At 37.2% G+C, this 118,610-nt stretch overlaps 6 protein-coding genes and 2 pseudogenes across 6 annotated transcripts; 5 read left to right on the top strand and 3 right to left on the bottom strand.

The window, feature by feature from the left end:
- Window positions 1–7,440: 7,440 nt before the first annotated feature.
- Window positions 7,441–13,754, top strand: LOC121889676 (butyrophilin subfamily 2 member A1-like). Its single transcript, XM_042401838.1, has 8 exons — window positions 7,441–7,689; window positions 8,250–8,543; window positions 8,649–8,783; window positions 9,017–9,111; window positions 11,487–11,537; window positions 11,843–11,935; window positions 12,374–12,479; window positions 13,666–13,754. The coding sequence occupies exons 1-8, from the start codon at window positions 7,452–7,454 to the stop codon at window positions 13,668–13,670; spliced, it is 1,017 nt and encodes a 338-aa protein (XP_042257772.1). The 5' UTR covers window positions 7,441–7,451; the 3' UTR covers window positions 13,671–13,754.
- Window positions 13,755–22,847: 9,093 nt separating this feature from the next.
- On the top strand, window positions 22,848–29,197 carry LOC121889049 (butyrophilin subfamily 3 member A2-like). Its single transcript, XM_042400740.1, has 12 exons — window positions 22,848–23,161; window positions 24,890–24,980; window positions 25,412–25,753; window positions 26,168–26,461; window positions 26,551–26,685; window positions 26,864–26,988; window positions 27,479–27,553; window positions 27,729–27,815; window positions 28,116–28,163; window positions 28,353–28,436; window positions 28,932–29,036; window positions 29,162–29,197. Exons 2-12 carry the CDS (start codon window positions 24,896–24,898, stop codon window positions 29,195–29,197), a joined length of 1,416 nt encoding a protein of 471 aa, XP_042256674.1. The 5' UTR covers window positions 22,848–23,161; window positions 24,890–24,895.
- Window positions 29,198–29,615: 418 nt separating this feature from the next.
- On the top strand, window positions 29,616–32,994 carry LOC121889782 (lamin-B2-like). The gene is made up of 4 exons (XM_042402022.1): window positions 29,616–29,862; window positions 30,869–30,973; window positions 31,340–31,459; window positions 31,983–32,994. Exons 1-4 carry the CDS (start codon window positions 29,644–29,646, stop codon window positions 32,037–32,039), a joined length of 501 nt encoding a protein of 166 aa, XP_042257956.1. The 5' UTR covers window positions 29,616–29,643; the 3' UTR covers window positions 32,040–32,994.
- An 8,880-nt stretch (window positions 32,995–41,874) lies between these two features.
- Window positions 41,875–54,478, top strand: LOC121889048 (lamin-A-like). The gene is made up of 16 exons (XM_042400739.1): window positions 41,875–41,974; window positions 42,091–42,432; window positions 42,674–42,967; window positions 43,056–43,181; window positions 43,480–43,640; window positions 44,509–44,703; window positions 44,949–45,053; window positions 45,216–45,254; window positions 47,261–47,371; window positions 47,948–48,052; window positions 49,787–49,846; window positions 50,101–50,175; window positions 50,882–51,049; window positions 51,916–52,023; window positions 52,402–52,515; window positions 53,106–54,478. Exons 1-16 carry the CDS (start codon window positions 41,878–41,880, stop codon window positions 53,157–53,159), a joined length of 2,154 nt encoding a protein of 717 aa, XP_042256673.1. The 5' UTR covers window positions 41,875–41,877; the 3' UTR covers window positions 53,160–54,478.
- Window positions 54,479–56,601: 2,123 nt separating this feature from the next.
- On the bottom strand, window positions 56,602–61,966 carry LOC121889047 (annotated as a pseudogene).
- Window positions 61,967–63,267: 1,301 nt separating this feature from the next.
- On the bottom strand, window positions 63,268–64,907 carry LOC121889046 (annotated as a pseudogene).
- A 4,803-nt stretch (window positions 64,908–69,710) lies between these two features.
- LOC121889044 (butyrophilin-like protein 1) lies at window positions 69,711–77,372 on the bottom strand. Its single transcript, XM_042400738.1, has 7 exons — window positions 77,304–77,372; window positions 77,085–77,153; window positions 76,904–76,946; window positions 75,583–75,906; window positions 73,230–73,517; window positions 73,031–73,150; window positions 69,711–70,318 (listed from the first exon to the last, which is right to left on the bottom strand). The coding sequence occupies exons 1-7, from the start codon at window positions 77,370–77,372 to the stop codon at window positions 69,711–69,713; spliced, it is 1,521 nt and encodes a 506-aa protein (XP_042256672.1).
- Window positions 77,373–95,636: 18,264 nt separating this feature from the next.
- Window positions 95,637–103,520, top strand: LOC121889685. The gene is made up of 11 exons (XM_042401848.1): window positions 95,637–95,719; window positions 96,891–96,997; window positions 97,087–97,149; window positions 98,324–98,584; window positions 99,028–99,279; window positions 99,372–99,536; window positions 99,669–99,680; window positions 100,461–100,502; window positions 100,719–100,784; window positions 101,354–101,421; window positions 102,301–103,520. The coding sequence occupies exons 2-11, from the start codon at window positions 96,967–96,969 to the stop codon at window positions 102,313–102,315; spliced, it is 975 nt and encodes a 324-aa protein (XP_042257782.1). The 5' UTR covers window positions 95,637–95,719; window positions 96,891–96,966; the 3' UTR covers window positions 102,316–103,520.
- The last annotated feature ends 15,090 nt before the right edge of the window (window positions 103,521–118,610 follow it).

Below are 118,610 nucleotides of genomic sequence, written 5' to 3'. Positions count from 1 at the left end.
GGAGCTAAAATGGAGTGTAAGAGAAACTGTGTATATTGTGGGAGTGCATAAAGGGCCAGTATACGATAAAAAAAATTCTGAAGTGTGTATTATGCAAAACTACTCTAGTAAGGTAAAATAAAATAGTAAAATCAAAATTTAGAGATAAAATGAGTGGCTGAGGATATTTAATATGAAATTATCTCTCTTAAAACATAGTCTTCCTCAATTAATATTTAGCCATGTCATCCTATAATGTTGCGTATGTGTGTGTGCATCAAATCTTGTACCATGGCCATATAAACAGGAAGAAGACAGTGTTATAAAACCGGACATTTCACATCCCTCATTTAATCCCTGCAATTGTCACTTTCATATATTTCATCAAACTAGACTTTTGTGCATTTCATTCAACCTCCACTGTTGAATAATTTAATTATTTATGCACGTCATGTTAAACTTTCACTCTTGTCGCCTTCATATGTTTCATACACTTCATTTCTTTATCCTTAGCTCAGTCCATATTTCCTTTGTACAGTCAATAGTTCATTTCAAGTTTTATATCCCATTTCAAAACTATTACTACTCCATTCTGTAAATACATTTTAAAATTTCAATTTAATTTTCGAATTATTTTGTTTATTTCATTATTATTAGTGAAATATATTAGTTTGGAAGTTGTGCTGAGTGTCAAGAAAAACTGGAAAATTTGTGTTGATGTACATGGATCTATGGATTAAATTTTGTGACTGTTTCACAAACTGCCGTAATATTGGGTTGGGACCTGCCTAGCTAACCAGCTAAAGTTCACTGAGTTTAAAGCCTTTTTGCTAATATTTTCCTGTTCAATAATGATATTAAATATTAGTCAAAGATACAGTAGATGATTTGACTTTGTGGTCATCAGATCTGCAGCCGTCCTTTATTTTGGTGCACATGTACCAAAATATAGTGTTGTCTTCAAATACCTTTTCCTACTAAAATCAGAAAAAAACACTCCATAAAAAGGCAAATAACTTATCATGCCAAGCTCAACCTCCTGCTGGGAACCAGCAGGCCAGGGGAAACCATTGCTTATTGGTGCTCAGACACAATATGCATTGGTAGGTGACTGCTTCCACCTACTGACTTTGTTTAAATCAGCAGCACATTTTTTCTACAGGTTTTGATTGACATGGCTGCTGATAATGAAACCAGGCAGTCCATGTCCTGAGTTGCTAACACAATAACAAAACATTTTTTACTGTTTATGATGGTGTTGATTGCAGCTGTATTATTTTACACTAGTGATCAGTTACCTGGGCAACAGGCTCAAAGTTCAGCTGCTCAACTAACAGTAATTACATTTCATATTAATTGATACTTAACCAGATTAGTTATAATTTGCTGTTAGTAAGTGCATCTGAGGGTGTAACTTTGGTTTGTGAAGTTGGGGGGACATAATAAAGTGGGGGTCCTGCCCCAGAAAAAAAACATTGTGATTTAAATCCCATTTCCTGCATTTCTACATACATTTAGGGACTATAGTAACCAATACAAAATCTGGGAAATAATTAAGTTGGTCATCATGCTAAATTCTGCCAGAATAGTACTAAAAATGCATAAAAAACTGTCTTACTTTCTGTGTTGTTTAACGTAGTGTTTCTCAACAGGGGCGGTACCAACTCCCAGGTAGAGGTCAGAGAACATCGGGGGGTGCTGGAAGCAATATTTTTGAAAGGGGAATATTGTGGTGTTCTTGAGGGACGTTTGTATGTGTCGGCTTTTAATGCCAGTTTAGTCCAACATTTGAATGGACATTTTCACAATTTAATCATTAGACTTCAGGGTTTTCTGTGTTTTCACAGCGCTGTCAAGTCTATTTTCCTGTGCATATCTACAGTTAAATTTGTCCATTGGGCTCTGAGTGCCCCAAAAACGCAGGTGACCTACACTCAACAATGTACCTGAACGCCTCATGTGTAGACACAGGGAGCTCTCTGATGTTGCTCTGCTAAACGTGCTCTGCTTTCTGAGCAGACACAAGGAAACTATGCTGCTCTACTGCGTTTTACTGTCATTTACAGTCACGCTAGCCTCTCTGTCCTCTCCTCTGCTCTATTTGTTGGTGTTTGTGTTTAGCTTAGTTTGTAATGTCTATTAAAATTTGGCAAATTCTTGTGAACTTAGCTACTGGCTGAAACAGCCCCTCCTCTCAACCAGCAGCAGAGGGAGGAGGAAGAGGACAGGATGAAGATACTGACTGATGTCTGTGTTCTTCATTCTTTCTAAACTTCACTTAGTATTTTAATGTCAGGAATATTATTTATTTACATTTTTTATTTCTTTTAACTGAAATATTATTGAATTTATATAGTCATTTTGCTGATGGAAACATTACTGTTGCGCTGTAAAAAACAATCTTTTATCAAAATTAAAATATACATCTATTCTAATCCTGTTCTGAGTTTATTCTTTTTTAAAAATAATAATTAACACCCCCCCCCCCCCCCCCCCCCCAATTCAAAGCAAAGCAACATAACTCATCTCTACCATCTCTACTGTTATCAGATCATTTTAACACCTGTAGACACAAACAGTCTCAGTTCTCTGTATTTCTCTTCAACCGGAAGTGTTCTTTGAGGAAATCTGATCACAGAAGAGCAGCTCTGAACTTTGGAATTAAATCCTGGAGCAAAAGTCAAATATTAATAGACGGTAAAAATCTTCATCAGTTGGATCATAAAGTCTGATGTGTGCCCTTCATTTCAACAAGGTAATAAAAAGTGGTGAGATGACATTATTGCAGTCTGTTGTATCTCTTTGATATGTGCAAAACAGGACAAATAAATTGTTTGAGATAAAATTCTAACCATAGCCGTCCCTACAGCTCGCTAGTGGCTACAGCCTGACAATGGGAGGATGAGAAAATCGCAGTTACTTTTTACATCAATCAGTGTGTTTTTTAAAATACAAATTGTAATGATAAAAGTCCAAAATTGTGTGAAAATGCATAACTTTTAGTCAAATAACATCAAATTTTCCCCTAAACCCTCCACACAAAACCCCTGTGCGTCTTTGACCTGGTTATTTTAGTTGACCGCTGCAGGTCAGATTATTTAATCAACTGGATAACATCATAAAACAACAACAATCATATCTTATCAACACACATGGCTTTTTTGCTCCCTGCATGGAAAACTTATGATAATTATATTCCAACAGTCCAGTTAAATCAAATCTGTTATTTGGCTTTTTTAATGATATGACACAGAATAAAAATCAACATTATTATCCAGGGGAGCAATCAGCCTACATTTTAATTGATGGAGGCGAAAAGGGACCTGGATAATGGATACGCTGGCCCAAAAAAGATTGAGAACCACTGGTTTAACTCATAACTTTACTGAACTTCATACGTTGAGTTATTCAACTATGGACATACTATATATTTATTTTTTATTTTTTTAAGAATAGGACAGACAGATCTATGATACATTATTGTGGCACAATCAATAGATAATGTGTCATTTGCAACTTCAATCATAACAAACATATACGCAATGTATCTAAAAATATGACATCTTTTTTAGAAGTAAGACACTGTCAATACTTATACTTGATGCCAAATTGTACTACAGAACTGCATAGGCAGGGTGTCTATGTCCACTACTCATCCATGGCAATTTTTTGGAGTATATCAGGGCCTTACAATCAGCAGCTTGATTCACATTCTCTGCTAGAATCTGACGGCTGGCCAAACAGTGGTGTAGTGACCTGAAGACTTTTGTATCAATGTGTTTTTAATGGTTGTGTTCTGTTTATGGGGAAATACTGAATGGCTATACTAGTTTGCTGGGAAAAAATCACAAGTTGTTACAACTTCATTTGCAGTACAAACTAAATCTACTGCATGAGCTCTCTGAAGATAATAAACCAGAGCAAGTGAAGGAGCCTATTAATGATTTACAGACTTTGGTGGTGCAGTCTAAGGAAATGACCGACACAAAAGGCAACAGGTACGTCGATTTATTTTTGCCTTTTCTGCTTTATTTAACTTCTTTTGTTTAAGTGGGTCCGCATTTAGAAGTGTCATCGCTTTCAACCAAGATTATAGATAATAACAAATTGTTAACAAAATAACAAAATCTACTGTCTTTTAAAGCCTTTGTATCCATGTAAAAGTTGTACTCGTACATTAACTGTGTTTCAGTTGGTGGGTTTTAATTTCATTTTAATTTAATCATTGCAAATTGAATCAGCCTTTAATTTTTTGGGTTATTAAAAAATACATAGTTTTAACACCCAATGGTGGGTTATTAAAAGCATTTACCATCTTTATACTAATTTTTATAAAGACATGGAATCATGTTTGTCTATGTATCATAGAAAAGGTTCTAGCATAGGCTGAAATATTAATTATAATATCACTTGGCAGCTTCAAAACAATTTTACATACACAAAGGAACAGTCTTCACCATGCTGGTAACAAAAGTGAAAGTAAAGGCTAAAACCATTTTAATTGCTGTGGAACTCTCTATAGGACTGTCTGTGTTGCCAAAGGTGAAAGTATATTATTATACATGGTCATTATTGGTAGAAAAATAGAGGATTGTGCCAGTGAAGGTGTTCTCAACAGTGGATCAAAAAGAAGAGTATATATTTTGTGTAAGGTATAACTATGTATTACTACTAAAACACAGAGGATCGCCCTAAAGGTAAAGGCAGCGATTCTAATCCGACACAGTTTTTGTCAAATTCAGCAAATATCTCCTCACAGTCCGCTAGGTGTCCCTTCTGTGTGTGTGCTGAAAGAAAATATGGTGTCCACAGCCATAGCTCACACAGAGGCTCAGAGCGAGACACACAGCACTATTCCAGCCAATCAGCAGGGGGCATTCATGTTCATGCACTGGACAGGGGGAAGTCATCAGAGCAGCTGTCTGTCTGTGTGAGGAGATGAAAGTCTCCTGTCTCCAGCAGCCTGGAGATTCAACTGGAGAGAGAGAGGCCATGGCCACTTCACATAGAACAGATACGCTTCCATTTTATTAAATGTATCAATCCACACTGAATCCCAGACAGTCTCACGGAGACCCTCTTTGTTTTTTTATACTACGAGTCTGTTTCTGACGCGTTTTGTGAAGCATAATCTGAGCAGGCAGCTGTTTAAATCACACAAATATCCTGCTGTATATGTGTTTTCAACTTATTAACCGTATCAACTAATAAATCACCACAAAAACTGTTGATTTCCTACCTTGGAGCCGATATGCAAACTATTTTGGTTCAGTAAATTTCTGCTGGCAGTCAGCCTGGTGAAGGCAGTTTGTCCTCTCAGCTCTGAGATGCAGCTGACAGACGGCTGCTTCTGTGGACTGAAATGCTGAAAGCAGTGCTGAGTGAGAAGTGGGGAGGCTGCAGAGAGGCAGAGAGTGTTGATGGACTGTTGTGATAATGTGTGAGAGGAACACAAGTGACTCTAAAGCTGACACATTGTTCTGGATTCCACCATATTTCTCTTTTGGTCGTTGCCTTGACAATGCACATCCATTAATTGGGGGGCGGAGCTTCTGAAGGAACACAAATTTATATATTATATATTAATTTAATATATTTATTTTGTATTTGTTCGGGCTTTTTCCCCCATTTGTTGTAGACAAAAATCAAAAGGAGGCAAGATAAAATAAATAAATATAATTCATAAATATGGATTTTCAGCTGTAAGAGCGAGTTAGTTGATGTGAGTGAATTATTATCTTGTAGTGAAGTATTCCTCTATGGTCTACAAATCAGCTCATTGGATAGATAGATAGATAGATAGATAGATAGATAGATAGATAGATAGATAGATAGATAGATAGATAGATGGATTTCATATTTTTAAGCTTTCTTTGTTTTTAACTGAAAGTGTTAATTTGCCCAAACAGCAATTCAAAAACATTTTCTTCATACACTGTATCACTGGTTCTTTTTCAGATCTCCAGGATACTTCACCTGATGGATGGACTGTATCTTCAATCTCCGCTCAGAACTATCAGTGTTTTGGTTTTCCATCTTCTCCTAACACACTTTTGTAGAGGTAACTTACACACAAAAATAGAGCACGACGCAAGTGTCTTTGTTAGTTTAATACTGACGCAGTTGTCATTTTCCCGTCCAGCACCCACGTTGTTTAAATAGAAAATGCGCTTGTGCCCATCAGAGCGCCCATGTACGTGTTGGTCTTAAAATGAGGTGTGGTCAGGAGCATTGTTGGTGCATTGCTATCTTGAGGTAGCAGAGAGCGATTGACCAACAAAAACCTGGTCTGAAGTCAATAGCGCAGTGTTTTTTAAGGTTTAATGTTATTTTAAGGGCACATTATCAAGATAGTAATATGCGCCTACATAGGCGGATGCACAATGTGTGTACACTCTGTTTGTTACACAAACACGCAAAAGATTACAAATAAAGGGATTACAACATGAACGATTATTATTGTGTAAATAAACATTTTTAAAAATGCATGTCATAATGGTTAGTTATAATATTTATCAGAATTAGCTAATCGCAGTAATGACTGTTGAAATTTAGCAATATTACATGAGTGGGTGTGCTTTACCGACATTGGTGGCACTCAGGAACGAGGCGCTTGCACTGTAAGCAGATTACAAAATCATATCAATAAATGTGCAAAACAGCATATCAGTTATTCAAACAGAAGACAAAGAGTTAAAACATTTCAACCAGTTCTCTCCTGATATTATCAGCATGAATTGACCAGATCACTTCTTACTCTGAGACCAGATGGTTGAAGCCTCAGACTTCAACTCATATACAAGTAAAAAGGCTCATTATGATTTAAAATCAACCATAGGGCCCTTTTAGAGGCCTCCACATATGTTCATTAAATTGCTGCAATGAACATCTGCACTTCATTTTGAAGATGAAGATAAAGAGTCTGTATCTTGATGCACAAAGAGCTGTGCAGATTTTAATCAGTTTAACAAGTTCTTATGTTGTGACCTGAACATGTTTTTGACTTTGTGAAATTTCTGGAAGCATAATATGCAGGGCAAAAGCAGAAGAATATATTTTTATTTCATTATCATTTCATTATTTATAACATTATTTAATTATTTTTGTCATTTCTGTTATTTTTGCTTATACTGTTGCTTATGCAGACAAAGTAATGTACTGTTGTTTTAAGCAACATTATGAGTGCTTGAGTTGAGTCTGTGTTGTATTATGTCGAATGATACACGAGTTCCAGCTACTGTCTGAAAAACCAAACAGAAAAAAATTACAACCAGGAGAATAAAGTAGCCAAACTGAAGACTGAGACCTGTCTGTTTGAGACTGAAACACTTACTGCAGGATTTAATAATAAACAGATCCATTTGTTTCCAGGTGAGTCCCAGTTAATTGGTCCACCTCAGCCAATAGTTGCAAGAGTTGGTGCTGACATCATTTTGCCGTGTCATCTGGAACCTGCCAGGGGTGTTGATACCATGACGTTGGAGTGGACGAGATCTGACCTGAACACATTTGTCTTTGTGTGGCGTTCAGGTCAGGACTTTGTAAAGCAAAAAAGTCCATCATACAAGGGACGAACATCACTGTTTATTGAAGAACTGAAGCACGGAAACATTTCACTGAAACTCTCCAAAGTGACACTGTCTGATAAGGGAATTTATTCATGCTACATTCAAGAGCTGGAGAAACGTTCTTTTGTTGAGCTTGTTGTTGGTAAGTAGATACATACTGAATGTGTTCATAGTATAATTTCAGCCATTGATGTTAGGAGCTAAAATGTACAACAACAGTCCTCTAACATCACCCTCTGTGTTATTGACATCTTCATGTCCAAAAGATTTATTAGTTATTTGTGAACTCAGAGCAACGTTTATGTTTACCAACATTTCTTCATTTCTAACTCTTATAAGAAAACTGATCTCTTTCAATAGTTAAAAGCCAGATAAAGTGGTTACATGTAAAATGCGGATGGTGGTAACTTGAAGCAACCAGCTGAGGCTTTAAGACCAGTTATCACATACATTAAATGGATTAAAGATAAAGTGTCATTATTGTGTTAATGTAGAGCTCCTAAAAGTCTGGTTCATATTTAGAAAATGTAGTTTTCTGCAAGATGCTTTACCATGTTTGAGTTTTAGCTTTGCACCTTTGGATACTCATTTTATTAGGTTATTTTCTTAATTTGAATGATTTGTTGATTGCTGATTATTGTCTATAGTATCAATATTTTCCTTCCACTGACAGATTTGTTCTTAACTTTTCCTTTTCCTCAGCATCAGATGCTGCCTCCTCACCTGTCATCAGTTTAGCAGGTGTTGACAGAGACAGAGGAGGAGTGGTGTTACAGTGTGAGTCTAAAGGCTGGTATCCACAGCCTGAGGTGTTTTGGTTGGACGGTGAGGGAAACCTCCTCTCTGCTGGACCTACAGAGACAGTCAGAGGTCCTGATGACCTCTATACTGTCAGCAGCAGAGTGACTGTAGAGAAGAGACACAACAACAACTTCACCTGTAGAGTCCAACAGAACGACATCAACCAGATCAGAGAGACACACATTATTGTTCCAGGTAAAAGCAGCCATTTTCAGTCTCAAATTTTGGTTTTAGTTTCACACAGCTGAAGTCCAGTGTTGTATAAATTACATGTTATTCATTGTGTTGTATCATTTGCAGATGATTTCTTTAAGGTCAAGTCCAGTTCTTCTCCTGTTACAGTTGGTTTGGCTGTTGGTTTGGCTGGTTGCATCGTGTTAATTGTTGCAGCTGCAGTTGTCTTTTTTGGGTGGAAATGGAGACAAAACAAGATCAGTAAGTCACAAATGAATTGCAGTGCCTCTCACAGGGTTTAATGAGATAGTGATATGAAATTTGTAATTGTGTATTTTTTATTTTATTTTAATAATTTGGGTTATGGAGTAGATTATTTACAAGCAGTCAAACTGTCAGACTTCTTGTATCTCATGTTACACTGACATCAAACTTCCTAAAATGCAAGTAAAAATGTCTCATAGTTTAATGTCACTGCTTTTATTTTTACACAGAGACCAAGAGAAGCCACAGGGATGAAACTGATGGAGGAGGACGTAATGCCACTGAAATGCAGCGTCTCAATGAAGAAGGAACAGACGGAGACACAGTAAGGACTGTTCATTATGTATCAGAGGGAGGGGGGGGGGGGGGGGGGGGGTGGCTGGGGTGTGACTTTGTTTTTGTTTTTTATCTTGACCCTCCCCGGAGCAACAAATATTTTTCCTTGAGCCTCCCTGAGTGACTGCAGGAAAATGCATGACATAAATAACCATATTTTATTATATTTACACCAAAAGTAGTTAATAATGGAAAAAAATAAAAAGCAAAGGTTGACCCTTTCCAACTATTACATGTAATAGTGAACCATGACTCGTCAACCTTGGTCCTCTGACCTTCCTTCCCTTGGAAAAAAAGCAAACTACCAGCCCAACTTACTGTGTCTCTCCTATAGTACTGTAAAAGTTACCGATGACAATTCCAGCTCTTAAAGTCAAATAAGACACTAACTTAGTCCAGCCAATGTATCGAGCAAACAGCACGGAGGGAGTGACAGTTAAGCAAAATGCATCACAAGTGATGTGCACTTCAGCAGAATAAAGGTGTATGACAGCCGCCCCTCCTACCACACAAAACCAACATTAGATAAGCCTACACACACACACACACACACACACACACACACATCACAGTGTGCTCACCACCAACATTAGCAACATATGCATATTATTAATATCTATTAATAATATATTAATAATATTAGCTGGAACGGTGGTGGTTATTATATTTTAAAAACTTACCCTTTGATGATGCATTAACTAAAGTTACCTGAAAACGAAATCCTGGAGTTGAAACAAGACTTGGTTTTCTGCACCAAATTAACTCTGGTGACAGTTTTTCCTTGTTGATTAACTTCAACTTTTCATCAGATATTAATCTTGAAATAGGCATGGATAATCCTCACTAGCCACTCCCAGCCTGTTTATCTGTTTTTTCCCGCTATTTTGTGATTGGGTTCGCTCCATTTCAGTGTGCTGGTGCATTGCTCAACAAGTAACAGCGAAGGCCGGGAAACTGTTGAAACTATGCGTTTAAATGCAGTGTAATCTGCCTGTAATCTGTGTAATCTGTCAACCAGCAGCAGCAACCACGTAACTGTCAGCTGACAAAACAAACAACAATGTCGGCCTACAGGGAAAAAGCCATGGTAGCTTTCCTAGCTGACAAATAACTGCCAGTATGGACAGTAATGTTCACAACATGATTTTATGTAAACCTGAATGACATTCATCAGTTCTCTGTTTTATCAATCTTCTTTGACTTGTTTGTGTTTGTATGGGTCATGTGGTCGTGGTGTCATAAACGCCGCTCTCGCAGCTGAAATTTGGCGTCGGATCTGCCGGCTGTGATGATTATCAAAGGGTCTGCAGACTCTGTCTACTCAGCAAACCACAGGTGTACCAGTGTGGTAAAGGTGCGAACTCATTCACAGCACACAGCGGGCTGAACTTGTCATAAAGCAGCGACAACAAAGCCTGACCATTTGGAGGGAAGATATGATTGGTCAGTTTTACTGTCATTTGAAATTACTCAGCTCTCTATAAAATTATATCAGGACCACCTATCACAGAGCTGAAAGCAGCATTTTCTTCCCAACAACTGTGGAGACACAAAATTCTGATAAAAGTGGCTTCTTTCATTTAACTCTTCACACTCTGACACAAACTGAATAGGCAGGTTTGAATGCTTTATTTCCTCAGAAACGTTTTGTGAGTCCTGTCACCATACAGCGATAAAATATTTTGAAAAGGAAAAAACTTAAAAAATAAATACAACACACAACGTTCCCCTGAGCCAAAATAAAACAAAAGTCCCTCCTCAGTGCTTCAAATATTATTTGACATGCCGCCCCTGTTTTGCATCAACCCCTCCCTCATAAATGACAAACAGTCCCGAACTCCAACAGTGTCAGAAGAGAACAAGAGGAAAAAATAAAAGAATACCAAACATATGAGTTAATACACAATAGAGTCATTTACAGTGGAGGAAAAGGAAACTAAGAGCAACTTACATAAGATGAAGAAATAAAAGTCTGATCTGAGCAAGAAGGACAGTAAATCTTTATATAAAGACACAAGATGTGAGGTTTGAAAAGAGGGGGGTCACAACAAGAGGCAGGGAGCAACACAAATACTAAATGTATAGTTTTTTTATCTTTATGATCGCTGGAAGTGTTTGATTAAATTAATAATGTAGAAAAGTCAAGAAGACAAAAGCAGGACTGAGGTTTAGTTTCTCCTGAGAGACGTTCATAGTGTTTTACTCGTTTGTTCAAACCCTGCAGACTGTCTGACCTCCACAACTCTGACCAGTCACTGTGAGGAGTGGGTGTAAAAACTGATGTAAAATTTCTCTGTTTCTAATTATTTAGATTTTCCTGCTTTAACTCTTTTTTATTTTAATTCTCTGTATCTCTCTCCTCAGGCTCAGTCAGAAGGAGATGAAGGTGCAGCAGCTCGGTCTTCCATCTCTCAAGTAAGTGGTTGAATGGTTGTAGAAATACAACAATATACACTGTGGTTTCTGATACAGAAAGTAAGACTCAGCAGAACTCAACAACACAAACAGAAACACAACTGTGCAGCACTGAACACTGACTTTATGTCACAATACTCCCTTTATTATCATGGCAGTGTGTGATCCTCTCGCTCATGAAGGGACTGAAAATGTGAAGAGTTTCTACTAAAGAAAAACTTTGTAAAATATTCAGTTACATGTCCTAATAATAAACAGGTCTCTCATTTAGTCTCCTATTTCTGTCTCTTGTCTTTTTGTCTCAGTGTAACTGGCAGATCATTAAGAAGCAGACGCTCCAGGATCAGCAGAACAAAGTTCAGACCCTGATGGAGGAGCTGGAGACGAAGATGCAGGAGGTTCATATTTGTGTTCTTCACAAAAGATTTTTTTCCAGCCACCTACTTGTTTTCAGTTCCCTGTCAGATCTGTCTATTAGATGCATCATGATTTCCAGACAAAAAGAGACAAGGGTGGGGGGGGGGGGGGGGGGGGGGCACTTTGTGTTGAAGACAAACACAGATGCAGCAGACACAGATTTCCTCATGTTTTCTGTTTTGTTTCACACATATGCAAATTATTATTACTGTTATTTTTTCCAACTCAGTTTTATTTATATAGCACCAAATCAGAACAAAAGTCATCTCAGGGAACTTTTCACATAAAGCAGGTCTTTTAAATTTAATGAACAAATTTACTGAATGAATCAGACACATTGTGTTGTATAATTAAACCATGTCTTATAAAAACATCATGTCTCTCATCTAGTCTTTCTCCATGTCTCTCTTCATTCCCAGTTGGACAAGAAACAAGATGAACTCCTGAAGGAGAAACAGAACAGAGAGAAAGCTGAGAGTGAAGTGACGAAGCTGGAGAATCAGCTGGAGTCCAGGGCGAAAGGAGGTTAATCTGATCATAATTAACTTTCTGAATTAAGATGATTTATGTTAATGAATTGCAGATATTAGTGATACACACACATCATCAGTCACACATACCTGTTATTTTAATCAGCTGTGTCTGATATATATAAAAATGTAGCTTAACTTACATTTGACATTTGAGAAAAAAGCAGTTGGAGCTGTCCTCCAATTCCCTTTTTCTTATTCTATCAACAAGCTTAATTGTTTTACTTTAATCATTAACTTTAATCCTATTGACTGGGGTACCAGCAGACCCCAGATTATTTATTGTCATATCTCAAAGGTGCTTTATTCTATCATTCCAATCTTTTCACGACTTTGTTAATCAATTTGTTCCTAATGACTTCATATCATTGTTTTCTGTTTTAATTATTGCTTTTTAAAAATACCAATGTATTGCTGTCCTGGGGATCCCAGTCAAAAGCATCTAGTTCTGCCTCTGCAGTTTTAATACATGGAACTATTTATTGAGTTCATGTTTGCCGGGGGTCCCAATTTAAAGTATCACACGCCATCATGGGGGGTTAGGGGCACTCTGTCATTCATTCTGAGGGAAACAAACACAGATTTCCTCTAGTGTTCTGTTGATGACCCTAAATTTTATTTTACACAATACGCAAATTATTATTATTATTATTATTATTATTATTATTATTATTAGTAGTAGTAGTAGTAGTAGTATCAATTCAATTTTATTTTTATAGCGCCCAATCAGAACAAAAGTCATCTCAGGGAACTTTTCACATAAAGCAGGTCTAGACTGTACTTTTAAATTTACTGAATGAATTTACTGAATGAATCAGACCTTTAAGTAGCCTTGACTTTGTATCTTAGGCGTGATTGTGTTGTATCATTAAACCATGTGTACAAATTAAAAAAAAAAATTAGAACATTTTACAGAAGGGGTGGTGCTTTTTGGATGAAATTATATGAAAAAACAGAAAAAAAGAGTAACTGTGGTTTATTTAGTGAGTGTTCACAACAATAAATTAGACTCTTAACAAATCTTTAGCTCACAGAAAATATTCAGTTTTCATTTTGTAGCATATTTGATTCTTTCTTAACATCTCTATGACTGTACTTTGACTTCAAAGACTTTTTGTCAGATGTCTTACTGTTTAACTCACTTATGAGAACTTGTTTCTCTTCATCATTTCTCCTCTCAGATTGAAGCAAAACAAGCTGAAAACCAGAAGCTCCAGGATGAAAATAAGAAGCTTCAGATGGACCGAGACACCAAGATAAATCAGGTTCATCCAGTTTATATTGATTTTGTTTTCCACCATCTACTGTTTTCTTTTTAGTTTCAAATCTGTCTCACAGATGCACCTTTTTCTCATGTTTTCTGATTCATTTTATGTTTTTATCATTTGAACTCATTTTTTATCTCACAAAGAACCAAAGTATTTAATTATTATATAATGGATATTTATGGCAGCTCACATCCCAAGATAACAACTGAATGCATTTGTCATACAGAATTCACGTTAAATCTGTCCTTTGTTACCCAGAGTGTAGAAAACACTGAAGGTAATTAGAACAACCAAAACAAAGTCATATAAGAATAAAAAAACAACGACTGTCCAGCTTACTTTATATGGAAGTCAATGGTGTAGAAGGCCAGTTGAAAAAGCATCCGAGGCTTTCTGGTAGTGAGTTAAAAATCCTTAATCAATACATGGATGTCCCAACATGTTTCAACTCAAGAAGTCTTTGTCAGGGTATTCTGACCTTTATTAATATCCATGTACTTGCCCTTTTCCTGAAGAGCACCTGATGTTTTTACTTCAACATCACCAGCACAAGTTCCCGACCCAGTGCAGTGCTCTCTGTTTTTATAAAACAAAACCATGTTCTCTCAGCATCTAATGTTTTATAGTGAGTGTGTTATTTTCATTGTGTATTAACACTTACAGAAACACTCTGACTGTTTATGTCTGCACATGAGATTTGTTGACAATAAAAAAAAATATTGAAAATCACCAATCTCTCCCAGGCAGCCGGACCAACAAAGAGGGGACTGGAATGTGGTTTGCTCTCTTTTTCTACTTCCCAGGATTGGCAGGAGCTGCTGTTTTTGTGTGGTACTGTCATGCTTTAGCTTTTACCTTTGTTAGTCTTTTATTTGTTTGGTGGGTCCGGTAGTCCTATTTTTCACAGCTTTATTTCTGTTAGGTTTAGTTTTTATGCTGGTTTAGGTTAGAGATCAGAGTCCAGATCCTGAGACCCTTTGTGGGTTAGTCGGGTGTCTTCCCTTCTTTTTGTTCCTTTTGGTCGGCCCATCAGCTTTCATTAGTTTTTGTTGGTTTTTGTTAATAAATTGGTTCGACTCTTCTGATCCTCCTGACTCTTTAATTATGTTGGGGCCTTCTTTGAAATGACTTGTTTTAGAGGGTCGTAACATTTATACTGATGGCATTTCTGAGGAGCCCACTTTATCCTGATAGAGTTTGTTTAACTGTTCATCAAGATCACACAATATAACCAACTGTCAGTGGATCACTGTGACTCTCCCTGAGGTTTCACTTCACTCTCAGCACTCTGCACATTGAATATGTTTGTCTAAACCAACCTTTCATTATTCAGTGTCTGTATCTTTAAAAAACTTCCTATTTTAATTTTACTTTTAGGTGACAACAGGGACTTTAATGTTTCTTTTTGCATATTGATCTCAGTCTGGTTCCCCACTCATGTTGTATCCATCTCCTTACTGTATTTCTGTCCATTTTCTGTCTTTGGTAAGTCTTTCAAAGATATTTCCAGATTCACTGGTTAGCTGGGGTAGTCCTCATGAGAGCCAGTTTCTCAAGGCTCACGTGTTAATTGAAAAGCATCCAGGTGGCAACCTCATGAAGCTTGTTCAGATATTGCCAAAGTGTGCAAAGCTGTCATCAAGGTCTCCATCCCTGACTTTCTGGTTGCTTTCCCTATATTTTGATTAACCTTTTACAGACAGTAAGGAGGCCCTTTGTTACTTTTTTGTCAAAGAAAACTCTTTCCAACAACCAGTTTGGCAACTGGAGAGTCTTTACTGAGGTAAGTTACTTATATAAGGTAACTTTTGAAAAGACATTCAAGGTTGGTCACTAAACTCTTTCACCATTATGTTATGATTTCACATTTATTAAATCACTAATGGAACTGCTTTGACAAATTGTGGCCACAAGATGTCCCTGTAGAATCTGAGCTTGTCAAATCAAATAGTAAATAAGGGAAACAAGAGAGTTGTATCATCATACGCTAACTGCTTATCAGAAAAATCTGCATTAAAGAGCAAACTTTCATGCTTAAAAAACACATAGGTGAGAGGAATGAGTGAATCAAGTGGAACAAAATGGCACTCCAGTCTGATTATTTGCATGCACTATTTATTTGTGGCTTCACATGCACATAGTGGAAAAGCTTTATGAAACCAAACCAAACAGAGAGTTTCACAAAAAATATTTTTCTTTCTTTCTTTTTGGTTAAACAACTTGTGACTTTATTGCTGAAACCAAACGAATAAACAACATATCTTCCTCTGCAAGAGAGCTGCATGGTGGCTTTAAACTCATTTTGGTTGCTTCTGGTCAAACTGATGTAAAATCATCAAGCTGTTATTCGATCACAGTGAGCGTATTTAAAAACTGCTGCAGCAGCTCTGTTTATGTGAGCAGCATTTGCAGATGTGTGAGCAGATATTGATGGCCAAAGCGCAAAACCTCCTATCTGCAGAATTTTTTGATTGGCGGATTTCACTTTGGATGATGAGAACAAGGAAGGCTGCTCATATTCAGTCTGTCTGCAAGATAATCAAGATAATCCCGCCCTTCATTGTGACAGAAAAGTCACACAACAAAACAAAAACACAATGCAGAGTCCCTGGATGTCCCTGAGTTCTGACCCTAGTATACTACAATGTAATAACTATTACATTTACTATATCTTTTTACCTGAAAACAAACTTAAATTTATTTTTAATTTAATTTTAATTACTAACTTAATTTAGAGCATCATTTTGTAGAACCTCTTCCAACTTGCACCAAGTGCAAAAGCTCCTATCTGCACTTTGCAAGGCATTAATATCTAGTTGGTATTGTTAACACATAATATAATAATATAGTCCAAAAACAGTGTATTATGTGTTGGGTATCCTTAACAAATAGCATTCTTCAAGAAAACAAGTTTTTTTTAGTTTTCTCAAAAAAGTGCATTTTTCATATAGGAGGTTTTGCTCTTTAGCCATCGATATAGCAGATAGAACAAGGTGGTTTAACTGTTCCACTATAATAAAAATACACACTGATGCTGTGAGTTAAGATAACTTAAACTGTACAGGGCTGAACAGATCATCTAACTTCAACTTTATGTGACAATAATACCAAAAAAAAAAAAACGGATTAATGAATGAACATAAACATTGCTGCATTTAACTATATTTCCTATTTAGTATAGAAAGTCTACTATCGTTTGTTTTAAAATCAATTTAAACATTTGCAAAGTGCATGTGTCGGTGGTGATTTCATTAAGTTTAAATGGACATTCATTGCTTTGTTACAGAGTAAAACACAAAATAGAAATGTGAAGGTTTGATTAATGTAGGATGATACTGGGCTGCATGTTTGTGTTGGTTTTCATTTGCAATGAAAGTAAAATACAGTGCAATACTCAAAATGAAAATGTACAAAAGTTCAACACAATTCAACAGTGACTAAAAAAATGTCACTTCTTCTCTTGCACGTTAGTACAGCACAGCTTCAGATATCTCTGCTCTTTGTTATCTGTAAGACAGAAGATACAATATAAAAGTGAAATATTCTCGTTTTGTACCATGTTCGTATCTTTGTAATGTGTTGTGTTTGTTTGTTGTGTTATATCTGTGTTGATATTGTCCTTGTGAAAAACAAAGCTCAGTAAGTGAACCTTGAGTTTTGAATATTCTGACACAGATGTGTTTTTAAGAGTGAATCTCAAAGCTCAGGTATGGAGACTGTAAAAATAACAACCTGCATGCTCACAACTAGTGTAAAATGTAAAGATACAATGACTATTTGAAATACAGTACACGACCAGAATTGACATGATGTTGAAATAAATAGACATAATCATAGATGGTGTTTTCAATCAAATGCTATCTATAAATAGATTAATTGATTGTGAAAACAAATTTTTATTTGCAGGCAAATCTAAGTACTTTGAATCAAGTTCTTCTAAAAAAAAACTGAAGAGAAATCTATCATATTCACTTTGAAGATTTCACAACCAAGTGGACATTAATACACTTTTAAGGGGAAAGATTGGGCCTGGAGCTTCGTACTGACTGTTTTTAAGATAAACACATGGGAAGTTTGAGATCCCTTGTAACGAGTAATCAGTGAAATTAAGAGGAAGTTGCTGCTGGAGGCCTTGATGGCAGTGACCTTGATGGCTGAATAAAGAATCCTCTGCTCTGCTAACCTTGGATCTGTGGGATTCAGGGTCACTGTGTGGCTGAATAATCCTGATCCTGCTTTTGAAACAAGTGGAATTCATGTGTTGTTTGTATTATTTAAAACAACATTTTTAGACAAGATATCTGATGTAAGGATGCACGATATTATCGGCACGTCATTGGTATCGGCTGATAAAAGCTCTAAAATGAAATATCAGCATTGGCCATTTCTGCCGATTATGAGAGGCCGATTTGTTGCCTTCTCCTGGGCCCCGACTGTGCTTCCCTCCACAGACTGTTTCACTCTCGTGGTCCCAGTGCTTCCTCAGCAGGCTCCACTACACTGAGCTGCCCATCAGACCAGCTGCTTCTTCCCACTTTAACCTGAATAACAAACGGGCTCGGTGCTCTGGTTGGATCCACATAGAGAGCCGGGGCTAATGTTAACTGGGAGGCTAGTTGAGGCCAGGTGGCTGTCTCAGCTCAAGCACAGCCAGCTAGCCTCAACTAGCCTTCCAGTTAGATTCCCAACCAGAGCACCGAGCCCCTGGATTTAAGATGCTGAAAGTACAACTTGTCTGTGGAAATGAGGAGCAAAGTACAAAATCAAGTAAACCTTCGCCTTGTCTCTGTTTTGTGACCACAACTGCATACGTTAGACTGCTTTGATCATCTGCAGTGTCATTTCCAGAGACTGAAACATAGAAGAAAATTAGTGTAAAAAAATCTCAATGCATACAAACAAGTGGAAGAAGATTGATAGTTAGACATATTAACATCAATTTTAAGATAACATTTATTCTTTGTTTATTTCTTAATTGATTGATCTTTATGGTAAGTCAAAAAAAACTTTACTTTGATACAACAAGTACTTTGATAAATTCTAAATATACATAGAGAAGTGTTAAAATTGATATAAGAATGAATCTTTCCTAAACTTTCAAAACTGTTTTAAAGCTTGCAAAGGAATTTACCAAAAAGTCAATATTTGACATTGGTCTAAAACAGTTAAAAAGTACTGAGGAATATGGCCTACAATACCTCAGGAGGGGTTTCATAAAAGCACCTACTCAGAGCCTAAAACTGGTTGGGACGGGATAAGGTATTTTATAGACTGAGAATTTAACTACTACTGTTGCTTATGTCTAAAGCATTTTTCTGTCAACAGTCATAGGTCTTCAAGATATTTACAGGCAGACAGAAAAGTCCTCAAGGCAGGATTTACGAATATCTAACACTGAAATTAAAATTGGAAATGCACTGGTTTTACAGTTAGTGACAAAGGGCTAAGGATTAAAGACAACGCTAAGCCGTCTACATACTGAATATGGCAAGATGGGTTTCTTAGGGAAATAATATTTTGTAGCACAGTCGATGGCTCTTTGCATTTACTTGGTAAATTCAGTTTTATTCCATATTTCAAACGCAAAAAGTAGGAAACCCAACAAGTCTTCATTTGTAACTATCACTAGCCATCCAAGTTTAGGAGGGCCCCCTCAGGAGTTACGTAAAGCTCTAAGTTTTTTCTAATGAAGTGTCGAATGATTAATATATCTCTCTGAAGTCAGAGGGAAGAGGTTTAGACAACAAAAGCACTTCGGTTAAGGTTAGTGAAAGACTGTGGATTAAACACTAATAAAACAAGACCATGATCTTTCCCTGATCTTACATGAGTGCTGCAAGTGTCTTTCTAGCCAAACGTATTTGCTGTTGCAATTTAGTCATATATAAAAGCATTTTCTGGGAGACATGGTTTGTGTACCACAGTGTCACTACACTGGCTGGCTATTTCTAACAAACATATAATAAACATACCACTGACAGTGATGTTAACAATGTTGCTTCTCTCTCCTCTCCCAGTCTCACACCAGTATTGTCCACTGTCTGTTTCATAGACCTCTTGAATGGTGCAAGTCCGCTTTGAATCACATGAGGGGGAGAATTGCTTATTATTCCTGATCCATCTAAACTCAGTCAAGCCATCAAGACCCTCACAGTGAAAAGAGACAGAATTATATTCAAAGAGCTGCACTCTGTTTGGAACGATATGAAAAGCTGCATCTGAAAAAGAACAGAGACAAAGGCAGTTTAAAATGAAACATCTATTGTATTACATAAAAACTTTATTTGTATAATAGGAACAAAACACATCAAGTTGTTGTTGTTGTTGTTACAGACACAAGGTGATGTTGGTGATTTTGCATGGACACATTCTAGTATTTCCTTTCAACTTTACACTAAACGCTTCAGAAAATTTGATTTCAGGTACATTTTCTATTCAGGTTCATTTATGAAGAACAGAAAATGAGTCCCATATTACACTCCAGAGACACAGACATATTGGTTCAAATGGTTTCAATATGGAATAAAATAAATATTAAGTGTATCTTCAGAATTCATTTTTTGATACTCACCATTGTTTTGAGGATAACTTGTGTGAACATGTGCACCCAGCAGAATCAATACATACATCACTGGGTAGACAAAGAAAGAGAATACTTCATATTAAATACTGATGTGTTGATACTCAGTTCAAAGGGAAAAAAAGGAGAATCGGGACTCACACGGTCTTGTGCAGAGAGCTGTAACCTCCATGTGTTCTTGCTGCTGACTGCTTGAGCATCACACTGAATTACAGCCAAAGTATGATTTTGTTTAGAACTTCCTCTTCCTCTTCCTCTTCCTCTTCTGTGTCGTTTCTGATAGGTGGAAAGTTGGGGCCGGACTCACAGTAGCTTCAACGTAGAGCACTATTAACCTGAAACCTTTTTTGAACAGGGATACAGCTATGCCATAACAGGACAATCCCATGCTTTAATTTTGACCAGTCACAATCATAATGCCCCATGTGTGCCCCTTCTGAGTGGCTCAAGTGTCACGATAATCTGGTTTGAAGATAAAACATACCATAAACTTTGTGATTGTACTTGTTATAGTTGCTGTTACAGATGTGGCTACACACATAACGACAAAAATTTAATTGAATGCAGTAGTCTCATTTTGCATTGTAGTCGAATGTTTGTAATACAGTGCATTCAATGTAATCAGCAGAACATTTGGAGAAATGCATACCTAATAATATACATTAATTAATTCTGGCTTTAGTCTTTTCTCCAGATGTTGGAACCTGGCTTCAGGGATTTGCTCCCATTCAACCACAAGAGCATTGGTGAAGTCCAACACAAGGTAGGTTTCCATCCACCATTTTTTATGCACTTTTTCAGTTTGCTCATAAAAAAAAAAAAACATGAGTGGAAACACTAGAAATTCAGAAAAAAACTGAAGTTTTTACACCTAGATGAAGTGGAAAAGTTGATGTATTAGTAAAAGAAAAATGCAACAAAATGCAATGGATCAGGTTTAGTGAATAAATGATGACGTACAGGAAGTATGTTGCTTAAATGTCCCTGAATTTTCCATCCCGCTAGAGAGACGAAAAATAGCAGCAGATGTTTTTCACCATCAGCTGTCTTCTTCATCTCTGAGCAGCAGGCAATACGTGTGTGTAACATAAAAACACTTCCAATAGCAAGAGGCTGTGATGTCAGCTTTTCTCTCCATTTCCACTGTCCATCATGATCTCCATCACCTGATATGTATCACATCTTCCATCACTTCAGCTTTGGCTGTCACTCTATTAATTACCTCTTTTTCTTTTTTGTGCTTTACTGCACTTGAATCAGTGCTGCCAACTATTCACTTCAATGCGCTCAACTGTTAATATTTGCAAAACAGAGCACTATGTTCTCAGTGCATTGTGGATTAGGATTCTATCAGTATATTGAGTTGGGAATTCACTTCCAGTTTTGTGAAACGTGGCCTACCAGTCCCTGTAGGGCACTTTCTCCCTACTGCTTCTAAAATGAACCTCCCATCAAAATGGCAAAGGGATCCCACTTAAATATTCTTCCATATCCCTTTCTATATCAATCAATTTACAGTGGTAGCACTTTAAAGTGTCCCACTTTTTCACCGCTGTGTGGTTGCAGCTCCCCCATGTGATTGCCACGGTAAGCATGCAGTATCCTCCAACCCTGCTCCAGGCTCAGTGGGAGTAGCAAAGGCCCTCCCTCATCATTACTCTGGATGCAGCAGGAGTCCCAAAGCAGCTTGTGAATATTCTTACTGTATTTCATATCATACAGGGGCTGCACTAAATCAGTTATGATAATCTGTTACATACATGGTTGCAGATGTTTAGTCAAAGATCTATTAGAACATGTTTAACACAGTGGCACAAGTCAAGGAAATATTAAATGTGATGTAGCCTACAGTTAAGGTTTAGGGATTGAAGTCCTAATGCATAACATAGAGACTCTTTTGTTTTTGTTGGTTTGTTTTATTTCCTTCACCTGTGGATACCAACGTATAGTACACATCTACTTCAACCAAAGATAATAGCACTCATTGATGTTAATTATTAACCCACCACACTAAATTAAAATTTCCGTTGGACAGTGGGAAACATTACTCATTGGTGCAGCGTCACAAGCAGCAGGGTTATACTGTACATACTGAGCAGTGTGCTGCTACAAATGCAATGCACACTGTTAGGTGACCATTTCCACCTACTGAATGTGGACAACTACAGTATTTACAGATATCACATATCCATCCTCCCGTCTTTCTCTCTGTTATCTCCCTTTTATCTAATTTCATTTCACTTTCAGTCTCTTTACCAGGCATGCACACAGTCACAGCCACGACCACTCAGAACTACTGCTGATCATCCGTTGCTACAACAAATAAATGTTAGTGTTCCGCGGCTACTGACAGATTTGATTGCAGTTATTTTATAACCAGTTGCCTAGCAACTGAGCCCAAAGTTCAGCTGTCAAATAATGACACTCAATGTGAAACTCTGCTCAGCTATGGGAAACAGATACAATTACAATAGTGTGTCTGATCTTTAATTGAAATAATAATACCAGCTTTACCTTCCATTAGTCAGTGATGTCTGGTTTGAAACTGACATGTTAATTTAAACTGCAATAATGTTTTTTTATGAACAAGTTCTGCTTAACTTGAGAGTTTCTGTATTACTGTGATATTAATGATCAGTTTGTTGCTCTTTCAGAGACATTTAAACACTGACAACAATACACAGGGAGACAGTGAATAACTACTTTTAGAGAGCTGTTACTACAGTCTTCTTGTTGCAGTTGATGAAACATTCCTGGTGAAGGTCGGGAGCTATCAGTGATTTGCAGACTTTGAGCTCTCAGTCGGATAAGGTGTGCCAGACTCAACAGGTATGTTGTCTTTGTCTTACATTTAATCTAGAATAAATGAGAAATTCTCAGAATAAAAGTGGGCCTGTATTCAAAACTGTGGTCTCTCTCAAACACAATTTTAGGTTAGAACATATTATAGTCTTTCTCTAGCTTTCTATAGCTTTGTTATCAGTGGCAACATCTAAACGCAAAATGTATTTCAAATTTAAGTCAATTATAAATGAATTCTTTCAAATTACCACAATCTTGAAATGTTATTTATATTTATTTTATACATTTTAATAGCAAAAAGTTTACTTTTACAATGAGTCTTTATTATCATGATAGTAATGTATCGGACATGTTGGACTTTGTAATATGGAAACTGTTCAGATTTAACTAAAATATCAAATGGAATGGCAGCATGTGATTTTCAACTGTGGGACAAAAGTGAAAGTATATTGCCATGACATGTTAATATTTGTAGAAGAGTTGTCACAACAAGAGAATGGAGAAAACTTAGGGGGGGGTTCTCACAGGTGTAGGGTTTGTAGCTTTTAGTCTATGACTCAGCCCATCCAATTTAGTTCTTTCTTTTAAAGGAAAGGTTCACAATTTTTCGAGTCTGTCTTAAAACAATAGTCAGGTGCCCAAATGAACATCAGGCCTCATTCACAGTGTGTATGCACAAATCTTTAAACCAAAGGTATGAATATTTTAAGCACAAATCTGGGATTCATCAATATGCTCTTACCTGAATTGTCCTACAGTCTTAAAAAATGATATAGTCAATATTTATTCAATGTAAACAATATATTACAACCACAATTATTTAAAAAATGATTGGGCCTAAATATACAACATTTAAAAGTGTGAAATTGCTAATACTACACAATTTATTTACTAATTATAAAATTAATAGCTAAAACATTGTAATCCATTAATCATCATCATGAATGTAATGTAATTATAAATTTATTAAAGTTGTTCTGTTCCCACTTTTAGATGACAATAGCTTATTTATTGGAATTTGCATATTGGAATGTGACAGCACTGCTCCAACAGAGACAGTAATTTTGTGTGCACACTTATTTTGTGTGCAAAGTAAGAACATTTCTACGCACATATTAGTGAATGAGGCCCAATGAAACTTTTTTTTTTTTGCTGTAATCATTCCTCCTGACCATTAGAAGATACCTTCAATGTAAGTGATGGGAGACAAAATCCACAGTCCTCCTTCTGTGCAAAAATGTATTTAAAGTTCATCTGATGATAATATAAAGCTTCAGCCATCTCAGTTAGTCAAAGTGGATATCTTCCTCAGTTACATTCTTTTTAGTAAAAATGTCCCTCTTTGTGTCTCAACAGACAACTGTTCAGCCGCAGTGGAAGTACAGTAACAAAAAGACAGATTTTGGCACTAAAAACAACAACTTTTGACTTGATTTGACTCATCTGGACAGATTAGCTTCAGATAAGCTTTTAAATACATTTTTGCAGAGACTGTGGATTTAAATTGCGATGGGATCTTCTACACTATTGGTCAGTGTGAACAGGAGGAATGATTACAGCAAGAGAAACGTGTCAGTGTTCATTTGGGCTTCTGATTGTTTTTTTAAATGCTGAATCTATCCTTTAAACCTGCTCAGGATTTAATTCACTTTTCACATTTCACGTTTTAGCTGAAGAACTGTTCACAAGCCTTTTTCCCCAAAAAGTAACAGTGACACTGTTATTATGGTATCATTGGTTTCTGTTCATTTTCAGAGTTCTATGATGTTTTGCCAGACAGACGGAAAGACCCTTAAAGCTCTCGTTGTTTTGGTTTTCCATCTTCTCTTAACAAACTTCTGTAGAGGTAACTTACACACAAATACAATCTCGGAAAGTCATTAATTTGTCATTAACATATCACTATTATGGGGTGATCACCAGAGCTATTGTATTTCCTGTCTGTCTCTACTGTCTACTATCAATAATGGCTAAAAGTCAAAACAACAAAGGTTCAAATCTAATTACAAAATAAATTAGCTGCTGTACAAGCACGAGTGCTCAAGCATAATACTGATCTTTATTTCACAGACTGTAGAAAAATGTGGGTGAAAAATATGAAGAAACTGTGACATCACACCTCTGTCTCAGCAAACCTCACATATTTTCAGGTTTTTAATAAATACTCTGTGTTATTAATGCAGTGTCTTATTGGAGAACGTGAAGCATCATATAGTTGAGCAAAATTACTAATTTAGGAACATTTAGGAACATTAAAATAGACGTTTGGGTTTCCAGGTCAGTCTCAGCTGATTGGTTCATCTCAGCCAATAGTAGCAACACTTGGTGATGACATCATTTTGCCGTGTCATCTGCAACCTGCGGTGGATGCTGCTGGCTTGACGTTGGAGTGGACGAAAACTGACCTGAACCCCAGATTTGTCCATGTGTGGCGTGACGGTGTGGAGCTTGTGGATAAAAAACATAAATCCTTTGAGGGAAGAACATCATTATTCATCAATGAGCTGAAAAACGGAAACATTTCACTGAAACTCTCAAAAGTAAAACTCTCTGATCATGGAACATACAGATGTTTCATTCCGACACTGGAAAAACAATCGTTTGTTCAACTAGTTGTTGGTAAGTGGAAGCATGATCTATGTGTTCATGGTTTACATTTTGCTTAGTCATTATGTCTCCAGAAAAAGATTTTGGTAGGATTAACATAAACATTGAACACTAAGACAACTACGTCTTTGACACAAGTGCACTTTCAAGATCAACATTCTCTCTGTGCTGATTATTGACAGTTTGGACAGTCTTACAGCAGCTGTCAATGTGCAACTTTTCCCTTTTCAGTCCAATGCAAAAGCATATTCATGCAAAATTTTACACTTTTGATTATTTGCAAAATACTTTACCTTATGTAAATATTTACTTTATAGTTACATGCCATTAGATGGCTGTCTTATCAGGATATTTTCTCAGTTTTAATATTTTGTGCACTATCTATGAACTTCACTTCCACTAAGAGCAACTTTTCCTTTTCCTCAGCATCAGGTGCTGTCTCCTCACCTGTCATCAGATTAGTAGGACTTGACAGAGACAGAGGAGGAGTGATGTTACAGTGTGAATCTAAAGGCTGGTATCCACAGCCTGAGGTGTTTTGGTTGGACGGTGAGGGAAACCTCCTCTCTGCTGGACCTACAGAGACAGTCAGAGGTCCTGATGACCTCTATACTGTCAGCAGCAGAGTGACTGTAGAGAAGAGACACAACAACAACTTCACCTGTAGAGTCCAACTGAAGAACATCAACCAGACCAGAGAGACACACATTATTGTTCCAGGTAAAAGTCTCAAATATTGGTTTTAGTTTCAAGTAGCTGAGGTCCAGTTTTATATAAATAAAATGTTATTCTATATTTTATCATTGCAGATGATTTCTTTAAGATCCAGTCCAGTTCTTCCCCTGCCATAATCGGTTTGGCTGTTAGTTTGGCTGTTTGCATCGTGGTTATTGTTGCAGTTGCAGTTTTCTTTTTTGTGTGGAAATGGAGACCAAACATGATCAGTAAGTCACAAATGAATTGCAGTGTTCTGTAAATGTCAAGTTATGGGTTATGTTTGGTTATTTTTACATCCCATCTTATACCTAATTTAGGACTGTGATGTATCATCTGCTGTCATAACTTTCTAAAATAAGTAAATGTCTTTTATACTTTAGTTCTGCTGCCTTTGTTTTTACACAGAGGTCAAGAGAAGAGAAACTGACACTAAAGTTCAGTATCATAAAGATGAAGAAACAGTGAGACAGAAGCTCATTACAGATGAAACTGCACCAAAGGACGGAGAAGTACGAAAGACAACCACACATGTAAGAATCAGACATTTGATAATAAATATAAAAACGGGGCCGGGAGTGGGAAGATTGATTTTGCAGTACTACATTACTACATTACTACAGATCTAATTAGTAATCTACCAGTAAACTGGTAGAACAGGTCGTTCACTAATCTGAAGGTCATTGGTTCGATCCCTGACTCCTAACAGTCACATGTCAAAGTGTCCTTGGGCAACATACTGAGCCCAGTGGTTGTGCCTTTACCTGCATGGTAGCTTGCTGCTACTGGTGTATGTGAGTGTGTGCATGAATGTGAATGAGTGAATGAGCAGCAGAAACATTTTAAAGCACTTTGGATAAAATATACAGTAAATGCAGTCATTTACCATTTCTGCCGCATGGATATCTGATATTTCTATATTGTATGAAAACTCAAAAGCTACAAAAATCTGACCTTGAATTTTTTGTCTTTTGTGTCATTGTGTAGAATGTTCACTCATATGTCCTCTCTAAAAACATTTAGCATCCTTCAAGTCTGAAGTCAGACTTTCTGCTGTCAGCAAGCAGAGGAGAAGAGATGCCGACCAACAGCTTGAAGGTTTATCTTTACTTTTATAATATTTTACACAGTTTATTATATTGAAATCAAACTCTTTATCTTAAGAATACTACTACTACAATACTACTACTTCTTCTTATCATTATTTTTTTATTTTTTTACCACAGCTAATAACTGCTGCACAAATCAGACTTGATTTTCTTTTCTGTCACAGGTGGTGCATGAAGAGAATCAGGGGAGCAAAGAAGCTGGTGGAGAAGTGGAGACTCGGACTGAGAAGAAGGAAACTGAGAACAATGAGGTTCATCTCTTTAACCTCTATCCTTCTGTATTTATTGAGATGTCTCGTTGCTGTTTGAGACAGACAGAATGGATTAAATGTGTATCATAGAGAGTCTGACTTGATTAACCCTTTAGGACTACAGATGGCTATATTAAGAAGCTCTTAACACATGTGGTCACTCATGAGTCATGTCTTGGGAAACATAAAAATTTAAGGACTTCCATGGAAATACTCAAAGAAATAAGGTGTAATTGTTTGCAATGATCACTCATATACTTTAATAAACAAACATGTTTATCTTTATCTCCTCACTCTCAGCTGAAGGGAAATGAAGCTGCCCCAGCCAAGTCTTGGTTTTCTTCTTGGGTAAGTGGTCAAAATATAAGTACAATAATACAGTCTGAGGTTACCTGATCAATCAAGAGACGGAAGAGATGTTCATTATTATATATCCATTATATTTGTGTATATTGTTGACTTTTTTATGTCTGACATGACATATGGTGGTATGTTCACTCAAGCACCCTCAAGCAAAACAGTTTTGCTTCTTCTCAGCTCCCCTGGAATAACAACAAGCAGCTCCAGGATGGCAGGCAGATGAAGGAGGAGGCTGAGAAGGAAATGGTGTCCTTGAAGAAGGTCAATCTTTGTTTATTTTCCATGTATATGACTTATTTAAAAGCATCTAGTTGTTCGTTTTCAGTTTTGCTTGAAATTTGTCTGTCCCAACATCTAAAATTACAACAAACACTTTGATTTCAGACCGCTACCATCTAGTTTGTATGAGTCCTGAGTCGTATGTTTCCTCTCTGTTATTCTTCGGCTGCATGAGTCCAAGAACTCTGCAATCAGCAGGTTCTGGAGGGTTTTTTTTGTTTGTTTTTGTTTATTGAGAATATGCTAAATGTATCTCAAAGCTAACAGTAAAGTTTACAAAATCCAAAATGTATTTTCACTGAGGCGATCACAGGAAAGAAAGACTTTATTCTTTAAGAATCTCTAAAATTATTAATCAAAACTCTGAGATGGGTTTCAGTTATGCTCAGTCCGGATTTGTTCAGGTTCTCTGTCAGACTGTCATTTGCTGCAGCAAAACACTGCTGAAAGATCAACATCCATCTGTCTGTCTGTTAGCCGGAGAACTCTGAGGAGACGGTGGCAAAGATCAACGAAGAGCAGCAGAAGACCCAAGATAACCTGAAGAACAAGTCTACAGGGCATTTAGACCTGCATGAAGACGTATGTACACACAGACAAAGTTAATTTTTAATACCAATATGTCTAACAAATTAAACAAAAAAATATGTTTTTTGGCATCGGGCACCCGAAAGACACATATTTTGATCTATCTTACCTATCGGCAGGCTGACATCGCTTTTCAGTGTCTTCTAGAGATTTAGTGACGTTTGGGCACCAAATCTACATGGTTCGGTTTAGGAAAAGATTATAGTTTAGGTTAAAATGACTAATTTGTTAAAGTTAGGGGACCTTTATAGTTGTTTTTGCTACAACAAACACTTGGATAGGTTTGGGGAATGATTGCAGTCATGGCCACTAGAGGGCCTTGTGGTCACCTGAAAGGACACATATGTTGTTTTTTTGGCATTTGCTGAAACAACTGATGCTGTTATTCCTTCTTGGGAGAACAGTTTCTCTAATACATGCATCATAACATGTGTCATAGTAGATCTCATGACAGCAGGTATGAAGCTTCTTATTCTCCAGATATGAGGTACAAAGTCAATTCTAACCATTAATAATACTAATTTGTGTTTCTATTATTTGTAATATACATGTAATACAGTTATTGAAATATATATTATATATATTCAGTGGGCCGCAAAATATGGAAGCTAGAAAACCTTTTAGTTCAGTATCCAGTTCCTATAATACATCCATGATGTCTTCTCCCTCTCAGCTAGAAGCAAGTCAACAGAAAGTAGCAGAACTTCAGAAACAGAACATCTCCTACACGACCATCCAGCGCTCAGTCAGAGGAGACATCTTTGTGGAGGTGGTTGATCTGAACGGTGAATACGTCAGTCTCATCAACAAGTCAGATAAGGTAATGCTGTTTATCTGTGGATCATTGTTAGTATATGAGCATGAATATTAAATGGACCAATAAAACTTAGTTAAAACAAATTGCTGTTTAAATCAGTTTTCTCTTGTTTTAATGTAAAGAGTTCAGATAATTAATTCATACAAACTCTAAAGTCTGTGGGCTTTATTCACAAAGTATTTAATGTTTCCACAGCAGAAGCACAGTTAGAGAATGTTAAGGTCAGGAAAAGGCTGTCATGGTTAAAGGAAACAACCACAGGTTAAAAAAATTTAAAAAATCTTCAATTTTGAAAATGAATTATGGCAAAACGGAGCAGCATATCACATTTTCACTTGATTTTTTTTCCTTTAGCTCAGTTCAGGCAAGTTATCTGCCATAAATTACATACAAAGAGAATGCACCCATTAGCCTATATAACTACCTACATGTATCGCAAGTCAAGTTACGTACTGTTACACTGACTGAAGATGTTTTGTGAATTCTGCTCCTGCTGATTTGTCTATGTACAACCCTTAAATCTCTTAAATTGTTTTCCTGTTACATTGTGTTGACGAATGTAATTTCTGCCTCAATTATCTTCACAGGCGATGTTTTTTTGAAAGAATGAAGCGTTACATTAATGTATGACAGGGAGGAGGTCAGGGTGGATGGGGTACATACAAGACACAGGACCAGGTTTCTCAGAGTCCACTGTGTGTGTTCAGGTTAGGTGTAGGTTAGTGAAAGATTGTGGTTTCTCTTAAATGTTAATAAACACATTATGTCTTGTACTTCAAGTCACTGCAGATTTTTTTCTGTATTAAACCCAAACTACAATCTAACTCTAATCTCTACCAAGTGATGCCAGTGTTTAAACATGAGCATAAAAAAGTTAAATAATGCTGCAGTCACTACCAGCAGATATTTCACTGCAGGGTCAAAAAGCTTAATTCTACCAGCATTATGTTTCCTGTAAAACTGTGTCTCTGTCTCATCCTCCATCTCCTGAACAATCTCTCTCGTGCAGGAACAAGAACTGAATGGCTGCAAGTTACAAATGCGAGTCAACGATGGGGAACCCATCATATTTAGATGTGACAGCTACAAACTCAAGGCTGGACAGACTATCACTGTGAGTTTTTCTTGATTCTTTTCTGACTCCTTTTTTTAAACAATTCCTTTAACTCAACATGAAGACAGTTGTGAGTGAAACTGATTGCAGATAAGTTTCAACCATCAATAAGAAAAGAAGTAAACATGACTGGCAGCAGCTTTGACTGCTGATTGCAGCTGGAAAAAAGAACAGTGTATTATTTTTCTTCTATGCTGTGTTTTGGCACTGAAACGAGCCAATCATTGTCAAATCTGAAACCAAATGACACATAGTTTGTGTTTCAAACTGTCTATCACTTCTTGTTGAAGTGATAGACAATTTGACGTGTGTTTGGTAGATGGATTCAGTCTGGTTCGGTAAATATATGAAGTTTGCTCTTTTCAGATCTGGGCTCCTGATTGTGGTGTTAAGTGCAACCCCGCTGCTAGTTTGAAGGGTTGGAACCAGAAATCCTGGGGCCCTGAAGACAAACTGCTGGTGACACTCCTCAGCTGCTCCGGAGAGGTCTGACATCACTTTGCATCACATATTGTGACAAATACATTAGATGGCCAAAAGTATGTGGACACACATATCTGTGTGCATATTTTAGTGTGTTTATGGTCTAGGACTGTTTTTCATCCTTTTCATTAGCCAGCTCCATAAATAAATGTTTTTTTCAGTTCAATGTGTGGAACTTGCACAGAGTCCTGACTTCAAACCCATCCAACACACAAACAACATCAGTGTTGGACTTCACTAATGCTGTTGTGGCTCAATAGGATCAAATCCCTGCAGCCACATTCCAATATCTGCTGGAAAGTCTGAAACCAAAAGATCGGAGGCTGTTATAGAAGCACATTAATGATTAATGGCCATGTTAAGTTCTAGTGTCCACATACTTTGTTTGGTTGCCCACATACATTTGGGCAGATTGTGTAATTATCATCTGAGCTGCCAAACACAATTTGTGTGTGTGTTTCTTTGTTTGTTTTTGGAAAAATTAACTACATTAACTTCATAATTTTGCTTTCTCTCTCACCAACAGGAAATGGCCACCAACCAAACACAAGCAGACATTATGTTTTGTGATCAGCATTACTGAGATCATCCTGCAGTCAGCACATAGTGCAGTGACTGCTCCTACAGTTTGTTAACACATGGTCACAAAACATTTTGATCTAGAATCCAAAAACTGAGCCACACTTCTTCTTTTTTGTTCTTGTGCTGTATTCAACAATTCAAAACATGTTCTGATTGAAATAGGATGAAATGTGCAGATCTGTATTCCGGTTTTGTATTTTATTTGTAAAGCACAATTGTTTTATTGCTACTGTATATATATTATATATATTAGTGAGAAACCGCATCATTGATAAGGCAAAACACTTAAATCTCAGTTATTGAACTGAAGAAGGTGCATTTCCATCCACATTTTCAATTAAATGAAGTGTAAAAAAAACCTGAGGGCAAATGCAGAAAGTTCAAAAATATCCTGAAATACTGCAAAAAGTTTTTACGCTTGGCTAGATGGAAAACTTTGGGTATCAATAAAAGCAAAATGTGTCAAAGTCCAATGGAAACAGATTTAGCAAATAGATCATGATGTCCATGAAGAATGTGACTTAAATGTTCACTCATGCTTTCATTGTGGAGACAAAAACAGCAACAAACATATCAGAACGATGAGGAGGCTGTAATGCCTCTCAAAGACAAATGTTATATTTCCATCATGTTTTTCACTGTTTGAGGTTTGACTGACTCTTTTTATTATGTCGAGTTACATGGAAAATTAGCGCCACTAGCTGTTTATCTTCATGAACCAACTAACATTTGCAAAACAGCGATGGATGGAAACGTGCATTAATTCCAGTTTTCTTTTAAAATGATCAGATTTTCACCAAATTAGGATGTAAACGTCGCATCTGAGCCTCAAGCCTGCTACAGCCAGGAGCTCAGGGCCATGACAACAAATGGTGGTGTCATCTTTTTTTAAATACCTACTTACATCATGTTAATTAATTGCTCTGTTTCATTAAAAAACAATGATATAACACAAATGTACAGTAGTCATGTCTTGTTTCTACAACTCCTTTTTATATTCAGCTGACTGTAAATCCTCAGGCTTGACAGTAAAGATATTTTTTGTTATTCCTTTTTTTGTGTTGTTTGCAGTTCATTATAAACTGTCAATTTAGAATTCCATCCTCAATTTTTCTAATAATAGAAAGACATAAAAAGCCAGATAAATATGTGTTCGATTTACACCTTGATTTACACCTCCAGGTATTCAAGAGTCCAGATACTGATGTATATTTTGACAATATTTGCTTTGAGTAATATGAAGTAGTAGTTGATGTTTTGCAAAAGTAGTTTTGCTGGCGAACTTTTGTTAACCAAACACATCGTGTATTAAAATAAACAAATAAGAACATTAAGTGTATTTTCCAAAATTTCTGAAATACTAAAAAATGTTATAAAGAATAGGAAGTAAAACAGTGGCTGCAGCTGTGACTTGTGAACATCAGAATGTATCTTTCATCAGCCTTGGCAAAGCCTGATATTTGCAACAGTTTTAATTTTAGAAGTTATTTCTAAAGATATGATCCATTATAGTTTAATCAACATAGATGATCCCTGAACAAAGACAAGTCATGTCTACAGCCATGCTGGTGGCTCTGTGAGGCTTTACTGAAGAATAGTGGTGATTTGAGCTAAATGCTAACATTAGTATGCTGACATGCTCCACCAAATTCTTTTCCTAGAATGACCCACCCTACTCTGCCTCTGATTGGCTGGTACTTGTTGCCTTTGTTGGTTTGGTTGGTTAGGTTTAGAGTGAGACTCGTTAGGGTTAGGGTAAGAATATCAGGGTAAGCCAAGCAGAGGCAGAGTAGGATGAGTCATGACTTTGACATTCTTAGAAAAAAAATTGCCATGCCGACAGTGATAATGCTAACGTGGTACAGTAGCAGGCACGCTGTATGTTCACCCTTCATAATTATATTATGTTAAGTATAAAGTCTGTTTTGAGTTTGTTCTGTTATTCTGGGACAGACAGTCTATATTTCTTAAAGACATCATACATTTCCATATTTATATTCTGGAGCTCTACTGGTATATCTTTGCATGGTTTACAGTTAAAAACTCCTCATTTATCTCATACTGGCCCTTTATGCAGCCCCTCAGTTCAGCCTTTCTCTGAAACAGTCCTTTTAGCTACTGTCTCTTTAAGATCCCCTCCTGATGGAGGCTATATGAAAAAACATTAGTAGTTGGATTTCACTTATTTTTCTTGTTATATACTCAAAATGTCAGTTTTGCAAATACATCCATGCATATCTGAGAAAAAAATCTGATCTGAAATATGACAGAAGACAACATGAACAACCCATGGAACAACTGCCAACATTCACCTCAAGTTTTAAAACTTTGACTATGTTTAACATCTGATATTATAACAGTTAGGGATGTGCAGAGAGTCCAGTATTTGTATTTGTAATTGAATAAAAGTGGAAAGAGGCTTAAAAATCCTGTTTTTGTTTTTATTACGATTTTAATTTCAGAAGGCAAGGCAAGTTTATTTGTATAGTACATTTCAACAAGGCTATTCAAAGTGCTTTACATAGAGCATAAAAGGCAGTAAAACAGAATATAAAAGCAACACAAGTAAAAAGACATAAAAACAATTAAAAAGTGTTAAATTTGGAAATACAAAGAAGTTAAAAAGGGAATAAGACAGATAAAACAAGAGAATACAAGTAACAGTGCAGTGTAAAATATTAACCCTCAATGTGGTTTAATAAAAGGCAAACAGAAAAGTCTTCAGCTGTGATTTAAAAGAACTGAGAGTTGCAGCAGATCTACAGTTTTCTGGGATTTTGTTCCACATATGAGGAGCATAAAAACTGGAAGCTGCTTCACCATGTTTAGTTTTGACTCTGGGGACAGAAAGCAGACCTGATCCAGATGACCTGAGAGGTCTGGGTGGTTCATAATGTAGCAGCAGATCAGAAATGTATTTTGGCCCTAAACCATTCAGTGCTTTATAAACTAACAGCAATATCTTAAAGTCAATTATTTGACAGACAGGAAGCCAGTGTAAAGATCTGAGAACTGGAGTAATGTGATCCACTTTCTTGGTCTTAGTGAGGACTCGAGCAGCAGCGTCTGAATCAGCTGCAGCTGTCTGATCGATTTTTTATGGAGACCTGTGAAGACAGTGTTACAGTAGTCAAGTCTGCTGAAGATAAATGCATGGACAAGTTTTTCCAAATCCTGCTGAGACATAAGTCCTTTAATTTTTTTATATTCTTCAGGTGATAGTAGGCTGACTTTGTAATTGTCTTAATGTGGCTGTTGAAATTCAGGTCTGAGTCCATGACTACACCAAGATTTCTGGCTTGGTTTGTGGTTTTTAACATTACTGATTGAAGCTGAGTGCTGACTTTTAAAAGGAAAAAGTCAAAACAACGACTTTTACTTTTTGTAACACTTTAATTTTCCTTTTAAAAGGAAAATTAAAATGTTACAATAAGTGTTCATGAATAAACTACCTTACAAAGGAGGTCCCCACACGGGGTCTCAAACTGGAGTCTCCCAGATCATAGACAACTGCGCTGACTACTGAGATAAAACTTTATTCATCGCCTCATTCCAGACAGACCTCTACCTATTTATATTCCCATAACACAGAGACAGTACAGCGTGTAATGTGTAGGGAAGAACTTCAATGGTTATTCTTGCTTTGCACTTTTCATTTATTGCCTATTTTTTACAACCTAACTTTGTGGAAAGGAGAAGAGGAACAACAGGTTATGGAGAGTCTCTTGAGAGCACTTTGCTTGTGTCAGTAGCTCAGCTTTATCTCTGGGGAACACCCCCAACCCTGGAAGTGATGTTCAAATTAGGAAAGCAGGTGGATGTGACTCCCCTCGTTGAGACCTGCTGATAGATGTAACAGCGGAGCAGAGGAGAGAGACTGAGATAGCGATGTAACCAACCTGCGTGCTGATATTTAAAATGTTTTTATTTTCTTCCTGAAAACAAATATTTTTTTAAATATTTGTATCTGCTGGATAGGCACTATGAATGGTGCGAGATACTGATGAAGTGCTCATAATATTACATGCTGAAATAAATTCCTCAGTATTCCTGATCCCTCTCAACTGACTCAAGTCATTGAGACCCTCACAGTAAAAAGACTCGTATTTAAAAGGTCTTTCATATTGAAAGACGTTTTAAAAGATACTGTTTAAATTTGTTCTTTTTGCAACCGCAAACTCCAAATTTGAAAATGAACTATTCACAAACTAAAAAGCCCAGTTCAATGTCAGGTTCATTTATGAAAAACAAAAAGTAGGTTTAAACAATTCAGATAAGATTGTTAAAATGTCTGCATCTTTAGAATTAACTCTTATTTACCACAGTTCTGAACATCCACACTTAGCAGAATGATTACAGCTGGACAGAAAGAGGAAGAAAACTGTATATCAGATAAAGACGAATTTATATACCAGATAATATAACTCTGAAAAATAAGAGAAAACAGAGAAACCTGAGACTCACACAGTCTGGTGCAGAAAGCATCAGACAGAAATACAGCTGAAGCAAAGCGTACATGAGAACTTCCTCTTCCTGTGCAGGTCTTCCTGCCAGACTCACACTGTCTTCCTACCATAATCCGGCTTGACTTATATACATTAATTCAGTATAGACAACTGTGTATGTCCTTTTTGCTTATTAAGTCCTTATTTTTTGACACTTTTTAACCACATCTGTGTCCTAACAGGTCTCTTCCATGCTTACATTTTGTCCTATAAGACACAGTGTGATCCAGAAGTGTCCTTCTGTTTGGCCCAGAGATTGTAAAGTCAATTTGACAACATGTGATCATTTGTACAAAAATTTGGAACGTATGGGCCCAATACAAGATGCTAATCCGGTGGTGAGTAAAAGCGTTGGTCTTGGTGTGCTGGACTCTGGCTGCAGAAACGACCTCTACAGACATCAAATGTATCACTTCTGTGGTGGGGAAGGAGCCAGAGCTAGTGAGGGAGGTGGAAGTTACGACTTGGCATAGTGTATAGCTATGGGACTTCATCATTGTTCTGGGGCACTTTAAAACTGTCATGGGCATTAATGGAAAATCCTGGAAGGGGGTAATTACAAAAAATTACCTCCTTGGTCTTACCCTAAGAGGAATTTTGTGGTAATCATGGATTGTCCATAACAAACACCATATTCAAGCATAAAATAAGTTCATTCATAAGCAGAGGTGTCAAGTTGAATGAGCGTGTGTCCCCTAAAATATTTGAAACTGGATGGCTTTACAAAGTGTTAAATTCTATTTTCACAATAAGTGTTTTTTAATTAGCCTTAATTACACAGTATATAAACAAAAGTCACTTTTCACTTGTTATTTCTATTTAAGTTTGCGTGTTACACACAGATCAGTGAGACATGTGCACAGGCACGGGGCAGAAAGCTAACCAGAATGACTGGGAGCTTATGAGCAAAACAATGTGTGGAGTTGTTTTTGGGCTATAAACTGCACAAATCAGAACTAATGGATGGAAAACTTCCATTATCCCAAGAAGGAAACCTGCCAGTTAGCTCACAGTGCAGAATTAGCTGTTAGCTTCAGAGTTCTGGTCAGAGTCTTGGGGCCTCATTTATAACCTTTGTGTATGCACAAAATGGGGCAAAGACATGTAAGTCACCTCCTACGAAAAAGTTGGGATTTATAAAAACAAACTTTATGGTACCTGTACAGAAACTCTGACCCATGCATATCAGCACTTTGGGGACAGGGGAATTTGGCGACGCAGATGGTGAAGTGGTGAATTGAAGCCGGATTGTAAAATGATTCCTCTCAAACATTTAATTTCACTCAATATGAAATGTTAATTATAGATCCACTTTAAATACAGGCCAACAGTATTACTTGTGCTTGTTTTAGTGAGCCATAACTATTCCAGACAGTATAAGCACCTTTCAATTTTAAAAGATAGAAGCCAACTAGCAACTAGACTGTGTGCTACCGTCTGAAGAGTGCAAATATTTGTCAGACTGTTATCAGTACTTTGGTTGTCAGTTTGATGTGTAGTTTAAGTGTGTTTCTGTGTAAACTGAAAATTAAAATGCATCGTGTTGTTACATTTATAATTTTTCAGATAAAAAGAATTCTTCAGGTGTGCAGAATCTCTTGTCATGATCCTGTGTGGCTCATCAATAATACTGATTAAATGTTGTATTGCCTGTTTACACCAGTATATAAAATACAGAAAAACCCACAATATTCATTATTTATTGCCCATTGATCTATTTATTTTGTGTTTTTATGCAGCATTTATATGTATTTAATGTTAATTGATCATGCTCATTCATTTATCATATTAGTAATGTATTTCCTGTGTCACTTCTACTACCCCTACAGGAAAGCTGATATAACACAGTTAAGATTAGCAGACCAGTCAATGATTTACAGATCATTCAGCCGGATCAAGTGACTGAGACAAACTTTCAACAGGTACGTTGTCTTTGTCTTATATTTAACCTTTAATAACATGAACTTTTAGAGTGAAAGTGGATCTGCGTTCAGAGCTTTGGGCTCTTTCAACTACAACTTAAGATTTGAAATGATTATAAAATCTATTTAGCCTTTATGTCAGTGGAAAAATTGTATCCAGACAGAGAATGTATTTCAAATGTAAGTAGATCATTATTGAATTGTTTCTTATTTCAATAGCCTTTAACTGTTATATATATCTTGACTGGGCATTAGTTTTAACACCACTGGTGTTTCTTTATTGTCATTTAAAAAACATTAGACTTTGTAACTTCTAGTGTGTAATACAATATTAAATGAATATGGCAGCTACAAAATACATTGTGAATTCACTGTGGATCAGCTTTAAAGTCTTCAGCTACAGAAGTTAAAGTTTAAATGTAATTTTAATTGCACAATGCATAGATGACACAATTCTTTCAATTATTCTTATCATTATTCTTATCCCTATTTTTTTTCTTTGTGTATTATTCTACTCTGTGTATCACTATTGCTGCTGTAACAAATCAATTAAGTACCTACCTACCTACAAGAGAACAGCAGGTCAGTGTTGACAGTATAGTACCATCACACATCAATATTTGTAGAGGAGGTGTAACCACAGAAGTAAGATACACAAGGCATAGCTTCAGTTTTAAATTTGGTTGGGGCATTTTTTTGTCAGAAAATAAACTAAAATAAAATAAACTAAAATAAAATAAACAGTCTTATACTGCATGTGCACTTGCTCTCTGTACTTCCTTGTTTAAATGCACACATGTTCACACACACATATACACATAAAGAGCCTGACTGCAAACTTTTTTACTTTAATATGTATTTGCTGATGTAACTTGACTGAAACAGGACTTGAATCATGATTTTTTTCTCTGGTTTTAAACAGATATTTCACATTTAATGATATTAATATAAATCTGAGACTAAAATTAAAGCTGCAAGCAGCATTGAACGGGCCTTCGCACCCTTGCGCATGTCGTGGCGCGGTGCAGTCCAAGGGCTTCTGTCACAGGCATGTAGATGTCTCCAGACCTGGGCTGACAGGTCTCACTTTACAAACATGTAAAGTTTGGTGTGACCGGAGCATGTACAATAAAGTTATAGCAATTTCCTCTGTCATGGCGAAACATCAAATCTCAACAGTGTGAGGATGACAGTTTTCTGAAGGGTGAGACATGTCTGTCTTGCTCACCCATGTGTCATGCAAGTTTTGGGCCCTTTCACTTTGATTTCAATAAATAATTTGAAAACTTTTGATGAGTTGGTGTGTAAAAGAAATTCACTTCCTAATTTTCATCAAGTCTATTTTTAGAAAAGGAAAGACTTTTAACCCACATGACCTGGTTAATGTTTGATTGAAATGTGTACTGTCAGGTGTGTAGAGACAATAAGTAACTGCAGCTGGACACAGAATGAAGAGTGTGAGTGAACTGCTAGGTGCTTGGGCCCTGATAAAGGAAAAACTGCAGTACAGAGCTACAAATTTTAGTTTTGATGGTATTTTTCTACAGCACTTTATCACTAAACTGTCACCCTCACTCCATTTTTTCCCTTCAGGTCATCCCCGCTATTGATTATACATATAAGACCTACAATTATTGTAAAATAAATGATAATAACCCCAAACTTCATACAAAGTTTGTATATAATGTACTGTAAGTATATAGACCTTTCTGCTATATCCTATAAAACTGAGCTACATTCAACTGTCACACCCATCCCCCACCTCTCTTCCCTCCTTCTCCCTGTCAGATTGAGAGCAGGATTTCAGAGCAGTCTTCTAGTGGAAATATCTTCATAAATCCCATGACTTTGGCCAAATCTTACATTAAAAATCACATTTTAGTAGGAATTTTCGTCGTGAATCCATTGATACTAGTTTGAAAGTGGTCTGACTTATAGTTTAGACATCAGACGTCTCAGTTTGGCACAAAGTCCATGCCCAGAGATTGCTTCTCCATTGGTTTACATTGTAAGGTGCAATGTGGCACTCCAACTTTCAAAGCTTATCAAATCTAAACCATTCATGTTATTAAAGTTTTTAATAACTTTTGTTCAGCACAGTGTGATAAGTCATGTATTAAAGTTTGAAGCCGATACCATTAATGCCCTAGGAGGAGATAGCATTTCTTGAGGGTCCAAAATTGGCGCAAAGTTGTACTTTGATGGGCATATTGTGGACTTCCTGTTGGATTTAGGTCAGGGGTGTCAGCATATGATTTGTAGGTCTTGATGAGACGAATAACGACATTCCTACGGGCCATGGCGGCCATTGTAGTGACATAGGTGGTGCTATAGAGCACATTTTGGCACTTTGGGAGATAATTTTTACATTTTATCAAATTTTTCACCAGACCTGATGTGCGTGCCAAATTTGGTGAGTTTTTGAACATGTTTAGGGGGTCAAATTAAGGGTTGAAGTGGCGGAATAATAAAGAAGAAAGAAAGAAAGAAACACACGAAATACAATAGGGTCTTCGCCCCTTTGGGGCCCTAACATTAACTAACTAACATGGCATGTATTGTAATCACATTAAACTTGGTGGAATATTTTGACAATAGTCTGTCTCAGTGTGAGTCCCAGAACCGGGGAGAGCAGCAGGAGAGCCAACTGTCAATCACAGCTGTAAATCAATGCCCACACGGCAGACATCAAGGCTACTGTGGTCTTCAAATCTTATTAACAGAGCAATAATTTCCCAAATAATCACCAGCACACTTATCAGAGGGCCTGAATTAAGAGTTTGAGGCCATATTGATTTGTTGAAAAAAATTAGAGAAATTGAGGCTTTTTGAATGGGAGTCAGTTGGAGCATCTCGTGGCCGTTCCAAATTGGCTTCAGTTGGCTTGTGCAATTTATAACTTTGTGGACTTTGTTGCTAGCCATATTAACTCCCTCAGTTTGGTCTGACCTCAGCTTCATACAGCTTAAAGTTGGGGGTTGCCAGATCATCAAGTTGCGTATCCCCTATATTATATCCATCTTTTTCATTTTTTATCATAATAACCCTCTTTTTTTGCAGGAAACACACAAACTTGACAACTCTACATATATCTTATCAATAATATTATGGAGAGTTAAAATGACAAGATGGTTTGACACCGGTAAAATTACTGGTAGTGACAATTCAGCAACACATCGGTAAAGACATGACCCTACTGTCTCTTACTGTTATAACCAAATCTACGCTCATGAGAAGAGCAAAGATTTTCTTTTTTTTTGGTTAGTTGAAACCTTCAGTAAAAATTCAAAGTCCAAACATGTAATGTTCACTACAGTTATCCAGGAATTACTTTATTTTGTATAAAACACAATTCAAAAGCATAGTTTTTCCACACGATTATCACTGGTTTCTGTTCCATTTTCAGAGCTCCATGATGCTTTGTCAGACAGACAGACTGCCGTTTAAATCTCATCTCAGAGCTCTCAGTGTTCTGGTCTTCCATATTCTCCTAATACACTTCTGTAGAGGTAACTTACACACAAATACAGACATGAGTGCTCCAGCATAATATTGCTCATTGTGTATTTCATAGACTGCTCAACAGCTCATCTAGGAACATTAAAACAGACATTTGGGTTTCCAGGTCAGTCTCAGCTGATTGGTTCATCTCAGCCAATAGTAGCAACACTTGGTGATGACATCATTTTTCCGTGTCATCTGCAACCTGCGGTGGATGCTGCTGGCTTGACATTGGAGTGGACGAGACCTGACCTGGACCCCAGATTTGTCCATGTGTGGCGTGATGGTGTGGAGCTTGTGAGTAAAAAACATAAATCCTTTGCGGGAAGAACATCACTGTTCACCGATGAGCTGAAGAACGGAAACATTTCACTGAAACTCTCAAAAGTACAACTCTCTGATCATGGAACATACAGATGTTTCATTCCGACACTGGAAAAACAATCATTTGTTCAACTAGTTGTTGGTAAGTGGAAGCATAATCTGTTTAATCATAATTTGTTTTTTTCAGTCCAATGCAAGAGCACATTTATCCATATTTTATCCATATTTGAAATGTTTGATTCTTTGCAAAATGCTTTACCTTATATATAACTATTTACCTTATAGTTGTGTGTCATTAAATAGAAATCTTATCAAGATAATTTCTCAATTTTAATAATTTGGTCTTCATCTTAACTGACAGCACTGTTTTTTCTTTTTTTCAGCATCGGATGCTGTATCCTCATCCGTTGTCATTTTAGCAGGTGCTGACAGAGACAGAGAAAAAGTGGTTTTACAGTGTGAGTCTAAAGGCTGGTATCCAGAGCCTGAGGTGTTTTGGCTGGATGGTGAGGGAAACCTCCTCTCTGCTGGACCTACAGAGACAGTCAGAGGTCCTGATGACCTCTATACTGTCAGCAGCAGAGTGACTGTGGAGAAGAGACACAACAACAACTTCACCTGTAGAGTCCAGCAGAGCAACACCAAACAGACCAGAGAGATAAACATCTATATTCCAGGTAGAAATGGTCATTTTTTTATGATAGTGATGATAGCTGAGGTCCTCTTTATATGAATGTCATGTCATTCTGTGTTTTATCATTTCAGATGATTTCTTCATGTTCCCATGCAATTCTGCAGTACCTATCAATATTGGTTTGGCTGTTAGTTTGGCTGTTTGTATCGTGTTCATTTTTGCAGTTGTCTCTTTTGTGTGGAGGCAAAACATAATCAGTAAGTCATAAATTAATTGCAGTGCTTTGTAAATGTCAAGTTATTCTTATAGCTTTTCATGGGAATAGTGCTGAGAAATGTGTAATTGTGTAAATTACAATTCATTTGATCACAATGTCAGTATTTCATGGGTTATGGAGTAGTGAAAAATGTTGCTACTTTTATACCCAATCAGCCACATTGTTAAGCGTCTTGTTTTTATAGCCCTTTGTATACCTCAGTTTAGACTGTGATGTCTCATATAATCTGATACCTTCCTAAAATGCAAGTAAATGTCACTGACTTTATTTTTACACAGAGAGAAAGAGGAGCAACATGGACAAAACTGAAAGAGGATTAAATGAGAATGACATTGAAGTGAAGGTTCTTACTGCAAAAGGAACAGAGGGAGAGCAGCTTATGCCAACTACCACATTGTCAGAAAATAAAAATAGAAAAACAGAAAAGAAAAACAAAAAGGTAAGGAAAATACACTGTAGAGTCATCTCCAGTCAAGCCAATGCAGCAGTGCCAAAAACTGCAGTTCCTCAAATGGCCACTTGAGGCTGGCTTCAAAAGTGAGTGAACCCCCATAGACTCCCTTGTTAAAATGCCCAATTTTACAGGAGAAATAAACATGTTCACAACCTGGTAAAAAAAATGGTTTTGGTCTTTATAGCTAATTTCCCCATTCATGACAACTGTATGGGGGGGATTTTTTTTTATATAACTCACCTGTTTAAATTTTATTAAGGCTTAAAGTTATGCATAATTAAGGGCATGGCTGCTTTGAGTGACAGGTGGGTGCCATCACAGGCAAGTCGCTATCATGGCGACAATGTTGGTTACTTAACATAACCATAGCATAACCCCAGATTCACAGAGTATAGGTGTAGCCATAGCCATTGCTATTTCAGTGTGTTTTCAGTTCATGAAAGTTAATTGTAACATTTCAGTCACCTAGTAAAGTATTGTTCAGTGTTTGGTTGTACTAAAAGACCCACTAAGGAGGGTGTTCAGTTTTTTTCCAGTAAGTACATTTTGTTTTAATGGTTTTAAACCTGTCTTTTGCTAGCAAAAATTAGCATTACCACTATTACAGTTAACCATAGACTGTATATGCTAACCAAGCTGACAGCTAACACTAGCGTTAGGGCCAGCTCCACCCTCTTGTCCAAATATGGTCACTTCTGGCTCCAAAAATCGACGGTCAAAATGCAAACTTGAGGCTTCAAAACGGGAGTCCACAAACCAATGGGTCACAGTGGCTATGTAAAAAATAATGGATCCATTATTTTTTCCAGTAGAGGAAAAAAGACACCAAGAGACAGAAGGAGAGAAAACATAGACAAAATGTGTTGTACAACTTCACTCACATGTCCTAACAAAATCATGTCCTGCATTTTTGATGCTGATTTTTTCTCTCTTTCAGTTTAGCAAGCGGAAATCTAAGCGGCAGCTCCAGGAGGAGCAGCAGAGGAGGGAGGAAGCTGAGAACAGAGTGGAGACCATGAAGCAGGAGCTGGAGACCATGAAGAAGAAGGTTTATCTTCACTTGAATAATATAATACACTGATTCCCATTTGTAGTCACATTCTTTATGCCCTCTATAGTATAGGCAAAAATACAGTAATTCAAAGACCGGGTCCAAATGGGGTAGAGACCAAGTCCAGACTGAGTCAAGACCAGAATGTATTATTTTCTGTCATAGATGTCAGTTTGTAGTATTAAGGTTTAAACGTTAATACATGAACATGTCACCCATCTTATTTCTCGCTGTCCCTCCAGGTTGAAAATAAACACATTGAGCTGCAGCAGCTCCATGAAGAGCATCAGAGGAAGGAAGGAGACCTGCAGACCCTGAAGGAGAAGCTGGAGACCAAGAACAAGGAGGTTATTTTATCTTCTCTTAATACTTTTGTATTTATTTAGATGTCTCATCATCTCTGCTGTTTGAGGCAGACTAAATCCATACACTATGACTTTCTTACTCTTATTTACACTTACTTCCTCTTAGTATTTAATATGCTACTCATGTGTCTCATCTCTTTCCAGTCGATGAGAATTCGAAACTCCCAAAGCCGTTTTTCATGGGTAAGTGATCATGGTGCAATAACTTATTCTGAGATTTCTTAATGTAGAAAATAACTGACTCAGCAGTGAAAACAACACAACACCAAGTGAGTCCATTATTGGCATATATTCATTATTTTTGTTGTTGAGATAGACAGACTGGATTATCTGATGGTCATTAATTGACAGATAAAATTGAGCAGCACTGAACAACTTTATCAGAGCTGAGGAGCAGCAGAGGGAATTTTAATTTTTACAGCATAAACTGAAGGGGAAACCATATGTTAGCACCCACACATCTACAACTACGCAGAAACTTTGTCACTGAACTGCAGACTTTCTACTACAATGACAGCTTAGTTTGTTATGCAGCAATCAGATGCATATGGGTCATTATATAGTACTGTTGGGCCTTGGCTTCAGGTTTGGCTATCAGAAATAATTAATTATTAGATAATTATTAATTATTAAAATCAAAAGAAATTATTAATAAGAATTAATAATAATATAGCACCACTGTGGAGTCAGCGAAAAAGACAATTTGGTCAGTAAAATTTACTAAGCTATCAATTTTGAACTCTGATTAATAATTAACTTAATAACTACAACCAAAATTACTGTAATAACAACTAGTTAAGGTTTAAGGATTTTGGAGTTCTTTGCAGAGCAGAGGTTTGCAAAACTCATTCTCATGCAACATTAAACAAACAGCATGTGTATCCAAAAGCATTTATTTAAAAGAAGGTAAAAGAGCAAAACACACAATATGTAATCTAACTAAATGTACCTATATACAGGTGTATATGTGTGTGTGTGTGTGTGTGTGTGTGTGTGTGTGTCACCTGGCTGAAGTCACCTGGTGACTGACTACACAGCATGCAGAACCACAGAGACAAAAGGCCCTGTGGTGTCTTGAAAACACATGTGTCGCAAGAAGCAAAGTGTGCAAACTGGATTTTAAACCTGTTAACTGTGTGGTTCTCTGTTCAAAGCCAATTGGTGTATGCTAAAGGTGCCAAGTTAGGAAGAGGTTAGTTGCATGCAAGTTACTGGGTGCAACAGGTGTTAAGCATGGTAACATTAACCTAGCGGTGTGACTATGCAATAACCTGACCATGAACAACAAGGACATCACAACAATAGGTCAGTGCATAACATTAGTCAAATCAATACATGTGCAATACATTGATTGAGTTAAACAGTCTTGCTTAGCCGTGCCACGAATATGCCACGCTATATGACTTGTGTGGTAGCTGCTGGCACTAGAAAACTTAGTTTCTGAATCTTAGGCATGCTCTTGCATCTTCAGGCCACACAAGAGAGCAGAGGGAGAAGAGGGGAATCTCTAGTTTTGTTAACCTGGGTCCATGGGTGGAGTTCACACTTGGGTTGAACAACCACAGACTCTGGGGATATTGACTTTCTTGACTTTGAAACATGTGGTCAGGCAGTGAGACTCAGCCCGATCTCTTCCATCTGTGTACAAACAACACAATTTAAACTTTCAAGTTGCATGCAGTCCATACGCCAAAGTCCAATTTTGCGTGTAGGGGATATGCCAATCCTTCTCAGGGAAGTGACATCATATAATGCAACTTCCTTTAATTTTTGGCTTATTAGGAGTAGGTGGGATGGGTAGATGGCTAGATAGTAAGGAGGCAAAGAGCTGCTGAGCAGCAGGAGAGCCATGTTCAAGAATAACAACTGGACATTGGACTGGAGATTTTTACTGTGATGTTCGGAATTTTTGACATTTTTACCACATTTTAGTGTTTTAACCCAAACCATGATCTTTCCCTCACCCTAACCAAGTGGGGTTTGTGCCTAAACCTCACCAGTGGCATTAAATAACACATGAAAAGGTTGAAAATGCAGCATTAAATTGACATAGCACCTGCACACAAAATTGGACTTTGGCGTATGCACTGCACGCAATTTGAAAGTGTAAAGTTGTTTTATTTGTACACAGATTGTGAGACCGGGTTAATAGTACTGTATGTTCTGTCACACGTCTTAATGTGGTCCAGGGTTCTAACAAGTTGGAACAGCAGAGAATGGAGGAAGCTCAAAAGGAAGTACAGAAGTTGAAGGAGGAGCAGGAGACCAAGGAGATGGAGTTAAAGGCCACAATCAAGAAGGTTCATATTTATATCTTTTCCTCAAAAGATTTATTTCCAGCCAACTATTGGTTTGTTTTCTGTTTCTCTTCAAGTCTTCATTTGTCTCTTTTATTTTTTGCACATTTAAAACAACAAATCAAATGCAATGATTTTATAAGCAATATAACATGACCCCACCACCCACTCTTTCTGATTGGGAAGTGTCCCTGAGATACTATTAATCCAAGAAGAATAGAGTCCTCATCCTGAAGCCTTTTTCTCATAAAACTCAAATACCTTAATTAAAGCAGAACGTAAATCCCACATTTGTGTAGCTTGTCTGTCACATTCTCACACTCTACTACAGAATGGTAATACAGTGAATGGCTATTATTGAAAAAATACTGCTATCATAAATGGTTTGATTTCATGAAAATCTTAAGGATTATGACTAAGCACCTTCAGAGATGTTGGTAGTAACTTAAATCAGACATACAATTTAAACCATTACTCACATAGCCTTTGTGGTTTCTCTGTTGTAGTATATTCACTCAAATATGCATTTATAATTAAACATGTCTCTCATATCATCTCTCATCTTCTCTTTCCTCCCAGATTGAAGAAAAAAAAGCTGAAGTTCAGGAGCTCTGTGATGACAATCAGAGGAGGGAAACCAACCTGCAGAGCCTGATGGGGGAGCTGGAGACCAACAGCACAGAGGTTCATCTCTAACATTAATTTTACTGTATCTGTTGAGATAATCATGATAGTCTAGTCTAGTAAGGAGAGAAAGATAAACTTCTGTCAATGTGCAAAAGTTTAATTTTATGGTAGTTTTTTTGAAATGAATTTTTAATCAATTGATAGACTTTGAATCAAATCAAGCTAACTCAGTTAGCCACATACAAAGAACAGGGCTAAAGTAGTTTAAGACCAGGAGTCTCTTAAAGATCATCATAACTTTATGTGTTGAATAACCAAGACTTTAAACTGATGTTAAATTTCTATCTTCAGAATGGTTTAGATTAGCCTGTTTTAATAAAAGAACATGGTTTTCTTTATCTCTCCAGTCTCAGTTGAAAGGAAACCAAAACCACTTCCTCCTTGGAAGTGTTCATGGTAGATGTACCACAATACATTATATGGCTTCCTGAAATAGGAAATAAAAATCCACATCACATTCTTAGACAGAATTGTGCACCACTGAACAACACTGAATTTAAGTCACAATGGGTCTCATGCAAGAACTAAGTGCAACGAGTGATTTAGTGGTCACATTCATCATTTTTCTGTACTTCTGAATGTTCTCTTAGCTGTGAATGGAATTAATTAAGTGGTCCAGACCTGTCTTACGAGTCTTGTACAGATAGTCAACCATGGTAAAAAACACTTGTCTAAATTGCCTCTTTTTTTGGTCTGCTACGACTTCTCGTCCTGTGCTCTCCTTTGAGAAAAACTCAGAAACCAAAAGGGAGAAATTTATATTTCAAATTTCCTTTCATGATGGTACCCTCTAGTTTGTGCTAATTCATTGGAATACCATTAGTTCTCCATCTACACAGCTGCAGTCCTTATTTCCATGCAGCAAATCTTGTATAAAGATAATGTGTCATTCTATCATTGGCAGACCAGACAGTTACACTGAGCCTGACAGTATCCTGCTACACAACGCAAGAGCCTCAGACTCTGAACAACAACCCACATTAGCTTTCCTACTAAAGTGTCCTTCTTATCTAACTTACAAAGCTCGACTGATATGGGATATTTGAGACCGATACTGATATTATATAGTTCCCAATTTATCAATCAATCAATCAATCAATCAATCAATCAATTTTTATTTATATGGTGCCAAATCACAACAAAAGTCATCTCAGGGCACTTTTCACATAGAGCAGGTCAAGACCGTACTCTTTAATTTACAGAGACCCAACAATTCCCCCATGAGCAAGCAATTTACATCAGAGTATAAAGAATATAATCATATAAAGCATTCAACCATTATCAAAATAAGATAATCTTCAAAACAGATCTTCACAAAAATAAATCTCATCTCACATATTTCTCCAAAGATGTTTTTTCTTCCTTTTAATAATAAAGAAACAATATTAGCAATACATTTATAATACACTGACATTGTTTTCAATTACAAAAAGGGATGACTAAATGCCTAATGCAGATCATTATCCAGGTACCAACCAAGACCCAAAGACTGTGCTTCATAAATTTGAAAATAATGGCCAGAAGTCTCCTAAAGGTCATTAGAGATTTGTATTACCTGCAGCTGGATGTAAAGCTAAATTAGATCTTGAAGGACCCTTGATTTTCTCTGTTATATAGTCATTGAGGTGTATAATCACTTTCATGCCTTAATAAAAGAAGGTGTTTCTCATTTGTACCTGTCTCTCTCTGTATTCTTCTCCCAATTGGATGAAACCCAAACTGGACATCAAGAGGCAGCTACAGGATGAGCAGCAGAGGAGGGAGAAGGAGCTGGAGACCAAGATGAATGAGGTTAACTCTCACATTAATCTGGCTAGTTATCTCTCCCTTTGTGTATCTTTTCAACAGGTTACACATTTTTGCTTCAGCCACATACTTTTTTTGTACCCAGTGCAGCAGTGTGACTCACTGACATATTATTAATAGTTTTTGAACAACAGAGGTCTATGGCACAGAGGAATAAGATATATCAGGCTTTGGAAACACATTTACTTGCTGCAATAAACCACTGCTGGAAGACTAACATCCATCTGTCTGTTTGTTAGCAATTTGAAGAGCTGCGGAAAACCCAAGAGCAACTGAAAAACACGTCAGCAGAGCTCAGGATCCTGGAGAAAGAAGTAAACACACACATACAACATGCACATACCCTCATACCCTGCACACACACACATACTCTCCCTCCCTTTCAGTGTTGGGTTAGATATGATGGAGATTTTAGTGACCGGTGCTGTGTAGCATGTGATTAGTGTGATAATCTGTGATGTGTCTAATTCTTTTTAATCCAAAATTTGAACCATTCTTCCTCCTCATAGTGGCAGTAAAACGATCCATTTCTAACCAGAGTCCACTGTAATAGATGTGAGATCCTGTTCTGTGTAAAAATGAATTCAGCTGAAGCTATTATCCTCCTTCATGTCCAGTGGGTGATGTAATCCGTTACCATGAACTGCTCAGTAAAAGTGATTAACATGGATTCCTCTTGTCCTCTAAGCGTCTGGACAAAGAACTTGTCATCCATTCAGCAGTTAATGCATAATTGATTTGTCTTTTTTTATATATTTTATTTATGCAGGTCACATTTACATATTATGTGTGACATTTTGTCCTCCATTTTTATTTTTTCCCCTGAAGAAAAAAGAAAATTAAAAACAAAGCAATCAAAACAAAACAAACCAAAAAAAAAAGAAACAATTATGATAATCATCAGGCTGACTTCATCAGAGGTAGTCAGGTCAAGTCAATTTTATTTGTTTGATCCAATATCACAAATGTGTGTGTGTGTGTGTGTGTGTGTGTGTGTGTGTATTGTCTTCTCCCTCTCAGCTAGAGAAAAGCAAACTTAAAGTGCTGGGACTTCAGAATTCTCAGAAACAGTCTCAGGAGGGTGTCTACACCAGCGCTGCCAGTCAGGGCTCAGTCAGGGGACGTGTTTATGTTGAGGAGGTCGACCTGGACGGCAAAAATGTCCATCTCACAAACATGTCCCATGAGGTAATGCTGTTTGTTTGTTGATGAACAGTATTTGAGTCCTATTTTATCATGCAAATTAAATTTTGTACCTATACATGAACTAAGCGTGTCCAAGGCTATTCCAGATAGGTTATTCAACTATAGCTAATGGACTGTTCAAATGAGCTCAGAATCAATTTCATCTTGTTTTCATGTAAAGAGGTAAAATGACATACTTGCATTCATAGACACACCCACACAGCAGACATCAAAGCTACTATAAGTCTTCAGATCTTATTAACAGAGCATTAATTTCCAAAATGACCACCAGCATACTTAGTAGAGGGTGTGAATTAAGAGATTGAGACCATAATGACTCGTTGAAATTAATGACTGACTCAGTATTTCTAGAGAAAAGTTGAGGCTTTTTGAATGGGAGTCAGTAGAAGCAGCTAGCGGCCGCTGGCGGCACTTTAAGATACTTCAACCTCCAGATGTGATAGGTGCTGGTTGGAAAATATACAGAAGCTAGGAGAGCTGTTGTGACTGACTTGGAGGCTAGTGTGTTATCGATTAGCTCACCAGCTACAGCAGTTCACCAACTAGCCCTGTGAGCTTCCGGGCCCCACCTCTTTCACATAGACTTGCTAATGTCACCTTGTGGTGTGACCACTGCTTATAGATGCAGGATGACATCACCAAAACAGTCCAGTCAATGTTGTAATTTGCCAGTGTAACAACAAAAAAACAGAATTGATACAGAATTGTATCATTTTTTTCTTTGGTCCGGATCAAATGAAAGAAACATTAGACTTTAGATATTGAGTGTATACTCCCTTATGTAGAGAAACATTCATTTATCAGTCTGTGTCTCATCCTCCCTCTCCCGAACAATTTCTCTCATGCAGGACCAACCACTGGGATGCTGGGAGTTACAAATACAAGTTGACAACAAACAACTCATCATATACACATTTCTGCCCTCCTTCACACTCAAGGCTGGAAAGACTGTCACTGTGAGTTTTCTTGATTTTCAATGTGTGTTTGTTGCATTTTTCCTTTTCTTTCTTTTGTCCTTTCAAATTTGTTCAACTGTTCCTCTAAAACTACCTGGTTCTATCATTGAGTTTCATTTGAAATAATAATAGTAGTAGTAGTAATAATAATAATAATAATAATAATAATAATAATAATAATAATAATACATGAATAAAAAACATATCTGGCAGCAGCTTTGTCTGCTGCAAAATAGAATGAACGTTGTCTTGTTGTGCAGAGTGACTAGCCAATCACAACCTGAAACCAAGTGTTTTTTTATTCAAGTGATAGACTGTTTCACTTATTAACACTAATGTTTACTTGTATGGTAAATCTGTGAAGTTTGCTCTTTTCAGATCTGGCCTTCAAGCAGTGATGTCGCACACAGTCCCCCCACTGACCTGGTGTTGTGGAAATCCTGGGGCCCTGCAAATGAACTGCTGGTCACCCTCGTCTGCTGCTCTGGAGAGGTGCAACATCACCTCGCATCACACCTTGAAAAATACACTATATGGCCAATAAATTCACTTAAGCAGAAAAAAAACACAATATAAATAAATACACATATACTTTTGTCCAAGCCTCTTAGTTGCAATGAAAAAGGAAATCTTAATGCTAGACAATAGCGTGCTTTTGAAGAAATTTGGAGAAGAGCCTTTCCTGTTTCAACATGACAGCATCTCCATGGGCAAAACTGGCTCCATAAAGAAAGGGTTTTCCAGTTTGCTGTGGAGGAATTTGACTGGCCTGCACAGAGCCCTGACCTCAAGTCCATCCAACTCCAGCCAGACCTTTTCACTCAACATCAGTGTTGGACCTCATTAACATTCTTGTGGCTGAAAGGGAGCAAATCTCTGCAGCTAGGTTCTAACATTTGCTGGGAAGTCTGAAACCAGAAGAGTGGAGGAGTTATAGCAGCAGAATAACAAACATGTAATGTTCAGGTGTCCATATACATTTGGCCATATCGTGTACTTATTAAACCAAATTTTCTTTTTACTCCTGCAGCTACAGTCAACCTAATAACTTCACCATTTTGCTTTTTCTCTGTCACCAACAGGTAATGGCCAAGACAAAAGTCAAAAACACCAAAGATGTAAACTGTGCACACTGAAATGGTAACTTGACAATAGAGACATTTTTTGATATTCAGTATTTTGTACTGTCTTATATATATATTTGTATATTTATTATACAAAGACTGTATATTTCACTCAGGCTTTTGTAACACTGAGATAAAAAGGCTGGATAACTAATATTTAAATTTGACCCTGACACAAATACTTTTAAGAGTCCAGATGTTGAATATTTTCTTTTATAAATATCAAGTTTCAAATATTTTATTTTGTTTTTTTTTATTATTTGTCCTGTGAAATTCAGCTTTACATCAATAAATGAATATATAATTTTGTATTTATAGGGTGATATTGTTACACCGTGCTGAAAAAATGTTGCCTGAAACCACTCTTCTAATTTAGATTCATAACATTATCATAAGATTTGTGTGTGTGTGTTTTATGAAATTGCTTGAATAATAAATTATTTTTTAAAATGGTAAATTGTAAATGGACGGCACTTATATAACGCCTTTCTAGTCACTATATAAGTGCGACTCCTGTGCAAGGAATGTACATCACTACACTCCCTGCATAGTGATCCTTTTGTTTAAGTGGAGCTGAGCCATTTTTCAGACATGCCATTGAAAAGATCCATTCTTAAAGACCACTTATTATGCTACAATTCAAAAAAGTTTTCTTTCTAGCTTCACTATTCACATCAAATATCTGGGTTATATTGTCATTTGCTAAATTCCACATGTAAATGACAATACAATGGCACAGTAACACGGCAAGTATTACTGAAAGCCTGTTGTGCATTAATATAATGTATCTGTGGTAATTACATTTGTGCACAAACATTGATGAATATTTCCCCCCTGAAACAATAAATGTGTTTACCTTTTCCTTTAAAAGTTTGTGGTCAGAAGGATCGTTAGCTCATGCCACTGAAGGATACACAAAGGGATTGTCAAACCTTTTGTTTAAAATTCATCAATTTTCCATTGGAAATAAATTAAACAACTTACAGAAATTCTTGTCCTAAACAGTTATGTATGTAGAAAAAATTAGACTACTTTCAAACATATAGGTAGACTTCAACGGCAATATAACACCCTCAAGGTCCAATTACTCAATAATGAACCTGTTAATCAATATCAAAGAAGTTACACTGTAGGTATTGTTTAACCAATTGGTGCCTATTGTAATATTGTTGGGACAACAAAGCTGGAGGTTTGGTGGATGATGAGATAATGAGTTCTATATATAAATCTTTTGTGATTTATTTCACAATGACCACATACTTGATATTTGACATTAATGGATGCATATGTAGATTTTGTTTTGTTGGGATTTGTACGTGGTGTTTTGTGCTTATGGGGCTGCGTTTGAATATTTATGTTTGTTTTTATGTTTGTCCTATCCTAAAATTAAAAGTGTAATAAAAACAAAAACTGTATTTTTACACCTATTTCCAACTTTTATTCAAATACAAATACAAATATGAATAATTCTGCTACCTCAACAAATATAGATACAATTAAAGCTGCAAGCAGCGTTGGACGGGCCCTCGCACCCTCGTGCACATCGAGGCGCGGCGCAGTTGAAGGGCTTTCATCACGGGCATGTAGATGTTTTCAGACCTGGGCTGACAGGTCTGACTTTACCAACCCCTCCCCACCTTTTTTCCTTCCTTCTCCCCATCAGTTGGAGAGGAGATTTTAGAGTACTCTTCTTGTGAACTATTATCAGAAATCCCATTACTTTGGCATTAAGGTATTATTCCAGGGGAAAGAAACTCCAACACTGAATTCATTATCCCTTATGCAGTTTTTCTTAAATCATTTTTTTGTTTTAAAATGTCCCCAGGGTATAAGCCTATCTTTATTCATGTAAACATGTTCTGTCAGGTAAAGAATATTTATACATATAACCTTTCATGTAGTTATTCAATATTGTGTCACATGGTGAGCCAGAAGTTATTTTGTTTTTTGTTTTTTTACACACACTCAATGATGAACACTTTAATTGTTGACAGTAAATGACAGACAGCATTTGCTGTGAACATGGCAATTTATGTTTCTGTTAAAAATATGGTTTAAACAAATAATAACAAAAAATAATAATAATCAAGACAAACATTTAGCAAATTGTTGTACTTTACAATTCATGTAGGAAAAATAACACATTTGCAGACCTGAATTCTGTCAGTGCTGACAAACTGCAATCTATATGGATGACATTTATTTTTTATTTGATACAGCTATTGATTATGACATAAAATACACAAGACTACAGTTAATATGAGCTATTTTGGTGGAACAGAAAAATACATATGGATTTCAAACCCTCTTGCTACAAGTCATCATCACTTGATCACTTGAGGGGTGGGAAGGTTGGGGACGCTCCATCACAGTAGCATCTTCAACCAGGAAATTCATTTCAGAGAAAAACTACGACTGGAGTTTCAATAGGAAAGGTAACCAAACTACTTTGTCAGCTTAAGTGATTCTACAGACAGATTTACTATGCAAACAAGGGGTCAGATCTAGTCCGATGCTGCAACCTTACTTGAAACTGTAGAGGTTTAAAGGGATAGAGAGAGAAAAAAGATAAGACAGTGGGGACACAAAGTGGAGGTGAAAGCATGGAGAAATAACAACAACAGTAACAAGAATGACAATAATGTGTTTGTTTTTTTTTTGTTTTTAACTGTCCTGTTTGGCAGCTCAGGCATGCAGAATGAAGAGTCTGTGCCAGAACAGATTTGCTAATAGTTCATGCACATAAACAGGAAGAATTCATATTTAAACTACCGAAGTTGAAGTTCATGTAGTATTTGCTAATGAAAAAAATACAAATGTCTCAAATGCATTAGAGCTCAGTTATTAAATAAAAATAATTTCCTTTCCTGGTCTGTTCATAGCAACATGTAGTTATTGGATTGTTGTATCTTTTCTAAGCTACTGATGAGGATGTGAAAGACTGAGGGGATACAGACAACATGCAGCATAAAGCCTGCCCATTTCCTTTTAAGATACATTTGCTCAATTGACATTGACCTTTTGATATTAAAATCACTGAAGAGTAAAGCTGTTGTGTATTAACACATCAGGAATAAAGGAAACATGAATTGAAACATGCAGAAATATATATTAAAGGTTGAGACCAACAGCTATCATGTGGCAAACAGAGACTAACATATCTTCAATTATGAACCTTTCACAAACACCAGTTACAAAGTGCTGCACAGTCAAAGAAATAAGTTAATAATAAATAAATCTAAAATCTCCATTTCATGATCATTTTCATTTAACACACACAATACATAACAATCCAAAATCTCTCCACAATAATACAAAATCTAGAATTTATATACATGATTGACCAGTTGGAGTGGGACAGACTCTACATTAAATAAGACAACATCCATGATGAAAGCCAGCCTATACACCATGAACAACACAAGTCACGTGTGTTCTTAAAACCCAACAAATTAGCACAACTACAACATGAACACGATAACACTTGCACTGGGACATTGCGATGTAGCTGTTTGACTCAGACAAATTAACTTAATCCTGATCTAAATTGAAATCCACATCAAAAATTGCCTCTACATCCTCAAAGTCATCAAACACAAACAAACTTTCTATGTCGTCTAATTGCCCCGATCATCTTTAACACAAAAACTACACAGAATACCTTCATGATCACTGGTACGCGGGCATCACTGCACATTCCACATCATACTGTGTTGTTTTAACATAAACATGATCAATCAATGTCCTCTTTTCTGTAGTCTCTTGTGTTACATGATGCTTAAATCCTTTTTGGTGCATGAATTTACAAATTGATGATCCTTTTAAAATATTTTCATTAAAATCTCCTATTAGTACAATTGTGTTACTGATTGGATTTAACCAGTCAAGTAACTTCCCCACATTATGTTTAAATAAAGAATTTGGATAACATGGTGGACGATAAACTACTGCCATCAATATGTTTAATTTGTTACACAGGCACACCAAACACTCCAGATTTAAATTGGGTACCTGCAGAATCTCACAGTCCAAATCGTCTAAACTGTACAAACCAACTCCACCATGTTCTAGATCCTGTAGTACTGACAATTTGGCGTTACTGCTGCTGTAACTCAAACCTCGAGGACGACTGTGGAAAGTGTAACCACTGATTTGCACACTGTTTAATGAGGTGCAGTGAGCCACGTTTCTGTGACAGCAATACCGTTAAGCTGCAAATTCTGTGTACAGGACACCAAATCTGACAGGTGGTGACTTAAACCCTGAACGTTCATTAAATACACAGAGAAACTTTGTGCATTTATTGAAGGCCTTGGCTGTTCAATTAAAAATGGAGGCATGCTATCCATGGCCTCCTTTATGGTGTCCTCGCAGTAAATGGCCTTCTCTTGAAAATCCCTGATGATCAGTCCAGACAAAGCCCTAACACGACTCAGGGCTACATACGCCTGCCCAGGTACAAACACCTTCTTCAAAGACACAACTTTGTGAACAGTACACACCCACGCTAACCTCAGAGGAAACTGTAGTGGCCTTCTCCTTCTCTGGATCAATAGCAGTAGAATCCCTGCATTCTATTGCTACATGTGCTTGTCTTCCTCCTCTGTAAGCCAATTTTATCATCATCAAATTTAACAATTTTTTAGAGGAAATGTTATATCTTTACCAAAATCCATGTCAGTGACTGTGCCATATGCTCCATTGACCAGACCGTCTTCAATATCCACGTTCTTACATAACTTCTTGGCCAAACACAAAGTCTGTTCTAAACATGTGTCCAGTGCATTATTATGAGTACCACATTCCAATTTCTCTGTTTTCTTGTTTGTTGTGAAATGTTTAGCTTCAATTTTGAGGTAATCAGGACACATGGCAAACATCTTACTGAAATTGTGTTCATTTACTTGCATATTTGTTGGGAAAATATGCAAGGCTGAGCTTTCTTCCCCTGTCTCACATGATTTCAACAACTCAACGTCGCTCTCTAACATGGGGGTTTTCTTGGAACGCACTCGTAACCGGCTCAACAACTCTGCAAATGAGCTATTCTTCTGCCTAATGACTGTTTTCAGCTCCGCTACACTAAAGTGGAACTACAGGTCCACACCAACCTGACTGTTATGCAGAGGCTTCCCTTTAACAGGAGGCAACTGATAAAAGTCACCAACAGCTATCACACTAACATTACCAAATGGGGAAAAGTCATCAGTGTGCTTAATCTGCCTCAACCTGCCGTGGACATAGGTCAACAGATTGTGATCAACCATATTGATTTCATCAATGATTAAAATTTGGAGGTGACTAACTTTTGCTCTTAGAGAGTTTGATTTATCTTCACCCAAAGGGGTATAAGGTAAACTAGAGTGTGTGCCAATACTCAGTGTGTGATGAATTGTTGCTGCATTTAAAGAGTATGCAGCTATGCCTGTTGAAGCAGTTAACAACACACAAATATCGTCTGGTTGATGACAAAGTGTTGACAACAGCCTCCTTATCTCGTACTGAATAGCTCTAATTAAATTACTTTTACCCATCCCTGCACCACTTGTCACAAAGACATGCATAGGCTCTGGGTTTTTATCCATCACCTTCTGCAAACATCACTGTCGCCATCTGTGTCTCATTTAGAGACCTTACCACAGCTAGCCCCTCACTTCTAGGCATAATTTTCCTGTTTCTCTCTAAATGTGCTACCTGTCTGTTATCAATAGCCAAATCTGGAACATTCTCCATCGCTTCCATAAACTGTTCATCTCCTCTCTCACCTTCCCGTTGCTGTCTTATTTCCTCTACACATTCAAGGCGTTCCACTTCATGTTCAGGACACAGCTCCCCCAAACATCTTCATCAACCCCGTTTTGCTCGACAATCTCCTGAGCTCTCTCCAAATCAGGACAATCTACTTCAAACTTTGCCCTGTTCTCGTCAACCATGCTCTTAACTGAATGCACAGAGCCATCACTAATTGTCACCTCACCATCTTTATAGAACTGACTAAACATCTCAAAGCCTTCAGGTTTGAGGTCTGAGTCAGCTCTATAAGGAAGGAACAACTGTGGCAGGCTCTGAAAATGGTCCTCCTCTCATTTCTCTAAATCAAAACGCATATAACAAACAACTGCGAACTGAGAACGTGTTCTCTCCTCAAGATGAAGTCAAAACCATTTTTCAGTTCAATCACGTTATTAGACTTTTTGTTCTTGGAGAGAACATGATCTGACGCAGATGTAGCCATGCACATGTCATCAAAGACATTATCAGGCCTGTTCCTATACCTGTCCACTATGCCAGTAATCCACGTCTTCTGTCTTAAACTCACTACAAACCACTCTCTGCTTCAAAACACTGAGGGGTAAATTCATCTTCACAATGTTGTTCCCTGTCGGCACAAACAGAACCTTTCTGGAACACTCCTCCAGATACACCGCCTCCTGGGCACAAACATTCCTGTTGTGTAAATATACACTGCCTAGCTTCTTTAATGCATCTTTAGCAGAGAGATTTCCTTGTTTTGTTGCTTCTTTTTGGGCGTTACTCAATAATAGGCCAATTTCTCTCTCTGCTTTCGTAATATAAGATATGATATAAACGACGACCGCGTAGGCGTTGTTGACAAAGCTAATGTCCAAATTGGCATTCCAGCACTTTAACAACTGCTTACTGTACTGATTTACCCAAACGTCATTTACCCCTCTCCTATAAACCACCTTGCTCTTTCTTTCCATTCTCCTATAAGCCTCTTCAAAGGTCTCCTGATTGATGCCCAGAGTCTGAAACAAATACTCTACACCATGGGTCTTAATCTCGTGCAAAATATCAGCCCGCGGGCTGCAATTGGCCCGCAGGCTGATATTTTGTGGCCCCCACCTTGATATGAAAGTTTAATGTTAGTGCGGCCCGCAAGTTTTATATGAATGGCACTTTACTGTGTTGTGTGTGGAAGGTCCCTCTATTGCACAAGCTGGAGCTGAACGAACCTGCCAATCACAGGGGTATATGGCTGTTTCACAACAACTATGCTATTTATACAGGAAGAATGTGCGCTGAGAATGTGCGCACCTCAAGCTAGATTGTGTCGTTATTTTTGCTACACAGCTTTCAGTAAAATTCAAAGGTGAATTATTAAACCTTATTAAAGCATCATTCTGTTTATTTCAGCATCATCTCTCTGTTAACGATCACTTCATTTTGTTTTGAAGCACTTTGTAAAGTTCTTCTGATGTTTAATAATGATGACTGACACTTCACAGTGGTGACGGTTTGCAGAAAAATGTGATGAATTAGGGGTAAAGTCATTTCAAATATCCACAGCAGCCGTGCGTAATGATCAGCTGTTGGAGAGCCTGTGCGTAATTCTCACTGAGGTCTGATGAGTGGAACGGACACAACTGTTGACGTACAAACAGAGGTTTAAAGACCTTTACATCCATTTTTGGCTCACTGTGACAGCAAATGAGGCTTGTGCATGTGATTCCACAGTGTGTGGCATTAAAAAACAGAATCAGGTGTATCTGCGTCTTTATAAGTCTGGCAGATAATAATGTATGTGCATATTTCTGTCACATAATGCCACGTTGCGAAGTGAATTAAAAGTTAATATATACGTTTTCATGAACACATTTATGTTTATCCGACAGAGATCATAAATACAGAGTGTAACAAAACACCGTATAGCTGATGCTGCTGTACCACACGTCATATTTGATTTGACAACGCCGCTAGCTTCGCAGCACCCGCTGCATGCATGGAGTTATTATAGAAAATAAAAGCCAATAAATAACGCCTCATGGCTGCATCCCATGGTTTGCAGCCATGGAGGTGCAAACCATGGGATAATGGTGTCCCACTGTCCCAGCTTCATGTTCTCCACGTTTGCTCTGCAAAGATGTGACATTCATGGAGAAATTATTCTAAAAAATCTTTTGGGTGAATGGAATGTACTGAATCATTTGTGGAAAGAGATTTATTCCTCAAAACATTTTACTCCATAGTAAATGCCTTGCACAATAAACATTATAAAGATATTTCTTTATGATGCCATTTGTTTCACTTGTTTCTATGACAACGTTTACAACAACAAAAGCACGGCAGGTAATGAACAACCCGGTAGTAGTCGCCTTTTTTGCACCTGCTATCCTAGCCTGTTCCTGCTAAGCTTTTTTTGTGGAATACCTGATGTTGGGCCTCAGACCGTGAGGTCACACAGAGAGGGCCTACATGTAACCTGTGAGGCCTGACCACGAGGTGCTTGTTCCTTTGTTTCCCCCAAGACAAAGGAATAACGCCAAAAATGCTGCTTAGACAATGGGAGTCCATTGCAAACTCCATTTCCAAGGATGCTTTGCGATTTTCACACCTCAGCAGGGAGCAGTCAACATACAGCCTCATTGGCGGAGACGCTCCTGCACAGCAGAGCGTCCTGATGACGCAGCCATGACATCACCGCCCCTTTAAAAACTGAACGTGCCCTGAAGCACACGCCTTTCCCATGTCACTGAGTTAGGGGTAACTCCTGTTCCTCTGTGAGTCAGCTGACTAAAGGGGGTACCCCACGCATGTGTTTTCCCCTCATCGAAGACTCCCCTCGCCGGACAAGACGAGACTTCGCCCGTGTTCACCCGAACACATTCCCGGATCCGGGAGAGACTGCTGCTGCAACCAGCGTCCTCAGATTCCTTCGAGACGGAAGAAACGCTTCTTCACCGAGTCGACTCTGCTGTTCTCTCTGCGACACCGCCGCGAGCCAGCTGCCATGTTTTTTCGCCGACCGTGCGAGAACGGCCACCGTCTGCATTCGAGCCCAGGACAAAGCTGGACATAACGACGGATTACACACACACCCTGCTCGCTTTCTGAAGCGACCCAAGTAAGAGGCATAAGTCTGGGCAGAGGCAGTGTTAATTGTGTGTTCTTATCAGCATCAGTTGCTGTTGTTTAGCATTTAGCTTTTAGCTTTATTGCTATTGTTTGTTGTGCTGTTGACGGACCGCCGCGTCCATTTTTCTCTGTTACTCTTAGGAGTATTTTAAGTTTGCTGCCTGTTTAGTTGTGTTCACCACGCTAGACTGTTTTGTGTTTGTCCCGCTTGGGACTACTGCTGTGTTTGTGCCATCGTGAGCGAGAAAGTAAGTTGCTTTGTCGGTCAGAAACCAGACAACGTGCATCACAGTCTGCTGTCCGTACACACGCTGTCTGTGGACAAAGGAACCGTTTCTCTTCCTCTCACGATCGCTTTCTTTCCTTCTTCCCTCTCTCTTCTGACTAACACATACACGCGCGCGCACACACACACATACACGCACCGACATCTTTTGCACATCTGATGGTCGGATAACGTCAGACAAAGCTTCGCTTTGTCTTTCCTTATCCGCCATCAGACACATGTGTTTTTCACAGAAGTGGGTGAGTGCGAGACGCCATCCACCAGGCAGCGCCGTCGTGCTTCTGTCTAACCAAGACACCGCCACATTTCTGCCATCCGGTTCTCGCGCACACACACACACACACACACACACACACACACACACACGCACGCACGCACATGCATTCCCCTGCATGTGTCCAACCCTGTACATAGCTGTTGTGTTTGTTTGGTAGGATTAGATTTTAGGATAGTTGTTTATTGAATGAAGCATTTGTTAACTTTGTTAATTTTGTTAAGTTTAATAAACACTGTCATATCTTTAAAGAGAAGTTCTTCTATCATTATTGTGTGTAACATTGTGAAAAGTGGCTGATTGAAGGAGTCAGAGCTCGAATTCACCCTTCTTTGTTCACCCTTGAATGTTGATATCTCTCAGATATTAACATTCTAGGTGAACTCCCATTTATGAGACTACCTTGTTTGGTTATTGGTCCCGGTTTCTGGGTGGTGCCCAGTATTTGTTAATTCATATTAATAATTCTATTAATTGTCATAATTACTTAATTATCCTTGATAATTGATAATTATCGCAAATAATCAACTGTGTTCCTCACAGATCTAACAGTTGGTGCCCGAATTATTGATTAAGGTTAACAATATCTTATTTTCATAATTCATAATTATCTATGATAATTATGAATTATTGCTAATAACCAAACGCACTACTGCCCGTCCCAACACTGATGTGGCCCAGCCTCACCCAGACTCTGCCTCCAGCGGCCCCCAGGTAATTTGAGTTTGAGACCCCTGCTCTACACTCACATAAGTCAATTCTTCTGTCTTAACATTTTGCAGAATATACTGTGCCCTCTCTTTTGGCATCAAATCATCATCATCATCAAAACACTTACAGACTGGCTTGTTTTTTGATCCAGGATCATTCATGGTCTCCTTTGCCTTCTGATCACATTTGCATTCTTTCGTCTCTATTTTACAAACAAACATCCTTGCAGAAACAAGTTTTGGGAAATTAAAACATGTTGTTTTCTTTTTCCTGCATGATTTAGAATGTCATTTGGAGTGTGTTTGAACTGATGACACAATGTCCAATAATGTATCATCATCTGAGGGTAACTAGCATGTATTTATCAATGAACTTGACCACCTCCTCATCTGTGTGCTTATCAATTTGGGGAGCACCCTCAATCCAAAACAGACAGTGAACATGAGGAGAACCGCGCTGCTGAAATTCTACCCTATAAAAGTGATCAATGATTTTGCCAATTGGTTGAGAAGGAGACATGAGAACCTCTTTCAAGAAACAATGCCATTTATAATCAAACATCCTCGCAGCTGTGACCGGGTTACGACGCAACAACTCACACCTGTATGCCCACTCTAAATCCTCCTCTACTGTTTGTGTTCTGCCTTCCTGTTTCAGAATAGTGGTCAGGAGATCCTGCCAGTGCAGATCTGCAGATGAAAACGAACAAAACCATGTCGGGATCCCCAACTGACGTACGCAGGCTAAGATGTCCTTCTGAACCGACTGCCAAAAAGCTGGAGTTCCTCTAATTGGCTTAAGAAACCTAAAACCCTCATCGAACTTTAACAACTGCTTCAAAGACTCCTCATCCATCAACATTTTTGGACTAATCCTGTGAGACTTCTGTCCTCCTTTACCCTTACACAACGCCACAGAAACACTCGATGACACCCAATCTATCTCTGACATGTACTGAGAAAAGAAAATGTATTCTACATTACACGCAAAACGACCATCCGCATGCATAATCCTGTTATTAAAGTAATGTGACAATGTTAAGCGATATGAACGGCTGTCATGGAAAGTCTGACTACCAAGAGGAAAAAACACAGGGAAACATTTAGCCTCGTGTGGTCAGAAAGCACCCTAACTGTACTATTCCCCTCTGCAGGCGCAATGTTTACAATATCATCAAAATACTGGTCTAATGCTTCCTGATCAATATCAACAGGCATAAGACAAGTGTCCTGAAACATGCAGTGCTGCTGTCTGTCATGTAACAGTTCATCTTGTATTATCTCTGATGTTTCCTCCACACCATCAACTACAGCCTGTTCTGTAACCTCACCACCTGCCTGAGCTGTCATCTCACTGTCTCTAACAACCTGTTCATCCTGACATGATTCTAATTTTTCTACAACAGCTTAATCCTCACTGGCTGACTGATCGTCCTCATTCTCCCCATCTTTCTGCCTACAAAACTCATTTACCCACTCTTCATTAAACTCAATATCCTTGTAATACACATCAGTCCTCTTTAAATACTCTAGCACCTGTCTTACACGTGAAGTATCCACAAACTGATACTCATAATGCCCTTTATACGTCAATTTATGCTTTAACTTCACCTGCAGCAAAGACCTTTCCATGCTAGAACGTGGCAACACATTAGTTGTCTGCACTACATTGGCTGGAACACATGTTACAGGCCCATGTACTCCGTTCTATCCTCCTTTAAGCAATGCCAACATTTTCATGAATGGAATATGCAGAGCTATCAAGTGCTGCTCTAAACTATTCAAACACTCCAGTTCAGGTGGAATGGGATCAAGCATCAAGGTATTAACCCAACATTCAGCTGGTATCTGACCTTTACCAATCTTTCTGTGACATGTATGACAAATCCAAAGCTGATCTCTACATGAAACTAATTGACAGGGCACAACACATTCATCAGAACATCTATGCAAAAACTTCTCATTAATGCACATCTCTGCAAGACCAGCTGTCATGACAAAACCAAAATCTTTTGACTTTTCTGTTGTCTGCTGCCTACTCAACCCAACACTGGCAATAACTTGCTGCTTAAACTCTGAACTATCATGATACTTTCTTCTCATCACTTCCCTACTCATTTGTCTAACTTTCTCTCTATGCTGTAAGCTGTCTCTATATTACACCATACTCTTGGATTTAATGCTCTCTCTATGCTGGACACTGTCTCTATATTTCACCATACTCTTTACTTTACTCTTGGCTTTAACTCTCTCTCTATGTGAAAAATTGTCATGATAGAGTTGTACACTCCATAATTTTGCCCTATCCCTAAACAGCACATTTTCATAATACATCTTTCTAACCCTCAATTGATATTTCTACCTAATCAACATATTCAATTTCTCCTGCATCTAACCTCACCACAGAGTCACTAACAGTCACATTACAAATTTACCGTAAACGTTAAATAAAAAAATAAAGTTATTACTAAAAGCCTTGGTAAACTTAACAAAGAGTTCATGATAACGGAGATGAAAGCATGACGTACCTCTACATTGGTGTGATCAAGTAGGAGGATCGCATTCAAGCATGCTGCTTTTATAACCTTGCATGATGACACGTCACAGCCATCACGACACCCAATCTCGACAGATACACAAAATGGCGATGCTCGTAAGGCGAGCAGAATGTTAGCTGCAGCATGACCGGAAAGAAGCACAACCGTTTAGCTTCCGCTAGCCTCTTAGCTAGCCCCGGCTCTCTGTTTGGATCCAACGGGACCACTGAGCCCCGGTTTGTTATTCAGGTTAAAGTGAATAAGCAGGGGGTCTGTCAGGCAGCTAAATAACTGAAGCCTGCAGAAGAAACACCGGGATCATCATGGTGAAACAGTCTGTGGAGAAGCTGCTGTGTTTGGCTGCACAGATAGGAAATCCATAGGCTGTGACGGCCCCAGAGCCTGTTGCCTCTGTTGCCTTTGGTAACGTGGTTTGTGTCTGTGTGTTTGCAGGTCCTTGGATGGGTGGAGCCGATGTCATTCGAGTACTAACTGGGAACACCTGGCCAGTGACCCAGAAAGCATTTAAACCCGCCTGACCTGATTCCAGTCTCTCTCTGGTCCCTTCTCCACTCACCACGCTGTGGTTGTTTTTTTGCATTGCCTTTTTGGTTTTGTTCTGCACTGACAACATGCACCTCACATTTTACAACACATCCATATACTTTCAAACACCACTGATACTGACTTTCACACCCCATTGCAATTACTGTTATTTACTTTAATAAACTTCAGTTAATTATTGCTGAGTTTGGGCATGGGTCTCCCTCTGTTGTGGCCTGCGAGCCGGTCATAATACAGCTGACAGGATGTATCACTCTGTTTGAAAATACCTTTTCTTCTCATCTTTTTGGTTTATAACAGCAGTTGGCAACCGGCATATTAGGTACATTATAGCCACCCTACGCTTCATTCTGTGGACCAAAAATTAAAGCCTACACATTAATCCTGTCTATATAATAAACTCAAAAAGAAAAAAACACTAGCATGTTCATTAAAGTTATAATGAGCCCAAAAACTCTAGTCTTCCTGAGTTCTCCCTCATATATTGTCTTTCTCGACCATTAGTGCAATATATGACTGCAGGTGTAATAGTGTCCTCAGCCAAGTGGGACAAATATATGCTATATCACCATAACCAATTGTCAAAAATGAGAGTCAAAAACTAATCATGTTAAATAAACATGATCTCAATACTGAGGAAAAATATTCGTGATTATAATTTTTGCCACAGTCATGCATCCCTAAAGACAACATACATCTTGATTTACATACACACGCGCACAAACAGTTTAAATATGTATGTGATGAATTGTTTTCTTTAATAAACTGTTACTTGAACACTTTTCATTGTGCTCCTGAATTTCTATGTGTGCTCCAAAATTTTTCATTTGTGAGCACATGTACTCCTGAAAACAAAGACTGCTCTCAAATATAAAAATGTGTCAAATCTGACATGTTAAGTCTTTAAGCCTTTGAACTAATATACAATACACACATTTAAAAATGACTATTTTACCTCGAGTACAGTGTGAATGTTGAGAAATAACATGAAAACATGAAAATAACAAGCATTTTCCTATTTCCCTTTTTTCTTTTCTTACTTTTTACTTAGATTTATAAAATAAAGGAGACATCACACTGCTCTCATTTGAATGTGTTCATCTGTTTAAAGGGGTAAACCTGCGAATACAGGATGTTTTTTGTATATAATTAAGATAAATATATACTGTCAACATTTAAACATTGTTTAAATTGTCAAATTTCTTAGTTGTGTAACACTGCAAGAGTAGACCTTTTGCAGCATTTAAGCACTTTATATTCTTGTTTTGTCTGTTTAACTTTAAACTCACTTATTAATAACGTAAAGGAGAATTCACACACTGAATGTGTTTAAATGGGTAAACCTGCCATTAGAGGATATTTATCTACATAATTGAGAGTAATATATATTTGAAAATTCTTACTTGTGTCTTTATTCACTGCATTATAAACTGATGTTTGGTTATTTACCAATCAGACAAAAAATATTTTGGTCCATTTGTCATTTGAATTTGCTTTTCATGATGAAACTGACAAAATTTTGAACAGACATCAGTTTATTTACACTACAGCAGACTACAGTATAGCACACAAAAAAAGTAATTTAACCAATGTCACACTGAAAATGCGACATAAACAGCAGGGAGGAGAATCTAAATTAAAAACAGAAATAACATATTTAGCAAGTAAAAAGAAAACAAAGAAAATTCAATCATATTCGAATAAAAGCAGAAATAGGCATAAAAATCCTGTTTTTGTTTTATTATACTTTTAATTTTAGGACACTAAAGTGTTAAAATAATTGCCTATGAATTAACTATCTTATGAAGGAGGTCCCCACATCTCGAACTCAAGTCTCTCAAATCATAGACGACTGTGCTGACTACTGAGCTAAAAGTTAGACCTCTACCTATTTATACACCCATAACAGAGAGACAGCACAGTGTGTCACTTATGGGAGGAACTTCAAAGGCAATTTTTGCTTTGCACTTTGCGCTTTTCATTTATTACCTATTTTTTACAACCTATTTTTGTGGAAAGGAAAGGGGGAACAACAGGTTATAGAGAGTCCCTTGAGAGCTCTTCACTTGTGTCAGTAGTTCAGCTTTATCTCTGGGGAACACCCCCGACTCCGGGAGTGATGTCCAAATGAGGAAATGTGCATCATGCAGCAGATGGATGTGACTCCCCTCATTGAGACCTGCTGATAGACGTAACAGTTGAGCAGAGAAGAGCGACTGACATAGCAATGTAACCGACCTGTGTGCTGGTATTTGACATGTTTTTTAAAAAATATTAGTACAAAATAAATGTTCGTAAAAAAATTCCAATATTTGTGCCTTGGCGAATAACAGTCCAGTATTTGGATTCGGCTCCACCCCGATACTGTATATCACAAACACACAAAATCAAAGTCAGAAATCACCTGTTTCCAAATTGCATAGGTGTGTTACACTGAAAAGAAGCATAACGAGTATTTCAGAAAAATACAAAACTTAATCATCATGTTATTACAATATATTCAAAAAGGGACAAAAACACAATATTACAAAACTTAAATCTGGGTTTCATCCAAATCTATGTTTTTTTAATGGCTGCTCTTTTATCTGTTATTTATCAGCAGCAGGTCATACCCTAAACTTTGCTTGTTTTTTTTTGGTTTTTTCCCTTTTTTTGCCAGGCTGAAGGATCCTTTTTTGTCAAAAAATTTACAGGATATCAACAAAAAAAAATTTCATCCACTGCTGTCATGTGAATTTGGAGTTTTTTAAACAAGATGAAGAGCTGGTGGCGCTACATCTCCAGTAGGTGTTAATAAACCATTGCAGAAGAAGAGGACACAACAAGATGATGTCATTAAAAAGCGACAGTCAAAGCTCAAATGATGGAAAACCATGTAGAACACATGATAGAAAAATGACATTTCTGTTTGTTTCATGTATTCATTTGAGGAAGGTTACAGTCTCCTCATCATCACTCCACACAGATCTGATGTTTTCAGCTCTTCAGTGATGTTTAAGTCACATGATTCATGTATATCATCACTTCATCACCAAGTCTGTTTCCTTTGCACTTTGTTGCATTTTGCTTTTATCAATACGTCAACTTTTCCACTTCAGCCAAGTGTAAAGCCTCTTTTATGATATTTAGTAATTATTATCATTATTATTATTATTATTATTATTATTAGTAGTAGTAGTAGTAGTATTTTGTTTTCTCTGTTACTACTCAGTTGTTTTGGGGGGGGGGACAAATGAAAATGCAAATGCAGTTAGAAACGCACCTTGTGATAAAGTGTTTAAAGCCAAATCTTTAATCATTAAGTGCACATTAAAATCAAATAACTTGATTATGTGTTAAAAGATTTGTTTTGTTGTCCTCTTTCTTCTCTTTTGTCTCTGACTTAAGTTTCTCCTGTATCTCATCTTGTTGTCTGTTTATCTTTTCCAGTTGTTCATTAATTTCCTCCACGTGGCTCTGTAGTTGCTTGTTCTTGTTTGTCATTCTTAAAACCTCTATATCAGTCATCTTCACTACTTTATCTATGGCCACGCCCACTTTCTGTTCTTCTTGCTTTCTCTCGTCCAGGCTCCAGTTGGTCTCTTTAATGATTTCTTTTAGTTTTAAGTATCCCTGTGCTCTGTTTACTGTCTTATCTCCCTCCTTCTCTGATATTTCTTTCTCCACTAAATTAAACTTTGTTTCATTCTCCTCCATCAGTTTCATTGTCTTCTCCTCCTGGACGGTTATTTGCCCCTTTTGGTTCAGAAGTTCCTTCTTATGTTCCTTCAGTATATCAATCAGCTGCTCCAAATATTTCTGCTCTTCCGCTTCCTTCTGTAACTCCTCATTAAGTTTGGCCTTTTCCTTTTCCAAATCCACCATTTTCTTGCTTTCAGTGAGCTGCGCCTTGGTGTCTTCTCCCTCCTTCAAAAGGCGTTGTTCTGGTGAAACAGAAGCAGAAACCATATTAGACACCGAAGCCAAACACACATTAAGTTAATATTATTTTATTTAAATGACAGCAGTATACTACTTCCACTATATGATATAAACTTTGTTTACTGCAAGTAAGAAATCACAATCTTCTGCAGTTGATTGATAAAATAATGAAATAGGTGTGTAAAGAAGATTTCATATCCTTTATGTATTTCCATCTCAGTTTTTATATTGCTCGAATGTCTATTCTTTAGTTTCATGTCTTTGCCTATCATTTGCTAAGTCCTGCTTACGGTGTATTTTGATTGGTTAAATAGCCTATCAATCAATCCTTAGTAGTAGACATAAGTTGTATCCCATTCCAGTTGCTCCAGAGAGTGTCCAGATGATGAAGAAGATGAAGTCTGAGGGCCTTATTTTAAAGATCTAAAGCGCATGGTCTGAAGCGCATGGTGCAAGTGCATTTAGGGTGCGTCCAAATCCACTTTTGCTATTTTAACGGCGGAAAAATGGTCGATGCGCCAGATGCATGGTTCAAAGGGGTTGTCCATAGTCTCCTAATTAATTATGGGTGTGTTTTTGGTGTAACATGCAATAAACCAATCACAGTGTCATCCCCCATTCCTTTTAAGAGCCAGGTGCACTTGCACCTTGGCGGATTGCTATTATGGCAGCGCATTTGCCAAGTAGTAAGAAGGAGCACTTCTCTGCAGAGGAAACTGATCTGCTCGTGCGCAAAGGGAAAGCACACGATCCATTACGAGCACCCTGCTGCTCCTGGACCCTCCTGTGGTCAGCCCAAGACCACCAGTTTAAGGTCCTGTTCATTAATTCATTGCAAATTTACCTTCATTTGGTTTTTGAAAAGGTTTTTTTTTTTTTATTACAGCTTTGGTTTCTGTAAAATCGTTTTGTTCAGTCATGGAGTAACAGGTCAAATCAGCAGGGTTTTAATTACTGAAAGTATGGAAACCTGATCACTGTAATCTCAAAAATGTCAAAGAATATGTATTAAATAATGTTCAAAAATTAAATGATTAATTTTAATCATGTAAAAAATCATCAACACAGTTATCAGGACTTGATCAGCTCTCTAAGGTTCTGATCCTGCTGCTGGCAGCAGCTAGAAGCTGTGCAGATTTATTTCCTTCTTTAGTTTAATAATTGTTTTCATCTCATTTATTTCCTCATATGTTCCTCATGTCATCATGTATTGATGCTGCAGGAAAGTTGATCTGTGTCTGATCCGTTGTTGTCCATCTGTTTAAATACCTCCGTGTATTGCCACGATTTGGTCAAATAATTAAACAATTTAATCCGTCATTACTGCGATTAGTTAATTCTGATAATATATATATTAATATACACATTAATAATCTTTCACACTGTAATCCTTTAATTTGTTACCTTTTGCATGTTTGTGTGCTGCTGCGTGTCCTGTGTGTGTAACAAGCAGAATGTATGTTGTGCAGATGCCTGTGTAGGTGCATATTACTGTCCTGATAATGCGCCTTAAAATAACAGTGAAACATTGCACCTTTGACTTCAGACCAGGTTTTTGTTGGTCAATAGCGCAATCACTCTCTGCTGCCTCAAGAAAGCAATACGCCAACAATGCACCTGACCACACCTTACTTTTAGACCAACACGTCATTGGGCGCACTGATGGGCGCAAGTGCATTTGCTATTTTAACAACGTGGACACTGGACGGGAAAATGACAACTGCGTCGGTCTTAAAATAGCAAAGAGACTTGCGCGGCGCTTGGTGCCGCTCTGCTCCGGGTGTAAGATAGGGCCCTGAGAGTGCATCACTAGTGAAATCCACTGCTGGATAGCGAGCTCTTATCTTAGTTGAGTTAAATCGTAGTTTACATTGCACAGTTAGTAGGAGTCCAGTGCACATCACCTTGTCTGATTTAACAAGGTGATATTTGGTCCTCTCTATACCAAAGGAGAAAAATACACATTGCTATTCATTGTCAAGACACTGTTAGATAAACTACCTACTTATATATCTAGCCTTTTATCCTGCCTGTTATCCTGGTTTATATCATACAGTGGAAGCAGTATAGAGTGTAAAGATATTATTTGCTGTCATTTGAATTAAATAATATTAACTTAATTTCTGTTTCTGGCTTCAGTGTCTTTCTGCACAGAGATCAAGATGCATCACAAGAATTAGAGAAGACATTAGAAATCAGCTCATGACTGAAAGCAAGATAATGGAGGATTTGGAAAATAAAACTTAATGAGGAGCTACAGAAGAAAGAGAAAGAGCAGAAATATGTGGAGCAGCTGATTTATATACTGAAGGAACAGAATAAGGAACTTCTGAATCAAAAGGAGCAAATAACTGTCCAAATAAGGAAGACAGAGAAACTGATGGAAGATTATAAAACAAAGGTTAATTCAGAGGAGAAAGAAATATCAGAGAAGGAAGGAGATAAGGCAACATGAGGAAAAAAGAAAAAAGAAAGAAAAAAAGACAAAGTCAACAGGGAGCACTATTTCAATTTTCCTCTACTATTATTAAAAACCTCGAAAACACATGATGAATAATGCCATTAGATTGTTCAGTATTAATAAATAAACACTGATTGACTGACTAATTTGTATTATTGTTACTGTAACGAACTGTTTCATATAACCATCTAAGATTTTCAGAATTGATAATACATTCATAAAAATGTTAAAAAATATATTTTTTTTGACTCACCATGTTTGTGTTGTCTCCATTTCAGGACAAAAATGACAACTACAAGAATAAACATGAAGGCAAACAACACACTGGTGGTGACAGAAGCAGCACAACTGGATGGAGCCATGAAGAAATCATCTGAAATAATAAAAGTAAGAACAATAAAACTGTGTGTTTGATCAGTTGGAAGCTGGAAGTTGGAAGAAACAATTTCTACCTGGAACAATAATGTGTGTCTCTCTGGTCTGGTTGATGTTGTTCTGTTGGACTCTACAGGTGAAGTTGTTGTTGTGTCTCTTCTCTACAGTCACTCTGCTGCTGACAGTATAGAGGTCATCAGGACCTCTGACTGTCTCTGTAGGTCCAGCAGAGAGGAGGTTTCCCTCACCGTCCAGCCAAAACATCTCAGGCTCTGGATTCCAGCGTTTAGACTCACACTGTAACACCACTCCGCTGGAGGATCTGTCAATCCCCACTAAGCTGATGCCAGGTGAGGAGACAGCACCTGATTATGAGAGAGAGGAGACATTTCAAACAAAAATCATTGGATAAGAGTGCACATAGTCCATCCTTTGTAAATTTCCACATCTACACTTTCAAATCCACTACATTTCAGAGGAAAATATTGTACTTTCTACTCCACTACATTTATTTGACAGCTTTAGTTACTTTTCAGATGAAGATTTGACACAATGGATAATATAACAAGCTTTTAAAATACAACACATTGTTAAAGATGAAACCAGTGGTTTCCAACTTTTTGGGCTTTTGACGTCTTACAAAAAAGCAGTGTGTAGTCGGGGTCACATTTCACATGTCTATGAGTTGTTAACAGCTCCACCAAATAGTGATTTTTCCCTCTAAACCTCTCACAAGCTTTCATTTCAGTAAATGTCCAAATGAGCTGATCTGTCACCAAAAATCAAAGCAGAAAAGTCCAAAAACTGAAAACTGTATATAAAGTAGTGTAAACTAGCTCCACCTCCAGCAGCTACAACAGTAACATGCTGCTCTAACACTGATGCTTCACTATTAATAATCTAATGATGTCATATATAATAATATATCAGTCAGAGGGACCAAACCACTACTTTTACTGCAATACTTTAACTACATCAAGCTCATAATACTTATGTACTTTTACTGCAATACTTTAACTACATCAAGTTGCTAATACTTATCAGTCGAGCAGCAGAAACACGGTACCCACATGACATTTTTTTGTAACTTGTTTTTTTTAAGGATCCTAACCATGTCTAGTTAAGAAATTTTCATGTTGCCAAGGTCAACTAATAGCCCATGGGGTTGGTTCGATGGCCATCTTGAATTGATGTCCACGTGACTGGCAAAAAAACTGATTTTCACAACTCCTGAACCAGCCAACATAAAAAGACAAATTAACCCACTTTTTCATATAATTTTGAGGCCAGGACTCAAATGGAAAGATCATTGACATGGTACAATCACTCTTTATTGGCGAAGAACAGGCAAATAACAAATTTTAGGCTCATAACAATATAAATTTCACCATTTTGTTTCACAATAGTTTCCTGCAATAGCCAAATGAAACTAGTTTATTCTCTTATATCAACTGTGAGGTTATTGAATAGATGGTAATCACTCTAACTGATATAGATGATGATGATGATTTTCTGCACTTGCGTAGACTTCAATTCAAGATGGCCGCCAAATGAACCCCATGGACCATTAGCTGACTTTGCCAACATGAAAAATTCTTAACTAGACACCATTAGGGTCCTAAAAAACCGGTTACAAAAGAATGCCATGCGAGTAAATGGGAACCTATTTCTCCTGCTTGACTATTTGTACCAGTGTTTCCCCTATAATTGTACAGGCCTGGCCAGGCCAACGAGAACCCCCACCAGGCCAAAAAGTGCCAAAAGTAACACCAAATATCCATTAATCTGGAAATCAATAGCATTTGGGAGCCTCTGTACAGCACTGTTCCGAAACATGAGTCGACTTCTGTGTGGTTGCCTGTGAAACTCCTAACCTCGCTCCTTCTGATGAATAGGGCAGTGTGTAATGTGTGTGTATAGCAAGTGAGTGTTTAAGAGAGAGAGAGAGCGAGCAGCAGAAAAGTGATGGTGAATGCGAGTGGAGCAGAGGAAAAGGTTAGCAGTAAGTTGTCAATCTGGTAGTACAGTACAAGCTACATTGTGTCAATTAATAAATGCTGCAGCTTCTCAAGACCAAGAAAAAGTTTCACCTGCTGTATCCCCAGCTACTGGAAAGGTGAAGGGGTTTAGCCCTGAAGTTAGGTTAGCCTAACCTGCCGACGCTAAACAGAGACATAGAGAATGGAGGAATGTGTGGCTGCTGACTCCCGCTGAAAACGGGTGGATGAGAGGAAAAATTTAAAGAATATGTCTGGCGATTTTCTAGATTTTTCTTATTGTCAACATTTGCAGAGCCAAACCAACAATGAAATGATTTCCTAACAAGTATTGTGTGTGTGTATCCAAAGCGTAATATAGCCACATCCTTTAAAGCACCTCAGGTAGAAAAGCTCTATATGTAGTGCAATGCAGTTTGGTCTATTCACTTACCAACATCAAGCTTAACAAAATATTCTTCATTCAGTTTTGGAATGTAGCATCTGTATGTTCCTTCATCAGAGATTTTCACTTTGGAGATTTTCAGTGAAATGTCTCCACGCTTCAGTTTGTCAATGGACAGTGATGTTCTTCCCTTGTAGGCCTTGTTTTGATCCACTAGAAGTTCCTGACCGTTGTGCCACACAAAGACAAATCTGGGGTTCAGGTCAGGTCTCCCCCACTCCAGGATCATTGGAGCAGCATCTGTTGGAGGCTTCAGCTGACATGGTAAAACAACGTCATCACCAACCATTGTCATGACACGCTGAGACTGACCTGGAAAAAAGTAGATTTATCTTAAATTCTGATCTTGGAAAAAACATTCACTTCTGTAAGGTTAAATATTCATGACTTATGCATAAGAGTTTCAGAACTACAAGAATGTATTGTAGGCAATGAAGCTGTTTTAGAAGCACAAATAAGCTAATCTGATTAATTTATTGGAAGCAGGTTGTCTGTCTTGATAGATTTTGAAATATTTGAAGTTTGATGTGATGCAGCTTTGAGGCCCATAAAAATGCTGATCAGAGTCATTTTAACACTACAATTCAAATTTTGTTCGTATGCAATGAAAATGTATTTGGACACAAAGAGTTCAGTTGTGATCATATTTACTATTGTTCTGCTTTTGTCTCCTGAGTTGTACCCCAAGGCTGCACCCTAGGCCCCATTTCATTTTCATAACATCTGCTTCAACTGGGGTCTGTCTGTAGGAAGTTCAACATGCATTATCACTGCTATGCTAGATGACATACAGCTGTACTTCCAACGGAAACCAAGCAACACAATCCTCTGTCTCTTTTAAGTTGGATGGCCAAAAATGTTCTTCAGCCAATTAAAGTAAAACAGAAGTCCTTACTATCAATCTTGAAAATGTACCTCTGGGTATAACCAGTTCTCTGGGGTTTTGCCCTCAAATCTTTCTTTTGGCAATCCGGAGACAGTTTTACAAGAACAGCTTGACCCTCACTATTAGATCTTCCCTATATAGGACTGAGTATGTCTCACTGGGAGGATGCAGGTCTAGATCGCTATGCTGATGATACCCAGCTGTACATTAAAGTGGCCCAGGCCCTTCTGCAGCAATGTCACACCTCAGTACCTGTTTTGCGGAGATAAAGGCCTGGATGAGCGAAAATTTCCTGCAGTTAAAAAGCAGCAAAACTGAAGCTCTCCTTATCGGCATGCTACACCAGGTTCACCCCTCTAGCTCCAAGTCACGTCAAAATGTGTAATAGCTACATTGGCCTGCATTCCCCATACCTCATCTCACCTTTGACGGCCAGGACATCCTCCTTTCCTCCTCTGTCACTAATCTGGGTGTTAAGTTTGATCCTCAGATGACTTTTGATGACCATAAGACATCTATGCAAAACCTCTTTCTTCCATCTCAAAAACATCTCTAAACTCCGCCCCTGTCTAACCCTGTCAGATGCAGAGAAACTTGTCCATGCCTTTATCTCCTCAAGACTGGCAGGAGCATCCACAAGCTCCAGTGCATTCAGAACAACGCTGCCGGGATCCTGATGAGAGTGTGAATACATGAACATATAACACCAATTCTCTTTTCATTGCACTGGCTCCTTCAGAATCGAGTACGAAGTCCTGCTCATATATAAAGCCATAAACGGACATGCGCCTCCATACCTACAGGAACTGATCAAACTACAAACCTCCACCCACACCCTCAGATCTGCCAGCAGCTTGTTCCTCGAGGCCCCCAGCACCAAGCTCCGCACCATGAGGGATTGAACCTTCTGCTCTGCTGCACCATGCTTGTGGAACAGCCCTCCTACCCATCTGAGGGCAGCACAGACCCTAGACTCTTTTTAAAAAACCTTTTTAAAAACCTTTCAATTCAGGAAGGCTTTTTTATCTTAACTCTTATGACTATTTTCTTTATGTTGTGTGTTGTGTTTTTAATACTGTAGCACTTTGAGTTTCACTATTAATGAAAAGTGCAGTACAAATTGAAAGTACTATTATTTTATTATTATTATATATCACCACTTTAAAATCCCAGCTAAATCCCACCAGTGGGATACTTTTTAATCTTTTTTAAGCCTGGTGGCATTATTTTCAGGATTACTTATACTCATTCTGACTTTCTGGTTGTAAAAGTTAATGATTTACCTTTTAAATGAGACCAGGGTTATGACTGTAATAAAAAGGGTTGACGAAGAGTAACCGTCTTATTTTTTTTACATTATTTTCAGGCTTGTGCACAAAAACAGGGAGATGCCTGGTAAAGGGCTAAATTTGTCTCTTAAAGTTATCTAACTAGTTATTTTTGTTTTGTTTGACTTATTTAACAGTATTAAAAATGTATTCAGTGACATGAAGCACAACATTAACATTGAAGTGAAACCACGACCTTTCACCAAGTGCTTATGTTGCTGAAACCTGAACAGATATGGGATGCAGGATTACATTTGCAAACAGAAGGTAATTGGGAACAATCTAGTCGTATATAAATGGAATTTATAGGAGACGCTGTTGGCCCATCACTCAGCCCATTCTAACATAGTTTTGTTCCTGCATGACAGCAGTTTATTAGTCAGCATTTTGTATTTCAAAGCCAAAAAACATTTAAAATTGGAGACAAACAAAACAAACTCACCAACCATTCAATGTACTCTATAGTCTCTGTATACTCATGGAGTACAAGATGAGAGTTTGTCTGATTAAAAAGCCGCAATCAGCACTGTAAAAATTTCCACTTTCTTTACTTTGCTCTGCTGCGTAGTTTACATTATTTAGCTTGTGGAGGGAGAAAAGAAAAGGTGGTGTGCTGTCATTCTGGCATATAGTTGAGAAGAAGTACTGTTCCTAGACTAGTTGAACTCTGGACCCTTGTTTCTATCTGAGGGTTGTTGACTTACCTGTAGGGTTAACTTTGGGTATTTTTGATCCTGTACAAGTGTATTTAAGAACTAGCTGAGTGCCAACTCATCAGAGAGATAAAAGGTATTTCTATGTGATATGATCCCTCTCTCAGAGATATGATACATTGTACTTCTGATGTTATTATTTGATTACGTTGTTTCAAAACCTGACAATGCTCTCTTTGTGTGTTTATTGACTGATCAAGCAATTCTCCATTACACTTACTAAGCATGTGCAGACGGCCCAGTATTTATGTTTGTATTTGTATTAAAATAAAGTGGAAATAAGTGTAAAAATAGATTTTGTTTTTTATTTCGCTTTTAATTTTATGATAAAGTGTTAAAATAATTGTTTATGAATAAACTATCTTATGAAGGAGGTCTCCACACCGGGTCTCAAATTCCAGTCTCTCAGGTCATAGACGACTGCACTGACCACTGAGCTAAAATCAAGTGCCTTGTCAATGTGCAGACAGACCTCTACCTATTTATCCACCCATCACACAGAGACAGCACAATGTGTAACATGTAGAGAAGAACTTCAAAGGCGATTATTGCTTTGTGCTTTGCATTTATTGCCTATTTTTTTTACAACCTAACTTTGTGGAAAGGAGAAGGGGAACAACAGGTTATGGAGAGTCCCTTGAGAGTATATTGTTTGTGTCAGTTGCTCAGCTTTATCTCTGGGGAATACGCCCAACTCCAGGAGTGATGTCAAAATAAGTTAATGTGTCATGTAGCAGGTGGATGTGAAGCCCGTTGTTGAGACCTGCTGATAGACGCAACAGGAGAGTACAAGGGAAAGACTGAGTTAGCGATGTAACCAACCTGTATGCTGTTATTTAACTTTTTTTTCTTCCCAAAAACAAAATAATTTTGAAAATATTTGTACGAAATAAATGTTTGTAAAAAATCCACTATTTGTGCTTTGCTGAATAACGTATTAGTATTTGATATACCCCTAACACTTACTAGACCTTACTAATTTGTCTCTGTGTTAGTTACCTCCACAAAGATGTATTAGGAGAATGAAGACAACGATGTGGTCAAAGGTTCTGAAAAGAAATTTAAGAAACAGTCCTTCCTTCATGTGACCCATCTTGGAGTGCTGAAAATTCAGATACACATGTATAAAATATTAATTAGTAGAAAAAAGGTTCAATATTATTACAGTAATATTCATCCAGAAAAGACAAAATAAATAATTACAAATACATTGTACTTATAACATACATTGTACTTATAACATCTCAAGTCATGTCAATTTTATTTGTGCAGCCCAATATCACAAATCACAAATTTGCCTCCTGGAACTTTACAATCTTACAGCAATACAACATCCTCTGTCCTTAGACCCTTGATTCAAATAAGAAAAAAATAAAAACAAAAAAACCTTTAACGGAAAAAATGGAAGAAGCCTCAGAAAGAGCAACAGAGGAGGGATCCTTCTCCCACGACTAACAGACAGGCAATAGATGTGTGTAGAGAATAGACCAAGAAAGCCAAACTACAGAAACACAGCACAGAAAACAAGATGAAAAAAAACTTATAATGGATTTGTGACATGAAGAATTTGATCTGGAGGATGCTGAACAGATTCAGATTTGTGAAAAACAGATAGGACCTGAGTCAACAGGTGCTATCAATGCCTGATTTTAGGCATGGAACAGTTTTAAACTCATATAATACTTATTTCAATACATTGTACACATTTCCTCCTGGACAACTTTTCAGGCTCACACATGGGCACAAGAGCTCCGTCTACAGACTGATTTCCATCAAAAGTGAATTATTTGTTCTGTTATGGTCTGTTTATTTTTTACTACTAACGCAAAAAAGATTTTATTCTGCCATCAAAGCTTTTCACTTTGTATGCAGTTAAACTTCAAGGGAAAGAGATGTTTGTTGTTCCAGACATCAACGGTTGTTCCAGTTTCCTGCGGTTGTATTTGCATCGTTTTATAGATTTTTTCTCTCCAAAATAATCAATGTTATGGCAATTTTATTTAATGTGCACTTATTTCTCTGTAGGGATGAGTAATAAAACCAGGTATTAAACGGGCCCCGGGCCAAATTATTAGAAACCATCAATATTAATAAGCTTCAACGTTACAGGTTCTTTTACTGGTACTTTTTAATGTTTTGTTGTAATTTATTTTCATGCTGCAGCCTCTCCTCTGCTCTCTATGTCGGGGCTGAGCTCCTCCATACACACACACACACACACACACAAGGAGTGAAGTCAACGAACAGCAGAGCACAGGTGAAGCGAAGATCATTCGAGTTGATGACAACTATGCTCATTACTCAAAGTGCACTAAAACCTTCATGAGTAAAAATCCAGTACTTCATCAATACACCTGTTCAACAAGCAACACGTAGAAAAGTGATATTTCAATCTGCTCTGTCTGCAGTCTCTCATCCAGTGTTTTATATGACCACAGTGCACCGGCTCAGCTAATAGTGAATTGTTACGAACAAGCTAAAACAAAAGCTATCTGTCTGTAGTCTAACTGTTTCTTAGTTTGCCACAAATCTTATGAATTGTCAAATTCTTTTAAACTTAGTTGCTGGCTGAGACATTTATTTTATTGACATTTTGGTTTGTTTCCAGTGAGATATAATTGAGTTTATATAGTGACTTTGCTGTTGTTAACATTACTGTTAGTACTCTAGAAACATTTAGTTATATTTAAATTATAAATAAATTCTAATCTTGCTCTCAATTTATTCTTTTTAAATAATAAATTTTTAAAAAAGCAATTTTTTGGTAATGAAGAAGAACCAATAAGAGTATTGATAAAGAACCAAACCGAGGAGTATCGATGGGAGTAGTGATTATCAGTGTGAAGTCAGAACAAGAGACGGTGTGCAGTCACATATATTAATATGAAAGTGACAAGAATTTTAACTTTTTTCTTTACTGACTGCATACTTTTTGAAGGTAAATATGTTCTTTTGCCAGGAATAAAAATCATGTCCAGAATGCACCAAATTGCACCATTTAAAAAAAAATGTTTTAAAGAGGAGCAGGCCCCGGACCCCCTTAGTTGACTTCATACCTTCAGAGCTTGTTGTTGTGCTGCTTCACCACACAATCTGGACACCTGCACCCGTACTAACAAATCTTTTCTTACTTTAATCCCTGTTAAATGTACAGTATGCAACACCAGTGGTAACCTCATACTTTGATTTAAGTCTATGATCTACTGTAGCACAGCCTCAACAGTCTCACATTCAATCTGTTGTGAAGGAAGGCCTTTTTTCCCTGTATATATATGAATATAATGAAAATTCATGTTTTGGTTATTGAAAGCATGACAGCAGCAATTTAAAAAAATGTAGAATTGTTTTTGAAAATCCCACATACCTGTTAAGAGCGTCAAAGTGTCGCCTCACCTCCCAGTAAGCTGCGATCAAAGTCCTCAGATAAAATGGTTTGTACTTTGAACGACATGGTCATGTGAACACACTTCAAGATGAAGTGTGTTGTCTTTTTCATCTGGCAGGCTTGTCTAGTTAATGACTAGACAAGCCTAATTGACTAGTTAATATTTAATTTTTGCAATCTAGGCCAGTGTCAACCCAGTTTCCTTATAGCATCTAACACATTTTGGTGTTGGGACATGGTAGGAGCAGGTTTTGTCATTAGCAATAATCAATAATTATCTTCGATGATTAAAAATTAAAAAATTAAAATGAATAAAAGTATGAATTGTACAAGCTGTTATCACAGTATGTATACACACAATCACAGGAAACGCACAACAGAGTTTATTAACATTAGCAGTATCAATTACAAATCAATAACGCTTCAATTAATAGACATCTATCATACAACTACAACTATCCAACACAAGCAACAATAAACAATGGCGGATATAAACAGCAAGACAATATACAGCACTAACAGAGATGTGTATGTATGTGTGTGTGTGAGTGTGTTAGTACTAATGTTTTTGTTAGCTGTAAGGTTATTTAGTTCATGGCCACAAGAGTCTTGGTTAGTTGTAACAACATGTGAAAAAATGTTACAACCTACCCCAAGCAAAAAGTTCATTGTATTTATATGTTTACTTTACTTTCAGAATGCCTAGGTCCTGGAAGAGAAATACTGATGGGGAGGGCCTCTCAACATTTTGAAGAGAGCATAAAATGATGCAAAAGAGCAGAGAAAGTCCATCAGATCTGTGACAAAATTGTATATATGTCACGTCACACTGTACAGATTCTGTAAAGAGAGAAAGAAGTTAGAAGAGAAGGGATCAAAGAAACTTTCACATGCAGGCTACCATAATGGAAACAAGGTCTTCACTGATGAACAAGAGAAGGAATTGACAATATATCTGATGAGGACTGCTGATGCATATTATGGACCGTCTCCACGTGAGGTAAGCAGATAGGAATTTGTAAAGCATAAATCAGAGGAAAGTTAGCAATTTATATTGTGGCAATGGGAAAATATTGAACATTTTTTATGTGATTTAATTTACAGGTGAGAGAACTTGCATATCAGCTTTCAGTGGAATACAGGTGCAAACATCCAAGGTCATGGAACGAATCTTCAAAGGCTGGAGCTGACTGGTTTTCAGCTTACATGAAAGGAAGCATGCAGCAACACAACGTGGCAATATTTTTCAAAAAGCTTGACGAAGTGATAACGAGGCACAACTTCAATTCAAATGACATTTGTAACGTCAATGAGTCTGGCATAACAACTGTGCAAACCCAAGACAGAGTGATTGCAAAACATGGCCATGACATCAGGAGAAAGGGGTTCAGTGGTCTCTATCACATGTGCGGTCAATGCCATTGGCAACACAGTTCCTCCAATGTTTGTGTTCTCAAGCATATGTTAACACAGACCACTTTGTATGATAGGAAGTATTGGAAGATAACTTCTCTAGCTGCCCACCAGACTACCTCTCCATACGCATCAAGCTGTGCTGAAGAAACAATGAATCACTTGAACTTTAGCCCAGTTGCTATGCAACCCTGAAAAACCCTGTAACAGGAAGGAAGAGGAAACAAACAGCAGTACTCACAGATACACCTGTCAATATGGCCCTGGAAGAAGAGGAGAGAAGAAGGTCTGACAAGGTGAAACAGAAAATAAGCTTGCCAAAGAAAGGTCTGGGCAAGAAACAAGACAAACAACTTGCACAAACCAACAACGACCTAGGCTACCTAAGAAAACACCAGTAAAGAAAAAACAGAAAATGCAGAACATTGAGCCACAGGACACAGATTCCTCAGATGATGATGACAATTTCTGCATCGTGTGCATGGAATATGTGTGCAATAACTATCTAAAGGAAGACTGGGTTTGGTGTATGACCTGAAGTCCCACGAGACCTGGGCCCACGAAGCCTGCACACCAGGAGTGCCATACTTGACCAACATACTTGGCAACACAGACACACTCACACAGAAACACACTAATGTTCAATTGATGAAGCTGATGCACATTTGCACATTTTGTTCAGTTTTATTATAATGTTCAAATATTAGACACACACAGACACACACACGGACAGACACATACATACACATCCCAATTATGTTAAAAAGTCAATTAAGTGTTGAATAAAAAGTTTTCAATATCTTAACTTTTTGTCATAATCTTTATTTCATGATGTTACATTTCACCCCAGGGTATGGTACAACTAACCTGGACTATGGGGTCAATTGTAACATTTCACTCCTTGTGTTTGAGACTAAACCATTGCATCTTCTGTAAAAAAACCTGCATTTTCTGTCTGTGTTGCAGAGATAACAGCTAATAGCAGACACATGTCACTAGATTGCATCACATTTTTAATGCAGTGGTTTAAAAGAGCTCCAAGCTACAGACAGAAATGTCAAAACCATCCCTGGTCTCCCCTACTTACTCACATGACATGAAGAGCTTCTTAACATCGACTGTCTGCGGTGATGAAGATGATTTCTATTATTAGACTTGCTGTATGTAAACGTAAGGCAAAGAGCATATACACACAAGGATGTGGCATTTCAGCCAGATGTGATGAATATATAATGCATGTATGATTTTTGTGTTTGCATAGTTTTAATTTCTAATTTAAACATCAACATCACTCATTTTACATCAAATATCACTTCATAAAGAACATCAATGTTCAAACAAGTAAAAACTTCACACTTTCATTTATTCAGCTGCACCCAGTTACAATAAATCCTTCTTATCCAGCTTCATAAGGATTCAAATCTATACTCTGATGATCTTGTAAAAACATGCACTATACTTCTCCCTGTGTGGTTTCAAATTCAAATAGTTTTGTTGTTTTATATAACTGTTAAACTGTTTCCATTTTTTGAATAAAAATAGATTTTCTTCCTTTTTTCACTATTCAAACATTGTAATAATATTTGAACTAAGAAAGTTATTTTTCATGTCCTTCCTTTGAATCTCTACCAACCAGTGTTCTATGTCAAAGCAGATCCTCTAAATTTTACGGAGAGCAGAAATTTATCTGTAGTTTTACATTTAAAGCAGTTCCCAGGTGTACTATGGTAATAATTTTGAACTTTATCTTTTGTAACATCGGCTGGTTTTCCCGCCTTTCCCTTCCTCTGACCTTTCTACCCAAAGTCAAAACTGAATGTCTATTTCCTTCTTTCTTGTATTCTTGTGACTGCCATCTCTATTGTCTCCAGCCGTCTCTCAGTGTTCAGCAGCTGTTTCTCATTATCCTTCTTTATCTGGTCCAGTTTCCACTGCTCTCTTAACAAGTTTTCTTTTTCTCTCAATAATTCCTCCGGTTTGTCGAAGGTCATCTCTTTCTCTGTCATCTCCTTCTCTACTGACTGAAGCTTCTGCTTGTTTTCTTCCCTCTGCGTCTCTGTGTTCTCCAGAAAATCTTTGAGTTGATCCTTCTGGTTCTCCAGGTCCCTCTTCTGCTCCATCAGGGTGTTGACCACCTGCACCATGTGTTCCTGTTCTTCCCTTTTCTCCTCCAACTCTTTTTGAAGCTGTACAATTTTTTTCTCCAACTCTCTCTGCACACCTTTTTCTGGAGAAAGGATGTAAAATTGAATGAAAAGTACAACAAAGTTTAATTCTGTTTCCATTTGACATGTGACATTTTGGAAGAAAAAAGGGAGATGAGACAAAATATTTAAAAATCTGTTTGGGATGAGAGAAAATGTGTTGAGTTTCATTTTTGCATAAAACATATCTTATTAAGATGTTGAATTGAAGGGGACATATTTTGCCTTTTAAAATTGTTATAATGTTCTGATGTTGGATGTTAAACATGGTCACAAAATATTCAAACATGCCCACAAACAGCTGTCTGTTCTGTAGCCTTTGTTGCTAAAATTGTTCATGTTGTCCACTCACATATTTTGGATCTAAATTTGGTTCCAACATGTACGGATGTATCTGAGAAGTTTATATTTTGAATAAAAAAAGAAAAAAAGAAGTGAAACCCTATTATAATGGTTGCTTGATGTAGCCTCCAGAGGCAGGGGAAGCTTCCTGGAGCTAGCCAATCAGAAAAGGCTGGGCTCATTGGGAGGCGGGCCTTAAAGAGACAGGAGCTAAAACAGCCTGTTTCAGACAGAGGCTGAACTGAGGGGCTGCATAAAGGACCAGTATAAGATCAATAAGGAGTTTTAAACTGTAAGTCATGCAGATACAAATATACAACTGGAAATGTGCAGAATATGTTCCCTTTAACACTGTTATCTTTATTTCATATCAATAAATCAATGGGCAGTGACTTACGTTTCCATTTATAAACAGCAAAGACAGCTGCCAACTCCACAATGACACTGGCCAAGGTAATGTTGTTATAGACTGTATAAATGGATGCAACCAAGTCAGCTGGAATAATAAAACACAGAACAACATGGATTTTATTACAGTAGGAGCATTTCACTAATAAAAGTCCCTAAAAACATGAAAATATCTTTTAAATTTAAAAATGTGTGAATAAAGATAAATAATAAATAAAAATCCAACTTTACTGATAAAGGTTTATTAAACATCACATACTAAAATTAATAAATCTAAAATTAATGATTTACAATGATCAGTATATATTATACAAACCATTAAACATTACAGTAAAACCTAAACAAAGCCAAGCTCAGTACCAGTGTGTTACGTTACCTCCACATGTGTGTATAAGGAGACTGATGAAAACTGTGTCAAGGGGAATTGATCCACTTAAAGAAGTGGAGGCAGATTTAAAGAACGGTCCGTCCTTTGTGTTTGGCTTTGTGAAATTCTGAAAGATGAAAAAAAACCTGCTGTAATTTTGCGTGATATTGTTAACCAGTAAAACAATAAAGTCATTCCAGTTCATTCCAGATACATAGCATAAAATGTTGTGGAAAATGAATTCAAAAAATAAAACTGGAATCATGAGGTAGATGGATTATGGTTAAATGTTTATGTATGTGTGCTCAAAAGGAGTCTTTAGGTTATAAATTGTATGCTGTTCTAATCAATATAAACATCATATAGCTTCCCTGAAGAGTTGGAACAAACTCATATTGAATATACTGTCACAGTGTGGAATAAGATTGTTTTATTAACCTTAGAACTATCTGTACAGGCTAACAAAAGACAGAAAACTCTATTCTAAAGTGTTAAAACATCAACAGGAACCTTCTTGGCTGAAATTTGAGCATTAAGCTACTTGACCAGTCTGTTCTCTCTATACAACCTTTTCTCCTGAAAATTATGTTCATATACAACATTTTTCTTTAGGAAATATTACTATATTATAATTTGAAGTGCTGGATTAATGTGTTTTTAGAAAAATATCAGAAAAGAGAAATCAAATAACAGTTTTGAGAGATTCAGTCTCTCACTGCTTCCATTTTTCATGCAACACATTTTCTCTTTCTTCTTCTTGCCCTCTCTGTCTTTCTTTCTGTTACCTTTTTAAGTTGCAGATCGAGTTTGTCTGGCGGACTCTCCACATCCTTCTTCACATCCTCCTGGTTTTCCTTTTCTTGAAACAGTGAATTTGTCTTTTCCTGATGAATTTCCTCATCTTTGTGTAAATAGTCTGAAAATGAACAAATCACAGAAACACATCAGCACTGTGATGGCAAAACTAGAAACAATTAAAGTATCATTACATCTTTAGTAAGTCACTCACTTTTCTTATACAATAGGAAGGAGTAAACAATGTAAAACCTCTCATTTCAGAAAAGAAACAAACATTTTAATATTTTGGTAATCCTTAAATTGTTGTTTTTTAATGAAAATCTTCACATCACCAACAAGAGCTATGACTAACCTTTCCATCCAGAAAAAACCAAGAGAACCAAAACAACAGTCGGGATGCTGGACAGCTTGACACTCATGATACAACAGGTGTAACAAGACGAGACAAGTTCAGCTGGAATGATAAAACATAAAACAAAGTTACTTCAACTCTTTACAGAAAAGAACATTTATACTTAAATCAAAGCATGGCAACAAGTTAAGATGTTGCTGGTCTATAATCACAGTTTCATGCTGCAGACAGCTTCTTGCTTGTAGTTTAAAATCTTTTCCCTGTTGAAAGCTCCACTATATGTGGCAGAGACAAACTCTACTCAAGCCTACTTCTGACTATTTTATTTAATTTTAATTAGTGACAAATTAAGCGTAGTTTAATGTCTTGCACCATTTGTGAGGATTTACACAACTTGTTCAACGTGTACTGAACTAGATCTGAGCTGTGAAGAATGACTTAACAAACATAAACAAACATCAAAAACATAGACAACCGTCAGATAACCTGAGGCAAAGGAGTAAATAAGAAGAAGTTCAAAAGTTCCACGTAGTCTGATGTAAGTGACAGATAAAGAAAAGGTCACTATTTTGTGTAAAGTCATGTAACATCAGCATGAAACTGATAGATGTCCTGGAGATAGATGATGGTAAATGGACTGTACTTGTATAGCGCCTTTCTAGTCTTCCGACCACTCAAAGCGCTTTTTACACTACGAATCACATTCACCCATTCACACACATTCATATGCTGAATGGTACAGGGGCTACCATGCAAGGTCCCAACCTGCCGATGAGTGGAAATCTAATCATTCATACACATCCACACACTGATGGCACAGCCATCAAGAGCAATTCCAGGTTAAGTGTCTTGCCCAAGGACACATCAACATGTGGACTGGAAAAGCCAGGAATTGAACCGCCTATCTTCCGATTAGTGGATGACCCGCTCTACCTCCTGAGCCACAGCCGCCCGAGTTATAAAAAAGAAAAGCTAAGAGAGACTAAGACCCTAAGCAAGGCTGGGTTGGTCAAACTGAAATTTTTCAAAACACTAATATTTTGATTGGTAGAGTCTGATTTAGAATTTTTAGAAATTATAAAAAGAGCAGTTTAAACGATTTTAATTTTCAAAAGCTGCAACATACCTGTTGTGTGTGTGTCAAAGCTGCCTAACCCAAGTAGCACGATCATATGAAATGGTCAAAGGCAAAATCATAAAAACTTAGTTTGTACTTTGATTCGTGTGAGGTGTGTTTGCTTTCCTGCTTTCCCGCCTATCTGTGTGTTGCAACATTCACAAACTAATAACGTATTACATCTATGATGGCATGAAAACAACACTTGCCTTTGACTACATAAAGGAGAGCTGAAGCACCATTTTATGAAATAGAAATCTGTTTTTTTTGTTTGCTTTTATTTTCCTCTTTTTATTTACATGTATTATTATTTATCAATTTCCTCTGTGTATGTCTATTAACTTCACTCTTGTTTCTATAACTACTACTCATGCCTCAACAATTATCAAAAAAATAGTGACTAATATTCATTGCATTATTATTATTGTTGTTGTTGTTGTTATTATCACAAGAATATATATACAGCATTTACTACTTAAAAAATCCATTGAAGGAATACATACTAGGGATGTGCAGAGAGCCCAGTATTTGTATTTGTATTTATATTTGCTGAGGCATCAAAATTATCTGTATTTGAATAAAAGCGGAAAGAGGCTTTATAATCCTGTTTTTGTTTTTATGATACTTTTAATTTTAGAAAATTAAAGTGCGTCATGTAGCAGGTGGAAGTGACTCCCCTCGTTGAGAGCTGCTGATAGACGTAACAGTGGAGCAGAGGAGAGACACTGAGATAATGTAACTGACCTGCACTCTGATATTGGACATGTTTTGAATTTTTAATACATACAATAAAAAACTAAATAAAAATCAATAAAAATATTTTAATAATACAAAAAGAAAAAGGAAATTTGCCGCAACAAACCAAAACAAAATTTTAATCACACTCTGATTTTATCTTCTCTCCACTGGTTCCCTGTCACTTTTCAGACTGATTTTATGGTTTCACTCTTCACATAGAGTACAAGCAGATTCTTGACCACAGCTCTTCAAAGCTGAGATGTGAAGTTGTTAAAAAGGTCAAGCAGACGATCAAACTTCTGCTGTCGTAGCTTGAAAAACAAAATCTTTAAAAAGGCAAGACAAGTTGATTTGTATAGCATATTTCAACAACAAGGCAATTCAAAGTGCTTTACATGGAGCATAAAAGGCATCAAGACAGAATATAAAAGCAACACAAGTAAAATGACATTAAAATATAATTATAAAGTGTTAAATTTGGAAAAGAAGCTAAAAAGGAATAAGACAAATAAAACAGGAAACTAAAGGTGTAAAATATTAACCTTCAAATTTGGTTTAATAAAAGGCAAACAGAAAAGTCTTCAGCTGAGATTTAAAAGAACTGAGAGTTGCAGCAGACCTGCAGTTTTCTTTGAGTTTGTTCAGATATGTGGAGCATAAAAACTGAACGCTGCTTCTCCATGTTTAGTTTTGACTCTGGGAACAGAAAGCAGACCTGATCCAGACCATCTGAGAGGTCTGAATGGTTCATAATGTAGCAGCAGATCAGAAATGTATTTTGGCCCTAAAACATTCAGTGCTTTATAAACCAACAGCAATATCTTAAAGTCAATTCTTTGACAGACAGGAAACCAGTGTAAAGATCTGAGAACTGGAGTTATATGATCCACTTTCTTAGTCTTAGTGAGGAAAAAAACATCTTAAAACCCACTTTTTCTTCATTTTATATATTTATTTATTTACTTTGTAATTAACGGTGTGTCCACTTGTCTTTCATTCTCTCTTGAATTTTTCTTTCACCTGTAAATCATTTTGCAACTTCTTTTTTAAAAAGTGCTGTATTGTGAAAATGCGATGGGATTTTTTTTTTTTTTTTTTTTTTGTTTTTTTCATTTTCTGTGGAATTACTCTAAAAATTAGCAGTTATTTTCTGCCGCAATCATGGATTGGATGTCATATAACTTCCACCAGCTGAACCGTTATAAAACGGAAGTCCTTAATACCGGTCCTGAGAAGATTTCTGATAAAGTACAGCAGTGTATTGGTCCTTTAGCAGTAAATGTCAAATGTCAGAAATCTTCTTTGACCAACACATGAACTTTGAGTTGCATGTAAAGAAAGTGGTCCAATCTTGTTTCTTTCAACTAAGAAACATGCTAAAATCAAATCTTATCAAGTCAAATTTGATCCTTTCAAGATGTGGAAAAAATCATTCATGTTTTTGTCTCCTCCTGTCTTGATTACTGGAATGCACTGTTCACTACCCTGAACCGCTCTTCTGTGTCTCAGCGCCACTCGGTCCAACAACTCAACCCAGTTTCACAATCTGCATACAAATAACACAACTTTACATTTTCAAATTGTGTGCAGTGAATATGTGAAAGTCCAATTTTGGATTTTAGCACAAAATGCCATTGGTTAGGGTTTGGGAAAGATCATGGTTTGGCTTAAAACAGAGGTAAAACAAAATGCCAAAATCTCTAAAATGCCTGCACATGAAGGTAAAAATGTCCAGTTGGTGGTCTTGAACACTGCTCTACTGCTGCTTTTTGACAACTGATTATCTAGCCATCCATCCAAACATCCTCCACCTAATAAACCAAAAATCACCTTATAAAATGAGAGAAAGTTGTATTATATGATGTCACTTCCCTGGGAAGGATTGGCATGTCACCTGCATGCAAAAATTGGACTTTGGCATATGCACTGTTGCGATGCAATTTGAAAGTGTAAAGTTGTGTTATTTGTATGCAGATTGAAGAAAACAGGCTGAACAACCACACAGGTTGTTTGTACAGGCACTCCAGAACAACTAATAGGAGTGTTTTCAGAACAATTGATTGGAGTTTAATATGCAGCTTTCCAAAACTGTTACAAATAAAATGATCATTTTAAATGTGGTTAATACTGCCTTAAAGTTAGGCAACCTTCATCACCATGGCAACCGTAAACATCATGGTACAGTTTTTTTTTTTTTAAAATGCCCTGTTTCAGGATTGAAAACATGACACTCTGTGGACTGTGGATTTTTGTAAGTGCGTTATAATAATAAACTTTATTTATTTTATATAGCATCTTTCAAAACACAGTTACAAGGTGCATTACAACAAAAGACATAAATTCATCTGTAGTTTTACATTTAAGGCAGGTCCCTGATGTAATCATGAAGTTCTGGTTTGCTCTGATTGCTTCCGCCTTTTGCTTGTGTCTCTCTGCTACCTGACTGGTCTGCAGTTTCCCTGTTTGTGTTTATCACTCGAATCGCCTGAGTCTCTATTGGCTGCAGCAATTTCTCTATGTTCAGCTGCTGTCTTTCATATTTTTGTTTTGTCTGGTCCAGTTTCCACTGCTCTCTTAATAAGTTTTCTTTGTCTTTCTATACTTCCGCGGTTTCTCTGTTATCTCGCTCTCCACTGACTGAAGCCTCCTCTTGTTCTCCTCCTTCTCTGCCTCGACCTCCTTGAGTTTCCCTTTGACTTGATCTCTCTGGTTCTCCATGTGACGGGGCGCCCGTGAACGCTCCGTCATGCCCTAACCGGCGTGCGTTTCTCTCTCTCTTGGCCGGAGAGAAAGCGCCGGTGCCGGGAGCGCACAGCGCGCAGCGCTCCCACTGTTCCTGCGGAGCCATGCTCCAGTTAAAACTGTTCCTTGCAGGCCCGCACTTGTGTCCCGCGGTCCTGCACTTCCACAAACTTTTCCCCACTGTCCGAACTCTTTTCTTCACGCTAGGCGTTCGAGGGTGCACACTCGGCGCTGACGCAAAACACACACATAGGCTATACACTTACCTGCTGCTGCTGCCTCTGGTTGCCTCCGGGCATGGGCCAAACTGAGGCACTTCCTGGACACACCATATATAGCGCTTGGTGGCGCGCTTAAGAGGGTCAGGTGACCATGGACTATACCATCGACATTGTATGAACTGATATTTTATGATTTATTTTGGTTTGGGGGTATTTGGCCATCGCTGTATGAAGGCCGATCAAATGAAACACTGGGTTGCATCAGTGAGTTGTGACTTACATCTGCATTTGCAAATGACAGGGACAGCTATAATAATGCCAACAATCAATCTAGTGAAGCCAAAACCCAGGGCTATGATTATACAAGAGGAAGAGACATCACCCAATGAGGAGGCAGCACCTAACAGTGAGCAAGAGAAGAAACTTCTAATTGTGGAATATCAGTGAAAGAAAAATTGCACCTGGCAGAGTCAAAAATCCCTAAATCAGAACACAAAACCATACATGTTTCTTCCTGCACCCAAAGCAGCCCTGTTGAAAAAGTTTAAGAAACTTAAACCCCAGTCTACCTAGGGAAGCCCCAACACAAGCTCTTCAGGCTTGTGTTGGCACAAGCTTGAAGAGGCAGGCAAGTTTCATCTTCTTTAGCAAGATTTTCACCTGAATTGCAGGTTTATGAGTGAACTGGTGAGAATATTCCCAGATAAATAATTGGGAAACCCTAACTGAAGTAGAGTGAACTGTATACCAGGACAAGAGATAAAGCGTTAAGCTTCCTGTTCTTTTAATTTATTTTCTCTGTTTTTGGATACAATTATTAAAAAAGTATTTTATTCCATGTAAAAACTGAGATACACATGTTGCTCCACAGCATTGTACTTGTGTACTGTGGTGTATTTTATACTGCAGTGTTTTTTTTGTTTCAGTGCTTTTGTGTTACCACATTAGTTCTTTATGTTTGTTACATGTTCTTGTGCTGCTTTTGTGTTTTGGTGGATTAAAAGAAAATTTTCCACTCTCATGGACTATAAAGTTATATTCTATTCTATTACTGTAAATACTAAACAGAAAACAAAACGTTTAACTTTGAAAATCCTATTGTATATGCTTAGTAACCATAAATGAAGGTGTGTTTTCATTTAGATATTTAAACATGTGACATTTAGCTGAATAATGAATCCTGTAAGAAGATAGACAGCAAAGCAAGTTGCTGCCTAGATTTTGTTTTCTTTTTCAACTTAAATTTCAGCCATCAGAATATTTTGAAAATAATCCATGACCACAAACACACACAAAAATTGTAATAACACCACTGAATATTAAAATGATCAAATCACATTAAATCACAAATGCATGCTGTTTGGCAAAATCAGAAAGTAGAGAAGAAACCATGTACTACACTGAAAAACAGTTGTTTAAAGGACTCACTGGTCATCCACTTATCTTTCATTCTGGAGTTCTGAAAAATGATCTAAACCAGAAACAAAAGGTATATTTTTAAAAAGAAGACCATATAGAGAAGAAAAGTATGATGTAAAAGTATATTTAATACTTATACAGTTATATGATAATTTATCCACTGCTTTTAATTCTCAAATAGTCAACAATGAATGTTTTCTAATTAAAATTTCAACTTAAAAACTTTAAAAACAAGGATGACATTTTCTCAAACCTTACCTGTCACTGCTTCAGCGAGTCAGCTCATCTCAGAGAAGCTGCAGGTCCAAAGTCCCCCAATAAAGTTATTTTTACTTTAACATTATGCATCTGATATCAGATATGGTCACTTTTTTCTCTTGTGTGTGTTAAAGTGCATGTCTGTTAGATTGTTCATTTGCATGCATGTCTTGTCTATATATGACCAATAATGAAAATGTATTTTTCTGTCTCTCCTATCATGGAACAACAAAGCTAGTAAGCGAACGCACTGTTCCAAATCATTCAAGTTTCTGAATGAGTTGTAAATTATCAGTTCAAACTGACCTTTGTGTCTTCATCACCAGCTGCAAGGTAGGTGAGTGGCAGTCATGTAAAATATCAGTCTGTAGTTATTGTTATAGTGAATTTATTGAGCCAATAAAAGAATGTGAGCAGTAAAAACAGGGCATGTACAGATGGGTGACATATTAAAGGAAAAATCAACACTGACTTGTGAAGACATCTAGTTGGAAACGATGTCTAAAATGTTGCTCCAAAATCTCCCAAATTGAGATCTAGTGACTGTGAAGGTCACAGTATGTCATTCACATCATTTTACTACTCATCAGATCATTCATTGATCCCTCTGGAAGGCCTTGTATGGAAGAATCTGCATTCCATATATGTTTTTTCCACTAATTTACACATTTCATCAGTCATCTGCTGGTATCTTTATCTAACAAAAATGAGGAGAACTGAACACATTACTCCTGTTCTTAAATCTTTAGACTGACTTCCAATTACTCATAGAATAGATTTCATAGTTCTGCTACTTAATCATTAAACAATCTCTTCTTATCTCCTGGAGGAACATAAACCCAGTAGGCACTTTAGATCTTTAGGAAGCAGTCAACCGGTTGAACCTCGAGTAAGAAGTTGCTTCCAGCAACAATGCTGCACACAGATGGAATCAACCTCCTGATTATCTTCAATGTGCCCCAACTCACAGCCAATTTAAAATCTAACTTAAAGACTGTTGCATCTGTGTCAACTTACAACTCATTACTGCACTGTAAACTGCTTTTCTAGTCTGTTATCCTGTATTTATGTCTTTGCTCTTAACTTTTTAAATTTCCATTTAAAAGGTTTATTTTATTTTAACTGGCTTTTTTTTTTTCTTTTTTAATGTTCTTACTGCATTCTGTGAAGCTCTTTGAATTGTGCTTGTATATGAGATGTACTTTGCAAGCTTGCCATGACTTTTTTAGAACCCTAAAAGTGAAAAATGGCCGACTGGCAGCAGAGGGCAGAGTAGGACTACTATCAGATGTTCAGATGCAGACAAACAGAAAGGAGAGGAACACATGACCGCGTCAGAGTGCTGAGTCCTGCAAGATGGAGGTTCAGTTCTAGCCAGATCTCTGAAGAATGTGCTCTTCTACTGTAGTTAATACAGAGATTTTTCCATATCAGGTATGGTGACACTTCCCCTTCAACAATCTATAGTTCTGTGCTGTGTCTACATTAAGTGTCCATGAGCAAGACACTAAATCTGAACAAAGATGAGTTTGAGGAAACTCTCCTTGTTTTTTCAAAGAATAAATTTTAGTGCAAAATTCCAAAGAAAAACAACAATGATTTCTGCAAATGTCTATAAAGACATTTAGCGGCTGGAGGTCACTTTGCAAAGTGTTAAGACTTTGACACAGGACACCACCTCTCATTTCCCACCAACAGACAGTGTTGTTTTCTTTTAAACATGGTTTCCTAACCTTCCCTGTCATAGTAGTTAGTGGTAAGTATTTATTGTTTCACAGACCGTGATGTTTTTCTAACCCTAATCAAGTAATTTATGTGCTTTAACCTCACCAAATTTGTAACCATAGCTGTGCAAAATTAGAAAACTGAATAAATGGTGATTTGTAACAGTTTTGGAAGACAAATCAGAAGATATATGGGTCATTTTGGAAGGCAGTTACAGCCAAATGTATCCATTTTGTTGTTTTGTCTGGAGGATTTGTACTGTATGGCTGACAGAAAATAAATGCTCATTTATCTTAACATTTTGTAGACCTTTATACTAGAAAATGGATTATATGGAGGACAACTAATGTGCTAATTAGTCCATCCATTAACAGCTTTAATATTGATACAGTATCCATATTTTTTTTCTGCAAATTAAACTTTAACTCATTAAAAGTAGCCCAGTTACTGCAGGTCTGATCACTGTGGACCTTGTGCATAAAAATCAAAATTTTGCTTGTGTGTTGCTAAAGAAAAGCTCATGTAGCCAGACACTCTTAAAAAATGTCTTTTACATGTACAGTTTGATTGATTATTTATACATTTATTGTATAAGAAAAAGATGGAGAAAAGAGGCTCACCAGTAAAACAGTCAATGTTGGTGAAGCTTCATATTTTATTTAAATATCACTGCTGATGCATTTTGATTTTCTGACATTGACAGCTTGGATGATGGGCCTTTTTAATAACCAAAGCATATTTATAATGTTGATCACCCAGTTTTTCTCTTTTGAACATGACATTAAGTCAGTGAGATTTCTACTGTAGCAGATCAAGCTTCACATAGATATTTGTAGATTCGAACCTGCTGCTGCATCATCACCAGAAATACTTCGAACAGGAAGAGGAGGTTCTGACCTACATTGTGGTTTAACTGTATGTCAGTCTGATGCTCAGACAGTCAGCAGCAAGACATCATGGAGGTTACAGCTCTCTGCATCAGACTGAGTGAGTACTGAGTCTGTCTGTCAACCTTCCCTCCATTCATCTTTACAGCTGGTACATATTATATCAGCTCTCTTCATTTGTCTCTCCAGTGCTGGGTGTGTTGGTCCTGCTGGTTGCACAAGTTCACCACAGTTACTTTGCTCAGAAAGCTGGTGAGTTGGATACACTTAATTGGGTAACATGTCTTTGCCTGAAAAAAATGGATGAAATGGCCGAACTATTGCAAATACACATGCAATGATGAGGTTAACTCATCTTCCTGTTTATTTATCTGTTTATCTGTTTATATCTGTACTTTGTTTAGTTATGACTTACATTATGGATTTACACATTGTGTGTAGCACCATTCACTAATTGTAATAATAATCTATGTCATATGCACCATACCACTATTATACCATGCTGTGTCATATTCTATATATTGTATCCTATATCGCCATGCTATATGCAAATTCATGCATCATGAGATGAAATAAGTATTTGATGATATTGAACATCATGAATAAGGAGCTTATTTTTTATTGCTTTTACTACTGATATGTCACACTCTGTCCTTTATTCATACCTTAGAATCAGACTACTGTCAAAAGTGACCAAGAATAAAGTTTCTGCCCTGCAAGAACAAAATGCAGTAACTACATTTGGTGAAAAGTGAGTTAAGACTAGAATTTGACTTTTGACATTTGTTTTACCATATAAAATATATTATGCCAAAGAAATGTGTAATTTTGTGTATGTAAAATTATCAGGAAGTACAAGACATTTAAAAAAAACATACTGCACTGACTGCGCTCCAGCTAGTTAACGGTAGTCCGAGGGTAGAGACAGCTAGCCTTGGCTAAAGCTCATTTACAGACTTTTTACAATCTGTCTCCCTAAAAATCTGTTTTTAGGAGACAGATTTCAACATCTTAATAATTAAGTTTGTTATAACACATCAAAATTGAGGCTGTAGCTAAACCAAACCATGAAGAAAAAAGACACCAGATAAATTGGTCCTGCTAAAAGCTAACTAGCTTAAATGCCTTAGCCTAGTTTAGATTGTCCTAACATACAGTGTAGTGTTTGATTTTATGATTTTATTCTGTTTTGTTGGGGAAGTTAAGATTTTAATAACTTATATAGATGTTACTTAACCTTTTTCACAACTTAACTGTTTCTGTACTTGCTGTTGTCGGCTTTTGTAATGCAGTATAGTCCCGTTATAGTGACATTACATTGTAATAACAGTTTGGACATCTTTAAATATACTGTATGCCTAGTTTTGTTAATGGTGAATGAGTAAGTTGGATAATAATTGAATCACTTTCTTTCTCTGTGTCTCAGATGCAGCTTTTCCTCGTATTGTTCCTGACAGACTGCAGTTCATTGAATATGAGACTGTCTCTGTACATTGTGAGGAGAATGATGGCTTCACTAGATGGAGAGTGAAGACGAAGCTCAACAAAATCCCTCCAACAAACTCTGACTGCAACACATCAGCTCCATCCTGCACCATTAATCCTACCTTTGAAAGACACAGTGGAGAATATTGGTGTGAAGATGAAGAGGGAGAAAAAAGTGATGCTGTAAATATCTCTGTCACTGGTATGTTTAGCAAATAAAAAATCTATTTACAGATTATTGGACACAGTTACACAGTAAGTTCAAATCATCATTTTGGAAAAGGTTTTAATAATAGTATATTTTGATATAAATCAAAATGCCGCTTGTAATATTTCCCTCGTATTATACACACAATACAAACAATTACACAGATTACATTTTCTATGATTTATCTGTTATTTTTTGTAGTGTGTTTGGTGATTCACTATATATCATACATTACTATTATTATTATTATTGTTTTTATCACTATTATTATTAGTAGTAGTATTATCATGAATTAGTTTTAACTAAATGTGTAAATATAAATATAAATATAAATGTACAATATGGTGAATCAACAATTTTTTTTTTCTGTAAATATATATATATATATAAATATATACAATGTTTAACATCAAATATGTCTTTATGATATTGTTCAGCTGACTCTGTGATCCTGGTGAGTCCTACCCATCCTGTGTTGGAGGGAGATGATGTGATTCTGTATTGTAAAAACAAGAAAACTCAGACACAACACATAGCGGATTTCTACAAAGATGGCTCCCGTCTCGGGACCGGCTATACGGCCAACATGACCATCCAAAATGTTTCCAAGTCTGATGAAGGACTCTACAAGTGCAGCATCTCTGAAGCTGGAGAATCACCAGAGAGCTGGCTGAAGATTTCAAAACAAAGTAAACAATTTGTTCTTCTTTTGGTGTGTTTTTCTCTCCAGGTTCAAGATATGAATCATAATGTTGAAGCATGCTTAATATCTATTTTCCAGCATCTTATGAAAAGACTACCAACAGTCCCCAAAGTCCTGCCAGTTCTCAAAGTTCCAACAGTCGCTCCCCTCACCTCCTCACCCTGCTGTTGATCGTTGTCGGTGCTTTATTGGTGGCTCTGCTGTGGTTGGTGGTGGGACTACTTCTCTGTAGGAAACACAAAGGTAAAAACAAACATTTCAGTTAATTACTTCGTGATGGTGTGCCAGGTTTTCTATGGATGACAATTTTTTTGTCTTTTCTGTCCTCTATTTTATTATTTTTTGTTTGCTTTTCATCTGAAAAATCAACACCAGGATCACACTCAGGTGAAGAATAACATCATATCATATAACATATAACACTAAAACGTTTGAATGTAAATAAGCTAATGAGACATCATTTTGGACACTGCTGTTGCTGATATGTATTATGATTATCTGGTGTATTTGATTAGTGCAGTTTATGTTCATCAATAGTCAACCATTTTGTGATGGGTGTTGTTAACTTTTTGCTATGGGTAGGAGACATTTTATCATTCTATTAACCCTTTCTTGTGGGAAAACAAAACCTCTAGAATTTTGAATGGATTAGATGGTTTAAGTGAGCACAGGTTCAGGGGTCCAAAGGGTCAAGGGGTTGCAAAACAACCACAAAGAGAAAGAAAACAACCACAAACAGACACAAAATGACCAGAAAGAGACACAAATTGACTGCAAATAGACGCAAGTGATCACAAAGAGATCCAAAACTACCACTAATAGACACAAAATGACTGCAAAAAGACAAAATGATTACAATAGGACTTTTTATCATAGTTCGTCTCTTTTGTAGGGTCTTACTCTTAAATAGGAAGGATGGGAGGCTTTTATGTGTGTGTGGTTAACAGTGACCTATTGTCTTAAAATGTGTCCATGTCTAGAATTTAAATTGGCTTAATATAATTCATAATTAGGTCATATTTATATATGCATACATGTCTGCATGTCTTTGCTATATACAGTTTGTGCCTATTACCAATGTATATACAGTGTATATATGGTGTGTCCAATATTAGGTTTTTCTGATAAAATACAACAACAAATATCTGGTTGCTGTTTTTGTTTCAGTCTCAGGAGAGAACACTGTAGTAGATCCACTCTACGCAGAAGGTACGTGACATTATATCATTTCTACTTCACTTTTACTCACCTGTCATTGAGGTTTATGCAGCACAAAATCACAGCCTGTCTGTGCAATATCATTTGTTTTAAGTATCTGAAATGTGGCTTTAAAGTTACAGTGTGCAGTGCATTAATCCCTTGTAGTCAGCCTGAAAAGGAAAGCAGCATCTGAGCACATGTCTGTCTTTTGTTTTTATGTTCCAGTCTCAGGAAGTAACAATGTCGCTGATCCAGACATGACATATGCTGTTGTCAAAATGAAGGAGAAAGGTACTTTACATTATGTTTCTTCTACTTTACTGTTAACGTGCGTTTATTTTCTTGCAGGACAAAACCACAGCAGGTCTGTGGTGCAACATGTACATACATAAAGTACATAAAGTATTTTAAAATATTTCAAGTAATGCAAATGCCACATGTGCACATGTACACAAATTCTGTACAAAAACAACTAGCTAGCAGCTAGCAACTTTCTTTTAGCAACATTGGTAGTACATATAGATGCAGTTGAGTTATGAACCACATGAGAAAACCACAGACAGAACATTTTGCTGTGTACATTACAAGAAGTTGTGAGGTTTGATAGTCACTATGAGATGGAAAGTTTAAAAAAAATCCTTTTGACATAAATACACCAAACAGTTTTAAATAAGCTATAGCTGTGTTATAAGCGATGAGATTATTTAACAATGCTGTATAAAAAGTTATGACATAATGATAATGTAATATAATGTATAATGTAATTTCAATCCGTCATAACTAATCTAATCATAAAAAAATCAAACAGTGAATTCTGAATATCATGTGATTAATTAAATATTTCTTTGTTTCTCAAACAGAGCCAAAGGTGTCCAGAGCAGACACCAATCCACGTTTACAGGAAGAGAGTGCCTATTCTTTATTGCAGGTAAGACTGAGGCTGATACAGCATCTCTTTCTACTAAAATCGCAGTTTATGTTCTTGCACTCAACTAAGTTACAACCACAAGGTTAGTACAGCACTCACCACTGTCACAGTAGAGAATATGAAAAGAAACACTCCACCAGAAAATGTTTTAAAAGACAGTTATCAGGACATTTAAAGATGAAGCTATCCCATAAATCATGACACAATCGTCTTCAGCATTGCGGACCTACTTTACTGTAGGTTGACCGTATGATTCATGTACTCATGTTGCTGTTTTATGAGCAGTGAACTTGAAATGTAACCTTGATATTTTTGTGAGGTTGCTAAAACTGGTCCAGAAAACCTTTTTTTTTTTTTTTTACTGATATGAAGCAAGTTACATGATGGAGGCCATCATACATTTGCATTTCGGAGGATTCAGATAGTCTTCTCTCTGACTGAACATACATTTGCACATTACACACTTCCTGCACCTTTACTCGTTAGACAAATGAGTCACAGGGGCCATTTTAATGTCTTTTTAATACCTGTTTTTAATGGGTTGTGAAATATTGTCTGCTAGTTTTACCACAGGTGGGCTTCTGATGTTGAGGTAGTAATAAAAATATCAAATCTTTGGGCGAGAAGTTTTAGGCTTAGATCAATCATGATTGATATGCTTTAAACTGTGTGAACCATGTTAACTCAGTACTTAGCTCTGCTGTCTTACAAACACTAGGTTGTGGGTTTGATTCACCTACCAGCAATCTTGGTAGGATTACAATTCAGAATCAAGCTATTTTTTTAACAATTCATAGCAATAACTTTCAGCATTCAACAGTCACACTGAAAATATTTTCTACTTTTTCTTAGTTTTTGCGTATTATGTGTGTTTTACAGGCCACTGACACCTGACTGAAGGACTGAGGAGACGTCTCTTCAAAGCTTCTGTGGTTTAGTTTCAGGAGGTCATACAGTTTTGTACAATAGTCTAAGAAGTATTATGTTGTAGTACTGCACAGTAGTACTGCAAAGTTCTTAGTTTCAGTTCTCTAAAAAACAATCAGAAAACATCAGGCTTTAGTGTCAGTTCCTCAGACTTAAAGAATAAGGTCTTCTTTCTAAAGCAGCCACAATCACAGAAGGAAAAATCCACCAAAGGAGGAAACACAGAGAGAAGTTTCTACATCTACAAGTTGAAAGTTATACATAGTGTGGATTGTAAAAAACTATTTTTTTGCCATAACCAAAGAAGTGGACAATGCAGGCTGAGGGAAGGTGGATAAAACACTCACTAAGACAGAAAAGCATTGAAGTTTCTCATGAAGTTCTGCTGATGTTGTATAATCTTTGTTATGAGTTGATGGTTCATAGATGTTTCTATTCAGTGTCAGACACACTCGCTGAATAAGAAAATATTTGTACTTTGATTGTCTTAAGAACAGAAACAGTTTAATAAAGTGAACTGTTTGCATATATTATACATTTAAGAGCATTATTTTGACTCATTATGACAGACAGTAGAGCTTATTATATGGGAAATATAATAAACAGCAGTTTATGTACATTTATGGACACTGTAAACATTCATAATCACTGGCAGTTGACCTTCTGTTAGCATTTTTAAAAAGGTCGTTGTGGTTTATCTGGAGTCTTTCGCTCAGTCACATTATCAGTGTCTATTTTTAAGAGTGAGCAGTTTATTAGAGTGAAACAGTTAAACCAACATGTTCACACGTCTGAAGAGGCTGTTTACAAGAACAGAGCTGCTGCTGCAGGTTATAAATACACTCACTGTGGTCGACTACCAACATGATGCTGTTACATCGGTTTGAGCTGAAGCAGATACACTCAGTTTACACCACGTATAGTGCAGCACAGTAAACCACTGACATACTACACATGTTCTCTTTGGGGCCCAGTCACATGAGAGACTTCACACCACATGAAGATCATTTGGGGAACATGAGTTCAACTTAAGTGAGCATGACTGTATCAAGACTGACCCTGGAACTTCATATGATCCTAGTTAGAAAATTGGATCATATGATCATAAAATCTAAAGCACTGTAATGGTCACTTCTAATTTGTATTAAATGTGTTAAATTGATGGATTTCTGTTAACTAGATGAATTCTCCTTCTGATATTCTGTTGGTGTTGTATGTTTGTAGAAATGTATAATATATTTGATTTAGTGTAACAGTGTTTGGTTGTGATGTGATTGATATTCATCTTTTTGGCTACTTGCAGAATAATTTCTCTCACACACTGGTAAAAATCAAGCAGGGCAGAAAATACAGCATCCTTCCTTGTCTGCTAGTTATATTACTTCACCATCAAATAAATAAAAACCTCCTGAACAAGAGGTGAATCCCACCTTCTCTCTAAAAGTGGCTGAACATTGGAGTTCAGTTAGATCGAATGCAAGGCAAGTGGAAGAGTTTTTACAACCTGACTGCAGCTTTACTTTCAGGTCCCATGATTAGCTGATGGTCTGCAGCTGTAGCTTCCTGGTTTTACTTTTAATTTTATAAGCTCTGTCATTCTGCAAAGACATGTTTAAAAATGTTAAATCTTTCAAATAAAAGCAAATCAACACAGTGATACCAACTGTTCAACAAGATAGTCCAGGTTACATCACGGAACATTCATAGTGTAATGCTGACCCCTAGAGACTAATTATTGTTAATGCCAAATTATAGAAATACCTCATAATATTGTAATACTATTGTTATTATGATGCGACTATGCATATACATTTGTCATTGAATAATATTTAATGACAATTTAATATTATTAGTAATAAGTTAAGTTAGCAAGATTAATAAGTCCTCCTCACATGATTGATGATGTAGGTGTGACCTTGATTACTACAGCTAGACTCCGACACATCAGAGCATTGCAGCATTATAAGAATGATGAAAAGCAGTGTAAGAGCAGCACTGAGCAACATTAACAGCATGGGACATTAAAAATAAATTTAGTTCAATTAATTAAAAGAACAAACAGAACAGTCAAGCCCCTTTTAAAGATACCCTGTGGAGTTTTGATCACTAGTAGTTCTATGGAGCAGTGTTTTTAGGAGAGGATTGGGATTGGGGCAGTAACACACAAAGAAGTGTGGGAAACATAACAAAAGCAAGGAAGAAGAGGCTTGCTAGCTACATTGATGTAAATAATACACAATTTGAAATATTCACTCTGTTTTATGGAGAAGGAAATTCATAAATGCTTTTTTAGACCTAAAGGATACACACAATAAGTTTTGGTGAGAAACACTGAATGTAAACAGAACTGTTGTATGTTTACAAGAAACCTCCACAGAACGTTAAGTTGCATTTTACTGGTAAAAACCAAAGGATTTATTTTATTTCATTTATTTTTGATCAACTTTTAAGTTTTTCACACAACAGTCAAAAACAACAAGCGCAATAATATATAAGGAGACTAAAAAACAGTGATGGGAGTATGCTACATTTCCAATGAGACAATACAACCATCAGTGAAGGAATATGAAAAAAATATATTATAATAATATACAGTATCTTCAAAACAAGCAGCACGACTGTATTCAACACTTGTATGCAATACAAAAAACAAGTACCTGTTTTATACCACAGAGTTAAATGTTATGATTGTATCTCTTGTTTTTGGTGATTATAAAATCTTAAATCCTAAAGACAATACTAACTAGACTGACTGTTAAAGTGGAGACATCCGGTCCAGTCTGGTCCAGAACCTGCTCGAAAGGAAATAACTTCCTGATGATCTTAAATGTGCAACAACTTTCAAATGATATATGTGATGATGAACCTGATACGTTTATATATGAGATATATGTTTGATATTTTTGTAGTATGGCCTTTTTATTACTGCTTTTTATGTATTTTTTCTATGTACTTAGTTGAATTGTTAATTGTCTTGGATGTTCATCACCTTGGGTGGTTTGGATGGTTAACCACACCTGCCGTCATAGAGCTTGCCAGCCTATAGATGTGCATGATGTATAAAAATGGGTTTTATTCTCAATTTTTCAAACATTTTGACCTGATGAAGATCCAACTAGGATAAAAATGTTGTCATTAAATTTTTGAGGCTTGGAGCAAGTGTGCAGGCGTTACCTTTTTTCATAGGTGTCTCTCCCTAACATGGCTGCCTGTAACTGTTGGTAATTTCTTTCTAAAGACAAGTCCACACTCTGCTGCAGTGAAGCAAGTAAAACATTAACAGTCTGCACAATCGTTCCTCCTGTTTACAATATCCAACAATAAAATGCCAATTTAGTGCTTGAATAACTTTCATACCGTACATGAACATAAAGCAACCAATGTTTTAGAAATAGACACTGCTGTTTTTTTTCCAAAATGGAGGAAATATTTGAAGTCTAGTTGGAAATAGAAAGCTTCTATGATATAAGAATTTGTTTCAATTACATTTTCTCCAAAGAGTTAAATGTTATATTGGTAACATGGCTTCTAAGTTACATTGCAGTCCAGGAAATTACAAACATGTCAAAATGATTGTTATATGCAGTTTGTTATATATTAAAATACATCTCTTACATTACTACAATTTTGACTCTTAGCATATCAAACACATTAAGAAACACAGACAATCATTAATCGTGACGGCAGATCTGCTTTTACCGCAGACCATTATGAAATTATTATTAAAATCCGTAAAATAAAAAGTCACTGAGAGCATCACTAATGTTAAGAATTAAGAGATAAGAATTTTTGAATTTTCAGAATCTCATACCTGTTGTGTTCCTCAACGACTGCCTCACCACACAGAAGTAGCTTCAAAGTCCTGATTTAAAATACTTTGACCCCGGCCACGTGTAAAGAGATAAGGTGTGTCAAACTTGTGATTCCCTGTCTGTCTTCTGCAGCCATAACATCCATTTAAGCCAGATTAAAGCAAAGCAACTCCTAACTGCCCAAGTGGAGCTGCTTATTGGCTAATAGATCAGCAGCTTCCAGGTGTGCATGTAGGTAACTGTGAGTGTTGCTTGCTTTCAGTGTCTCCTTAGATAAATAAAGAGAACTTTTACTTACCTATGGTTCTATAGGCTTTCAAATAAATTAGTTTTTATATGCCCTGGTTTTCAGATATCTGTCTCTACCATCTCAATGAACAGAAGTTGAATTTTGTTTGCGGTGCTTGAAGCATTACAAATATGAATTTAAAATCTCAGCGTCAAAGTGCCTTAGAACAATGATCCAGTCACTCTGAATAATCCACAGACCTCACTGTCGACAGAATTTTAGCCAGTTGACACTCAGTTTACTCCATAAGTTAACATAACTCCCTGAAAGAGGTGTGTCAGTACAGCGATATAAATGTATCAATCTATCTATATATCTATATATATAAAACTAAGAACAATTCTTTTTTTAAATTAAAAAGTAACAATGAAAGTAAAATGTAGTTATACTGTCAATAGAAATGTGGTATTTTATTTAGTTGGACATTTAAAGCACATTACTGTGACGCCAGAGACTATCATTGCATCTCAGGTTAAGGTTAGCAGTTTTGTTTAAAGGAGTACGCCACAGATTTCACATTGCACTCCTATAACATTGTCAGACTCACAGTGGACAATTTTATTTAAAATAAGAATCATCTTTTTTATTTCACACATTCTTCCTTATTAAGACCTGGTGCCTACATTACCCACAAACCAACTCAACTTAAATTTCACTCGACTTTACAGAAACAGGCGTGTTATTTTATCAGCGGCTAATGTATTCTGGAGCTGTTAGACTCCAGCAGAGATGAGGAGCAGGCTGAAGAGGTCTGGTAACATCACTTATTTCTAACTCCACACCTCCAGATTTTTTGTCAAACTTGTAGTCTTCAGCCCCAACTAATGCTGACTGAAGTGACATCACTTGAGGCAATTTATCAGATTTCACACAGCTCCCTCTGGAGACACAAAAAGCTTTAGACTACTTTTTTTTAAACAAATGCATTAGCGCTCCCCAACACCTGGAAACACACGCTGAAGTGGAAAATCGCTGGAGTGAACATTTAATTGGTCATAGACAGTTTATAGATACATTTATTACATTTTGTTGATATATAGTATTGAAAACATAAAAAAATAATCAAGTCAGCATTGCATTTCCTATTCAACATATTTACAATTGCAAAATCAGTTGTGTATAAAACAGGGTTGAGAAACATCTCACAAGGAGACGTCCATTTAAGTTACTGCCACCAGTAGTCAGGAAAAAAAAAAAAAAACTGAACCAAATTGCATCTGATACATTTGATTAAGTATTTTTTAATGATTTAGTGTTCATATTTGGCCTCATTCACAAACAGTGCATACACAAAAATCTGTGCTTAAACCATACCTATGAAAGTTTTAAGTGCAAATATAGGATTCTTACCTGAATTTGTTCTTACTCTTACTCACAAATGTAGAACTGCCTTAGACCTTGCATACGCACAGCAATAGAGATTTATTTAGATCAATTCCACAGATCTATACATTTACCAACTTTTTATTTTGTTACGGTTGTACTGCGTGGTAGTGGTGCAATAGGTATGCAGGCTGTATACAGGGTTCTGAAACTATTGTTTGCATTTCATCAACAGTAAAGTTTTTCTACATTTTTACCATCACGGCCCTCTTTGCAATGAGTGACAGTTCACTCTACTGCTGCACTGCTCCAACAGAGCTTTCCTTGTATAGAGAAATGGGGGTGTGGTAAGGCAAGGCAAGTTTATCTGTATCGCACATTTCAACAACAAGGCAATTCAAAGTGCTTTACATGGAGCATAACAGGTATGTGACGGGGCGCCGGTGAACGCTCCGTCATGCCCTAACCGGCGTACGTTTCTCTCTCTCTCTTGGCCGGAGAGAAAGCGCCGGTGCCGGGAGCGCACAGCGCGCAGCCCTCCCACTGTTCCTACGGAGCCATGCTCTAGTTAAAACTGTTTCTTGCAGGCTCGCACTTGTGTCCCGCGGTCCTGCACTCCCACAAACTTTTCCCCACTGCCCGGACTCTTTTCTACCCGCTAGGCGTTCGAGGGTGCACACTCGGCGCTGACGCGACACACACAGACACACACACACACACACACACACACACACACACACACACACACACACACACACACACACACACACACACACACACACACACACACACACACTTACCTGTTGCCGCTGCCTCTGGTTGCCTCCGGGCACGGGCCAAACTGAGACACTTCCTGGACACACCATAAATAGCGCTTAGTGGCACGCGTAAGAGGGTCATGTGACCATGGACTATACCATTAACATTGAATGGACTGATATTTTGTGATTTATTCTAGTTTGGTTCGGGGTATTTGGCCACAGCTGTATGGAGGGCGATTAGTGCCATTTTTCCTTTATGTGAAGTGTATCATTGATTTCTGAATTTATGTTTGTTGTGTTAATGAATATGACCATAGGACGCTATAATTTGTTAATTGGTTTGCAGGGGGAGGGGCTAAGAGTATATAAAGGGAGCTCTGCTCATTTAAGGTTGTTGGGTTTTTGGTTCTTGGCCGAGCAGCAATGTGGCTGACTAGCTGCCAGTGTAAGTCCGGTGAAACCTGTCTTGTAAATATTTTTTTTTTTGTTGTTGGTTTTTTCCACTTCTGCACTGTAAATATTTTTGCCACTCCATCACTCTTGTTTGGGAACTTGGTGTGAATAAAAAATCACCACACTGAAGTTTTCTTGTTGTCTGAGCCATCATTGGTACCTCCTTGAAAGCGAACCCGCGACAAGGCATTAAAACAGAATATAAAAGCAACACAAGTAAAAAGACATATAAAAACAATTAAAAAGTGTTAAATTTGGAAATAAAAAAAGCTAAAAAGGGAATAAGACAGATTGAACAAGATAATAAAAGTAACAGTGCAGTGTAAAATATTAACCCTCAATGTGGTTTAATGAAAGGCAAACAGAAAACTCTTCAGCTGTGATTTAAAAGAACTGAGAGTTGCAGCAGACCTGCAGTTTTCTGGGAGTTTGTTCCACATATGAGGAGCATAAAAACTGAACGCTGCTTCTCCATGTTTAGTTTTTACTCTGGGGACAGAAAGCAGACTTGTCCCAGACCACCTGAGAGGTCTGGATGGTTCATAATGTAGCAGATCAGAGATGTATTTTGGCCCTAAACCATTCAGTGCTTTATAAACCAACAGCAATATCTTAAAGTCAATTCTTTGACAGACAGGAAGGCAGTGTAAAGATCTGAGAACTGGAATTATATGATCCACTTTCTTGGTCTTAGTGAGGACTCGAGCAGCAGCGTTCTGAATCAGCTGCAACTGTCTGATGGATTTTTTAGGGGGGACCTGTGAAGACAGTGTTACAGTAGTCAAGTCTGCTGAAAATAAATGCATGGAAAAAATTTTCCAAATCCTGCTGAGACATAAGTCCTTTAATTCTTCTATATTCTTCAGGTGATAGTAGGCTGACTTTGTAATTGTCTTAATGTGGCTGTTGAAATTCAGGTCTGAGTCCATGACTACACCAAGATTTCTGGCTTGGTTTGTAGTTTGTCGATTGAAGCTGAGTGCTGACTTTTAAACGTTCTTCCTTGACTCCAAAAACAATTACTTCAGTTTTGTCTTGGTTTAATTGAAGAAAATTCTGGCACATCCAATCATTGATTTGTTCAATGCACTTACTCAGTGCTTGTATTGGACCATAGTCCCCTGGTGATATGGTCATGTAAATTTGTGTGTCATCCGCCTAACTGTGGTAGCATATTTTGTTGTTTTCCATAATCTGAGCAAGTGGGAGCATGTAGATGTTGAACAGAAGAGGCCCCAGAATGGAGCCTTGGGGAACTCTGCATGTCATTTTTGTCTGCTCAGATGTAACTACCTATAGACACAAAGTAGTCCCTGTCCTTTAAGTAGGATTCAAACCAGTTTAGCCAGAAAGTCTAAACCAGTTTTCCAGTCTGTCTAGTAATATGTTGTGGTCAACAGTGTCAAATGCGGCACTGAGATCCAGTAATACTAATACTGTAATTCTGCCACTGTCAGTGTTCAGGTGTATGTCATTGAAGACCTTAACAAGAGCAGTCTCAGTGCTGTGGTGTGGTCGAAATCCTGACTGGAAGGCATCAAAACAGTTCTTTAGTGCCACAAAGTTGTTCAGCTGTTGAAAAACAGCTTTTTCAATGATCTTACTTAAAAATGAGAGGTTTGATATGGGCCTATAGTTGCTCATAAGTGAAGTGTCTAGAGTGTTCTTTTTTAAGAGTGGCTTGATGACGGCAGTTTTCAGGGCCTGTGGGAAGACACCTGAGAGAAGAGATGTGTGGACAATCTGTAGAAGATCTGAGGCCATGCAATTTGAAACAGTTTTGAAAAAGCCTGTAGGCAGAATATCAAGGCAGCTGGAGGAGGATTTCAGATGTTGTATAATGTCCTCCAGGTTTTTATGGTTGATTGGATGGAATTGTGTCATATTACTCAAATTGATTTTAGGTGGACACATGGACAATGCATATCCTGTACGTGATATGGAGGCACTGACTGCTTGTCTAATTTTCTGAATTTTGTCAGTGAAGAATGAGGCAAATTTGTTGCAGGCCTTGGTGGACAGAAGTTCAGAGACTACTGACACAGGAGGATTTGTTACTCTGTCGACAGAAGCAAATAAGGCACGTGCATCATTATTATTTTTGGCAATGATTTCAGAGAAGAAGGACTGCCTTGCATTTCTCAGTTCCAAATTATAAATGTGAAGTCTCTCTTTGTAGATGTCATAATGAACCTGGAGATTTATTTTTCGCCATCTGCATTCAGCTTTTCGACACTCTCTTTTTTCCATTTTGACCAGTGTGCCATTTCTCCATGGAGACCTTTTCTTACCAGAGACAGCATTCACCTTAGTGGGTGCAATGGCATCAATAACGTTTGTAATTTTAAAACTGAAATTATCTACAAGCTCATTGACCGAGACCCAAGAGAGGGCAGGTGTGGAAGAGAAAGTCTGAATAAATATTTCACCGGTGTTTTCAGTGATATACCATTTTGTGATTACCTCTGTTTGAACATTTGTGTGCATGAAGATAGCACTCTCAAAGAAAACACAGGAATGATCAGAGAGAGCAACGTCAGTCACGACAACCTTAGAAACGTTCAGACCCTTAGAGATGATTAAGTCCAGAGTGTTCCCCTTGTTGTGTGTGGGCTCCGTCACATGCTTGGTCAGTCCATAGTTATCAAGAACATAACACATGTTCTTTAGTCCCTCTGTCCTGGGGGTTGTCAACATGGATGTTAAAATCACCAACAATAACTACACAGCCAAAGTCAATACAGACAATAGACAGCAGTTCAGCAAAGTATGGTAGAATGATAATTACCAATAGTGGGTACGCGCCTGTCAATTTAGAATGACTGATTCACTAACATACACACGGTGGTAAGAACAAAGTTGGCTGGTGGGCATGTGTCATGAATCTGACAGTAATTTTGCATACACTCTTATTTTGTGTGCAAAATAAGAACATTTCTATGCACATATTCATTTATAGGCCCATTTTGTTTTCTCAGCTAGCCCGTGCGAAACAAATCTGGTGCTTGTCTGTCAACAGACTGACATAATAACTGTGCACCGTGCCCTTTGACCTTCTAGCAGAAGTGATGTAGGCAGTAACAAACTGAACACAAGTGGTCAGCTGGAGACACATGATAGACACAGGTGTGAATGTGTCTCGGCTGTCTACTTGTGTTCAGATCACCAAAACACATTGTAAAACCAAGTGTAAACAGCCTCTTATTGTACTTGGTCACCATCAGCTAAAGCATCTATTATCTGCTGTAGCTGCTCCACATTCAGCTTTAGTTTCTTCAAGGTTGTCTTTTGCTCTTCTAGTTTCCATTTGACATCTGTTAGATTTTCTTTTTCTTTTAATAGTTCCCCTTTATCTTTCTTTTCTTTCTTAGCCTCGGTTATTTTGTTCTCCACTGACAGAAGCTTCTCCTTGTTCTCCGTCTTCTTTCTCTCCACCTCCTCCAGTTGTGACTTCAGTAGATGTTTCTGGTTCTCAAGTAACTTCTTCTGTTCCTTTAGTGTATCAATCACGCTGGCTTTCTTCTCTAAATCTGTCACAAATTAACAACAGCAGCATTTTTAAAACATATTACTACTACTGCACAAACTATTCACAACATTTTGAGCAAATTTACAGCATGTGAACAGAATTCAACATGTAATACAACAAATCTTTTTCCTTTGCACAATAAACACTGACAAATAAACACATACTACAGTAACATGATCAGTTTAGTCTGATCTGTTGAGTCAGACTCACCCAACTTTTTGTCATCCTTTTCTTTCATCTGTTTCATCATCACATCTCTCCTTTCTTCTTCTTCCCTCTGTAACTGTGCCTTCATTGTATCCATCACTTGTAGTGTGACACCTTTTGTCAAGAAATAGTATATAATTGAAGAAGACAATGAAGGATAAAATAACTAAAAATAGTTTTTAGAGTGAGGAGAGAGCCTCAGAGCAAGAATGAGCTGTGCTCCCTACCTACCCCTTTACCTTGACTCCTTGTGTATTGATTGTGTATTGTGTCTTCCTGTGTGTCCATTACTTTGTGGTAATTTGATTCAATATAAATGTATTTGTGTATATATAGTATTCATTTCATTTCACAGTGTAACATAAACGGCTTGTGGAAGAATGTATGAGTTGTGTTGAGTTTTCTGTAATCAGAGGTAATCTTATATGGTGGCTTGTGTAGTAATGAAAGCTTTCATCACTAACAAGGCATGTACATATGAGTTGTGACTTACATCTCAATGTGTACAAAGAAAGGATTGCTACAAAAACAAAGCCAGCTGTCTTAACAGGACTAAAATACACAGAGATCATCCATACCAACAATACTACAAAAATGGAACAAGGATCAGAAAGTATACAAGATCAAAGTTAGCCTCTTAATATTCCTCACAAAAAATGTAATTATATACTATATTGTACATTAAAACAGACTATGTCATTGTAGTGTTGCAAATGACTGCATGAAATCACTTTTAATAACCACTTTGTGAGCTCACCTCCTGTCCCATACCCAGGAGCAGATGTTGAGGGATCTTCTAATAATCCTCTCTCCATGTCTGATTCTGAACCTGAGGAAGATGCTGCTTAATTAATCAACAAGTTAACTAGTATAATGTTTCCTTGATGATGATGGCTTTTTTCTCACAACTGTCTTTCTTCTCTCTTTTGGAAGCAAAGTTTTACTTATTCTGGAAAGATATGATTGTCTGGAGGTTGTCTTACTGGGAACCGACTTCAAAAGCAAGATGTCAAGAACTCCAGTGTCATTTTTTTAAAGTCAGTCAAATGTTTTGCAATAATTTACTAAAATAACATAAACTCTCATATTCAAAAAATAGATACCAATTAAAATTGGAGTAATTAAACAGACACCCATTAAAATGACAACAAATCAAGTACACTACACCTATAAGAAGATATTAAATGATATGAAGCGTGCAATTGATTGATATGAGTAAAATTTAATATATAACTGTTCTATTTATCCACTTCCTGACTTTTGACTTCATGCAAATCAAAACATCAAAAAAATCAAATAGTTGTGTCTTACCTTTACATTTCAGTATGTAACAAGCAAACAGAATAAATGCGACAATAACCATAAGGGCAAAAACCAAGGCGGAATAAAAGACAGCCGAGGTGAAAGAAATAAGAGACCAGCTGGATCGGCCGAAATGATAAAATACAGAACAAACAGATCATTTAGAACACCAGGAGCAGTCAGAGGAAAGTTAATGTGCTTTAAGACAGCAAGTTGTTTGTTTTAATGTTCACAATCAAAGCTAAAAGTCATATTTTGGAGTTATTGTAGCCCATAGAAACATGTATATTTTCTTAACATTGTTAAGAACATTTGTCAAGGAGATATACTTCATTTTCTTAACAGTGTCTATGTTCCTGCTCATTGTATCAACACACATACTTTGGATATGGATTAAATTCCACAGGCTTTAATGAGTTTTGTAACTTATAACAACTCAGAAACTGTACATGTCATCATCAGTAACTTATAACACTTGATTACTGTGCAGGACTGAGTCATGTGAAATTGAAACAGAGTTTGTAATTACATGGAAGTTCAGAGAATCACTTGATACTGTTGGGACAGGCAGTAGTGCGTTTGGTTATTAGCAATAATTCATAATTATCATAGATAATTATGAAAATAAGATATTGTTAACCTTAATCAATAATTCGGGCACCAACTGTTGGATCTGTGAGGAACACAGTTGATTATTTGCAATAATTATCAATTATCAAGGATAATTAACTAATTAAGACAATTAATTAATTATTAATATGAATTAACAAATACGGGGCACCACCCGGAAACCGGGACCAATAACCAAACAAGGTAGCCTCATAAATGGGAGTTCACCTAGAATGTTAATATCTGAGAGATATCAACATTCAAGGGTGAACAAAGAAGGGTGAGTTCGAGCTCTGACTCCTTCAATCAGCCACTTTTCACAATATGTTACACACAATAATGACAAAAGAACTTCTCTTTAAAGATATAGCAGTGCTTATTAAACTTAGCAAAATTAACACAGTTAACAAATGCTTCATTCAGTAAACGACTATTCTAAAATCTAATCCTACCAAACAAAACACAACAGCTATGCACAGGGTTGGACACATGCAGGTGAATGCATGTGTGTGTGTGTGTGTGTGTGTGTGTGTGTGTGTGTGTGTGTGTGTGTGTGTGTGTGACAAGATGGCGACTTGGCCTGACGTGATGACGTCGTCGGTCTGCGATGCGGACTTGACTATGGGAGGAAGTCATGTCGCGCGAGAACCGGATGGCAGAAGTATGGCAGTGTCTTGGTTAGACAGAAGCAAGATGGCGCCGTCTGGTGGTCGGCGTCTCGCACTCACCCACTTCTCAGAAAAACACACGTGTCTGATGGCGGATAAGGAAAGACAAAGCGAAGTGTTGTCCGACGTTATCTGACCATCAGATGTGCAAAAAGATGTCGGTGCGTGTATGTGTGTGTGCGCGCACGTGTATGTGTTAGTCAGAAGAGAGAGGGAGGAAGGAGAGAAAGCGATTGTGAGAGGAAGAGAAGCGGTTCCTTTGTCCACAGACAGTGCACGTACGGACGGCAGTCTGTAACACATGTGGTCTGGTTTCTGATCGAGAAAGCAACTTACTTTCCTGACTCACGATGGCACAAACACAGCAGTAGTCCCGAACGGGACAAACACAAAACAGTCTAGCGTGGTGAACACAACTAAACAGGCAGCAAACTTAAAATACTCCTAAGAGTAGAGCAGGAAAAATGGACTCGGCGGTCCGTCAACAGCACAACAAACAATAGCAATAAAGCTAAAAGCTAAATGCTAAACAACAGCAACTGATGCTGATAAGAACACACAACTAACACTGCCTCTGCCCAGACTTATGCCTCTTACTTGGTCGCTTCAGAAAGCGAGCAGGGTGTGTGTGTAGTCCGTCGTTATGTCCAGCTTTGTCCTGGGCTCGGATGCAGACGGTGGCCGTTCTCGCATGGTCGGCGAAAAGCACGGCAGCTGACTCTCAACGGCGTGGCGGAGAGAACAGCAGAGTCGACTTGGTGAAGAAGAGCGGAGCATTTCTTCCTTCTTGAGGGAATTTGAGGACGCTGGTTGAAGCAGCGGTCTCTCTCGGATCCGGGAATGTGTTCGGGTGAGCACGAGCGAAGTCTCGTCTCGTCCGGCGAGGGGAGTCTTCGATGAGGGGAAAACACATGCGTGGGGTACCCCCTTTAGTCAGCTGACTCACAGAGGAACAGGAGTTACCCCTAGCTCAGTGACATGTGAAAGGCGTGTGCTTCAGGGCACGTTCAGTTTTTAAAAGGGGCGGTGATGTCATGTCTGTGTCATCAGGACGCTCCGCTGTGCAGGAGCATCTCCGCCAATGAGACTGTATGTTGACTGTTCCCTGCTGAGGTGTGAAAATCGCAAAGCATCCTTGGAAGTGGAGTTTGCAATGGACTCCCATTGTCTGTAAGCAGCATTTTGGCGCTATTCCTTTGTCTCGGGGGAAACAAAGGAACAAAGCACCTTGTGGTCAGGCCTCACAGGTTGCATGTAGGCCTTCTCTGTGTGACCTCATGGTCTGAGGCCCAACAATACTGTTAGCAGTTAATAATGTTTATCTACTCATTTACCTGATGGTGCTGTGTTGGACTTCAACAGTGATGAATTAAATGAGGTCATCTCGCCTTTAAAAGCAGCAGACAGAATAAATGAAAGCACAGTGAGGTCCAAAACACAAATATGCAGTAACCAAATATGAATATACATTGCTTCAAATATACTGACAATTGGTAGATAATATCTTTTTTAGTGACTTTATCAAATACTGAACTTCCAACTTCCTGTCCATGTGTAACAACACACATGTTATGAGGTGTCCTGTCATCTCTCTAATGTGTATCTATCTATCTATCTATCTATCTATCTATCTATCTATCTATCTAATAAAGCCAAAAACAAACAGAGAGTTGTAACTGTTGTGTGTGCATGTGATTTACCTCCACAAGTCTGTATAAAAAGAAAGATGACGAGGAAGGTGAGAGTGTGACAGGAGAGTGATCCACTGAGGGCGCTGAGAACAGTGTTTGGTGCTAATCCAATGTTTAGGTGAAAAATCTCTCGAGTTCTGAAAAATAAAACCAACTGTCACCCCCTTAAAAACACACAAACCAACAAAAAATGGCTTAAACAGCAAACATCTTAAACTCTTTATTCACCTGCTGGACTGATCCTAAAGTAACATAACATATTTCATACATAATATAACTGTTTCTCAAATATCTGACAACTTAATGTGCAAATACAGCATATTATGGAAAATATTATTATTTACAACAATATACAGATAATGTGGTAGTGGGTTATTTGCTGTATATCTACAGACCTCTCTGTATATCTACTGGGCCTGTGTTGGTTTTCTGTTCTTCTTCTTCTTCTCCTTTTCTTACCTTCTCCATCTGCAGTTTAAGTTGATCCGTCTCTTTCTTCAGCCTTTTCATTTGAAGCTGCACCTCTTTGTCATCCACATCAACTTTCTCTTCTTTTTTGAAAAACAGAATGTGAAAAACACAGAAGCACAACAGTATTTTAGTAGAAACTAAAACAAAATTCCATTACAGTTACAGTAATAAGACACTTAAGTCAGTTATACAGTAGCAACATATTAAACCATTGCTTCTTTTAAACAGACACGATTAAAAGAATTACATTGATGTAAATATGATGTATTCCTATTAAAATATCAGCATATTTTAAATATGTAATCTGAAGTATAGGTATATATAACCATAATCAAAATACTGTAACGTACGTTTCCATAGTAACCAAGACATAAATAATATCACAAGAAAAATACATAATTCCATGATGATGATTCAATAAGTAGGAGTGTGTGAGTCCAACCTGGAAAGATTAAACACAGAAAAAACATGACTTACTGAACACTAACAGCACATGATAACTGAAGGTCACAAATACAGTTAAACTGTTATACATTGAATATAATTTGAAGCTTCAAATAAAAAAAAAAAAAATTAAAAATTAAAAGTTGAGCTAAGATGCTATTTTGGACCACAAATGATAGATAATTCAGTCTAAGAAGCTCATATTTTATGACTAATCAATGGACATATCAGGTGTTAGCAGGGATAATGATTAACGATTGGATGTTTGGATATTTTCAGTTAGCGTTTCATTTTCTTCTATAATATTTACATTTTATGCTGTTTAACTCATTTACAATAAATCCTACATCATACAAAAATATCACTGAAAGAAATCATCCCAAGAAAAATACAAACATTATTTGTTTTCTGTGATGTCCGTGATTGTCTGACAAGCGTCTCTCACAGATGTTTAAATTAAGACTTTAGTCAGAAACAAACGAGAAGTGATGTAATGTTAAGATAAAATGGAAGGAAGGGAGACAGCAATGTCCAGATGGCTTTACAATTCAATATTAGAAGGAATATTTTAAATCATCTTAAATTTAGTTTCTATGTTAAGTCCTTCATGTTGACTCTATATCAGACAATTTGTGTCATTCAGTGATTCCAATTCAGTGTTGCATGATGCACATCTGGTAGAAAAGTGCACTGTAAAATAAAA

This window comes from Thunnus maccoyii, chromosome 22 (assembly GCF_910596095.1).
Source record: "Thunnus maccoyii chromosome 22, fThuMac1.1, whole genome shotgun sequence".
Classification (NCBI taxonomy): Eukaryota; Metazoa; Chordata; class Actinopteri; order Scombriformes; family Scombridae; genus Thunnus; species Thunnus maccoyii.
Note: the sequence above shows the minus strand (reverse complement) of the source record. Positions and strands in the feature narration are given on the sequence as shown.

What these genes read in the sequence shown, in the direction of transcription:
- LOC121889044 (XM_042400738.1), bottom strand. Translation starts at nt 77,372, where the DNA reads ATGGTGCGGAGCTTGGTGCTGGGGGCCTCGAGGAACAAGCTGCTGGCA. An exon ending in CCAGTCTTGAGGAGATAAAG is followed by an intron (nt 76,947 to 77,084) that starts GCATGGACAAGT and finishes CTTAACACCCAG; the next exon opens with ATTAGTGACAGAGGAGGAAA. An exon ending in ATGGAGACAACACAAACATG is followed by an intron (nt 70,319 to 73,030) that starts GTGAGTCAAAAA and finishes CTGTTTCACCAG; the next exon opens with AACAACGCCTTTTGAAGGAG.
- LOC121889685 (XM_042401848.1), top strand. Translation starts at nt 96,967, where the DNA reads ATGGAGGTTACAGCTCTCTGCATCAGACTGA. An exon ending in GCTGAAGATTTCAAAACAAA is followed by an intron (nt 99,280 to 99,371) that starts GTAAACAATTTG and finishes TCTATTTTCCAG; the next exon opens with CATCTTATGAAAAGACTACC. An exon ending in TGTCAAAATGAAGGAGAAAG is followed by an intron (nt 100,785 to 101,353) that starts GTACTTTACATT and finishes TTTCTCAAACAG; the next exon opens with AGCCAAAGGTGTCCAGAGCA.
- LOC121889049 (XM_042400740.1), top strand. Translation starts at nt 24,896, where the DNA reads ATGATGTTTTGCCAGACAGACGGAAAGACCCTTAAAGCTCTCGTTGTT. An exon ending in GTTTGTTCAACTAGTTGTTG is followed by an intron (nt 25,754 to 26,167) that starts GTAAGTGGAAGC and finishes CCTTTTCCTCAG; the next exon opens with CATCAGGTGCTGTCTCCTCA. An exon ending in AGTCTTGGTTTTCTTCTTGG is followed by an intron (nt 28,164 to 28,352) that starts GTAAGTGGTCAA and finishes GCTTCTTCTCAG; the next exon opens with CTCCCCTGGAATAACAACAA.
- LOC121889676 (XM_042401838.1), top strand. Translation starts at nt 7,452, where the DNA reads ATGACGTTGGAGTGGACGAGATCTGACCTGAACACATTTGTCTTTGTG. An exon ending in AAGGAACAGACGGAGACACA is followed by an intron (nt 9,112 to 11,486) that starts GTAAGGACTGTT and finishes CTCTCTCCTCAG; the next exon opens with GCTCAGTCAGAAGGAGATGA. An exon ending in CTCGGTCTTCCATCTCTCAA is followed by an intron (nt 11,538 to 11,842) that starts GTAAGTGGTTGA and finishes TTTTTGTCTCAG; the next exon opens with TGTAACTGGCAGATCATTAA.
- LOC121889782 (XM_042402022.1), top strand. Translation starts at nt 29,644, where the DNA reads ATGGAAGCTAGAAAACCTTTTAGTTCAGTATCCAGTTCCTATAATACA. An exon ending in TCATCAACAAGTCAGATAAG is followed by an intron (nt 29,863 to 30,868) that starts GTAATGCTGTTT and finishes TCTCTCGTGCAG; the next exon opens with GAACAAGAACTGAATGGCTG. An exon ending in TCCTCAGCTGCTCCGGAGAG is followed by an intron (nt 31,460 to 31,982) that starts GTCTGACATCAC and finishes TCTCACCAACAG; the next exon opens with GAAATGGCCACCAACCAAAC.
- LOC121889048 (XM_042400739.1), top strand. Translation starts at nt 41,878, where the DNA reads ATGATGCTTTGTCAGACAGACAGACTGCCGTTTAAATCTCATCTCAGA. An exon ending in TGGAGACCAAGATGAATGAG is followed by an intron (nt 49,847 to 50,100) that starts GTTAACTCTCAC and finishes TCTGTTTGTTAG; the next exon opens with CAATTTGAAGAGCTGCGGAA. An exon ending in AGGCTGGAAAGACTGTCACT is followed by an intron (nt 52,024 to 52,401) that starts GTGAGTTTTCTT and finishes TGCTCTTTTCAG; the next exon opens with ATCTGGCCTTCAAGCAGTGA.